Source organism: Porites lutea, chromosome 7 (assembly GCF_958299795.1).
Source record: "Porites lutea chromosome 7, jaPorLute2.1, whole genome shotgun sequence".
NCBI lineage: Eukaryota > Metazoa > Cnidaria > Anthozoa > Scleractinia > Poritidae > Porites > Porites lutea.
Window position 1 is genome coordinate 14,896,712 of NC_133207.1, and position 141,664 is coordinate 15,038,375.

At 38.4% G+C, this 141,664-nt stretch overlaps 12 protein-coding genes across 21 annotated transcripts in view; 7 read left to right on the forward strand and 5 right to left on the reverse strand.

Annotated features, from left to right (window-relative positions):
* Nucleotides 1-791: 791 nt before the first annotated feature.
* On the reverse strand, nucleotides 792-4,483 carry LOC140943635 (L-rhamnose mutarotase-like). Its single transcript, XM_073392757.1, has 3 exons — nucleotides 4,309-4,483; nucleotides 4,123-4,216; nucleotides 792-1,033 (listed from the first exon to the last, which is right to left on the reverse strand). Exons 1-3 carry the CDS (start codon nucleotides 4,417-4,419, stop codon nucleotides 831-833), a joined length of 408 nt encoding a protein of 135 aa, XP_073248858.1. The 5' UTR covers nucleotides 4,420-4,483; the 3' UTR covers nucleotides 792-830.
* A 67-nt stretch (nucleotides 4,484-4,550) lies between these two features.
* LOC140943191 (cell growth regulator with RING finger domain protein 1-like) lies at nucleotides 4,551-9,949 on the forward strand. Its single transcript, XM_073392260.1, has 5 exons — nucleotides 4,551-4,783; nucleotides 5,117-5,357; nucleotides 6,393-6,561; nucleotides 8,157-8,267; nucleotides 9,297-9,949. Exons 1-5 carry the CDS (start codon nucleotides 4,567-4,569, stop codon nucleotides 9,660-9,662), a joined length of 1,104 nt encoding a protein of 367 aa, XP_073248361.1. The 5' UTR covers nucleotides 4,551-4,566; the 3' UTR covers nucleotides 9,663-9,949.
* A 2,562-nt stretch (nucleotides 9,950-12,511) lies between these two features.
* On the reverse strand, nucleotides 12,512-49,263 carry LOC140943606 (protein Smaug homolog 1-like). Of its 9 annotated transcripts, none has more exons than XM_073392720.1 (13): nucleotides 49,127-49,263; nucleotides 47,573-47,885; nucleotides 31,730-31,967; nucleotides 25,218-25,949; nucleotides 24,856-24,965; nucleotides 23,965-24,051; nucleotides 23,348-23,555; nucleotides 23,005-23,090; nucleotides 22,485-22,585; nucleotides 21,254-21,434; nucleotides 20,563-20,647; nucleotides 18,907-18,981; nucleotides 12,512-17,350 (listed from the first exon to the last, which is right to left on the reverse strand). In XM_073392720.1, the coding sequence occupies exons 2-13, from the start codon at nucleotides 47,687-47,689 to the stop codon at nucleotides 17,319-17,321; spliced, it is 2,052 nt and encodes a 683-aa protein (XP_073248821.1). In that variant the 5' UTR covers nucleotides 47,690-47,885; nucleotides 49,127-49,263; the 3' UTR covers nucleotides 12,512-17,318. The 9 variants fall into 9 exon arrangements, with proteins under 9 accessions (XP_073248821.1, XP_073248819.1, XP_073248822.1 ...); XM_073392718.1 differs by having other exon boundaries at nucleotides 49,059-49,222; XM_073392721.1 differs by lacking the exon at nucleotides 49,127-49,263 and adding an exon at nucleotides 47,977-48,060.
* Nucleotides 49,264-51,316: 2,053 nt separating this feature from the next.
* Nucleotides 51,317-62,699, reverse strand: LOC140944975 (GTP cyclohydrolase 1-like). Its single transcript, XM_073394086.1, has 6 exons — nucleotides 62,382-62,699; nucleotides 59,310-59,419; nucleotides 57,444-57,499; nucleotides 56,384-56,415; nucleotides 55,557-55,641; nucleotides 51,317-53,428 (listed from the first exon to the last, which is right to left on the reverse strand). The coding sequence occupies exons 1-6, from the start codon at nucleotides 62,659-62,661 to the stop codon at nucleotides 53,293-53,295; spliced, it is 699 nt and encodes a 232-aa protein (XP_073250187.1). The 5' UTR covers nucleotides 62,662-62,699; the 3' UTR covers nucleotides 51,317-53,292.
* A 180-nt stretch (nucleotides 62,700-62,879) lies between these two features.
* On the forward strand, nucleotides 62,880-69,390 carry LOC140944974 (CST complex subunit STN1-like). The gene is made up of 7 exons (XM_073394084.1): nucleotides 62,880-63,045; nucleotides 64,718-64,816; nucleotides 65,756-65,926; nucleotides 66,541-66,812; nucleotides 67,283-67,402; nucleotides 68,074-68,134; nucleotides 69,227-69,390. The coding sequence occupies exons 1-7, from the start codon at nucleotides 62,916-62,918 to the stop codon at nucleotides 69,388-69,390; spliced, it is 1,017 nt and encodes a 338-aa protein (XP_073250185.1). The 5' UTR covers nucleotides 62,880-62,915.
* A 44-nt stretch (nucleotides 69,391-69,434) lies between these two features.
* Nucleotides 69,435-80,541, reverse strand: LOC140944973 (RNA polymerase II-associated factor 1 homolog). The gene is made up of 15 exons (XM_073394083.1): nucleotides 80,377-80,541; nucleotides 79,526-79,552; nucleotides 77,938-78,033; nucleotides 77,709-77,830; nucleotides 76,969-77,035; nucleotides 76,299-76,400; nucleotides 76,078-76,126; nucleotides 75,892-75,948; nucleotides 74,841-74,909; nucleotides 74,264-74,367; nucleotides 73,362-73,478; nucleotides 72,908-72,974; nucleotides 72,626-72,687; nucleotides 71,415-71,526; nucleotides 69,435-70,397 (listed from the first exon to the last, which is right to left on the reverse strand). Exons 1-15 carry the CDS (start codon nucleotides 80,424-80,426, stop codon nucleotides 70,083-70,085), a joined length of 1,416 nt encoding a protein of 471 aa, XP_073250184.1. The 5' UTR covers nucleotides 80,427-80,541; the 3' UTR covers nucleotides 69,435-70,082.
* Nucleotides 80,524-90,066, forward strand: LOC140944485 (uncharacterized). Its single transcript, XM_073393622.1, has 8 exons — nucleotides 80,524-80,593; nucleotides 81,939-81,974; nucleotides 82,574-82,597; nucleotides 83,323-83,406; nucleotides 83,801-83,907; nucleotides 87,131-87,416; nucleotides 88,427-88,593; nucleotides 89,788-90,066. Exons 1-8 carry the CDS (start codon nucleotides 80,524-80,526, stop codon nucleotides 89,890-89,892), a joined length of 879 nt encoding a protein of 292 aa, XP_073249723.1. The 3' UTR covers nucleotides 89,893-90,066.
* A 1,765-nt stretch (nucleotides 90,067-91,831) lies between these two features.
* Nucleotides 91,832-97,239, forward strand: LOC140944486 (uncharacterized). The gene is made up of 7 exons (XM_073393623.1): nucleotides 91,832-91,886; nucleotides 93,059-93,082; nucleotides 94,288-94,368; nucleotides 95,286-95,389; nucleotides 95,824-96,118; nucleotides 96,523-96,689; nucleotides 97,102-97,239. Exons 1-7 carry the CDS (start codon nucleotides 91,832-91,834, stop codon nucleotides 97,204-97,206), a joined length of 831 nt encoding a protein of 276 aa, XP_073249724.1. The 3' UTR covers nucleotides 97,207-97,239.
* A 946-nt stretch (nucleotides 97,240-98,185) lies between these two features.
* LOC140943152 (uncharacterized) lies at nucleotides 98,186-105,614 on the forward strand. Of its 2 annotated transcripts, none has more exons than XM_073392212.1 (7): nucleotides 98,186-98,398; nucleotides 100,102-100,680; nucleotides 101,460-101,612; nucleotides 102,343-102,474; nucleotides 103,499-103,672; nucleotides 104,455-104,792; nucleotides 105,388-105,614. In XM_073392212.1, exons 2-7 carry the CDS (start codon nucleotides 100,131-100,133, stop codon nucleotides 105,595-105,597), a joined length of 1,557 nt encoding a protein of 518 aa, XP_073248313.1. In that variant the 5' UTR covers nucleotides 98,186-98,398; nucleotides 100,102-100,130; the 3' UTR covers nucleotides 105,598-105,614. The 2 variants fall into 2 exon arrangements, with proteins under 2 accessions (XP_073248313.1, XP_073248312.1); XM_073392211.1 differs by having other exon boundaries at nucleotides 98,197-98,398; nucleotides 105,385-105,614.
* A 4,722-nt stretch (nucleotides 105,615-110,336) lies between these two features.
* Nucleotides 110,337-114,250, forward strand: LOC140944487 (uncharacterized). Its single transcript, XM_073393624.1, has 5 exons — nucleotides 110,337-110,778; nucleotides 111,315-111,446; nucleotides 111,633-111,743; nucleotides 112,877-113,376; nucleotides 114,014-114,250. Exons 1-5 carry the CDS (start codon nucleotides 110,433-110,435, stop codon nucleotides 114,248-114,250), a joined length of 1,326 nt encoding a protein of 441 aa, XP_073249725.1. The 5' UTR covers nucleotides 110,337-110,432.
* A 2,733-nt stretch (nucleotides 114,251-116,983) lies between these two features.
* Nucleotides 116,984-118,537, forward strand: LOC140944488 (uncharacterized). The gene has a single exon (XM_073393626.1). The coding sequence runs from the start codon at nucleotides 116,985-116,987 to the stop codon at nucleotides 118,506-118,508; it is 1,524 nt and encodes a 507-aa protein (XP_073249727.1). The 5' UTR covers nucleotide 116,984; the 3' UTR covers nucleotides 118,509-118,537.
* A 17,040-nt stretch (nucleotides 118,538-135,577) lies between these two features.
* LOC140944203 (uncharacterized) overlaps nucleotides 135,578-141,664 on the reverse strand; it is a 6,576-nt gene continuing 489 nt past the window's right edge. Inside the window, exons 2-3 of the mRNA XM_073393337.1 lie at nucleotides 139,183-139,722; nucleotides 135,578-138,302 (exon numbers count right to left, since the gene is read on the reverse strand). Coding sequence (XP_073249438.1) covers nucleotides 137,146-138,302; nucleotides 139,183-139,722 — 1,697 coding nt within the window. The 3' untranslated portion in view covers nucleotides 135,578-137,145. The remainder of the gene's footprint in view (nucleotides 138,303-139,182; nucleotides 139,723-141,664) is intronic.

The window sequence follows — 141,664 nt, forward strand, 5'->3', positions numbered from 1 at the left end:
CAGCTTTCTAATAGAACTGGTATTCAGCAAAAAAAAACTTTGTGGTTTATTGGTGTTGAAGTAAAACATGAGGTGAGGTTGAAGAATTTATGTTAAACACCATAAAAATGGTAGTTCTTTTAAGTGGTGCACCCCCTCCTAGGAAAAATCCTGGATCTGCCCTGCCCCTGTGATATGTGACTTCCAATAGCCACTGAGAGTTCTTCCAATGGGAAATTTGGGAAATGTCACGACTTTTTACCCATTTCTCAATACTTTTTCCAGCTCCAGGTTCAGAGTCTAACATTTTTTGTCTTTTGGGGGTTGGCAAGTCTGCTGTGCTTACTTTATTTTTTTTATTTTTTTCATTTCTTTACATTTACGTCTCTGGCTTTTAGTTGTTTGTAATAGCACGCACTACACAATGTTAATAAAGACTTTGCAGACAAGATCACTACATGATCATTATTTTGTTTATCTTGTTTGAAATAGTTCATTATTTTTTTTGTAAAAGTTAATCGACATTTACATAGTCCACTGTCTCTAAACCAGAACTACATTGATTCACATTCTGATTCCTTCCAATCTCACTTACAAGGTCTGGTTTCATAAGCAATGAAGAAACGCTTACAACATCTCACAAAAATTTATAGTGCCGCCTTTAGCTTTCCACTTTCGTCACCCTCAACATCAAGTGACCTCAGCCGTAACAGGTGTTACGGGTTACAGCCCTTAATGACAGCTTTACTGTGAAATAAGTGACTCAGGCTACTTTGCTGTCTACTTTTACCGTCTACTTTTGCTGTTGTTATTTTTATTTCATTTAATAAGATTATTGACACTTATTATGACTAATTTTCTTTATACTGTGTTGCAGGATGGCCATCGTGGAACACTTCTTCTATGGGTGCCCACCAGTTACCCCCCTGTCCACCCTCACTTGGTGGAGGACCTGTCCATTCTAACGACTCCTGACAAGGTTCGCAAACCTTCCACCAATCCCTGGTCACAGGGTCATTTCCTATAGCTGCCATATCTTTGTCAAGGTCATCTCCTAAGATAAAAGATCATCACAAATGCATCAACTTTACCAACTATCATAGTTAAAGAGTTTCAGTTTAGAACGTCTGACTATAGCTCAAGAGGTATGAATGTGCTAGTCTTGCCAAAACCCAAAACAACTACAATGGTCTTACTTAGATATGCCACAGCAAGATATTGGAACTTGCTTCCTGATTCTTTTAGGAGAGCCACTAGTATGAAGGAATTTAGATGTTTAATTTTTTCCCATAGTTTCATAATTAGATGTTTACTATTACCACCAGTTTGTGTTTTTATGTTAATAAGTTTTTTATGCGTGATATTGTATGTGTAATTCATCGGAGATACTAGCCTTAAGAGACCTCTTGTTTTTCAAGTGTTGCAAGTGACCACCTCCCATACGTCACTAGCTGTAGCATTTTGAGTGGTCACTTACAGGAGGTTTGACTGTATTTTGCTTAATAGTTGACTGATTGATTGAAAAATTGGTTGATTGATTGTCTGAATGATTGACCAATAAAATGAAAGTATAATTGAATATTTTTACTGTCATGCAGAGATTTTCAACAATTTCAACATTTCCACTATCACACTCACTAACTTAAGTAGAGGGGTGAGTGGTAGAGCAGTTAACACCTCCAACTCCAGATCTGGAGGTCTGGGGTTCAAGCATCACCCGTCACGTTGTTTGTCACACTACACCCAGGTGTAAAAATGGATACCGGCGACACACTGCTGAGGGCTAACCCTCAATATTATTGACTAGCATCCCGTCCAGGGGGAAGTAGCAATGCTCCTAGGCATACTTCATGCTAAGGAAACCAGGATAACCGCTGGCCATTAGACTTTCTCAAAGTCGTTCGCTTGGTTTTCTGGTCTGGTGTGGTAGGACCCGGCACGAACGACTTTTATCCCTTGCAGCGCGCCAAATTTACAGGAGGAATTTTCCTCCTGTAATGTTATCCAATCAGAAGCAGCCTTATCAAACCGCATGTCAATCAAACAGATCACGCGCAAGATCTTGACACATGAAACCTGTCTGGGTGAAAGTAAAATTTGCTTCGAGTGTTTTTCTTCGCTGTTTGTTTATGTAGAGGCTTTTACTAAAACTTAAATTTTCAGCTGGTTGTACGATGCGTTCAGTCAAGGACGCAATCGCTTATGGGTTGCGAAAAGCACAGTACAAAGATGTTCGTGAACATCAAAGGAAAGTAATCGAGGGTTACTGCAGTGGAAAAGACGTATTTCTTTCGACACCAACAGGATCAGGAAAAAGCTTGACTTTCGAAGTTGCTCCCTATGTTTTCGACTATTTAGAGCACGGCGAAAGACTGGAAGTGTGTTCTGTCTGCTTAGTTGTTGTGCCACTGGTCGCCCTTATGAAGGACGAAGTTACCTCTTTAGTTGCCCGAGGGGTATCGGCTGCTTCAGTTGGAGCAGACTGCACGAGGGAACAAGTAAAAGAAATTTCGGAAGGAGAATACTCGCTGGTATTTGGAAGCCCCGAAGCTCTCTTAAATAGCCACCGAAGTATTTTTCACGGCAAACTCAGGAAAAACCTTAAGGCTGTTTTTGTCGATGAAAGTCACTGCATTGCAAAATGGTGAGCGATTGATTCGTTATTGTTTGCGATATACATTTGCAAGACTACAGAATACAAGGTCACCTGAAAATTTACATATCATTTAAAATAACAAAAGCATCTATTGTGTTACGGCTCGTTCTAAGATGCAAATTTGCAAATTATTTCCTAGACTTTCTTTTGGTCCAGAAAAGTTAGCCCTAACTTGAAAAATTTTCTTTGTCAGCGTTTCGTTGCGTTCCGAGCAGTTTCGGCAAATAGTTCCCAAGTCGTTGTCTCGCGGAAACACATCTCCAAGAAGAAGCTCCAGACTTTGACACGTTTTTGTCTTCTGTTTCCCTGAAAATAGCTTTCTTCATAACGCTGGATTGTCTATCAGTTTGCCACATTGAAGGCAAATGTCTTCCGGCACAACAACCCGAATAAAAGTTTTAGTTGGTGTGTTTTCCTCCTCCATTCCATTTAAAACCAAACCATTGATCGATTTCGCTAGGTGCGAAAAGTATTTTGACAGTTTGACAGGCAGCGCTGCATGCAGCATCATGAGAAGTTCGCGCCAAAATGACGTCACTTGATGTGATTCGCTGCAAGGGAAACAAGTCGAGCTTTCGCTCGCTCGCGCTTCGCGCTCACAGTCGCGCTACGTGCTCAAAAGCTCAACTTGTGAGCAAGTCTAGCTGGCCATTTGAGCCTTTGGCTTGTGTGCACTATTACCTTACCTTTTAAGGCCCAGTCAATTCCAAGAACGACCATCCACACCCCCCCCCCCTGCCCTTCCCCATGAGCATTTGTCGGCCATTTATCATTATGAAGCACCCTATGCAAATCACTCCAAGCCACTAGTTATAATTATTGCAAAAAAGACCACATTGAACTGATTAACCTCAATGACAGAGCTATAAGTTTGAATTTTAATAACAACTTTCTTATTTTCGAATGATTAGCAAACAAAACATTGATTGTTTTTCCTCCATGTGTGAGCTGATCACAATGGCGGGAGGCAGTTTCTTAGACAGATGGAAAAAATACTGTTGGGTAGGGAAGCAACAGAGCAAAAACCACATATACCTTTTTAAAACATAGGTATTCAAAATATTCTTTAGAAAGTTATCTAACATAGGTATATTTTTAGTGAAATATTGAAAAAGGAACAACGTTAATGGCTTCTAGAAGAATTGACAAATACCCCACCCCCAGGTAGGGGAGCCCGGGGGGATGGGCATACTTAGAATTAACTGAGCCATTACCTTACTTGAGTGTTAAATACACAGAACAGACATCAAGTCATGCGGTCTTTACTTTAAAGACTTAAACCTTGTCTGGACAACAGAGTTTAAGGATGTGGATACAAGTACTGATTGAAAAGTTGGGTGACAGAAATATGAGCTGATTGATTGATTAATTGATTGATTAATTAATCGATTGATTAATTAATCGATTGATTAATTGATTGACTGACTTAAATTATCTATTTATTGATTGGTCGGTTGATTGATTGACTGATAATTTCAAACACTTACCTACGTATTCCATATGAGAAAACAACAAGTGATGGTATTTATCGTAGTAAATTGTATAGTTTCGTATATTGCTGTCATAAATTCTCTTAAGCACCTGAAAAAAGACAAATGGTCACCTTGTTAATTATTAAGACTGGAAATTTTTGTGAACTTACAATTACAAATAGCCAAAGGACGTATTTTCACCTCTGGCCACACAGCGGCATGAAGCTCCTTATATTTTTCATACAATTCTGGCTTCAACTTTATAACGGATCCCAACCTTTTGGCAATTTTAGGGCTAGAACTATCGGCCATTTTCACAACGAGTGGTTACGTTCAGAGTCGACTCTTCAAATAGCTTCGTATTACACAACGTAATCACCTACCTGGCAATCACCTGTTTTGGTAGGTAGTTCATATATGATTCCTATAGTGTACTAGAACTCGGCGCCGGCGATCAAAATGGCGGACTGGTTAAGTTTATTCTCCGCTCTCATTATAGTGGGATGCTTTCTCCTTTTAGCTCGGTTTATTGTTAGTCTTGGCGTCATGGAAAGAGAGGCCATGTTTAATTTGAATCTTCCACGAAGAGAAATTCCCTCAAAGCAAATGATCGAGGTGAAAAATCCCTTTGTTTTAAAACTGAAGTCTCTCCATTCGACTTCCACTGCTGATTCAGGTAAAAGGTAATCCTTGACAAGATATTACTATTTAAATTTTCTGTGATGTACGATTGAGATAGAGGAAGAGAAATTGAAACAAAGTTAAAATTTTCTTTCTCAAAATAGTAATTATGAAAAACCTATAGAAGAGCTGGAACAAAGAAAGCAAATTAATTAAAACAAACAAAATAAACCTCTGAGACTTGAGACCTTATTGGGAAATTTAGACTTAAAAGCTTATTGTTTATGACAATCATTCAAGTATTATTGATTTTCTTCAAATAGTATATTATTTGAAGAAAGACAGCAGAGATTCATAATGACAGATATTGGTCTGATATTTATTATAGGTGTTATAGAATTTCTTCTCAGTACAACTTCACCATGCTATTTGACTCTGTATTGGGAAGTAAGAAAGGATGTCATAGATTCTGTCTTTGGTCATTCATACCTTGAACAGCAAACAAGTGGTTTTGATGATGCTGAGAATGGTGATGATGACTTGGATTTGGATGAGGTACCAATAATGACTGCGCTTCCACTGGAGCACTTCCTTCAGGGCTCATACAAAGAGCGAGGAACATCAGAATTGTATCCTTAAGTTAAACCTCAGCTAGAAATCCAATCCCATTGGTGCAACTATATAAGCAAATAAAACCGCAGAGTAACACAGAAAAGCAATTTAGGACTAAGTGGATCTGCAATTCAGTCATTAATTTTAAACGAAAATTAATTTTTTTGATCACAATTATGATTACAGACAAAAGGAAGGGATAATTTTCTTGGTTTAACACCAATAATATTATGAAATGTCACTAAAACTAAATTTGCAGAAAACACAACAATGGTCGTTATGTTTTAGGCCCAGATCAGATGCTGAACTTTTCATGTAGCGAACGTAATGCATAAATTATCATGTATTTTGCAGGTTGACCCTGTTGAATTTTGTGATAGCTGGAATTAAGATCAGCTTCTGAATTCAGCTAAGCAATTTTGTTAATTCAAATTTATCTGGCTCGTAAAAAGTTCGGCATCTGAACCGGACCATATTAAAATAACATAATAGAAAGAAAGAAATCTTATATAGCAGACATAATAGTATTATTGTTGAAGTGATTTTAGTATAAAGGCACAATGCCTACTGCCCCATTGCACTGTCCTATTTATGATTAAATCTGAGTTGCTGCTGGCCAGTCAGACAGGGTGTGTTCTGTGACTAGTTTGGATCTCAATCATGGAATTGATCATGTGGCAGAATGCAAGAATCAATATTATTGTTATTATACTTTTGGTGACTTTTGAAATCTTTTCTAGAGAGCCTTCACATTGTAAACTAACTCAGCTACAAAATCTTGGCATGTACCACTGAACACTACAATGCTGTACAGGACACCCAAGTACCAACCTACTCAGATATGCCAAGATAAACTACATCTTACTAGGTATCCTCCAACTTTATTGACAAAACCTGAAAATTAGTAATTGTTAAAGGAAACCAACGTTCAATTTTTCACCCGCTCTTCATAAAACAATAACTACTGGGAGGTGTTAGGAGAAGAAACAGATAGTGTGAAGTTGAATGAAGGTTTGGCTAGGAACATTTTGTCCTTAACTGAATATCTTCAGCTATGACTCAGGTGTAGATAATACAATAATAGCTGTGCCTCCAACTGATCTAAAAATTGCATCACTATCAAGTCACCCCTCAGAAGGCAGTAACTCAACATATTCGCTTATAGTGACTGTAGAGATGTGTCGGAATGATGAACGGGGACCGCAACAACTTGCAGATATTGTAAGTTACCATATGTAGCAATAGTGTGGAAATGGGGTAGCCAACCGAAATCACTAAACTGTTAGCACCCCCCCCCCCCCCAAAAAAAAAGATTGTTCAGATGATTTTTGTTTAGTTCACATGAGCATTGCAAGCACCCTGTTTGGTCATGATTGTGTGACATTCCTTTCTTTTTAAAAAGGCAATAACTGGTTTGTGCTTCAAATGCTCTAAAACTACCAGGATATAACTCTGTTGAAATATTTCTGCCTCTGATCATAATATCATAAAACATTACTGACTTCATATCTTTTCCAGTTATTGATTTGCATCACTGAAAAGCTCTTGCATAAGTATTCCTGACCATTTTAAGCACATTGTTATTGCCTCACACAAAAGGGAGGAAAATAGTAACTTGAGTGACGCAAAAATTCAAATTTGTACCATAATTTTCTTTGGGTTGCTAACAGTTACCTTATTATTGGAAATTAATTCTCCATGAAATGAGGGTATTGGAAATAAACACAACATAAATTAACACAAATTTAATAGAAAACAACTTTTGAATAGCGGAAATTAATGTGAAAGAGAGCATAACATTTCAAAACGAAGGAAAATTATTAATGCGACATTTACAAAGAAACAAAACAGAAACAAAAGACAACAGAAACAAAGTTAAACATACAATCTGAAGAAGAAACTTTGTTTGTGGTACTTCCCCTAAACATACGAAGGGGGTCAAGCAAAGAAAACTGGCCACTTCCATGGTTCTTCACAGTTTTACTGATACTGATTTTTCTCAGCTATAGGCCTTATTTTGTTAGAAAAATAACGGCATGGCCAGACCTCTCTCCCAGATCAATCACCAGGAACTTTAAATAGCAATATAGTCATTCACCTTATTCCAAAATGGTGGCAAATAAACTTCATGATAACTGGCCCTCAATGCTTCATTTGAAGGTTAAAGTTCTTTAGAATATTCTAGATGCAATATATGAAGGCAATGAGCCAGGGTGAATGAGGGCTAAGTGACATAAATTTAAAAGAAACTTTACTTTGTAGTAGCCAAGGCCATTTCTGAGCTGCTCCAAGCCACTGGTTTGAAGCGAGGCTAAACGCAAAGCCATTGATTTGAAGATGATGTTTTTTTCTCATGCAAATGAATCTCATTTTCACAAGAAAGGTTTTGCTCGAGCTCTTGGCTTCATTTCAAAAGTGAGAGTTTTTGGAACTTGGAAATAGCCTTTTAATATGGCCATCATTTTGGCGAATGAGTTGTATAAGATTATATTTTGAAAGACATGTTATCAATGTCATTAATATTAATTTAATATTATTGCTCATGTTATCTTTTAATATTATTGCTGATGTTATCTCTGACCAGGGGTCAATTTGATAAAACTTCTACGGGAGTAATTTACAAGTGTAGCTATTGTTTTAGGGTCCAAAAACAATAGCTACATGTCTTGTAAATTACATTTGTTAACATTAAATTGACCCCAGTAGAAAGTGCTACAGTCTTTCATTTTCCTTTTTGTCTCAGGTCCTTCCTTCTTTCTTGTATTTCTTGTGATACTGGAGGCATAATTATTATGTATTTTATTATTTCTACATAGGTGGCTCTTATGACAGCAGTTCAATTATCCAATGCTTCAGCTGGTAAACTTACCAGCAACATAGTGATGCAATTTGTTCAGACTGCGGAAGGAAACATATACAGTATGAAGGTATAATCTTTGCTCCAGTACTTAACTAACTTCCTAGTCATGCCAGTGTCAAACTATTGTAAGTTTATAGTGGTACTTTTTGATGCTGGAAACAAATCGAGCACTGCACATTGATGAATGAAGTAACTGGAGAAATGGATGGTGGCCAAGTGGTAACCACCTTGAACTTCAGATCTGTAGTTCCCAGTCCAGGTCTTGCCCTTTCATTGGCAGTTTCCTTAGAAAAAAAAACTTTCTCCACTTTGTCTCTCTTCATGCTGGTGTATGTATAAATGGTTACCAGCAAAATCATGCAGGGGCGGGGTAACCCTGTGATGGACTGGCATCCATTCCAAGGGGAGTGGCAACATTTCTAGTGCTTTACGCCACAGAAACTGTTTTAACTCTTTAAGTTCCAAGAAAGACAAACTTCAATTATATTTTCTTCTCTTTATGAAGGTTGCATTTTACAGGTTACCTAGTAAAATTGATAGCTTAGCTCGCCATGACTGTGATTTAAGCGTACAAACTGGTATTGGGATAGCCTGGAATCAATTTTGGACTTGCTCCAACTCTCTGTCAGTTTCAATGTCCAAGATGGCCTGAGGGCATTAGTCCCAAGAACAGTATTGAAGTATTGAACAGTATTGAACTCGCTCTGCTTTGCAGGCTAGCATTTGGAACCACTTATTAATTATTCTTTTCTTTTCTATTATTATGTTATTATTTATTTATTCATTTATTTTATTTGGTCTTTCTAATTCATTGCCTCCTTTTTTGGTAAACGTAATTATTGGTAATGTGGTGGCCAACTAGAAAACCTAATGGTTCACTTGGCCATCATACTCAAACTCTGATATTAATTTTATAGCAACATTTTCGTGTAAACATCAATCAAAGTCTGTAACCTAGCATTAGTCAAAATATTCAGGGAAGAATAAACTGAACTGAACTGATTTTTGCCAGCTGTGTCCCATGCTAATATTATGGTACATCATTAATTTGAAAGTAGCAGGTAACCTTAGTGTTTTGTTCATTTTGTTTTCACAGAAATTGTTTGTTGTAGAGAGTGATGACCCATTAGAAATGCAGTCATCATCATCAACTCAAAGAACAGAAACCCTATCAGCTGGAGATGAAAATTCAACTATTTCATCAAATCAGTTAACAAATGCGGTGTGCATCATTTGCCGAACACTTCCAATCACCCGTGCCTTTCTTCCCTGTAGACATGCATGTGCATGTGGACTGTGTTGTCAGCAGTTAAGCTATTGTCCAATGTGCCGAGCACTTATCCAGTCGTACTTCATAGTGCAGGATGAACCATTTATTGACGATGCTGAGTCTGGTACTAGCTCTGAACTAAAGGGAATGTCTCTTGGAGAAATATTAAGAGGTGTATTTTCTGCAAGCTAGTCCAGAAATTACTTCAAGTTGGAGTAGAATAATATTGTATCCTCATGTCATACTTACTACTACACTCCACCCTTGACAGATCCTCTATTTTTCTAAACAAATGCTTGTCAATGAGAAGTAGGAATGTCAAAAAGAGCAAGCTACCCCCTCACGAGGGAAACTGTCAAAAATCATTATTGACATCAAGTCCCCTAGGGGCCATGTACTTGTGAAAGAAAAGTTTTTGTTAGAGACAGTTTCCATAAGTGACCACTCAAGAGTCAGCACTCAAATAAAAGCATTTAAACTTCCTGGTCAAATTTATTTTATTTTATTAGCTTCACCAAAAAAACAAACAAATAGAAAGAACGTTGGCAGGGACACCGCAACAGCTGTGGCCAATTACAGCAGGTGGGCCTGGGTAATACATAACTGTTAACAGTCCTTTACTTTCAATTGTTATTCATTAAAAAATGTTACTCCATTACGCCAGTTAGTACCGGTTGGCTCAAATTCCCCTCCTAATCATAACTATAACAAAATTCTCAAATCTGATTAATTGTCAACTGCCCTGATTTCAGCCTTAAAAGGTACAGTTTAATAGGACAGTATGCACATGCTTGCACTTAAATGTCTTTTTTTTTTCATTGCTAGCAAAAAAAATCTTGGAATTTCTTGTGTTTTGATTTAAAAAGAGACATACATCACAAATTTTGTTAAAGTTATGATTAATTGGTAACAGAACTTTAATTTGTGTCATCCAATTTGGTCTGTAATCATACTCAGACTCCTGCTTGGACTCCCGCTACATGGTTGTCCGATTTTGTTGATCACTCTTATGATTACAGACAGAATTGGGCTCCACTCAGTCCCGTTACCATTACTAATTGTGTCAGCAACAAAATACTTGAATTTGATTGGTTCTTAACAGCAGATGTTTTAGCTTAATTTTGCTGTTGTAACTCCAAAACTGTCCGATTTGACTTGTCTCATAACAAGGAGTTTGTAATTTGACGTTTAAAAAACCAATGAAAATCAAGTGGCAAATGCCACTAGCCAATTAAATTTAACTACATAGCACATGATACCCAATCAAAATCAATGAAAAAATGGTGATCAGGTACTAAGCTGTCCAGCTTCAACTGGAAAAGAAATATGGATGAAACTAACTGGTCCAATGACTTTTATTCAGATGATTTGGAATCTTTCTCTTGCATTATAGAGCGGTTTTCACTTGACTGTCGAATTGGGATTGGTTTTGGTTTTGGTTTTGGTTTTACTACGTCCTTTGGTTGGCTAGTGTATTTACTTTGGTTTTGGTTTTACGACAGTCAAGTGAAAACCACTCTAAATATTCCAAGACTGAGTGGAAATAGGACTTTGTGTCGTAAAATCCAGTGGTAATCGGGCTCGCAATTTCAAATGGGCCTTGCACTTTACTCGCTCAATTACTCCCTGGATTGTACTCCACTCAGTTCTATTGCCATTACTAATCCTTCATAACCATCTAGCATTGACCAAATTTGGTATACGTTGGTGATATCCAGTAACATGACATCAATAGTCCAGGATTCACAAGAAAAAGGGATGGCAGTCAAGAAGCCCTAGTGACAAGGTTGCTTCAAATGTCACACATTTTGTACAGAATTAGCCAACTACTGCTGACGTAACATAAGAGCAGCACAAGTACAACTTGAGGGATGACAACTGCCATTTGAAGATTGTCAGCAAGACTAAACATCTCTTTATAACATCATGAATTTGCGGAGGAACAGACAAATGAAAATGGAAACTCAACGTCGATCAAGGTATGCATCTCTTTAAAATATGAACTATTTTGAATTGGATTGGACTTTCTTAAGATCTGAAGAGTTATTCTTCAGATCATATTAAGGCCACATTAGCCTGAATTTCAGCCATCACCTCGAGTTGTTAAGGAGACTGCTAAAATTAAGGAGACTGCTAAAATTCAAAATAATTCCACGAGTGCGCATTGGATATGAGTTGGCTTTAGTCATCTCCTATCCATCAAGCGCAAGTGGAATAACTCGAGAATTCTTCCCACCTTTATTAATTTTTGTACAAACAACCGATTTTCAGCTTGTTTTTAATTTTGAGCAGACGTGTCCAGATACCATAAATTATTTGTAGAGCACGATATAATGGCTCATAAACAACGATGGCTAAGGCAATCAGAGCTCTAGAATTACATTATCCAATCATTCAGTTTTTTTAATAATCTCATTTAGGAATTATGGGATTCGGTTTTCAAAGTGATCTGAAAAATTATACAGATCAAGAAGGATATTATCTGCTGAGGCCTGATAACACACTCCTTGATCAGCCACTACATGAGAAATGAGCCTGGTGGGATTACCATAATGTAATAGTGATGGGGATGCTTGTTGGAAAATTGAAATTAAACCCCTGAGTGAGACCAATGTGGTGGGGCTCAAACTTAAACTGACCCCTAAAGGAAATTTTTGTGTGGTCAGTGTTGTGGCATTTTTTGTAAATTCTTTTTGAAGCAATACCTGAAAGGGAAAATGTAGTGACTTTCCATCCCAAAAGACCCAAAGTGAGACCAAAATCTGCAATTAACACCCCTAAGGAGATGATAAGCATCCCCTGTCACTTTTATGTGGGAGTCCCCCCGCCCCCCCCCCCCCCCCCCCCCCCCAGGGAGCAGGTTGGCCTTCCTCCTCATACACCCATCCCATTCCCTTTACCCTGCAGCTCTGTTACCTATGCAATAATAACTATTTTGGACCTTTAATCACTGGTGGTTTCATTGAGGGTAGCAGCTTAATTGAGGTTCAGTTGTACTTACTTTAATTAGCCCCTCTGATCGCACACAATAACACAACAGGTTTCATTTAACAACAGTTTATTGCAGTTACTGCAAAAAGTTAACAATAATTGTACGTAGTACTATTTTATATAACATTTTCTTTTCCACGGCACTGCATCTTTCAAGTTAACCACAAATTACCAACAAGTCAAACACCAGTCAAAACGCATACTAAAGTGAACGTATTTGTATACAACAGTCACTGGAGATGTCTCCTTTTTAGCAGTTATAACAGAGGTCATAACCAGCATACCTACAGGACACACCTTGTTAACCCTTTAAGCCCTCAGAGTGATCACTTCTTTATAAAACAGTGGTCATGAGAATTGAGGATATGATCACAGAAGATGAATCTAATTGATACTTCAACAAATTCTCCCTACTACTTCTATTGAAAACGTATAGGGATAACAAATGAGAATTTGAGTTTTGATATTAGGGTTTAAAGGGTTAAGACAAATGGGACAGTTACAGCTTATTATCTCAAGGGCCCTATGAAAAGATTCTTGCTGGTTTCAAGGAGTTGCTCTTCTGAATGCACAGGGCAGACTGTTTGATTCTTATGCCTGAAATGGTTTGATAAAACCAAACCATTTTTGAATGTGCTCAAAGTGGAAGAGGCATCGGAGAGGGTAGGAAGATTTCTGATGCATGGGAGGCGGCCATAATATTGATTTCTATTGACTGGTGTGCCCTAATAAGTACAATAGTTTTGACTGTTCACATTGTCATATAATATGACCCATAGGGTCTCTAAGTTATAAGTAGACCCTTTCCTACCAGGCAATCACAAGACAGTCAAATCTTTTTTGTCATCACTTAGTAACAGCAAAAAGCCTTCGGGAAAGTGTTCCTGATAGCTTCAGAGAAAAAATACTTGATTGTTTGGAAGGAACGGGTCTTATCAATCTTATTAACTTTGTAACTTTTATAGAAATCTGAATTCACTTAAACTACTAACTAAATGGAAGTAACGCAAGGTTTTTATCATGACTATAGTAGAATTCCACTCCCAACACTCGCACAGCAAGGTTAAGAACATGGAGAACTTGAGTTTCAATCTGTTACTTCCTGAACGATCTTGAAAATTATTAATATAACTAGAAGGCTTAACATTGTCTTTAAATAATAAATTACATTGGCATTAGTGCAGTATAGGTAAGTTTGGATGTGCATAAGACAACCATAAACAGATTACAGAAATAAATTTCGTCTTGGAACTGTTTTTCAATGATTATTTAGACTTATTTTAAGTTAAAAATACATAAAGGTCAAACAACTGACCAAACACTGAGAAAAAGGTTTTGGGACAACTTTGCTCTTGTCCATGCACATGGCTTACGCTGGCTTTTTGAGTTCAGGTTAAAATGGCAGGCAAAAATGTAAACACAACCCATCTTTCCAATGGAGTTTTCGCACGTTTGCAATGCCCATTTGTGAGGGTGAAATCCAATCAAATTTCACTTTCATAGAAAAAATAAATAGGGTTTAATTAACACAAACAGGAATTTTGACATTTAGTGAAAATTGCAAAACCTATCTCAGAGTAAGAACTTTCTGGTGACTGATCTCAACACAATTGTCTCCTTAGCTCTTAAATAAGCAGCAGTCATGAATGTAACAAAATCCACACTTATGTTGCTGAATTTCTATGAAATATTGAACTGGTAGAAAAGAAAAACGGAGCATGTTCACAAAACTTTACAAAAAATTAATAAATATATTTGCAAACTTGACTGTTGCCATTAACTAAGAAATTACATTACCAAAATATTGCATGTTATGAAAAGTCAGAGTTTGTTTTACAGGGGCCGGTTGAAAGCATATAATGTAAACTTGGACATAACTGCTGTTGTCTAGCATACATAGTAGTTATTATATAAAGATCGAGTTTGATTAGTCCAAACAATGCGCATTAGTTCCACCAACACTAAGTTTAAGCAACTTAACAAGGATTTAGACAGTCTCTGTAAAAATTCTTTGTGAAAGTGGGCTGTCGTGTATACAATCCAAAAAGGGTTGGTTGTGCTTCTGATTATAATTTTTTAAGACAAAAAATTTAGTTTTCCAAAGTGCTTTATGTGTTTCCTAGTAATGTTATTTTCTGCTAAAATCCAACAATTATTATAATGCTCATTCAAAGCTTTTTTCTCCTTAACATAACAGCTTGGCAGAATTTCAGGCATGCATTTTGACGGTGGGTCAAATTAAATTGCTAAACTGGATACACTTGATTATGCAATTTGTTGTTTCATTACAGTAATTTATGACCAGCATTAGTTTATTTGACTAAAAAATGAAAGGTCTTTTTTAAAATGCCAGCATTTTTGGTCTAGATAACTTCCACCAGTTGTGAGCAAAATCTGCTATTGTTTTTGCGCACCTTAGAAAAGCCTTGTACAGTTTCAAACTTTACATGCTTTGTATAAAAGCAATAACCTGTATGAAATAATCACTGGCGCATCACACAATGACAATATTGCTATTGGTTTGTACAATCAGGTAAGCATGACATTCAAGTCAACACCTAGATTGAAAAAGGAGTCAAAGAAAAGACGACTTAATGGCCCGCCTTTGATAAAAATCTTAATTCTCAAAATAACATCGCTTTCTGTGTTCATTAATAATAATAATAATACTGTTATGAATATATACTTCAAAGAATTCAAACTCTTAAATAAATAACAAGAACATTAGAGTTATAAGTAAATGTGTTAATGATTTATAAAATGCCTACAGGGGGAAACAGAAATAATATAATAAAATGGAAATGAGCCGATTAGAAGTCTTTTCACAAGTTTCTTATTATTAGAACTACACATTGAAAGCTGAAAGTGGTCTGAAGGTTGTTAGCTCTACATCAACTGCTTAATTCTAGTGAGTGATAAAATTATGACAAAAACTGTTGGAAGACCCAAGTGATTCTTAGATGATTGTGGCAACAAATCCATAGCATGGTTTTTGCTAAGAAGCTTACTAGTTACTGATGACCACTTCGATTGTGTTTTCGAAGTTCTAACTAATTACAACAATGCAGTGTTGCTTGAAAGTTTCAGAAGTAAACAATTACAACTTGTAAGAATAAATAACCACATTAAAGCTTGGACAACACAAAATTAGGTTCTATTTTGGCACAAGATCAAGGAAATAGATAAAAGCATAAATAACCTGTTTAATTTATCAAATAGAAAGTTCAATTTCAGCAGTTAACCTGGTACTTGTAACTTTCTTTTCACACAGAAAAGACACAACAAAAGTTGTTCAAGTTTAAGAGAAAAGTACTGGTAGCTTTTGTGGTACAAAAATTTATAGCCAGAGATGAAAGTTTATTAAAAAGGAACGAGTCCAGACAATAACAAAGTAGACGTCCTTTGTATCAATTTGTGTGCCAGACTTTTTAAATACTGGACCCCCTCTGTGAAATCTACTTCCCATTGCATCACCTTGATATCGGTACCCAACCCAAGTGAAAGCTTTGGTAGTGCAGTTGTGTGTATAATAGTAAACTCTTAATGACTGGTCCCTCGGGAAACAATTAATTTTGTTTCCTGAGTCAGAGCTGTTATATAGCTGGAAATAGTTTTGAAGCTGGAAAGTCATTACACCTCGCTGTAACAGGGGTAGTTGGTCAACATTTGCAGGTAATAGTGCACTGTTACCCTCTGACGTCATAGATTTTGCAATGTTGTCTGTGTGAAACAGTTTTATCATTAGACATCATGTGACCTCGAAGTAACCAATGAGAGCATGCGCATTGGGAAAAAATTTCCAGCTATGATTAGAACATAGCTTGAAAGTGAATTCTTTATTTTTTGGGTTTTCAAAACTTGGTGAAAAAGCTATGACGACTGAAAAAAATAATGATTTAAATTAATAACACAAAAATCCTTACAAAAACAGAGGCTTAGTTTATACTGCCCTCCCATCTGGGCTGACAGTCTATTTACACACTAACAAATGAGTTCAGAAACTGTTTAAGACACCAATCACAATCATAATGAAAATAACTATGCAAGCCTTTCGCTTGTCTTAAAATAACAATGATAATTTATTATTAACAATATTCTTTTTTTGACTTTAAACTGCATGGAACAAGGTAATGCAACTGTCAAAACGTGATGAAAAAAGATGCAAAAAAATAAATTTCAGTACCTCCATAGAAAGTCAGAGTACTGAATGAAGAACTTATGTACAAGTTTAACAAACACTTTAGAACATTTCATAAACAGCGGGAGTGTAACTATCTAACCAACACTGCAAATGTTGTGTGGCACAAAAAATTGCTACTGAGGTCACGTTGGAGATCATGACATTTCAAACTTATCTTAGATGAGTACCAGTAACAGAACAAAATAACCTTATAAACAACAACAAGATAATTCAACCACGGCAAATCAAGAAAGAATGCAAGTCTTGTAAAAATATTTGACTGCGATGCATGTACAAAACACAAAAAACATGAATTTAAACATAATACTGTCTGCTTAAATAAACTACTCTACACTTCTAACAACTGCAGTAATCTTGCACCAAAACTAAGACTGTTATTCACACAATAATAATTATTCATAATTAAACTTGTCCACAAATTTTTTTTGGCTTTTTGCTACCACCATGCGAGCTTTGATGTAACTTTCTATAAAACAATATTTACCCTCTATGAGGTTTGTAAGATGCAATAATTATGGCCCATTTATATAACTTTATTACCCCTTGGCTGCATAATATTTGACGACATTCCTATGGTCGGTTATAACTGATTTCAACAATGGTTACATCATCTTGTTCTTAAAGCAACTTGGTCTTTTATCCCAAGGTTTTGCAGACTATTTGTACTCAAATGAACGGTCCATTGAATCTGCAAAACGATGAATTATCTCTACATTAGAACAATTTTACATGTAAATTAACACCGGCTATAATTGGATGATTTTTAGATAGACAGATAGAAACCTTTACAGTGTTCCAGCCAGAGTGCACCATTGCGTGAATCCCGCAAAAGATTGAGAGATGGCCCCCACCAAAAGTGTTCAAGGGCCATTATGGCCCTTTCCTTTTTTAATTGCCTGGGCTTAAAATGGTCTCTGTTACTTCAACTACAATAATTTTCCAATGAAACAAAATTTTTAATCTAAAGAACAACGACTCCGTACCTTTGTACACAACATGAAAATCAATCGATGAATCTTCTTGAGTTTACCTGATTTACCATGAGTGGTCTGGAGACCACTGAGCCTCGCGTTGGCTTTTGTAATATCGCAGAAGCTCATGGTATGCTTCATGGCGTCTCGAAAAAGGATAAAACCTGACAAATGCGTCTTCGAGGTCTATCAAAAGTTTTTTCTTAGTAAGTAACGAAAAAGTGGATGGAGGTGAAGCAGTTCAGAAGAAGCGAATGGAAGCAGATCTTGACGGTGAAGTGGAAAATGAGATGAAAAAAATTACTTGCTATTTTTATTGCATACATTCTGATTGTACTGTTTGCTTTATTACCGAAGATTTCCTCTATTGTGTAAAAAAAGGGATGCTCCATGTCAGCTTCAAATAAACTGCCATTTTCATTTCCTTAACTTTCCAACTGTTTCTTTTCTTTTGCATATATTTAGAGAGATACTGGTACATGGGCCCTTTCTTGAAATATCTGGCCCCCAAAAATGGGTTGTAGGGGCCACTTTGGCCCTCAAGCAGAATTTTCTGGCTGGAACACTGCCTTTATTTCGATAGGGTAGCTCTTTCAGTTTTTGCACAAAGTAAAACAGAGGCCCTAAAGCTACAGTGAAACCTTGAAAATATTCAAGGCTCCACTGTATCACTTTTCCTTTAACAGTTTCAAAGTGTTGTCATTTGTGATGAAATGCTTGAAAAATTATAGGTGGCCAGTGTGGCAGGCGGTTTTTGCTGTGTTTTCTGTTTGTAGTTCATAAAGTAAGAGAGAAAATGATGGGGGAGGGGTTGAAAGGGAAAATGCAGAGAGAATAGGGCTCTAGTAAGATGAACATGGTATTCTAACAACAATTATTTATGTTTGCTATTACCCCGGGGGGGAGGGGGGTACTCCCTTCTAAGGGCTTCATGGGGACGTGCGGCCAGCCAGGGTATGCTTTTCGGGATTTTGTCTTAAACAGGGTATCAATTTTATCAATTTTTGTCTTAAACAGGGTATCTTTTCTTAGACAGGAGCCCATAACCCTGTTCTTTGACGATAAACAGCCTGCGCTTATGTTCTACCAATGTCTTACACTGGGTATCAAAAATCAGAATACTGTCTTAAACAGGGTAAGAAAATCAGCGATTTTTGTCTTAAACAGGGTCAGGGTATGAGGGGCCGAGCCGCACCTCCCCACCCAAGGATATATCGAGTACCCCCCCCCCCCCCGGGTTATTACCAGTCATTAAATTTACCAAACCACTCACCAGAAAGTGCATGCTCTGTAACGCTGAGACAGAGAGACTCCAGGCCATCATCAATGGTCTCTATGTCAGCCGAGACTAAAGAGAAAACAACTAAATTAGTTTAAATAATAATATTATGACATTGGGCGATTCCAGAAAATATCCATACCATACCACGGACGGCTTTTAGGATTTCCGAAGGGGAGGGGGGGTTCACGATTATGGAATTCTGAGGGCATGGGGGGTATTTACGATTGGAAATCCGAAGGCATCGGGGAATTCCACAGGTGGGATTTCTGGAGTAGAAAGTGTAGAGTGAGTTCCTTGAAAACGCTATTGTTGTGGACTTTTGTAGTTCGTAAATAAACCACGAACGTATGACCGCGGAAGCAGAAGACAAGCATCGATAGATCAGACACGTGTTTACGCTCATAACTTATAGAAGTGAACAGTAAAATGTGGGTTTCACATTAACCTTGATAAATTTCTTGTCACATGAAAAAAAAAACGGAACATGTATCTTACTGCTTGCAAGTTTCTTGTCACTCCCGTCCGACAAACAGTAAAAAAACTCGCACCAGTCCCTGGCTTCTAAGGAACGCCTGTCAGATTAGAACACTTTTCGTGCACACTACATGACATATAAAAGGAAGCAACACGACTCGACGGCATATTTGACCGCCGAAAGATTTTAACAGTCTGAATTTGAGCTATTTTGCTTTGTAAACGTCAAAACAGCACAAGAAAACAAAGAAGAGTAAAATTGCCGTTAGTGGTGTTTATTTTTATAGCCAAATTCGGACCTAAAAAGGAGTTTGCACAGCCTGGCTACTGGCGGTAGGTTAGAGTAAAGCTTGTCACCTGGCGCCGCTAGATCACAGCCTTGAGGAGGCATAAATTCATGTTCGTTTGTTCATATAGGCGTTGCTAAGTCGAAAATGTACTTCCAAAACAACGGAAATTCTGAAGGGGAGGGGAGGGGGTCACGATTATGGAATTCTGAGAACATGGGGGGATAACACATTTTGGAATTTCCGAAGGGAAGGGGGGGATAAAACATGGAAGCCGTCCGTGGTTGGGTATGGATATTTTCTGGAATTGCCCATTACTGATAGATACTAGTTGCTAAATATCTAGCTTGCATCACCGACAAAACAAAACTCTGGCCGAGTCTGTCTGCCAAACAGTGTCAAAATCCTTGTTCTATAGGCCCCCATCTTTGTACCAGGATTTGAGTGCATGCCATGATTGGCCTGTTAAAAAGCCAATGTCGATTTGCCAATCAAGATGAACGGAAATTCGAGACACACTTCCGGTTATTTGATAAATCCATTGGGGACCCAAATAAGAATCTTGGGTTAAAATATTATGTCTGCGAGGCAGGCTACTAAATACCACGAACCAAAAACTTGCAGTTAAGTTAGAAGGAGCTTTTTGCTAGACTGATTTGGCTGCAAAATCTTTCCCCATTGTAAAAGCAGTTGCTTTGTCATGACAAAACAATACATTTGGATTAGCAAACCAACAACTTTGCATAACACTTTTTGGTGTACATTTCTTCTTATTTTTCTCTTTCTTTTTCTGAACCTTGATAGAGTCATTTAGAATATGAGTGACAAAGTTATCTCTGTTACAGGTACTTAAGCTTCCTAATAATTATAAAGAAGATCTACATACGCTGCTGTGGTAAGACAACACTTGTCTGTTGGGTTGGTTTTACAGGAAGTGACTTTGTTCTTCCAACAACAGCATGTGCTCTTACCTAACGGAAAAGCAACACCAATTATTAACTCAAAATGCACTCTCCCAGCAGAGTCTTTCTTTTGCTCGCTCTATCTTAGCGCACTTGGGAAAGACTCTGCATGAATCAAATAAGATGTCTGTTGAGCATCCGTGGCTAGCCTGTGAACAGGCTCTCTGTTTTGGGAAAGGGTGAAAAAATTGCGAGGAGGGGGAAGGAAGACGGTGAGAGCCTGGTGACAAACATTTGGACTGTAATTCCACCTTCTTCCCTTCAAACAGATTGCCTATTTACAGGCTAAAGCATGGCATACTGCTAGAATATAGTATTTCACCAAGGCCTACTGTGAGCTCGGTTATGATCACCAGTTTATTAATAACGGATGCTCATACTCAATGAGCTCACAATCAACGTCAAGTGCTAGCACTTGAAAGAGGCGAACAAGATTGACTATTGCAGAAGTGTGGGCTGTGCCGACTTCAAAGGTTTGATGTTATTCAGGCATAGCCTCCTTATCTCTTCCTCCCTCAAGAAAACAAAAGGATGCCCACTCGCAGGGTGCTCAAAATGTCAATTCTAATAAAAATTGACAAAAAAAAAATAAAGGTGAAAATTGATTCAGCTTACCAGCCGTGGTTTAGAGTGCATTTGTGTCTCAGCACTGTTGCTACTTCGAAGCTGACCAGCAGAATTCTTTGCAGCATTACGAGGTGAGCCTCTATGGCGTTTATTTATGCCCCCTGAACCTGCAGAAGGTCCTATGTTCCCCCCAATGGAGTCCCCTGAATTATGTCCCATGTTGTACCACCTACACCAAGAATAATAGCAACAATTTAGATACAATGACAAAAACTCCACTGACTCACTTTAAAGCAGTTTAGTGTTTTTTTAGTGAGCAACTCAACAACACAACACTGGAGGTAGCCTGCGAAAACAGCCATCTCCCCTTGTTCCTCCATGCTAGGGGCATTTCCCCAGGAGGGATGTCTGTGCCTCAGTGACAGAAATTCTATACTGATGACAAAAATAAATGTCTTCATAATTAAGCTAGTAGTCCTTTCAGTCCAAATGTACATTTATCGATTTTATGTTTCTACTGGTCGATTATGGCTCCTGCAAAACTCAAATCCTTCTTCTTAAGTGGATGTATTTCACAAATATTGCCTGTTTTGTAGCAAATTCATCGCTTTTACATGTGACCTTTGTGACAGTTTGCTTTTTGACTGTTGTTTGTAAAAGAATAGCTAAAACAATATAACTACTACGTCGACCAATCAGAGCTCCTGACAAGACTGTGCCCAGATTTTAAGTCATCAGCATGGAATTTCTGTTGGTGAAGGGGCAGACGTCCCTCCTTGCAAAACATCCTTAGCGGTAAGAAGTAGGGAGAGATAACTGTTTTTGCAGGCTATAGCCTGGAGGTAACCCAACTACTATACCACAGGTAAGCTTTCTCAGTTACACAACAACAAATGTAACTCAATCAACAACCACGCATGACTGACTCAATAAAACATCTCCAGAGGCAACCTATTTAATTACACAACACCACAGGTCATCCAGATTCAGATTTCAGATTTTCTATTTTTTGCCCTGTCTATTACAAAAGATTACTAAGTAGATTACAATATATCACAAGAGCAGAAAAGAAAAACAAATAACATAAATCATGAAAGGTCAGTGCAAAAAGTAATACTTTTCAGTTGGCATTTAATCGCTTTTGATTCTCACTGTGAATTTCAAATTTGAAATGGACATGCAAACAGGCACATCACGCCACCATCATTATGCTAATTCACCCAATAACCAACAATACAATAGGCAACAAATTCAGTAACACATAGCCACTGGATCTTACCCCCTTTGTCGGTTTTCATGCGATGGTCGCCGTTGTCTCACCAGTCTCTGACACTCTTGTTTCCATGACTGAATTCTGCCTTTCTGGGAGGGAGTAAATGCCTGGCAGAGAAACCAGATTTCAAAATTTTTAAGTCCACCCATTTCATGCTCTTTGGGCCATGTTTTATTTACTGGAAATATTTCAATAGTCAAATAATAGTTGCTTGCATTTACAGAAAACACAAAAAAAAATACTTCATAAAAGTACCCTCATTCTTCAGTAAAACATTTTTAATGTAACTGTCTTCTTTTCTTTTTTTGTTAGAAGCACCTCCTCAGCACTTGCTGTTAAAAAGTTAAGCTGTATCACAATACCTGAGTCATCACTTTGCAAAGTACAAAATTACCTTGAAACTCTAAGACCTCAAACTGATAATTTGGTAAAAACAGAAAAACAGCAACAGAGGCAAGAGTAAACAATAAATGTATGAAACATGGTTTAGGATAGAAAAAATTCAAATCCTGGTCAGTAGCATTACCTCTAGCATAAGAACTCTATCAAGAAGTAGAAGGTAAGCATTACAGTGTTCCTCATCTGCTCTTGACACAAGAATCTGGGTGCAAGCTGATCAATGAGATAACAACAAAGAACAAAGCTTTAATGAATAAGTATAAAGTGTGTTCACAAGTAAAAATGACTACCATCTGATTACCTATTAGAACCATAGGGGAAAGATAACTATGCTAGTGATCACGGTTTTTGACATCGTTATTGCATCAACAACTCCATGTGTTAAAAACTGCTTGTCGCTCAACACTCGAAATGGAGAGCTTGCTCGCAGGGCCAGCCTGGGTCAACTCTAACATTGCTAGCCCACTCACCTTTACCCAAAACTCTTGTTATTCTAGAAGCTAAATCCTCAGGGTGCGGGGGAACATTTGGAGCTGGTTGATCAGCCGTCAGTGTTGGTGGGTAAGGCACATGGAGTGCTGCCTCCGGAGAAGAAGGGTTAAATGGTTTTATCGGTGTGATTAATATTTCTTTCAGTCCACTCAATACTCCTTGTAGTTTACCAGGTTGAAGTACTTCCTGGAAAAAAAGTAACAGCAACAAAACAATATTGCACTTGAGCCTTTCCACTTTTCATTGTAGTTCTTTATGGAGACCTGATACCACCATCTTTGCTAAATTGTAAAATAACCGCCGCCCCCCCCCCCCCCCACCCAATCTCTATTAAGCCCCCCCTCAAAACCCCCTGGCAGTTTAATAGAGGATTTAAAGTAATTTGACACTGTGCCAGCTAATATTAATAGTGAATGCAAAATTTGCTATTTACTTAGAGGAGGGAGCTTATTTGAGAGAGGGGGTGTAATTAACAGAGAATTTACCATAACAACATGCTCATTCAAAGATGTATGCACAAAACTTGCTGCTAACACTAAATTTTGAAACTGCCTGTTACCATGGACTTCAATTAATCCTGTGAAAATCATGTTACCTTTTCCAGACGTGACAATGATTCTCCTCTTTCGGAGAGTTTTTTAATACTCAATAGAATCTTGTTCCTAGCTCCTTTGGTTACACCCTGTTAAAAAAAAATAAAATTCCAGTAAAAATACTGACAACCTTAAGCGGTTTTTACTACAAACAGTACAGCAGAGGCTGCAATTGCTTTTTGCATCACTTTTCTTTTTTAAGTCCTGCTGTCAACTTAAGTCTTCGTTCCTTTCTCCTTCGTTTTGAGTTTGCTGGACTATTACCTAAAGTCATTTGTGTTCAAAAGCTCCTTAACGTTTCAAGACAAAAATATGAAACATAATTAAATTTTGAGGGTAGTTTTAAAGGTTAGTGTTCATCTCCAATTTTCTGGACCAAAATGATCCAAGCACCATTTTACATGTAGGGAGAGACGGTTCTAATATTTTTTAGTTATGCCACTCCACTGCTTTTTAAAACTGCTTGTTTATTTAGGGGCTGTTTACATTAAGGAAGAAAGAACCCCGAAGGTGAATCATCCTAGCACCATGTTTTCGGTATTCAGTTTACAGTGAACTCCCTTTAGAGCGGACACTGTAGGGACCTTGAGTCAGTATCCTCATTAGCCAGAGCCCATAGTAGTGGGAGTTGTTTTTCAGTCAAACATCTATAATTTATTTTTGCCTGGGATGTAGCCGCTGTACTCGTTATAACGGGGTGTCCGCAAGGCGAAAGTTAACTGTACATGCAAAGGGTTGTTCATGTCCCTAGCCGTAGGATCTTCCTAGCTAAGTGAGAGGTAGGAAGATTCTAGCAAGAGAACAGTCCTATTCCCATGTAAACTGCTTTTGCTAGGAAGATCCTATTACTAGGGACAAACCAGACAAAAATACTACCTGAAATGACAAATTACCTTGCTTTCCAAGTATTCCTCATCGAGTCCAAGCATTTCTTCATAAGAGAGCTGAGAAAACAGACTACCATACTTGTGCAATCTTAGATTCTTCAACCATGATCCAACATCTGCAATTCAGAAGAAAGAATTTTAATTCTTTCAAGCACTTACAAATGAAGACATAAATTACCAAGGAGTACCCAGCAGTGACTGCACCCGCAGAGTCATTTTTTTGAGGTGGTCTGTAGATGAGATCAACAAAGAACCAGTGCAATAAGCAAGTAGTAGTCAAGATACTACCAAACTCATTCATACTGGTATATTTGGGAAGGGTAGAGTTGCAAGAAATCAAAGCTTGGTATCAACCAAGTCAATCTAACCTTTCATGCCAGGACGTGCATCTTCATTGAAACTGCCTCCTCTTTGCCGACATCCATTTTCATCAAATTCACTTTCAAGCGATGACTGAGGTGACAGTGAGTGATTTAATCTATGAGGATCCACCGGAAAAGACTGGGACCTGCCCGGACGTATTTCAATATTATTGGTTTCCACATAATCCTCTATAATGGAGTCTTGAACATCAACAGGGGGTGGAGGGGTGAGTGAATTTGACCTGCTTTTCCTCATAGAGGATGAAACTGAAAGATGAGGTGATGGAACTGGAGGTGATTCAAACGAACCACCAAGTCCAGAGTCCACATGAACAAGTTGCTGATTTCGCCAGCCATTCATCCTGTTACGCATGTAGTTCTGCCTCACAAGATTCTCACAGCCAGTGTTGGGTAACACATCAGAGTTTTCTGATATACAAGAATTGGTAACATGAAGTCTCTCTTGAACACCAAGACTCTTGTCGAGTTGGCTCAGCCAGCTGTGAAGTGTTGTCCTTTCCTCGGGAGGGAAAGCAGGATGAACTACTGAGAGTGACAAGAGCTGTCGACATTCTTCTTGGTGAATGGAGTGTTCTACTGTATGGTGAAGAATCTTTGAGAGTAACTGAAGATATTGGTATCTGGCCTCATCATTCCGTGGGTTGAGTAATGGAAGATGCATCAAAAGCTGTTTAACAGCGAAATCTTTGCTTTCACGTAACAGACTGCTTAAGAACTCTGCAAAGAGATGTAATAACATTGGTCAACTTAAAAAATTATCAATTTAAGTACTAAGTACTTAGATGTGATATAGTGTCATTGTTATCTTAGTGACCTTAGTGATTAGTAGGAATTGTTGTAAGAACTATAGTTATTTATTTATTTTGTATTGTTAGTGCTTTTTTACTGTTGTTAGTGTTAGCTATTGGAGCTGTAAAATAGTTATTTTATTTTATTTTATTATCTCAGGTAAATTTTGTGTGGTTAATAAATCATTGAAAAAAATTATTAATTTACTCAATAATCAGATGTCCGTTACGCTTTACTACCAACAACAATTTGATATAATGGCCAACTCTCACGCATTATATCAACAAGTCTCACATCTGTGAACTTAACACATTGATCTCATGCATCAAAGACAATAATTTCTCACGCCTTAATCACAAATCCAGACAAATTTTTCTTTAGCACATGATTGATAATGAAAATTCCAATCAATTTCCCCAACAATATCCCAAAAAGGCACTTCATGTTGACTTTCTGTCCTAACTGTATCACATGCTAACCTTCTTGCCTTTTACTAGTAAATAGCTGCGGAAGTGCTCAAAGGTCGTCAGAATATCTTCATTCATTTTTGGCAATATTTTGAGGTCTTCCCAAATCTTCAGAAGCTGCTGGGAGGTATTTGAAAATCCCAGTCATGACAAGACAAAAATCTCAGCACTTGCCTCAAAAGGTAAGTATTTAATTAATCCTTCAATGTGAAAGAATAATTACCAAATCATGAACTAAAGATCACATCATAATGCATTTCAACCCAGTATATATATATCTCTATTTTTTAATTTTCAGTTTCCTTTGTCTGCTGGCCCTAATTATTTGTCAAAACGAATCTCATGAATTCTTGTTCTCTCCTCACCAAAATTATTCATAGTCATGAATAGTAAAGATTCTAAGATTACTTTTCACTGGTCGTCAGAGTGGGACAGTGTTCACTAAACTACCAGTACTTAGAGAATTAAAAGGTTTCTTAATTCAGCAATTTGTACCCTCTGAAAGGAAAACATTTGTCTTGACTGATGCAAATGTACAAAGCAAAAACCAAGAGATAGGTGCAGTGACAATATTTTTGGTAAAAAGTCATCTATCTGTTCTATAAATACCCAAACATAAACCTATTCTAGGATCATAAAAAATAATTTCTTAATAAATCCTTAATTAAATGGTGTGCAATTTGCAACAGCAGCTTTGTTTTCTTTGCTCAGCTTTCAGTTTGGCTTTTAATAGAGCTTATTTAGGACACCTGCCATCTTTGCCCGTGCTAAAGGACCAATGGGATAAAAGCAATGTCATGTGGTATTTCAGGGGGCAAACAGGTGAAAAAAATTTGTAAATCATAGTTGAGTTTGTTTATTCCAGACAACGGAAAATGAAGAACATTTAACCTAAACATTTACATCTAATGCCAAATTATGGGAGGAAGTGATCACTGTTACATTTTGGATGCAGTAGCAACCGTAGATATCCTCACAGCAAACAGTGGTGTCTTAAATCTTATCAAATCTTAACCTTAACATTTTGAACGACTATTAAATCATGGTCTCATTTTTAACTTGACCATGATTACTCATATTGGCAAATTTTATCACTTGCTTGCCCCATGAAATACAATGTGACATTATTTTCATCCCATCTAGTCTAAAACCATTAACTTCTTTAGTAGTACTTAAATTATTAGTGAGGAAAATGTTCTGTAAAAAAGTGCTTGTAGTACTGTACCATGTTTAGGTACCCCTAAAGTGGTTTCATCAACAGACTTGAAACTTCAAAGAAAAAATACCTACTTACCACTTACTGTAACTGCAATTTTAACTTAAACACATTTCTAAACAAAATGTTACAAAACTTCGATATTGTTGAAAATCAAAAGAATGAAAACATGACATCTATTAAAGAAATAACTTCAAGTACTTTTACCACGTGGTCAGAATAAATATTTACACTTTTTTCATTAAACCCTTCACAGAAGAATTCAGCCATGTGCACATGGTCTTGGCCAAAATAACAAGACAAAGTTAAACAATGAAATGGAGAGATTGAATGTACATGATGCATTACTCAAAAATGGACAACAAAAAACCAGACAGGTATTTAACTGGCAGGTATGACTAACAACTAACTGTGCATAAATTAGTCTATTAACTTGTGTTATATTCAACTAAGCTCCATTGTTATGTTTTTGTCTGATGTTTAGGCAGATTAACAATTACCAAGTTCACTGGAGGAGAAATTAAAGTTACCACACTACTATGGAATATTCCAGAAGGCTATACCTGGTGCACAATATTGATTTCAAACTTTCAAAGATGATTATACTTAAATCCAGGTTCACAAAGAATATATAATATTCAAAGTTTATGACACACTGTAAATTTCAGGTATTTATGACAAATCCCTAACCAGAACCTGCTTTAAAACCAGACAACAAAGAGCACTGTTTAAATTATTAAATCAAACTTATCTTTTCAAAACAAAAGCACTATTCAAGATCTTTTTTCAGACACTATGGTAATGTAACTTAATATCATTTGTTCACTGAACAAAAATAATTTGCACTCAATATAAGCTATAGATCTTGCAGTTTGATTCTGTGGATAAATTCCACAACCAGTTTTTTTCCCTTTTTTCGAACTCATTTTAACAATAGCATCACTCTGAATGCCAAGACACGAAACAGTAAAAATTTATGCGAACTACAAACGGTATATACTATACACTATTCAAATCCAATCCCTCAATTCAATTAACTTATTTAAGAACAATATCATTCCAGATTATTCTGTTTAGATGGCTTTTTACGTCAGTAGCAATACTACTCCTTAAAATAGGAAACAGGGTTCAAGCAATACAGCAACTTAATCTTCTGACTCTCTGTATAAAGACTCATTAATTTTCCCCCCATCCCTGCCTTCAAATTTGAATCCACCCTCCACCCCTGTAACTAAAACACATCATATCCTCTCCAAATTGAATGAACAAAGCCCTTCACCTACATGAAGCCCCGATATTGTTAAAACCACAATTTTTGACAGGTGACATGGTGGAGGGGGCACTCAACAAAGGTTTATACGGCGAGGCTCCATTAGATAAGATTTTGGACAGCGAAGAGCAAGTTACCCCTTCTGCAAATTTAGAATGCTACATCCCTTTTAATTGCTGTAAATGCACTGTCTTAAATCATCAAACCAGCAAGTTTTCTTCGCTTTTAGGTACTTCTACAGGCTGAAATGACATTACCCAACCCTTTTTATATACTTCAACCAGTGAATTCCCCACCCTTTTATGTATCTGATGCCTGACAAAGGTACCTCTTTTGAGTGGAGACTCTCTGTGTAGGCATTATAGGGAGGACCCCACCAACTTCAGAACAGAGACACAGTGCAAGTGAAATGATAATAAAATGTCACAAAGATGGATTTGATTTGTGACAAAGAAGATAACCACCAGCAGAAATGTAGAATGCTGACAGAGACATGGATTTCTTTAGAATACATGTAAATGAAAGGCATTTAGACTTGAGACACAAGATTAAAATTACAGTTGGTCATCAGACAAAGTCCTACCTCCAGTCGGACATGATGTCAGACCAGACAAATCAAATGTTAATGACCATCATTATGAAACTAAAGGCTGGTTTTCACTAGCCACGGAGTCCGAGTAGTAATCAGAGGCGTAGAGCTTATGAGCTAGTGAAAACAGCATTCTGACTCCACTTATGACTCTGTCGCTCACGTTCCACTTACGATCTAGTGAAAACCAGATTGTTAGAGTCAGAAGCAGAAGGGGAAGACTAACCCAATCACAAAGCATGGGAACCGGAATTGTGACTGGTTTATCCTTTCGCTTGTGCTTCTGACTCCGACAATCTGGTGTCCACTAGATCATAACTGGAATTTAACGACAGAGTCTTAAGCGGGAGTCTGAAGAAACAGAAACATTCTGATTCTTCTGACTCTCACTCTGTCACGCCTATGACTTCACTTACGACTCCGATTTTTTAATTTTCACTGGGTCATAATCGCTCTTACAACTCTGCTTAGAACTCAGACTCCGACTCTGAACAGACATTAAAAATCAATGAAATGAATGCTCAACAGCTATTTTGGTTTGTCGGAAAATAATTACAAGTTTGTCAGACTTATGTCCTTCCTGAGAAGGCAAATATTATTTGCAATCCTGCTATAGGGACTTAAAACTGTATTTTACACAAATATTCATTTTTATATCAATACATTACTAAATTCCAGCTGCACCTTTACCCCAGGGTGACCCACAGGCATTTCTAATAATTTTTTGATGGATGTCAAATTCCCAGGGGTGGAGCCACTTATTTTTTTTTAATAGTCAAGGGGAGCCACCTGAGCTGCCAAAACCCTGTGGTGTAGAAGAAGGAATATGACAAAGGCTCCTTCCCCTGGCTTGTCTCCAATCAACACTTAGCCAGTTTTCGCTTTACACAGTGATTGCTTAAAGTTGTGGCTCAATAAGAAACAAGGAAATGCATAAAATCGAGAAATCATAACTTTAAAGAATCCAAGCAAGTTTATCCAGGTCCTTGACAGACAAGTCAATATTCAGTGGTCCTATCCAATAAAATACCATAAAATTCCGAAAATAAGCCCCGGGGCTTCTATTTTTCAAAGGCCCTTTTTTGTATTTGGAGGGGCTTATCTACGGAGGGAATTTGCGTTTCAAAATCGATTGGGCTAGCCTTATAGTTGGAAGTAAATTTACCGGTTTTTTTGTTGCACTTTGTGTTTGAGGGAAATTTGCAAAGTACAAGCCTCCAGGGGGGGGGGGGGTTACTGGTTTGGGGGACTTATATTTGGAGCAGCTTATACATGGAGGGGCCTAGTTTCAGAATTTTACAGTATTCCATGTTTGGTTTTTGAGTCAGAAACCATGGGTGTGTGAAAAGCCCCAGGGTCTAGGCAAAGCAAATCCCTGAACCCTGGACTGTTCTAAATTTGCTTTTCCACCGCCACCCCCACCCCCTCCCCCCTTCCCTCCCAAGACTAAAAAGGCATGCAAATGTTCTGCAGGTGCCTTGAGGGGTGGGGGATGGTCACATCTGGAATTGACTGATGCCTTAATTTGATCCGTTCTAGTATCTTAGAAAATTATCACATTCTCAGGTAATTTAGTGAATACATGGTGACAAATGTGCCGTACTTTTTGTTATTGTTTTGAGCTCTGTTGATTTGACTTTTTCATTATTATTTCGTCTAACCTTTTTTGTGTTTCTTTCTTCTTTTCAGTTTTAGTATTTTGAAAGTGGAATAATTCTTACCTTATGTTGTAAACGTTATATTTAGCAGCAGTCCATCAAAAGCCTAACAAAAAATTATTGCGTTTACTTTTTTAGGATGAACAAGGAAAGAAAACAGCTTGATGAGTTATTGTTTAGAGTTGACTGCGGAAAAGAAAACTGCCCTTTTTCTTTCCACACTGAACCGGAAATTTTGAAAATAACCACTGTTGTATAAAATGAAATACGTGAGAAATACATGCAAAAAGTGTTTGCGTATTTAATTTAGCTGCATTCAAGAGGCGATCGAAAAGAAAGACACTGAATTTCACGATAGCGTGTTAATGGTAAAGGGTGATTTCTTTCGCGCCTTTGACAGACTTTTCGTCATCGAGTAAATTATCCCAGGAATATTACGCTACAATTGTACAAACTTAGTCGTAGTAAACAAAACAAAAAACGCCCCCACGTGAGCCATACAGTTTACCTTTGTCGTTTGCGCGCCATTGCATCATTTGAACTTCACGGGAATCGTCGCGAAACGTGTGCTCCAATATCAAAGACAGAAATCGTGCCTGAATGGTGGAAATTCGTTTGAGCAGAGTGTATAACGCAATTGTCTGTTCACATTCATTCCAGTTTGCAAACCACTCCACAAGGGTGCTCACTTGATCTCGAAAAAGCGTGTGCTGGGCTGGTTTCATATCGCTTGCTAAGGATAAAACCTGAAATCGACCAAAGATTTGATTAGTTTTCAGCACAACGATGCTCGCACACGTGCAAATAATTCAGCAGTGCCTTTGTACACTTACATGAAAGCAAATTGGGGAAAATAATTCCCCCAAGATATCTTTCACTGCACAAACTGGACAAAGCACGTGCTTTGATGTTTTGTAGACGAGCTTATATTCATCAATTATAAATGAGCCCTGTATCGCCGCTGCTGAATGCCCTTCAAAGAAACTGTTCGAAAGGTACAATTCTAGGCGAATTTGCATATGTCCCTCAAGCAAAAGAACTTTTCAAGACAATCCGACACCAGTCGGCAGAATGATAAACAATTCTTCGTTGTTTTTCTTCATATGCTACGAAGAGGAAAATAATTTTTTTAGTATAAGAAAGCTAGCGCGAAAAAAAAACAGAGGAAGGAAATTGAATCTCCTGCAGCAAAGTGTAGTCCCGTTGCTTCGAGCAGGAAGTCGGGTTATTTGACGTAAAACTTTTCCTCAAATTTTCTTTTATCGCTTCGTTCTGCCGAGACTGCAATAAAACCATTTTCACACTTACAGGCTCGAAGAAACACAACAAATGTTTTGCAGAACCCCCCAAGCCTTCGAAAGTCGCCTTCGAAAGTCTTCCTTTCGAATAAGAAGTTATAAACAAAGCCCAAACATCAACAACACCATTGCACTTAACAGTAAAAAGCCAACACTCACTTTCGCCGTTAAAACCAGCTGTTGAACTGCGAAAATTCTGCACAAGTTAAAGCAGGCTGCCTTTGTTGTGCGCACAGCGAAAAAAATTAAACTTTTTGTCTGCACAAATCCCAAAGAGCTTACAACTGTGAAAGGTCATTCAATTCCTCACCTACGTACGACTCAACTTCCTTCGAACGTGTCCGTATATTTATGCCAATTCGTCGCCATAAACGAGCTCAGCACTTGCCTGCAGAGTACTGAATTCTTCTTTGGAACATGTAACACCTTCTCATTACATCTTTAGCGAAGTCAAGAGCGGCAAATTAGCGTAAACCTCCGCAACTCTTACGTTAGTAGACATGCTACTTGTTTCGACAATGCTCGAAGCTATCTTTGGCTTTTTCATATAGCGCTGGAGCCGACTGAACCAATCACAATAAAAACGATGATGTCATCGCGGAGGCAATATAGTCACGTGACACAAAACGCACGACCCACGAGGCCTTTGATTGCCTTTCATGATAATGTGTGTAGGAGACAAGTACGTTATAGAAAATGATCAATTTTGCCCTCTACAGCGAAATCTTATCTTGAATTCTTCTTTATACACTTTTCGAAGACAGACATAATTTTCAAGTTTAAAGAAATAACTAATATTTGAATGAGAAGAAGAAAAGAAGAAATCAAAAACGTTATTTTAGTGTAAAACCTGAATAATCAAGCAATCAATGGTCTATTTCACAAAAACAATAATTTTGTGTACGGAGGGGAAAAGCTTTGTTTATTACTTATATACTTCTATAACTAATTATATTTTCAGCGTTACCCGGCCGGCCACAAAAACGATCAAGTTATTTTTACCAGACTACATATACAAAATGACAAAAACGAGGTTCTCTTTCAGTTTTCAGTAGCCGGCTTTAAGTGTGGGAGGATCAAATCACTAGACGAGTGGGCGACTGATCTGAAAAATGTGGCCTAGAAAACTTCCTTTTCCTTTAAAAATTATTTAAATCTGCGTTTATTTATATTTGAAAAAAATAAGCGTCTGTGTTTATAGCCAACTACTGTTAAATTGGTGTTAACCTGTTTATAAATCACTTGTTGATGATAAAATTTAACTGCTCTTGTTTCTCCCACCTGTTAACAGTTTTTATTGTGTACTTGCAGCGTTTAAGTTCTCGACAATAATATATTTACATTCTCATGATACGTCACCAGCCAGGAAACCAAAAACTGAAACTGAAAACTGGGAACATTTCGTTGGATTTTCCGCTTCATCTGAGCTCTGACTTAGCGGGGGTGGGTGGGGGGCAATTTGTTCTTGTGTTTTGAGGGAAATGATGTTGATTTGGGAAGGAAATAAATTAGGGTAGAAAAGTTTTACTCATAAAACTGGTTAGTTCGCTAATGGGCTCAGAGGCACCTGTACCATGTTGTTGTGGTGGACTATCTAGTATTTGTCTACTAATTATACACTTCATCCATATTTTAATTTTTAAAACTCCAAATTCAATATTTTCAGGAGCCCATCAGGGGCTCCTGATATTTTCCAATTTTCCAAAATTTTAAACGATAACCCCACCTAATTTTTATACATTAGCAACAATCGAAAAATCATCCAAAAATTCTAAAAAAAACTACTGAATTAACGACTCCAACTAATGGCGTCAATTTTTGATTAAATGAAGATCAACGATATCTTGGCTGGGTGTGGAAATAAACGAAAAACAATGCTTTTAGCCAGAATGCGCAATGCCCCCTAACGCTGCGTAGTGTTGGATTTCTCGACGTCCCAAGATCGCGAGGATTAATTAAATTGCCGTGACACAAGATAGTAGCTAATCTGAGCTTTAGTGGTAAATCCGTTTAATCAGTTTACCATAACTTTAGGAAACACGCAATCAAAAACTATTTCAAGGTTTCGGATAGCTTACGACGTAAAGACACTGTCTCCCCTGTGTTCTTTACATTCACTGCCTTGTCTGATTATGATTAATATTCTCTATATTTACTGCGAGAGGCTAAAACAGGTGATATTTCCAGTATAAATGTATATTTTTTTTGTTTCAGTTTTTTAAAAGGGAAGTTTTCTATTTTTTACAGTCAAACAGCATTTTGAGACTAATTAAATGAACAAGCCCCTGTTCTCTTGTATACGATATGTAGGAGCGGCCGTTAGAAGTGTTTAAAGTGTAAAGAGCTGTCACATTTCAGATAATTAACGCCCTTGGCTGGCAAGCAACCAAATGCTTAATTCTAAAATGTCAACGTTTAACAGAGCGGGGAGAAGGGGGGCGGGGGAAGGGGGTACTCATAAAAGTTTTATAGATGGAGTTTCCGCCCGAAGGTCAAACCCCTTACCCTTTTATATAGAGTGTTTTCACACACGTGGCCAGCATCGCTGCAAATCTCTTGGAACAAAAGAAAGTGTTTGCATAAGAAAAGAGTTCAACTCCTAGAGGACTGGTTTGGGACATCAACATGGCCGCCATTTCATTGTTTTGGGACACCAATATGGCCGCCGTGACGTCATGTGAAAATACTCTATACCATTTTTTACAGAAAAGGTACTACTTTAGTATACTTTCTACTGATTATTGACAAATGGTGCAGTTTTTACATAAAAGGAGGCGATAGTGATCGGCTCCTTCGCACATACCTAGTTTAGAACTTTGTATCCCTTTTCACTGCTGTACATGCACTGTTTTTAAAATATGAATAAATCACAAAACCAGAAAATTTTCCCGTCTCTTTCAAAGCCATAAAATGCATCTGCAAGCCGTTTTGGGCCTTTTTTACAGACCGAAATGACAGATTTCCCTACCGTTTCATATACGTCAGCTATAGTGAAATCCCTACCCTTTCATGACCTGAAGAGTTTCTGGCGGAGCCTCCCCGCATAGGCCCGAGTAACCCCCGGGCTCTCAAATCATGGCATTGCACTGCCATGCCAAGTAAAATTGACAACCCCCTGCACAGAATCTTCCGATCTTTGATCTTCTTTTTGGTTATCTTTTAGTGGACGCGATTTTGCTGTTGGCTGTGGTAATCCAACTACGAGAGAAAGCGAAAAAGTTTACCTGAGATAATTTCAGTTTTTAAAGCAAAAGTATTCCGTAACAAAAATCCGGCTTCGAATTAGAATGAAAAGGAAGATCGACTCTCAACTTAATTCAAACAGAATACTTTTTTCCCGGTCGGTTCTTGGCTCCCTCCCCCTTTATCCTCCTGACTGAATTGCTTTCACATGATAAGATAGAAGTGTTTTTCTTTACCATCTCCGTGACGTGTATAGTGCACAAAAGCTAAACCACTGACACGGAAAAAACACTCCAAAACGCCAATCAGAATGGAACGTGTTTTTCGGTAGCTGAGCCGCGAAGTGTGGAGAACCTCTGCGAAGCAGTAACTTGCGTCACGTTGAATCTCCCTAGCTATGGAGGCAAGTTTCATACACGAAAGCGGTTTCAAAAAGATGTTTTAAAAGCACTCATACATATTTATGGAGCTCAGAATGTGTTTGTTTAGACCGCGGGGTACTACCCAAAACTGCCTGTACGGGGAGGCTCTTCCCAAAAGGGCTACCTTTTTCAGGCTTCCGTTATATGAAAATGAAGGGATTTCACTAGTTGAAGTACAGTAGAACCTCGATAACTCGAACTCGGGTAATTTGAATTCCCCGCTAACTAATACTAGATTTCCTTACCCTTGATCATAATTTAACTGAAATTTACCCCGATAACTCGAATTCCCTGCTAAATCGAAATGTTTTTCGTTCCCTTTAGAGTTCGAGTTACCTTCGCTCTACCGTATATGAAAGGGTAGCAAATCATTACGGTCTGAAAGATGCATTTTGTGGCTATGAAAAAGTCGACAAAACGTTCTGGTTTTGTGATTTATTCATATTTTAAATACAGTGCATTTTCAGCAGTTAAAAAGACTGAAAAGTTCTAAGCTAGGTATGTGAAAGGGGAACCTCGTGCCCACAGAAGGCATATTCAAAGGGGTGGCTTTTCTCTAAAAAACGGTATCAAAAAAACGGTAGGGGGTTAGACCTAAGGGTGGAGCCTCCTCGAAGAAAAATTTCTTGATCATGTACCCCCGGGATTTAAGCGCCATGAGAGGAACTGGATCAGTTCCATATAGTTTCAAAGCTGCCGGATGCATACATAATACACTGATATTACACCCCTTTCAGTTGCATATTTTGGCAGAAGAGCGTAGGTGTTTTGTGGTGCTTATCGCAAGTTCCAGCGGAAAATGCGTGGCATGGCCAGACTCAAAAGTTCCTGTTTCACATGCACATCCGTGAAACTATGTTAACCGATATAATTAGCCTTTTCCTGTAGAGTTATGAAAAGGGTACAAAAGAAATTTTATCACGGAGCACTATAAACCGTAATAATTTTTGGTGATTTTTGTAGTTATAGCATTAAAACTTGGAAAAGTTGACCCAATTTTTTCAAGTTTCAATCCATATCCATCCTTGCCGTCTGTACCAACATACGACAGGAAGCAGTTTCAGTGCCTAAATATGTTCTTAAATAGCAAAACTGGATCATTATTAGTGGAATTCAATTGATGCGCGGACACGTTTTAGCTCGTTAAAAAGAGTACATAGCGTGATAAAGCCTTGTTAAAACAACTTAACGACAACAGGAATATTCGCAAGCAATCTTTCTTTTTCCTCAGATCAGTAAAAGCGGGCGAAATGAGTTGTGGAAAAAGGAATTCCTAGCAGTCTATCCAAACATCCAAGACGAAACACAAACCACTAGATTCCGGGGTAGTTATGAAGCAAAGCATTATTGTCAGTCAAGAGACCTGTGTCAGCCTTACGGGTATAGGTAGGGCGTGGTCATGGAGCTTCAAGGGAGTTAGCTTTGCCAACGAAGCAGCTCTTTTTAAAGACAGAAGGCTGAATCTGTAGCAAATTTTTGAGTCGATTCGCGTAAATTTGCCTCTAACAAATCGCTACATCACCCGCTCAGAATTTGAATGAGTGAAGTAGCCAAGTTCCCCGTAGGCAATCCGCCTTGATCCTGAAATATACTGCATGCAAAAAATCGTGGACGAATATCATGCCTGTCTACAACGGACTTAATCAGCTGTACTTTCTTGAAATAAACAACTTAAAGTTCATGGTCTACTGTAAACCTGAAATAACGGGTGATGTATTTCCAAACAATATTTCAGCAGGCTAGACCAGCCTTGTACTGATTTGATCTTGAAACCTGAGGAAGAATGGTCTGGCAATACGAAATGTAGTTATTACCACTCGGCTCCTGAGTTTGAAATTACTTAGCCAATCACAAAACAGATCGAGGTGTGATGTCACCAACACGTCAGATGTCTAACAAAAATAAATATTCCTTTTACAACTTTACAAGCTTACCTCGTTGGCATTTTAGCACCAGAGTGTTTTTTGGCTGACCTATTAGGCAATTTTTTTTTTTCATAAAATTGGCCCAGTTTTATAGGTTATTTACATTTTGCAAGGCCATCTAGTCAGAGACCATTGGTACACCAAGGAAAACGAGATAACAAGTGAAGGACCGACCTATTTGACAAACGGTTCATATCTTTCTCATTCATTGTCATTCAGTCTTTTTTTTTCGCTTATTCAATATACATTCTCCGGATTTACTTTATCAAAAGAACTGACCCAGAAATATCCTCAATGAAAAATTCAATTAAAGCTGCCCTGAAAATAAATAAGAAGACAGAAGTCGCAATATTTCACGATTCACTTTGTAGAATAAGTTGTACGTAAATCTACAGCACCACTAGGTCTTAAAAAACCACATGGGAGTGCCCGTCATTTTGGTTACTTCCCGCCAGTAAAGCGGGCCTCACAGTAAACAAGAATATTTGATTTTGGTTTGACAGGTCAAAATATGTCTTTGTAGTTCCAGCGGTTGATCAACCCCTTTTTTCCCAAAATTTCTACCTGAACCGAGTGTTCTATTTGTATTTCGACCAAACGTTCTGGAAAATTTGGCATATATACCGGAAAGTTCAACTATTTACTTTTTGCAGGGTTGTAAAATAGAGCTTGGCGATTTTTCTTATATTTCTACGTCTGAATCTTAAGTTTAATAATTTAATTTAAAGAAAAGCCTTAACGAAAACGAAAGAAGGTTTGATTGAACAAAAGATTAACTGTAACAGTTTTGAAAGGGTGGATATAGGTCCGAAAGGTAATTGGCCTATTAAACTTAGCATCAAAACTCAACTTAAAAACCCATTAAGCTTAAGAAACGAGGACGACGACGGTGAACGACAACGTAAAAAAAACAGTTGACTGATTTTTGTAAGCAAAAGGACAGCTCTACACGTGCATCACGCTTTTTGATACATTTCTTAGTCGTCGCTACACAACCGATGACGTGAAACAGCCTAATTTCACGTTTTGATGAGGACACGGTGAACACAAGACAACGACTTTCTGTTTCTTTTTTTTTCCTGAAGTTTGATACAGTCATTAGAATTCAACCCCCGACTGAAGAATTCGTCAACAATTCTGAATTGACGAAATGAATTCGAACAAGATGGAATAAGCGCGATAAAGTGTAACTGAAGCAGCGAGGAGAAACACACTTTTGAAGTGATGTTTTCGCAGCCGTCGCTGCATAAGCTCCCCATTTTGGCCTGAAGAAGAAGTACAACTTAGTGGACATATTAATCTACAAGTAAAAATGTTATTCACTAATTGGGCGACATGACATACGCCACTGATACGCCACGTGCACAAGGCCAGACAAAGCCAGTCGAGAGATTACAACCATTCCTGGTTGGGAAACATATCCTTGACAGAACTGTCAGTTTCTGGCTTAAGTTAAATATTGCTTTTTGTACACTCGACAATTCTGTCATCTTAACGTCAATAACTGGTCAGACATGTTTTCAGACAGACCGATGAGTAAAACCATTGTCTTGACAACAAGATAAGTACTTGCCAATCGCTAATGCTTTCCTTTTTTTTTACTATTTCTTTTTTGTCACAAACGCACGTGGTCGGTGAAGGAGCGTTGTGAATTCTTAACTTAATTTGTGAGACAATATCTATGTACAGTCAAGAGTGTATGTTAAAATCTATACATTTCCTTTGAACTTTTAAAGTTAGTTGCTTATCCTTACATATTACGAGCACCAAAATTACAAAACGGATACTCGGCTCTGTAAAATTCGAAAGAGTTGTTTAAAGTATAAATCTAGGGGCAGGACGATTCTTTCAGAAGCTCCCCAGAGTAACTTTGTATACGACCAACAGTTTCACTGAACCCGTCAAAAATATCTCTTATCTTATCTTCATGTTAATTGTAAGATATGTCTAAATGTTATCGTATCATCGTAGTATGTTTGGACATGCTATTTTAAGAAAACTCGCCATATCTCTTGCCCCTTATTTAAGACTGGATCATACTAGTTGCTGTACGTCTTTGCCCCTGTTATGAAACTTTAAGAAAACCTTTCTTCTTTAGGCAAAGGTACTCTTCATATGGGATTGGCTTCGACTGAGTTCACAAAACAATGAAATGCAATTTGAATTCGTGCACTAAAAAATTAAACTTGCAACTTGTTCAATACTGGGCTTGGTGGAGGGAAATCATGATTTCCCGCCAAAAGAATAAAGAACACGACTTACGTTTGGGTCACCTTCATCTACGAAGAAACATCTCGGGTCCATTGTCATTCTATTTGGTCTTCATTTACAACAAATGAATTGCTCTCATTTGTTGGTGCATTTTCTCTGTACATTGTATGGCCATGGTGTTTTATTAAGCAGGCAGTCTTGGAATCTGGGCGTTTGTACTTCAGTAAATCTTACTGGTTATCGGAAGTTCACAAAGAAGCGCCGTCTAAGCCAGAATATTCCTTGGAATATCAACACAAAACCTCGCGTGCCCAGCAAGACATGAAAGTGACACAAATAACACTGATCAATATCGCATGCGCCAAATTTATGTGTCGAACTTGTCACGATTCATAGAATAAGTAGCATGTACTGACACTTAACAAGAGATGTTTGTCTGTGAATTCGATATCATAAATGAAATAGTACGGTAGTCTTATTTGGATTCTAAGTTGCAGATTTCAACATTGACGTTCCAAGACATAAATGCGAGGAAAATGGAAACAAACTATCCCCGCTTATGGTGGGGTAAATTCTAGAGTAGAGCATTGTTTGGCACAGTGCGTGCCTTTCCTTCATGTTTGGCCTTTTCCAAATTATGAAGCCGAAATGGAAAATTCTAAACCACGTTTTGAAAATGAAAATTTATATTTAAGAGAAGACTTAGAAGACGACGCATCAGTGTCCACCCTTATGGGTTTTTGTTTGAAAACGCATACATTTCGATGCCTTTAGGCCTTGCGTGTTTGAAGCATGCGCATAGAGTTCAGCTTAAGTCACAACGTGCCTGTTGACTGGTTACCTTAACAAGAGGGTTACCCTGGCACTCGCATATTTCTTCTTTTTTCACCCGACGTGTTTACAAGGCAGGTAGGGTTACCTGCTGTGGTAACCCTAACTGAGTGCTAGGGTTACCGTAGCAAGAGGGTTACCCTACCTGCCTTGTAAACGCTCTACTAGGGACAACTCGCCTACCCCGGTCAACTTTCCGACCGCATGGGTGACCAGCAATCGTGCCAATTTGAACGGTATTATCCAATTTCTGAGCTTAATTATAAACATCTGAAAAATAAAAAGTTATTTTCTGTCTACGATGATAATATTTTCCCTTTCTTTCGTGAATTTAACGTGTTTTCCATAGAGAACTTCAGGATTAATATTTCAAATCTTCGACCATTGCAAAGAATGTCACGCATGACGAAACACGTCAGCAAAGCTGGTAAAGTTGACCCGGGTAATAGGTTAACCCTACCTGTGAAATTTGCTTGTAAACCAGAGCTAACTTTAACCCGCTTGCTAGGGTAACCCTTCCACAAGGGTAACCCTGTCTAGCTCTCCTTGTAAACAGGCCCTTAGTGTGGAAAGTCTTAAACTCATCAAAACGGTAATGTGGACGCGAATCGATTGATGCGCACACTTTTGAAAACGCATTGGTGTGGACAGGCCCTAATGCGAGTGACAATTTTGCTTTCCATTAATTACTATCCTATTTCTATTTTTAAAAGGGGCTACATCAAGAGAGGATATTGCTCTTTTAGGTCAAACATAATACACAAAATGCTCCTGAGAGGAAAGAACCCTTTTTCGAAGAAGCCGCAAAGGCAGGAACTGGCAAAGGGTTGGTGGAGAAGGCAAAACCCCCCGGGGAGGGGGGGGGGGGGTACTTCCTTATAAGAGGCTAATGAGGATGTGCCGATGGATGGGGTCTCATTTTCAATAGACTTATACTAGAATGGGGTCCGGTGCACATTTTCTGATTTTTGGCGTAAGACAGTTCTTCGTACTTACGGTTAGCAAACGTACCAGAATGTTTGTACTTTAGGTGTGGGTGAAAAGTGAAGTGTTCTTCATTCAGTTTAAGGTAGATAAGTAAATAGAAAGTGACTATGTTGGGATCGCGAAAATTACATATTTGCCCAAAACTGACTAAGACGGGGTCTATAATTGGCCACAGAATAGACTATAATGGGGTAAGGGGCTCTGAGAGGCCAGCCGCACGTACCCAGCAAAAATTAACCTAAGTAACCCCCCGGCAAAAACCTCACGTTCATTGTTCTCGTACCTGTTGACTGTTCACAGTCCGTGGCATCCTTGGAGACTCAGGGGCAGATAGTGGGAGCGAGGGAAAGTCTAAACGGGCGGAAAAATATGGCACATAAGAAAAGTAAAGAACGGCGAGAGGAGCCCCTGGGGACAATGTCTTACCAGACCAGTTCCAAACGGTCGCCGCCGTTCTGCCTTCTGATTCGGCAGAAAAACACAAAAGTTTTCTGTCATTAATCAGAAGTCAGAACGGCGGCGACCGTTTGCAACTGGTCTGCTAAGACATTGTCCCCAGGGGCTCTTCTCTCTGTCGCCCCCACTATCTGCCCCTGGGTCTCCGAGGATGAGTCCGTCGAGAACAAGAGCAAAGATCGTCGAGAAAGAGCGCAACAGGCGGCCATCTTGACCGCGTCTAGCTTGAAGATGACTGTCTACAAAATGGCTGCCAGAAACTGTAAGCGCATGTTCTCGACGATCGTACGGAACAATAGGGGACTGTGAACAACAAAGGTTTATACGGAGAGGCTCAGACCCCTTTCCCCTTTATATACCATTTTTGAGGAAAAAGGTACAGTTGTACCCCTTTTACCAAAACCTAGATTAGAACTTTGCGTCTCTTTTAATTGTCGTAAATGCGCTGTCTTTCAAATATGAATAAATCACAAAAACAGAGCGTTTTCTCGACTTTTTCATTGCCGTAAAATACATCTGTTAGCCCTTATGGGTCATTTTACCGACCGAACTGACAGATTTCCCGCTACCCTTTCATACACTTCAACAATAGAAATCCCTACCCTTTCATACACCCCGAAGCCTGAAATAGGTACCTCTTTCGGGCGGAGCCTCCTCGTGTTGGCCATTATAGGGAGTATCCCCCGGCTGTGAACAGTTACCTCGCCTCCTTCCCCCTTTTTCTTTTACCCAACACAAACCGTAACCTGGTTGGAACCAGTCTGACCTGCAGATAACGAACTTTGTATCTGAAAGGTCATAAACATTCGAGGGAAAAGTCGCTTGGAAAGGCCGAAAAATTTTGGAAATGACCCTTCGTCGACAAAATGCCAAAATGTAAAAAGGTCTTTAAAAATCTTAGTCTTGGATTTTACACAGACACTATTCCTATTGAAAATTATGTTTTTACCAGCCGCTGTTCGGGAAATGAGCCTGCGCTCCTCCCCCGAACAGAGTCTTCTCGGAGACTACGGAGCGGAAAGGCGGGAATGTAGCCTAAAGAGATAGGGGACTGGGAAAAACTCCTGGCATCGGGTTGTCTAAAAGATCAATAGTGCTATCCACCGGGTAAATCACTATCCAATGGATAAGTCTTAAAGAAACTAATTAAGGTGATTCCCTAGTTAAAGAACCTAACATAGATTTTAGATGAAACTTGGTACACTGATGCAATAAGTCAAGAAGATGATAAAAAGGTAATAAAAAGTGGGGGTCACCGTGCTCGTTTTGACGTCACAATGCCGACAAATACGGCTATTTTGGACCCTTTGACATAAACCGCGCGCAGCCCAAAACTAGACAAAAAGGAAAGATTTTTTCAATGATGCATATGGTATCGCACAGAATTTGACTTTAATGTATTGTTTATCCACTTACGTACTAGAAAAATGCCTTTTAATGCCCTTGTTTTTACTTTACGCTCCAAAGTAGAATTAAATTGGACACGCGCTATTCGACACGTGATAGCTCAATCCGTACAATTTAGTAAACTTGCCAAAAAACTGAACATAGATTTGTGCCAATTTTTTTCTCACCGAAAGGAAGCACTGTCCTTATTAAAATCATGAAATAAAAAATGGGGCTCACCGTACTCGTTTTTGCGGTAGAGCTGCAGAAAGTGCGCACCAAATGCATTTTCCTTGATTTTTGAGAGAGGACTGGGGCGAGTTTCAATTAGAATGTATGCGAAAAGGGGAAGAAAGTACTAAAAAATCCGTTTTTACGGAATTTACATCGAGATATCACATTTAGGACACAATGTGATAAAGAAAACGTTTAAATGAAAATCAGAGTGAATAGGCACAAATTAAACATCCACTAACGAGGTTCTCCGTGAGGAAGTCGAACTCAGCATCACGCGTACTGCTTACGTTATGCACATTCCCACCACAGTGAGTCTCACCTCGACAAGAAACAACCGCGAGCAAAAATTGCAATAGCGTTTCTCTTCGGTCAGCTTCATTTTAGTAATGTTACTTCACATGCTCTTTTTTACGGAGGCCATCTTGTTATGCGCAGTAAGAGATGCGCAGTGCAAAACCAGGGAATCACCTTAAGTTATCCAGTTGGTAGTGATTTATCCAGTGAATAGCGCTATCCGTCTTTTGAACAACAGTGGTCTATAAGGAGTCGAACCTTTGACCTTCTTTTTACTTACAGTGGAACCTCGAACCTTTTTATACAGGGTGGCATAGGCGTTTCCGTGACGCGTGATGAGACCCAAATAATCAACGTGATGCGTGATCGGGCATAGCAGCGTGATGCGTGATTTACTATTTTCATAATGCGTGACGCGTGATTTTCCTTTGAAATTTCCGTGATGGTCCCTATCATTTGACACTAAAAGCAGAGACATTAAAAACAGATATATAGTTATGACACCAACTTCCTGTCCTTTTTTCTAGTTCCTCGACCTCTGATGTCCTCAGATCAAATGATAATATATAGGATACTTGTTAAGTAGTTGATATTTTATATAATTTTTCCGTGATGCGTGATAGTTTAAAAAATAATCGCCGTGATGCGTGATAGGTTACCCCCTTTTGCCACCCTGTTTATAACGAAGTCCCAGCCTATGACGAACGATTTTCTTTTCTCTGCAACAGTAAAATAATTATATGAAAAGAGAACCTCGTTATAGCGAACAAATTTTGCCAGTCTCCTGGTCCTTCGCTATATCGAGAATGCACGATGCGCGTCAGTTGTGATAGCCTACGAAAACATGTTTTCGCACGCTACAGTTGACACAATTGTGATGGCCGGTGATTAATTTTGATTGGTTGAGTAGAGGGAGATTAATAAAGTACGTCTCTCATACCTAAAACGTGCATATCGGCTTCTGTAAATGTAAAGTAGCGTGATTTCAGAGTGTTTACTTGGCGAAAAGCCATTATATTCTTCACCCATTAACGGATAATCTTAATATTAGCCCTCAGGAATAAGCAGGCGCCATCAAGTCGCTAGTTAAAACCAGCTGCTTTTGTCTGTTGTAGATTGTTTTATTCCATATCACTCTTTAATGTATAGAAAAATGACAATGAACGTGCCCTGTTTATATTAACCTCTTCCGTACCTCAGAAGTCAACGCTCAAGTCAGTTCACGTATCACAGAAGATGTGCCACGGAGGAGGGTTGAGGGGTGGGGGGGTGTACTCCAGATAAAGGACTTTACGGAGATACTCCACCCAAAAGGGGTACCTTTTTCAGGGTTCAGGTATATTAAAGGGTGGTGGTTTCACTAGTTAAAGTATAAGAAAGGGTGGGGAAATCTGTCATTTTGATCTCGCTTGTGAAAAAGACAAGGAAACTTTCTTTTTAGTAGTAATTTATTCATGTGCATTTACAGTTTGTGACAGGGGTACCATTCTGTCAAAATGGTATATAAAAAGGTATGTAAGGAGTTGGACCTAGGGGCGGAGCCTTCACGTATATCATTTTGTTGAGTACCCCCAGGTTGTACTAGAAGTTCGTACGAGGTTCAAGTTACCCTGGGCCTAGAGGTCGGTTCTCAAAATACCTAATATGAAATAAACCGTGCTTACAGTTTGATTTTAATTTTTTTCTTCGGCGCTTCGCGCCTCGTGGACGCGGCTTCGCCGCGAACTATCAGCATTGATAAGACAAAAATATCCTCTGGAACCCAGGATAGGTTCAAGTCTGGTTATAATGAAAATTTTGAGCAGGTTTTCCCTTCTTGTATTGTTTATTATAATTTTAAATTGGATGCAAAGATGTAGGTTCCTTAATTGAAGGGTGGTAACAGGAAAATTTAGATACAACAAAGTTAAATGAAAATCAGTGAACTCTGCCCGGGGCACGCGTAATATGTCACGTATATATAGAGAGAGGGGCAACCCTCTTTTGACGAAACGTGATTAATTTATAATCGTGTTAAAAACAGGTTGAAAACAATCCGCTGCTTAGAGGAGCAATGTTTTTACTTCGTCCACCATCTACAGTATTTTCAAAATAGCTTTTTTTTCCCGCAGCTATGAGGTCTTTCGATTGTAACTAGTAATTTTAACCGAAATGCCGGGATTACTCAATTGTTCTTTAAGATTAGCAAGTGAATGATCAAGCCGTCAATCATTTGCATGCCCCTTCCAGCTTCTCAACTTAAGTCTAAATGTTTTGGAATTTTACCTTTTAACTGACAATTCGCAAAAAGTTTGGAAAGGAAATTACAGACTTCTAGGCGCCATATGTGTCAAAACAACTTGTAGTTGGCGCGCGAAACGTAGTAGCTCGCTATTTTGAGAAAAAAGATGAAAATATATTTAGATAAACTAACTGCTCTCAAGATTATCGCTGTTTTTTTTAACGGTAATTGAAATGCCAGGAAATGTTTTAATAAAAAAGCCTGGGACCTTTTACTACAGCGGAGGTTGCAAAAGAGGTCTTTCCAGACACCTCAATTTCAGAAAACGAAACGTCGAGTTCACCCAAGACTCTTGCACAAAGAGGCAGACTGAAAACTCGGCCTTTTCTTCGCTTCGTGCGCGGTTTTCGCAGATCGCCTTGTGGGCAAATACAGGACATTGGTAGCTTAACAACGTGTTCTCGAGACTCGAGCTACATAAATACTGAAGTAAAAAAATATTTAATTGCCGCGAATTAAATTCTTTCCGCATTGATTTGCATTACCTGCTTGAGGGAAAGGTTCCGAAGTTACTCGAATATGCATATTGTTTGAATGTTGCTAATTCAGCGTTTTGGCAAGTTTTGCTTTTCAATAACGACGATTCCCTTGTTTCTAAAATGGGATCGATGACAATACACAGTTTTAATAAATATTCAAATCTGAAAGAAAATGCTATAACTATAAATCTCTGAAACATGGTGTCAGAAGGCCGTTTCAGTTTCAAGTCACAGTTCATTAATGTGTATCCATGGCTCTAAAAGTGTATGAACTGATGAAATTTTGTTAACTGTTACATTTTAATGTAAAGTGATGATATTTGTTTCATAAATTAAGCATTACAGTTATATTTTTACTAACCTTCGGCGAAGCCGGCCGCCTTCCTGGGTAGATATATGAAGCCTTTCTAGCATCATCGCCTCTGTTGCCATACAAAGATGGAGAAGCTTCAAAGTAAGCAACGCCAAGAGACGACATTCGAAGACTCAGTTGAATTCAGGGGCAAACTAATCGTGAAATTTGAAGCTTTCGCGATGCCGTTTTAAAAAACTCGTCCTTAAATCCCATAGGAGAGCTTGAATCTCTTCTTGATAGTTCTCGAGAGCTTGAGCAGTCGAGCAGAACTGTTACAAATAGTCTAAGCAAAGCCAGTCTTTTTCAATGTGCTCCCGGCCTGCGAAGGAAACAAAATGTAATATATCTATTTCACGGAGCTGACAGTTAAGTTCTTTCCTCAACACATCAGGGCGAACCTGATCCTCTACCTGAGATCTTATAAGTTGTGTACACATTTGAGTTCGGGTTGAATTACGCTGGAATATTGAGGACCCTTGAATATATCTATATTGACCTCTCTCATTTTGCTTATAAGAGTTATTTTTGTTTCGCACGTAGTAACCATCTAAAATAGGCTCAAAATTAATACAAACATAAATTTCAAATTTTCTCTGAAAGTTAAACAACTTTCCGAGCACAACCAGATTTGGTAGAAAAGTACTGTGAGGGAAAATTTCTCAGTTTTTCTAGAAAATTAGATGATCTTGAATTCCCTGACCATGGTTAAAAGTGAAAAATTAAAACACAAAAGGAAACAACCTTTTGAACTTTGTAACAACTGAAAGAACAGTCCGTCACAACAGTTAAGTAAACGAACTGATGGCAAAACTTCGTTTTAAAACACTTTCCACGTTTTAGTGGGGGTGTTAATTGTCCGGTTTACCGTGATGTGATACGATATTGAATTTTTCCTTTCGGCTACTCGAGCGTAATCTGTTATTGAACTTGAATGAAAAGCATTTAACCTAAGATATTTTCGCTTTTAGTTGTTTATGATATTAAATGTGAACATAAATCTAGTCAGTTTAGAACCACCTGCCAGCTGCCCACAGCCATCTTCAAATGCCGACGTGAACTCGGCTAAACTATCCAAATATTCTCGAATTCTCTAAAATTGAGGAACAGTTGAATTAAACTAATGTCGTCACGGGAAAGTTTTCTTTAATTTTTGAGGTATAATTAAAAAAATTATTGCCCACAATTTCGTGCCTCGAATTTGTCAAGAACGTGCAGATGCAGAACTAAATCAGTCAAACTTCGGCGGAAAACTCCGCAAAATAGGCTATTTTATTATTATTTTAAAAAATTCAATTTTTGGTCATAGCTGTTTTTTGAAGTTTCTAAAGTACTATGATAATTAAGAAAAATTATTTTAAAACATTGCAAATATCACTGTAGATTTATCGAGTATGCTTATATCGGTAATTATCGTAAATATAGGCTTGTGATATATATGTTTAAAATATCTGTTATTATAATAAAAATGATAACTTTCAAGTCGCAATGATACCTTCAATTCACGGAGTTAAATCCTCGATAGAAATCACTGGATTTTTTTTGTAAATATAATACATTTACCGCTCATTTGGCAGAATTTTCATCTCTTGGTGCATTCGTCCAAGTGGATGTCAATGCGGGAAATACTGACATGAAATGTCCCCTCATAAGTTCCGTGTCATTTTTTCGCCATTTCTCAAAAGAAGTGCCAAGTTATTGTATCCAGAAGAGCAATGACGTCACATTGACGTATGATTGACGTCATGCTTGCATATTATCATGTGCTTCCTTTTGTGATAAAAAGAAGATGTAGCCCGAATACAGCAACTCATTGTAGGTCTTAATGTTGATCAAGCAAACAGAACACGCTTGATCGTTTTAATAAATGCAGGGTGAAGCATTCTTGGCAAGAACCCTTGTTTCCGCGTGAACTCTTTTCCTCACGTAGTTTGTAACGATTTTCCTTTTTATTTGTGGGAGTCAGAAGCACATAATCACTCGCCCACACGATTCCCTACCGATTTTCTTTATTTTTTCTATTTCAGGCGCTTAATCATCAGGTTTGCAATCAATAGCTTTTTCTGTTCACAAATATCCATCATAACAAAAATTTACAACCATTTATCTTTGAGGGATACCGGGAAGATAATCAAATAACACCCAAAAACGCAAGGCCTATGACGCCGGCTTTGAATTTTCACTTACTATTGTCTGAACAGTTTGATATCAGGCCAGAATTTAGGCAAACCACGAATAATTTAAGATTTAACATTATGTAAAAAACCCAACAGATAATCTTGAAAGTCTTTCCCCACATTTTAAACTGTAGATTGGATAGTACTTGGTACACTTATACCTTTTAGCATTACCCACCAGAAGGAATGAAAATATTTTCTGACTGTATAAAAAAGAAAAGAAATAGGACCTTACTTTAGGCGTCTCTTCGAGATTACCACTGACAATAAATACGGTTTTAGTTTACAAAAATTAGGACAAAATATGTTTTTTTTAGCTTTTTTCAGTATGATGGGGCAGTACGTTCCTCAGGAAAACTAGCAACTTTCGCTCTTAATTTTACGGAAAAACGCGACTTTTGAAGCTATAACCCGAGAGTAGCCCAAATTGTAGCAGCTCTAATAGAACTTAAACACTTTTTTGTTATTCGTTGTACCTTGATAAAGCTGTCAGAAAAAAAAAAAAACATGTTTTTTTTTCTTTACAGGTTTATTTTCAATTTGAATTCAATATTTTAAATATTAGGTGCCTAAAATTAAACATGGTCTATTTATGAGCACATAAAAAGGACAAAGCGTAAACTGATTAAAGTTAAGTGCTCCGACGCATCTGGCGAGATTTCAATTCCATAATTTCTCCTCAACCTTTAGCGATTTTATTCCTGACCAATCTTGTTACGTATACAGCTGTAATAACAAAATTTCCAAGATAGGAGTCCAAACTTTTTTTTTTCCTTTTTTAATTGCAGAGAGAGAAGAGCCAGAGACTAACGTGGGAAAACCTCTGATATCAGGCCCAATTTTCACAGCCCTCAAACGTTGTCTTCATATACGTGGTCGAACTGCCTTGGAGGCAGAAATTTTAACGCGAAACGGAAATAGAGCCCGCACTAAGGTTAAACGTGGGTACGCGAAATATCCCTCGAGGCGAACGGAATTCAAAAAGTCGCAAAAGAACCTCTCGCTAAAAGCACAGTTCAGTAGACGTAAGTAAACATTGTTTTAGAAACGCGTTACACATTTTGGAGTAGTTGCAAGCTATGGACTTGCTGGCTTTAATGTTTAGTTTTTGTTAAAGGGGTCAATCCTTCGATGGATTGTACAGTGATATTCAATTCCTTTGCTTCGTAATATTTTTGTAAACTACGCTTCTTCCAAATCTTGCAAAACAGCTTCTACTTATTTTGTACTTTAACCCATTTACACAAGAACTTTGCCGATAGCCAACAACTGAAAGAACAGTTTTTGTTCCTTTTTACCTAAAAATTGCGAAATTAAATAGTGACAGCGAAATGCGGTATTTTCGCGACCTAAGCGGAAACATAGGAAGAACAAGAAGAAATAAAGAGAAAAAAAGAGAAAAAGAAACGTACCACTCGGATCATTCGCCCAAGAAACACCTTGAAAGTGGCATTTTTACCTCAACTAAATTGTTTGCTGTCCCTCAGTCTTTACATACCACAATGCAACACCATAAAAAAATAAAGCCAAACAGCCTTTATTTGAAATAGCAAACAAAAGAGGAAATTGGTCACAGGTTCAAAAAATACTCTTATATTCTCGGAGCGTTTCACGTGGCAATGAAGCCAAAAAGTAGGGTAACATTATTCCAACTAACTGAACAACAAAACTGTAATTTTCAGACGTTTAGCTAAACCGTTTTTTTATCCTAGTGGGATGTTGCTTTTGAAGGTGAATTTATATTATTTTTGTTTGGCGGGAGAGTTTTGTTCTATGGAAGTTTGTCCAATTACTACATACACGTTTAGCTAAGCCACGAGTTACAGGAAAACTGTCGTCTTTAATTCCCGAAAAAAATATTATCTATTAGAGATGAAATGATAAACATCATTAAAGTAAAAGGAGATTCGAATTAATTCTGTGCTCGTGACATACATATTATATTAAAAACATTTTTTAATAATTTTTTAAAACTAATTGCTGATCAGTGATTCTACAGGGGCACCCAACGACGGTTTCCTCCTAAATGCATTGAAAACACTTTTTATGCTATCCAGAGCAATTTTCTGACTTTTAGATCTCTAGAAATGCATTCTAAGTGGCGCTAGGAAATTTGTATCTGTTCGGTCTTCCTATGGTAACTTGAGTCTTTTTGATACTACAAGGGCTTCAGTACTATTTTCACGAAAATTCTAGATGCAATTTAAAGCCTTAAAAAAGTGAGGATTTTCCCGATTCCTCTCTTCATTGCATTTCCGAATCCGAAAATTTTAGGTTTCCTTTTTCGAAGAAAAATAGTTTAACCTGGGGAGTGAAATGAGAAAAAGTTGAACCGGCTTTCGAAAATCGTACGGAATTTATTAGAGAAGCTTCGATAATTTTACATAAATGGAAAGGCCATCTAGAAATTTTTAGTCTCCCTCAAGCTATAGAAAATTCTAGGCAATTTTTCTCCTCCGAAAAGATATTTTACAGAAAACAGTGGTTGGGTGCCCCTGACTCTAATGAGCTTTTCTCACGCAAATGATTGTATTAATTATAACAAATTAATTTCATAGCCTATCTATGGAATTTCAGTCGTAAATATTGGAGTGCAAAAAGCAAAATACATCATTTTTTAAGAAAACAGAAAAAGTTGCTCAGATAACATATATCTCTCCAATAAATATGTTCCAATATTGCTCAAAATACTTTAACTGGTTTCAAGAAGTTTCAAATGAGCGCTGTTGCATTAAGAGAAAATATTTTAAAATATCTTAATCTGTATACTGCAGTATGAATGATTTGTAAAATATTCAGTCTTATTATAACTACTGTTTTTGTTGCTGATAAATAGCAAACAGCAATTTATAACATCATTATACCATGCGAAAGTGCTCGGCGCAATTTCCCCAATTCTTATTTTTCCTTGAAAATAAATAAATAAATAAGATTACCATATTGCCCGAAGAACACAATAGTCCATTTTCACGATGACGACATTTGACTACAACTACCAGAAATATTCATTTCATGCTTGCTTTCCTATTCAAAATTGTCAATCTCACTGAGAGCTAAAAACAACAGCCTTATTGATTTGCACAAGAAAACAACAAACAAAAGAATCTGGTAGTTGTAGTAAAATGATGTCATGGGGCAATAAAAATTTATTGTCCTATAGCCCATTTACACAATGGCGTCCTTTACTAATACTACCAGAATCCTTCAGGATTTTCTTTCTTGTGCAAATTAGGGCTTTTGTAACCTAACGGCCTCACTGGGATTACCAAATTCAAATATGAAAGAAAAAACAAAATGAATTCTGGTCTTAGTAGTTAAAAGACGTCATAATGCAAATGGCCTATTCACCTTTTTTGCATATACCATAATACACTTGTTCAAACAACAAAATTTTGCATAATCATTGTCTTTGATTTCTCTGGGGATGACTGCAATTCCCAGGAGAAATTGGAAAATGATGGTTATGCAAAATTTTGGGAGGTAAACAAAGTGCATTATGGTCTATGTAAAAATGGAGAATATTCCTAGTTTCCCAACTGTCTGTCTACTAAATTATCTGCCACGATCTCTGATCAGAGTGAGAAACTCATCACGTGATCTAGGATCTTCTCTCAGAGCTCCCAGCATACAACTGGTGACAGTCTTACTGCTAGGCTTTTGTACTCCACGCATCACCATACACATGTGCCTAACAATCAATAGAAACAGCTTTATTAATCAGAAATATTGCAATGCAATGTTTAACAAAGTTTTTTTTTAAAGGATGTATTTAGTAATATCTATTAGTTCCTGAAATTAAAATAAAATTTTACTAGTTAGTATCCTATCACAAATTCGATCTCACTGGCATGTTTGCTGTCTATTCGCTCATAAAGAGAGTAGGAAAAAAACAGGCTTTTTGCCCATAAATTATTGTTGAAATTATAAAATTGCAATACAGTGTACTAGTATAATTAATAAAAGGCTAGTTCTAAAGTAAAGCTCATTCGTGATTTCTACCAAGCAGGTCTATCAGCTTTGAAAAAAGTCACCTTGGACAAAACTATCATTTGATAGAAATCTTGAAACAAACATTGGCTCTGTTCCACTGAGGGGTGAAAGAGCAGAGTCTTTTTTTTCCCTTGTCATTCAATCTGTTCTTTACGTAGCAGTAGTTAATGGAGAATTGGTCTGTGGCATGAGGGGAGCTGCACACATCCCCTTTTCAGACATTATTCCATCTTTATCTTTGGATGTTATGCCCAGGGTGTGAAACGATTCGGCAATTATTCAAAAACCAAATGCTTGAATGGGCTCAAAGGAGACTTCTGACCGTTGCTGCTTATTTCCTGTCTCACTTAAGTCTTTGAAGACTTGGATGGTGCTTTATTGGATTATTGTTCATGTTGGTAACAAGTTTCATCCTCAGCAGTTGGTCTGTCTGAAAAGGAAGTTGACCTCCTTTTGTTCACTTGACATGGCGCACAACTGGCTCCTGTCCATCAAGTGGAATTACACCTTGTCAGCTTGCTTGGCTTCAGCAAAGTGTTTGATCATAATGATCATCCCCCACGTTTCCCACTCTGCTGTCCATCACTGCTACCTGATCGTCATCTATAATATTTTCCTTATCTGCTCGATTCTTGAGTACTCTAATCCTGTTCGGAGTACGGTATTTCTGGCTACCATCCAACAAGATCAAGAAAATTCAATGGCCTGCACTAGAATTTTGTATCCTGAACTTTCTAACTGTCAGTGAAACTCGTGCTGTAACAGCTTTCTGGTGCCTCAATACCAGATGAGATTGCATCATGTGCTTGAAGACATTAACCACAATTTCTGAGCTATTTTCCTGTTTGTATTGTACCCTCCCCTAACTAGGGGCAAGGTACATGATCATTTTATTATACAGTAAAACTCCGCATATAAGAACCCGGGTTTTCAGAACCTGTTAGGCTAAAATTTTCATTTTAAGCCCCCTCCACATAAGAACCCATTAAGGCTAAAATTTTAAGTTTGTTTCTTATCAGTGGAACTGGTTATGAATGTACTGTTTTTGTCCCAAGATTTTCTTGGTATCAACTTTGAAATGGCATTTCAGAGAACTGACTATGAGTTTGTTTGTTATGTTTTGTTAAGGACATACCTGCACTGTACTGCCTTTAGGCATTACTGTATGGTATAAATGATTTATATTGCATTATGAGATGATATTTAAAATATATTTAAATGAAATTCATATGAAAATATAAGAACCTATTTTAAGAACCTTGCTAGTCTAAATTTGCTTTAAGTACCATTTATATAAGAACCTGTTAAGGCTGAATTAAAAAATCCAGGTTCTTATATGTGGGGTTCAGTACTGTACAATAGCAAAAATTTCTGATATAAATGAAGAATTGTGACAGACTCAGGAGGAGCTTGTTTCCAACTATGTCCACCAATGCGAAGTAGTGGGACAGTGAACTTTTTATTAACTTTTGTAATTTTATCATTATATCATACTTAATCCTTTGCCTGTCACCAGTAGGTTGTTTGGATGTTTTAGTTATGTATAAATTATCTAGGATTGTCACTTAGCATGTAAGATGTCCAAGTGAAGATTCATGGTGACATTCTATTTTTTCAAAAAACCATCATCATCATCATCACTTTCAATATCATCATTATTACTCCAGATTTCAAAGTGGCTGCAAAGTGATGCTAATACATCAGCACAATAATTTTATAGCCAATAATATTATTGATGACTTTTGGGAAATTAATTGTGAGCAAAAATAAACTAAGAGTAACTTTATTTTACTTGGGTATTAAACAATCTCACTTCAAAAACTTACGTTGCCTCAATCACCACGCCTACTCCAGCTGGACTTACAGCTTCACATAAAGCCATGGCAATTTGCTTTGTTAGACGCTCTTGCACTAAAATAAATTCAAACTAACTGTTAAGAAACTAACATGTGATCACAGGTTTCTGCATGTGAGCAGGATGAGGGGGGAGGGGGGGGGGGGTCGACCCCTAGACGAAAGCAATCGGGGACTCTTGTTGGAAGATCAGAACTGAACCATGAAAGGAGACCAATCAGGGTGTACTTGACTCAGGCTTAATTCTACCCTAAGAGAGACCTTACCAAAACAGGCATTACCCTCTCTTGAAGCATCCAATTACCAGAAACAGCTGAGAGCTGTATTTGTTTTAATTGAAACATGTTGAAATTGAATTCTGTCTTCAGTGTAGAAGGAACGCATTTCATTTTCTTTCCACATATCTCTTTAGAAACGACCTGAAGCAATCATCATCCAAGCGTCTATCTCTGTCACATGGGACTCAAGGTCTATCCCCATCATCGCCCCCCCCCCCCCCCTTCTCTGGACAAGAGTTGTGAACAAACTTACTGAAACTAATTTTGATGTTACCATGTAGTGATATAAATATAAAAGTCCTAAATTTGACCCTTGATGGTTTAAAAATACAATGTAGGATGGGCTCCATGCAAAATGTCTTATCCAAAAAGGAAACAAGGTGGCCAGGGGACATTTTGGCAGCTACATGTGGAGCCCTCTACTATTATCGATCATTACTGTTTAACACTGTGGGAAAATAAACTACTTCTTATTTTGGTCAATTCTGCCATATTTAAAATATAAAGGTGCTACAACTTACCTTGCAACCGGCGGCTAAACATTTCTACAATCCTGCAACAAAACAAACAAAGCAAAAATACAAAAATTGTATTTTCATAATTTTATTGCCAGACAAAATTGTATTTGTCTTGTTTCTACTAAGGAGCTCATCAATGACCTTTCAGTGTCACTAACAAACTGAACATCATGTTTCAAGTCCTGGTACTGTATATATACTAGCTTCTTATTGGCAGTGGCAGTTTGGCCTTACAACTCATAATAGCAGTGTCATAAAGATTTCATTTGGCATATCATGCTGGTAGCTACTAAAACTTTTACAGGAAACCCAGCATGCAAAGAAAGTCGTGTCTGATAGCCAAGGGCTAGTGGATTTTGCTATCAGGCTAGTGGTTTTTGTTCTTAACTTGCCTGACGGGCAGGTGCTGTTTTTTGGGGGAAATTCAAATTACAGATTGAAGGATTGTAATCAATCCTGCTAATCAAAAAGGTTTTTGGGGCTGGTTGAAATGACTTGTGGGCCAGTACATGCTAGCTATTGCCCAAATGACAGGCTGTAAAACTGACTTTCTTTGCACCCTGATACCAAAAAGCAAATTTCTTGGCTAGTCCAATATACCATAAATGCTTGAATGAGCATCTGGGGCATCTGTTTGATTAAAAAACTGTAAAAGATCTACTGCTGATCTAAGGAGGGGCCAAGGGAGCCTGGACCCTATGCCCAATTTTAGGCTAAACTGAAGCTTGCAAGCCGAGAAAAAACATTCTATAGGCCAGGCTGGCCAGCTAGGCCCCCCTTAATCTTAGGGTCTGGATGAATGAAAAGAATAATATAGTTGAATCTTGTAACTAGAATCCTATATAACTCGAACCTCCTGCTAACTCAAAGCTATTTACATTTCCCTTCAGATCATTTTCTACATAATTTTACCCTCAATAACTTGAACTACTGATAACTCGAACTTTTTTCTATTTTCTTTGAAGGTTCGAATTATCGGGAGTCGACTGTATATAAAAAATATTGTTAAAATATTATGGTATACTTTACATTGTGATCTTCATATCATTGGAAAAGGGTTTACCTAGCAAGTTTGCTTAATCCAACTACTCTTTTGTTTGGCAAATAACCAATATGAACCTGTAATAGAAAAGGAAAGTAAAGATTAGACAATAAGCATGATATTGAAATATTATGTATTTGTATAATGTACAAAAAAATCCTTGAATTATTACAAGATAAGTACTTTAACAGAATTTTCTGCCAATTATATGCAAACTTAGAATTTTCACATCACAGATGAAGCCCTTGGAAGAGGCACCCCTCAGCCCACCCTTCCTTAAAGCCACGGAGGACACACTGGGCTAAAATTTTAAAGCGTATGCAGGAAGTACAATGGCTGACCTCGACAAGTTTACGAGATATTCATGTGTGGATAAAAATGGGCCCATAATCTAAAGTGTTCATGTGCACGTGTGGCACACCGACAGCAAACAAAATATTTATTCAAAAGTAAAAAGCAGGCTATGAAAGGTAGTAAACCTTGTTTCAGTGGTTTTAAAATCAATATTAATAAGGAACTCTGTAGAAATTTCAACCAGATTACCAAAACTCTTTGCACATTTATTTTCTGCCTCAAAAATCTGAGCTTGGAAACCTTGCAGCCTACAAACAAAACTAAAAACGTGGAAGGAAATACATGTAACCATAATATTACATAAATCTTGCGTGGTACGTGGTTTTTAATAGTCGGGCCACCCTCAAAATTTGACTTCTCCAACAATTTTGTGTCCAAGAATCCAGCACAGATATACAAAACTTTAAGAGCTGGCCCTGCAGAGGAGTAATTACAGACGAGAAATTCTAAAGGCATCAATTTAGGGATGACAGATATTGCTCATTTAAACCACTATAACTTGCTGGCAAATTTTGAATCCACTTCTGTCAGACACACTAGAGGTTTTGACCCAATCATTTACTAATGCAATCACACAATGCTGTCATATATTAAATTGATCCGCAAACCTGGACACAAAATCACGTTTTCCCAATTTGGCACTAATCAGTCCAGACCTTAAGATAAGTGGGGGCCCGGTCATCCAGACCCTTAGATGGGGGGGGGGGGGGATGGTCTCCAAAAAAAATTTTTTCAGCCTTTTGGGCCTCAGTATGGTCTAAAAATAAGGGAGGGACAGGTCCCCCAGGCCCCTCCTCTGGATCTGCCACTTCTAATGTGGCTTAAAGCAATGCTGTAAGGCACAATCTACCAAATAAAAAAAAAAAACCTCCTACAATTTCATCACTCCTTCATGTTTCGGTAAAAAAAATAAATTTTATTTTATCTAAATCGCCTCTAAAACAGCAAAGATATAAGTGTTTTAAAAGATGCAACACGAGCAAAATTTTGCTGTATGAATTAATTAATGAACAGGTTCCCCTGCAGCCTTAATGAACGCACAATATATAGTACACATTGCAGTCAAGTCTTAATGAATAGCGTTACATGTACAATCACTAAAGAATGAACCATTTAAGGATAGCACATGGTGCAAGATGCAGCTCCTCTGACAATGGTGCTTGATTAGGATAGTGACAGAACTTACATGTAATGATGACAGGAAGTGAAAACAAATTTATACACTGTACTTCACACACACAAATTTGGTTTTCTTTTGAAAGATAATGTTTGCTACAGTTTTTTGTTAAATGATATAGGTTTAGTTCATTTTAAACCAAGACAAAGTTATCTTGAGGTCCAAATTCTGAAGAACAGAAAAGCACCCCCTTTAAATAGGTGCTCCTTTTGAATTACCCACACTTCTATATTGACCGAAAAAATTGGATAAGTGCATTAAACATAAATTTGAGAATTAACAGTGCTGTACTTGTATATATTACAGATTTTAAAGTAAGAAAAAAATAGGGACAAAGGACTACACATTTTACTCACCTTTCCCATAAATGGAACCAGGTGATGCTCACATAGGGAGAACATGTCAATGTCTTTCACTATAACTAGCTCGTCATGATTTTCATCAAAAACAGCATCATTTAAAATATCTAAAATATAACACAGGAAATGAATGCTATTGGTTTATTTGCGATTCAAACAGGTCAAGATGGCCGGGCATTGATCAAGTTCTTTTGTTTTAGTTTTTATGGAAAGAGATGAATTTGAGGTCACTGAAAATGCAAAAACTAAAGAGAAAGTGGCCAAAATCCAGACACCTTGACTGTGCAAGCTTGGTCAATAAAGAATTTAGTACAGTGAAACCCTCCAACTAAGAAACTGGATTTTAAGAACCTGTTAGGTTAAAATTTGCCAGTTAAGCACCCCTCTATATAAGATTCTGTTTAGAATTAAATTTGAAACAGGTTCTTTACTAAAATCTGTTCAGTACACTTGGGCAAATAAGATAAGTCAATATTCAGAATCCTCTTTGGAGGCATAGGTGCCTTAAATTATCACTCCAACTGCAATGTAATGGTATGCAGGTTTTATATGAGGAATATTAGCTGAACAACTAAACTCTTAGTTACACTGTATTTTTTTCTTCGGGAAAAAAGGACCTATTTAAGAACCTAAATAGCTAAATTTATGCTAACTAGCCTTTATATTCTTAGTTGTGGGGTCTTACTATATGTGACCAACAGTGCTTGAAAAAAGTCTGGTCTGGTAGTCCTGGACAAGTAGATATTCTTGCTGGGCAAGTAACTTTTGAAGCACACTTGACCAATGCACAAGGGCCCAAGCAAGTCATCTTCTAACAAAATTATTAACTAAGATGAGGAAGAAGTGTGCTTAGGCAAGGAAAATGTGAGAGCTGCTTGCCCAAAGGACAAGATGGAATTCGTTTTTTTGAGACCTGAAAAAATCATCTGGCCCATATTAGGTTATCATGTCAAGAACCTTCATCCAAACAGCTGCCACTTTCTTTGTTTGCTAAACACATTCAAGAAAACTCAGTGTAGAAAACTCAACAAGTCTTTTTAATCAATGAGCAAGTCACATGAAGCATGCTAGTATGCATGCTATGACACTTTGCCAAGTCAAGCATTATATTTCAGTTTAAATTTGCAACAAAGAAAATGAAAAAAAATGCTCACTGTTGAAATTAATGCCTTATTAGTTTGAAACAAAGAGAAACTAAATACTAATATCCTCTTTGCTTTTTTTTCCCACTAAGCACTTCAGTGAAAATATTTTGTTATTACAGCTATAATAACCAAGTGTCTTTTTAATGTTCATTGTTTTAACTATGGAAATGCAAGAATATCTTAACAATCATACAATGTACAGAACAGAGAGGTTTCTGATGTGATATTGTGTTTGATTCACTTCACTGCACAACTATCTAGCATCAGCTTGAGTTAATAACGTAAGAGATTACAATGAACAGAAGACAAAAGAAGAAAATAAGATTATTATGGATACAGGCAATTAACACCTTTGACCTGGCAGATCAAAACAAAAGATATGGAAAGAGAAGGGCATAAAAATACAATGCCACAACTAAAAAATGTGGGCTTTTTAACTTTCTCTGACAAATGACAAAAGTAAAGACATCTTGGATAACTTTAATTGATGATTAACAACCATGTAATTTACATAATAATAGTATGCCATAAGTAAATAAATATTTAGAATTTTGGCCTGTCAGCTAGACATGATGAATAGATTCAAATTACCGGTGTATTGTTTACTTGTATTATTACTACACCCTTGTTCAGAGCTAAATGCAACTCACGAAATCAAAGAAAACTTAAAATATCCATGGCCAAGTCCTACGAATAAGCTGCTGGCAATTTATGCTGACAGCTTGACATCTGGGCTGCTAAGTTGTCTTGAATTTGTTTTTACTATTTTCTAGAGTATCTGCCTGGACTAACAATGTTTCATTACAATGGTATAATGGATTTTCTAAAAATTTCGCAATTTGTGGCTTCTCAGTGTCGTACCTTCTATTCTGATTTTAGAACTTTATATAGAGGTCTCTAACTCATTTCCACGCTTCAGGATTTTATTTTGCACTTCTTGGCAACTAAACTTCTTCAGTGACTTTATAAACTCCTACCATAAGTTGCCTGACTGTCTTCTCTTCCTGTCTCATCCAAAAATCCCATTATGCCCGGTAGGATTACTGATTATGTCCTTATCCTTTCATTAAGAATTGTAGTAGCAGGAGAAAGATGTAACGTTACCAGAGAATATTCTGACAGCAGATCCACGTTTGAATAAAAAAAACTGTCCTAGGCTCCTGAATATTAGCTGGAGAATTCAGTGTAGTAAACGAAGAATTCTCTGATCTCTGATACCTAATGAACATCCTGTTAGTACCAGAATTTTTCATTTCCTTTGTTTTTAGGAGGTCAGAAAATTTATGTTGCAGTTCAAAAAATCAACAGAAGATACAAAACTGAGAGACAATGAATCAGGGAGTTAAGCTTTAATTCATTATTTATCTTAAAAACTGACGAAGATCATAGGGTTTCTTTGTGATTTTACACCGAGCAGTTCAACTCCTTGTGAGCACACTTCCTCCTGACTTTGGCTGTGTTCACACAGTTCCAGATGAATTTTTGACCAGCAGAAAAATTTCAACAGACACTCCATTCATATGGGACCGTTCAAAATTTTCATCCTATTCACAAGGAACTTTGAACAGCTAGGCATCTAAATTTTCTTACGGTTAAGGTGGTTTGATATGAACGAAACACCTTAACACAAGAATTTTCAACAGGTCAAAAATTTGTCTGGTGCCGTGTAAAAATAGCCTTAGGTTGAAACATGTGTGTATTGAAACATCTAATTTGACCAGGAAATTCTTTAGAATGTATAAAAACTACATGTACAGTCAACTATATGTATATCTACTGGAATATCATGTTGTTATGACAAAACTCTAATACGCTGACATTCAAGATCTAACAACAGCACACTAAAAGTTTGACTCTGTCCTTCATACTCTCTGGACAACTATGTCTATGTTAGATAAATTAATGATTAAAATATTACACGTACCTCCGATCGTCTCTTCGTACCCTTTGGTAAAAAACAACATGGCCTTGGCGGCTCGAGCGGGAGTTTTTAAAAGGCCTTGGCGAGTCTTGTCTTCTCCAATATTGTCTAGTACCGTTGCAAAGGCCGCTTCTAGTTGTTTTTGCTGATCTTGAACAGAATCCACATCGATCGGTCTTGGTTTGAGTTCTGGAACGTCATCCATACTCAACGTCGTTCTCTGATATTTTATGGGGTTATTTGCTCCACTGCCTTGGATAAATGAACATTCCGGTTCACTCATTGTGAAGATAATTATGAAATGTTAATTAGTCCCACTACAAGAATCTACGCATAAGCTTATATTATACGTTATTATGGAGAGCGTAAATGAGCTGTAAAACACATGTGAAATGCGTAAAACGAGCAGGCATCTGCATTCCACTATCATCGTTCCCAGTCTCCTCTGAATTGGCGGGAAATAAACGCCTGTCAAATTTTAGTTAATAACTTCGCTGGAAGTTTCATCGAAGATGCCGAATTTGAATTACCGTTACTATGGACGCTAAAGAACAGGTCATTTCTCTTCCTCCTGTTCGATTCTGGGGCCTAGATCCTTTGTTTTGGACGCACATTAAAATGTTCGTTAGAGACGTTTACGAATTACACGAATGTGCTGATTATCGAGGTGAGGAAATTATTTTATCTTAGATCCTGCATTGTCTCCCTGAGTGATTTGATGCCCCAAAAAACACCATACCTTAGAAAGAAACAAACAGTGTTCTACGTTTGTTTCCATTGTTTTTCATTTGTTTTCTTTTTATTACAAAGTGCAGTGTTGCCAGGCCAGTGGTCAGGCATCATCTTTTGTTTTAGGTTTCAGATACTGTATGACAAATACAGCTGTCAACGGCGTCTCACGTACGACCATGCCACATATAACTAAGTATATTCCCCGTGGTCAGATACCCCTCTGCGACATAAGTCTTTAACATTTGTATATTGCCTATGTTACTAGAAAAGGAAACCTGGTAATCGAATAAACACGACTCATGAATAGTCAGAGAGGGTGGATAAACGCTGGTTTTAAAATCACATTTATAGCATTTTTTTCTCCATTTTTAACCTAAAGGGAAAAAATTTTCAAGAAAAGATTGTTGCAAACTACTTTTTTTGTTTTTTTAAAAACCCTATTCATATGTTGTTCATTTATTCTCCTTATTCATTCATTCATATTATTTTTGATTGAAATGTGCTTTGGGGGAAATCTTTTTGTTCAAGGCTCAAGAAAGATACTGTTGGAGACAAGTGATAGATTTCATTCTCAGTACATTCTACAACAAAAACTGACTTAAAACTTGTGTGAAACTGAAAATCAATTCAAATGTGTTACAACAACATAAGAAGATAACTGTGAATAGCCAAAATGTTTTCAGATTTTCCTTGTTACCCAGCAGCATCTTGATTTTGGTGCTAAACTCCATACAATTCTTGTTATTAATGTGAGTTTTAGGGTTTTGAAATTTTTATACCTATTTAAATTTTATCTCTGGATTCATTTTTCCTTTGCAAAGCTCACCTAATAAAAATTATTATATCATAAAGATTTACAAGATTTTGTGGGTGAAATATACTAGAATATAACCTTCATGTACAAGTACTCATGGGTACACTCAAGTAGTTTGCAGTGGACTCTGGTGTTTCACTTTACCCTTGAACAACAAGTAAAACGTACATGTAGTTTTGCACTAAATGGATATACTCTAGCCACCCTGGCCCCAGGTATTCAAAAGGTGGATAAAATAATAACTATCTAGTGGATTATAATGCAGTATTGTTGGCTTCTCTAATACATATCCACTGGATAGTGATTTATCCAAAGTTTGAACAGTCAGGCTCTGGATGTTATGGGTTGGAACATTGGGCATCCTACAATATTTTTCTTGGAGTACAACCTTGTGTGCTGTACTTCTAGCTCATATGCCTTTTTATGGAGAGGTGATAAATGTTACTAAAACTAACCTTTTTAAATTTAAAAAATATTTCTTAAATTATCAGGAAAAAAACAGGAAGTAGAATTGAAGTAAATAGAGTAGTTTTTACTCACCTAAAGTGTCTTGCTGTAAAATCTGTTCTCACCTTAAAACTCGTATTCAGCCTAGGTTAATTCAGAATTTTAATTTCTTTGTTTGTAGAAAAACAAAGGAATTAAATTCTACGTAGCTCTTTATTATTCATAACAGATGAAGGAAATTCTTGTTTGACCTGAGAGTGTTACTAGAAATAAATGTGACTAGAATTTTAATATATATATTCAAATATTTTGATAATATTATTGAAACTGTTACCTTTCCGTTTAGGAGTCTTTTGTTATGCTAATAACCACCCAGTCATAAGGGCGGAAGTTCTTGGACATATTGTTAGCATAGATGAAAAGGAGAAACTAACTAGTTATGGAGGTACATTTATTTTATGACTTACTATAATTTTAGCATGTGCATTCTCAATATATTCTTGACATATTTTCTGTCATTTAATCTGAAGAAAATCTGTTGACAGTTGATACCTAAATATCGTTGATTATCATGACCTAGTAATTTGTTATTGGCAAGGTGAAACAAAATGAAACAAAGCTGTGAATTTAATCCTTCACGTAATCTTTCCATAATATAGAATAGAATGAGGTCAAGTTTGTTGCTCTCCGGTTTATGAATAAACTACCCTGTCCAATAATCCATGTCCCTCAAAAATAGCTGCAAAAAATAACCCACTACAGGGCTTACAACAAAGATAACCATATTTCCTCAAACAAGTGCCTGACTTATTTAAAATTTTCGCTAAAATTATGGAGGGGCATTTTGGAAGAGGCCAGGTGGTTTTTTAAGTTTTCCTTTCAACGAACGGTAATTTTATTGTGGCTAATTCTTAATACAAAAAAAAAAAAAAAAAAAAAAACTGCATCATCCACATTAACATCAAGTCAATATTTAAATGTCTCTTTTTTGTTAAAACAGTCACGTGGCTGGTAGTCAAGCATACCATACTTATATTGATTATCTCATCATCCTCAAGATTGATATGCAGGTCTTTGCGTCCCTCTAACTTGTATCCCTATTATTTTAATAAAGTGATGGAGAGGTGACTGGGGGAGGCTTACTTGAGAAGGGTGCTTAATATAAGTTTGATATTATGGCGTAGGGGTTGGGTGCTTATTTGGGGGAAGGCGCTTATTCAAGGAAATATCAATACAAATCATGCTATTATTTGTTTATACTACTACCCACAAAAGGTTTTTTAATTTTCACAAGTAGGTATTTCAAATTAAGCTGAAATACCACTGCTCAAAGCCAATCAAATTGCAGAAATTTCTCATGTAGTAGTATATTGTTAAATTGTAGTTGATGATGGCAGTGGAACAATTTTGTGCTGTAAGTGGCACCCAGCTGCATCAGATCTGAAGAGCACCTGCAGTGGTAACAGGGAATTGTACAATCTAGGGCAACTGGTGACTGTACAAGGAAAGATTTCCACATTCAGAGAGCAAAGGCAACTTACTGTTGATTTTATCTGTATCCATTTCCTTATTAAAGATTAGTTTGTTACTTGTAAATCTGAGGAATCCTACAATACCATAAATCCTCTATTAAGCCCCCCATCTCAAATAAGCCTCTTCCCTCTAGTAAGCCACCCCTCCCCCTTTTCAGGGGAAGAAAGGTAAAAAGCTCCCCTCCCCTCTGCTAAATATTCTTCACTAAAATACCTATAGACTGTATAAATAAATCACGGCTGTAAAACTTCGTGTGGACTGATCCAGGATGGCTTATTTACCAACTGGAAGTTCAAATTTGATTCTGATTTTAGGCTGCATGACCTCCAACCTTCTTTTACTTGTCATGAGCTCTTCTACTTTGTATTCTAGTTCTTCATGGAGAATTGATACCAGCGTCTTTTCCAAATTAAATAAGCCCCCTGTCTCTATTAAGCCCCCCCCCTTCAAATGGGCTTCAAATAGATAAGCCTCTGGGGGATTAATAGAGGATCCCTGGCATTAAAACATTACATAAACTCTTTCACTTGCTATAGACATGAGAAAAAGAAAGAAATTTACATTATCATTTCTCTCTTGCGATTTTTACATGTTAAACTTTTCTTTTTAAAAATGTTTAGCCTTAACAATATTCAGATGCAGAATCAGACCCTAATGTTGAAGTTTTGTTTTGGTTAGAAGCCATCAATCTTGGCAACAACATTTACAGTAAAAAATCCTTCACAAATTCCCTCAAGAATCCTCCTGCGGGAATTGATGAGTTGACAAAGGAAGAGGAACTGAAGAGGGCCATTTTACAACAGATTAAAGAGAATAAAATAGTGGCATTCCAGTTTAGAACCTTGTGCCTAGACCCAGATATACAACAGATAGCTTCTGAGGCTGTCAGCCAGAAATCTACAGACCAGGTATTCATATCCTCAAACTTATCGATAAGCCAATAAGAGAAAAGAAAACTAAATCACTACCGCTGTAAGTAGGACCTACGAAAATGCAACTCATATCATCGCGTGATTTGCCTTAGGTGTTGTGACCAGGGAACATAAATGTCCTCTGATTGAGAGCTTTTGCTTTCAATTTCTTCCATGATCATTATTTTGGTTTAAAACATTATGTTTGACAAGGTGTTACATTTTGTCCACACACCTCTAACTTATTGTTATAAAACAAAGATATGATTTTCAAATATATTATTGCTTAAATTGCAATTTACCACTGCAATGATCGTATCCTCATTCAAAAATTTATATTTCCGAAGTTCACATCATCTTGATTCTACCTCTAACTTAGTTGTCTTGTTTGTTTAACCCACTTCTGTCCAATTTTTTATTCCACTGAAATAAGTATTTTTATTCCATGATTCTTATTCCTTTCAAAGCCCCAGGGTAAAAAGCTGGATCGATCGTATGAGATGAAGAAAGTTGTCCGGCAAGTGATTAAAGATCTTGAGAGAGCTGGATTGGTGTATTTTAAAGACTCACGAACAGATCTTTACGAGGTAAAATACTAATCTTCACCTCACAAAACTAGCATTATTCATATGAATTCTTACTTATGTTAAATCTGTTTCCTGATGATTTCTTTGGATTGGTGGCTGGGCTTTCAGTTTAAAGGTTGATTTTGTTCATACCGTTTAAGAACATTTCAGTTATATCCACTTGCTTCTCTGTGTCAGTATTTGCAAATCTTCATCAGCAGCTGTTTTTAAAAAACATTTGAAGACTTATCTTTTAAAGAAACCTGTGACTTTTAACTTTTATTTCTAGTACACGTATTTACATTTTATAAATAGGTAAACACATCTTCAGGTATTTTTAGATTTTTAACTTTTATTTTGTGTATATGACTGTATTTGAAAATATTTTTACGCTTTGTAATGAATTTATCTCGCAATTTTTAGCTTTTAGTTTTTAGGTTAGCATAATCATTGTAAACCGCTATGAAACAGTTTCTCAATAGTGCTATGTAGATAATATTATTAGTTGTTATTATTATTATTTACAGTTTCAGATCAAACATTTAACATTCCTATGCTGTCTGTTTAATATTTTTTTTTCTCATCTATTTAATCGATTAAGGAATCCATCTTTGGACTTTTCTCTACCATTTAACCCGTTTAAACACTCTTATTACTGACAACAACAGTTACTGACTATTTTAATTTGCTAGGTCATTAGTCATGAACATAACCTGGGACCAGCCATCATAAAAGCCATGAGGAAAGTTGCAGGTGATTGAAAATTCCAAAAAAATAATGTGATGGTCATACACTCAGGCAACCGAACTCTCCCTAAGACAGCAACCATTGGGACCAGCGCTGATGTGTCTGTCTTAGGGAGTAGTACATCTTATAGAGAGTCAACTAAAAAGAATAAAGAAAGGCAGAGACCAACTCTAGGCATCCATTTTACTGAGATGTCCCACTTAAAGAGGTGTCCGTTAAGAAAGAGTTGACCGTACTTTAACAGTAACAGCATGCAAAGAAAGTCATGTCCCATAGCCCGGGGCTAGTGGATTTTAAGATTGGGGTAGTTATTTTTGTTCTTAATTTGCCCGATGGGCAAGTGAATTTTTTTACGGAATTCAAATCACAAAAGAACTGTTATCAACCCTGCTCATCAACAGGCTAGTTGAAATGACTAAACCAACATACATTTACAGCAACTCTACCCCAAATGATGAAGAATGCAAAATCTAAAATAACAAATCAACCTTATATGAACTAAAATAATAATTACAACCTTTTAGAAAATATTGATCCCGCTAATTTAAGTTTTAAAATATGTTCATGTAATTTGTAATTGTAAGAAAAGCAAAAACAGTAGAGTTTGAAAAAATAATCCAGTTTCAAAAAATGAAACTGATTTGAAAATTGAACCACAACATATACATATCTTATTGATCCTTGCCCACAAAATAACCTAGCTAAAAAAAAGAAAAGTGAAAAAAACAATTAGGGTTGAAATAGTCATGACAATAAGGAAAAACAGATACACAAACATCAACTTTTGAGTTGTTTGCTTTTCCAGACTTAATTATAAGATTATTTCAACCCAAAATTCACTCACTCAGAACGCACGTTAACTCGCTCAGAGCACACTTAAATTATTGGCACCCTGGATTTCCCAGATGCATCCAACCCTACAGTTACCATAAATCCTCTATTAAATCCCCTCTTTCAAATAAGCGCCCACATTGTTTTTAGAGAAGAGTGTTGCCAGTATAATTATCAGTCAGTTTTTCAGATAATCAGTGAGTCAGCCAAACAGAAATCAATGGTAAGTCCACTAATGTCTTCTAACTTGCTTTTTGTTATGTTTAGCCCCATCAGGTTCACCAGTGTCCAAATGGGCCATCATGGATGTTCTTCATTCTTCTCACAAGTTTCATCATGTGACATTGCATCAAATAGAAGACTCGCTTGATAAACTCTTACAGGGCAGTGATATTTACAGACACAGTGAACATCAATACTGTTTAGTATGAGGCTGTAACGGAGTGGCTGTACTGGAAAGGAATGACATTCAGAACAAAGTAAAATTTCCTGTTTATTTCTGTTCCTTTGCACCACTAGGGGACAGATTCATTGATGTCACGGGCATCACAGCTGGGCCCCACCAAGGAAATTTAACATGATGCCAACATGTCTCTGGTACTAAACACAGCTTTTGAAGGAAACATCTGTGAAGTATTTAATTATTTAAACGTCACCTTGGCTATCAATGGCTATGAGACCATAATGTTCATTCCTTTGAGCTTGCTATTTTGAATCACTTTTTTCATATGTGAACATAATTATACAAGTTTGAAAGAAATACATAGTAAGGGCTATTATGATTTACAAACTCAAATGTACTCTGATCTTGGAAGGTTTTGGAGAGAACACCGCCCAGTTACCTTCATGTGTACAAAAGTATGTGCAGATGAGCTCTAGGAGCCACCACAGTGTTACCTCAGTTCTGATCAAGAAGCAAACTGAAACCAATAGAATGAAAATCTACCTATATAATAAATAAAATAATGACCAAAAAGTCTTTTTGTACTGTATGTACATGCATGAGTACCATACATCTTGGGTGTAAAAGATTTCAATTGATCATGACTTCATGTGTCTCTAGTGTAACGTCCATCTCTAAAAACTTAGAGAACTTTCCATTTCTCTGCTTGGCAGCAATTCTTCAGCCATCATCTTCGTCCTCATCACTAGCTGACTCTTCACCACTTGACCCTTCCTCTTCACTGCTTTCCTTTTCATCTTTCTCATCGTTACTCTCTTTCTCAGCTTCTTCGTCATCATCATCATCATCTTTCATGTCTTCATCCTCACTATCATTCCCTTGTTTTTCTTCCTCCTCCTGCTCATCCTCAGCAGGATTTTCTTCCTCATTTTCTGCTTCATCAGCACCTTCTTCATCTTCATCACCCTCTTCTTCTTCAAATTCCTCTTCTTCTTCCTCAGCCGCAGCAGTATCTAATTGAGTCATGCGCATTTGCTGAGGACAGAAAAAAACCACAACTAGAGTTCAGCTCTTGAACATGCCATTAAATCATGATTAAACAATGTTTATAAGAAACACACAAACAAGGAAACCAAGTTGACCAAATTCCAGAGGCAATAACTTTTCTAAGCAGTTTTACAGTCTTAAGTTTCAAAGGTCGATCAAAATGTTGATAATTGAATTAAAGCCTTGGGGAAAATCAAGAAGGATGGAAATTTCCTTGCAGTACATACGTGTGTGTGTGTGTGTGTACATGTATGTTCATTTGCCAGTCATTGATTGTAATAAAAAACCTTGATGTCAATAATCATTATTATGGGAATTGTTCACTTGAGTATTGAGGAAATATAAAAGATGTTTTTATTGCACAAATAAAAATGTTAAAACATGAGTTATTATTATTATTATTATTATTATTATTATTATTATTATTATTATTACTATGATAAAAAAAAAGATTGATTGGCTGGATCAGTCTAATAGACCCACTTTCTTTTTCAACTTTTCACTGGCAACAGTTAGCTGCAGTTAATTTCACAACTTTCTGGAGCAATATACTGTATTTTAAGGCCCTCTATCCAGCAGTGTCCATGGATATTCGCTTACTGCCCTTTATTAAAAATTGAAAGAAAAAAAAAACATGGAAGGGTCTATTATCTCTGATTGATTATGAAATCTCAGCTGATTCCCAGCACTAGGCACCATTTCATAAGTAGGTTGAGTATGATCGTCCGGGTGAGCGTAGTCCTGAATAGGACTGTTGTTGTTGACAGTGACTGACGTCTCGACAACCTTTGCGGTAGTCATCTTCAGAGTCACAGCGAGTTGTATCACGTCAGTTGATGGTATACTCTGGTTATTGACCTGATTAGTCAATTAAGTTGCAACACCATTTTTGACACCATCATTGCCAGACTTGTAAAACTTCCATCTACCAGCTGGCCTACTGGCCACTACAGCTGTTACAAACAAGAAAATTCAAATCTCCATACATAATAATGTTATTCTAACCTGTGCTTTTCTTTCATTGTCATCCAACTCTCTGTGTTTAACAACTAACTGAGAAACAGCTGATTGCACACCACCAGCTCCACCACGAACTCGTCGCTTGCTCAGATGAACCCTAAAATAAGATAATAAATTATACAGATGAATGTATTATACATTGTATAGTAATACTATAGAGTTAGACTAACTCAAACCCTACATTTACATTTCTTATGACGGAGGTTGGGGTGCTTTGGTAACTGAGAGTCTTCCACCCTTACAGTCAAGTTAGGTCAAGCATACCTCCCTATAGAGTGGTTTTCGTTTGAGGTCGTAAAACCAAAACCAAAGTAATTACTCTGGCCAATCACATAGGACACAGACAATACATTGAACCAATCAAAACTCGAAGTAATTACATGTGGCTGACGCAAAGCGCGGGAAAATGCATGCGAGCGCGTCACAATTGGCTTTGGTTTTACTTCTGATTGGATGAAAAGGTGGCGCGAATCTTTTAAGCCAATCACATTGTGTAGAAAGTGCAAAACCAATTACTTTTCGACACTCAAATGAAAACCGCTCTATCACATTTATGAAAAATTAATTATTTGAAAAATGTATGTGTGGGTTGTTACACAACCAGTATCAAATTCAAGTCTGCATTCCTGCAGCATAATGAGCAGTGACTTTATTTTAAATACAATAACTTCTCTGTATTTGGTCAGATTAGAAAATCTTTGAATGGACGAAATTGCTTTGAAGAGATTGCCATCAAATACAGGAAAACTGAGAGGGTGAATTCACTCACGCATTCACTCACTCATTCCATCACGCATGCAAGAATGCAGAGATGAATCCGAAATCTACAACTTAACTACCAATACATTCAACTTTTGAATAATAATTAATTCATTAATGGAATCTGGGGGGTATGCTTGACCTGCCTTGACAGTAATATTTTGCTAGCTAGTTTACGGATACAGACAGAGTAACATGTTCATACAAAGTGCTAGTAAAAATAGAACAGTGAATATAATATTCACTGTTCTTTGTTTTTATATATTAGATAAAAATGGTTTGTCATCAGAGTTCAGCTACATATGCATAAACAGCTGCTAAAGTAGGAGCTAATTGTGCCAAGAATTCAACCACCACTTCACAGTATAACTGACAATAATGTTATACAACCTAATTTGAGGACACAAGATTGTTTGAAATGTCTTAGACTTCCTTACCTTGTTACCAGCTCATCGTAGAAAACTCCCTCTCCTTCTCGGAAAACAAAGAAATAGTTTTCCTATTACAAAGAGAATAGATAGTCAGGTAAATGAAAGAAGAGAACCACATTAGCTACATGCATTAAGGCAAGGCAATTCACTACTGTTGAGTGCTAGTGCAGGCATTTCTTTTAGGAAGAGCACTGTATATTATACCAAAAATAATAAAACATTCTACAATAACACGTTTTAATAATCCCACTTGCTTTGAAATAAGGCAACTGGGGGCTTTGATCATACCTCATATCCTTTGGTTGCTTTATTCTTTACATTCCAGTTGTATTCTCGTGCCATTTTGTATTCATATCTGAAAGAAAAAAAAAGTCAATTCTAATTTGAATAATTGCAAAAAAAAAGGATGTCAAATATACCATTTTATCTAATGCAAAATAGTGAAATTATGATTTGCATCAGCAGATAGTTGAAGTGGGGCAAATAACATCTGACATCTGAGAAATGACTCCAGAAATTCAATACTGGACATCCTGTTACCCAGATCTAGGTAATGCTTCTGATTGGCCTCGTAGCACAACTGATAGTGAAACTGGGTAGTGAAACTTCATCAGTATGAAATTTCTGTGCTGGTTTCTCAGACGTCATTTTATGAGAATAGCTTTGGTGGCAATGCAAAATGTCGGCTCTATGTAATTGCATGCACACTGAGCAGTGCTTGAAAGAGTTCGCTTCTACTCACTCCTCATCCTCAGTATAGTCCATTTCAGTTTCAAGGTCTCTTTTTCTCTTTCCAATTGTCTCTCTGGTTGGAAGGAAGTAAGCTACAAACTGGTCTCCACTTGCATCCACCATACCTCTAAAAAGAAGAAAAAACAATGCTTCATATTATTAAACTTTCCACTCTAGAAAATCAACATACTTGGAGGTACATGTAGCATATGGTCAAACCATATCTGAATGAGCCAATTCAGTCAAAAAAAGTAGGGAAAAATGCAAAGGACCATAAATTATATAAAGTTGGCCCGAAAAATCCAAAGAAAATCAGGCACTACCCACCTTCCACCTAATCCTACAATCCTCAAAGTTTTTACAAAACCTTTTCTCACCAAAGGAAGCCAAATGCTCACAAAAAGGAAAAGGTGCAGGGAGAGATGGGAGGGGAGGAGGGGGGGGGGGGGGGGTAAGAAAATTGAAAGGAGTGGGCAGAAGAGAAAGTAGAGGGGCAGTGTCAGTTTTAGGTCTGTTAAATAATTATCTTGAAATTTTGCTTATTGTGCGTGCCAAAACTTCAGAAGTTGACATGTTGCACTGGAAACAGAAGGGAGTATAGTGCTTGATATATCAGTGATGTTTTGGGAAAGTTTGATTCTTTTAAGCCTAGCAGTACTGTGGCATACTTGTCCAATACTCTTACAAATTTACAGTTTTGTATGAATGACTTTGTTAAATTTCTCATTATTTTGCTTTCGTTCTTTATTGTTACATTTTTGTATAGTATCGTAATTCAAAGACAGTACAATACAATGCCATGCATAAATTTGTCGGAGTAATGGATAACCCTCTATTGCAGCAGAAAACAGCTTGACTAGCTTCAAAAGGCATTTTTCCAAGAGCCACTGGGCTAACGTTTCTGTTACTGACCTGATCATTGCTTGAGACATTTCTTCCTCCTCTGCAGGCCCATTTCTCCCTCTCGGGGTGGGGTCAGTATCAAATATAACATGAGCACAGGGCTGGGCCCACATCTAGATATAGGTAACAATGAACAGGAGAAAAAAGACTTTGTTCAATCTCAAACATCGATTGGAAAAAATTGTAGGGTATCTTACTTGCTACACTATGAGAGTTAAGGATCGTGATCCAAGTGACTTGGGTGGTACTGTACATTGTGTATCTTCTGTTTCCTTTCAACTAGATGCAGTTGTGTGTGGGCTAATTTGCTCAATAATTTATTTACAGTTGTAATGGTGTGTGTTTTATTGATGCTGAGCTCAGACACTTGTACTTTGCTTGTGTTACCAACTGATGTGTAACATAATGGGTTACTTTTTTTCAAACACTCTACAAAGTGTTCATCTTGACAATATCAAACAAAACAAAGACAGCCCACCACAAGTACTCCCCTACCCATCACATTTTCAACTTTCTTGTTAAAAATGTGATGAAACAATGTGTCCTGTGTTTGATAGATTACTTCATGTAAATGTATGAATACTACCTGAAAATCTGGGAAGACCGGTAAGACTTCCACAGGTGTGACATTGGGCTTGGTTGGATGGCGAAGAATCTGAAACAGACAAGAGAAATTAATAGTCAGGCTGCATGCATTCATAAACCACTGGACAAATTCTTGACTGGTTGAATATTCATGTGATCAGGCGTTTCGTTCACATGGAACAACCCTAACTGTTCAAAAATTTAAACGCCAAAATAGTGGTCAAAGTTTTAGCTGGTACAATAAAAGAATTTGACCAGTATGGTGTGAACACAATGACCATCTTTTTGACCAACAAAGTCGTTGTCCCATGTGAACAGAGCAAAAAGATTGAGAAGTTTCATGTGAACAAAGTGTTAAGTCAAATTTTTAAGCTGGTCGAGAATTTGTCTGGTGCTCTGTGAAGAAAGCCTCAGTGACACAATAAAAATTACCGTATTTATTCGATTAACCGCCCTGGGCGCTTATTAAATTTTTGGACCTTGAGAGTGGGCGCTTATTCGAGGTGGGCGCTTATTCGAGGCTGGGCACTTATTAAATTTTCACCATTCTCAGCAAGTGTAGTAGTATATTTTGCAACAAAACAGTAAATGCTAATAACAAAAAGCAAAGATGTAACAAAGCAAGGTCTCTGTACAATACCCTGAAGAAAAATCCGCCTTCAGGAGGGTCTCTTATTATCTCTTATTGGAGTTTTTGTGGGAGGGAGTGGGGTGGGGTGGGCGCTTATTCGAGGCTGGGCACTTATTAACTTTTTCTGCCTTTAGGATGGGCGCTTATTCGAGGTGGGCGCTAATTCGAGGTTGGGCGCTTATTCGAATAAATAGGGTACCAGGATTGAAAGGTTTGTGTGTCACTATCTGCAAAGCCACTGTTATAGGGAAGAAGTTATAGTTTACTAGCTACATTTGTGAATGGAATTTCTTTCTTTACCAGACGTACATTTGGATAGGGTATGTAGGAACGTTTATACCCACACAGTGATTTGCCTTTAAAACAATTTAAAATTACTCTTCAGGACCATGAACATGTGTAGTCTGACCCTAATACTTACAGGCCTCTGTGCTGCATCAAAGGTACTTTCAATTGCGGCTATCTGACTTTCACGATCCTGCAATGAAACCAATAATACACCCATGCTCTATCGGCTTCAGTTCCTCTAACAGCAATGTACTAATAAAAACTATGAACAAAATTATAAAATTAATAAACCACAGCAACAGAGACAGAGACAAGTTACCTTGTAAATGTCTGTTCCCTGAAATTTCTTTTTTACATTGAAGCCAACCCTGTGAATCAGAGAACAATAAACAAGGTCAAAACACATCCTAAGGACTAGTTACCAATGTCAATTTGCATCAATATCCATTTTTTTCAAATAAAAAATTGCTTTGTGCAATAATAATAATATTTTCTATGATAGCTTTTTAATTGAGTTCAAGAGTTCTACAATACACATACTTTGTTTCCACCATTTCATTACTTGTGCGACTTCTGTTATATTCAGTTGAAATATACTCCGTTCTTCTGAGCCATGATACATTTCTGTTGTGATGTGCAGTCCTGTACATCAAGGAAATGAGAAGAAAATATTAAAGTCACACTCTCACCTGTAAGAAATTTAACGATCAAATGAATGAATAACAAGGGCCTTATTCAGGAATGCTGGTTTTTGGCTCAGTTTTGTAACAATATTTCCGGTGCACTGCCATTGACATCAAAAACATGATTTGGGGCCATAACTGCACTTTTGGAAATGGAACACTCTTTTTTGATCTTTTAGAATAGTCCAGAAAGTGTTCCTATTACAAAATCCGGTCAATCAAACACGACCCAATAATAACTGTGAACATTTTCAGGTTATCTTCATGTAGACCTTAGAAGGATGATATCAATGGTTCAATGGCAAACAGTCACTGTCACTATGTTCAAATAAAATACTAAGAACAAAATGAACACTACATGTATAAACAGCGAACGCTCAGGTACCATTATCCAAACTTGCACTTTTTTTAATAGTAAAAGTCAAGGCTGGTAAACACCATAATTTATGGTTTTCTGTACTAAGGTAAGGTTCAAGATAAAAGAATAAGACATGAGATACCAGGGTAGACTGCAGATGTATTCATACCGTTTCTTATCTGGTAAGTTTATTGGTTCTTCTTCCAGTAACTTTTCATCATCAGGGTCAAGGGAAACTGCAATACAACAACAAGAAAACAAGTAAACTTCAAAAGGAAAAGGTCAGACCAAATCACTGTCTGGCTGAAAATATGATTGAGCACTCTAATTTGACTTGCACCAGCTTACAGTGCCCAACAATGTTTTGAGTTGTTGCATCCATTTGCACGTGGCTTTAAAGCTCCAAAGCACTTGTATATTAAAAACCTCTTTTAAACGACCATCTCTCACAAGCAACCGAGACCACTTTTTACCCTTAACATTTTAATAGTTTTTCATTGTTTTAAATCTCATATAAGTGACCACTTGCTTTTGCATGGCGTGGTTTCTTTGTTCGCTGTATTTACATGTACTACACCACTTGGAGTATATGGAAAGCTTTCAGAGACAACATACAAGTAGAACTACACATATCATAACTTCTCAACAAATTCTCTGCCAAACGTTGATGTGTGCCTCTTCTTGGAAGGGGCCCCTGTGGTCCCATTCTCGTAAGCAACCACTTTACATGTATATAAGCAAGCCACCCACTAAATCTTCGCATTTTTGGTGTTCCCTTAAGTATTATAACCATTACTATCAACATCAGCATCATCAACATCATCATCATCATCATCATCAACATCATCACCACTATCAGCATTATCATTATCATCATCATCATCACTATCATCATCATTATCTCCTCACCATTAGGATCCAGGGCATATGTATCAGGGTCAATAAGATCAATATTGACCCCAAGATCAACCTCTGTCAACATTTCATGTTTGTAGTTTTTCTCAAGTGAGGTTGGCTTGTATTCCACAAATCTGTTAAATTGAAAAGAGAGTCTAAGTTTTATCATCATCGTCTCTACAAGAAAAACGACAGACTTAAAACACACAATTTAAGCCTTCTAATAAAATATTATACTCACCGGTTTGACTCAAAAGGATAGGCAATAAACTTGGCATCAAAAGGAATGTCTGGTAGATTGTTGTTGTACTTTACCCTGGAGACAAAGTCTGCTTTGCTGAAACAATAGAAACAAAAGAAAAACAAAACATTAATGTTTCATTTGGTAATATCACTAATCTTTTATTCAGCATGTGAAAGATTTCAGTGATATTAAATCTTATCCTTTAATTATATTTTTACACACACATGTACACAGAAGAAACCCGAGAGAACCCAGTTCAAATCAAATCAAATCAAATCAAATATTTATTATGTAAGGATACATGAAAGGAAACATCAGAGGTTATCCCTATGACTCCCTAAAGTTGAACCCCACTTCCTGCTTGATATGGACACCTTAACATTACAGACAGTTTTCCTTATCCCTGGGTCAAAGCAAGCTCGTCAGTTAACCTGGACACCCATTAATGCAGACAGACACATTGGGTCAATCATTTAAATGAAGTCTAACTTAAGCTGCGGTTTAAGAAATCATTGGACTTCCAGATCTCTTTCTTAGTGGGTTGATTTAGAAAATAGAGATCTTTAGATTTGAGGACAAGAACGAATATGAGTACGAGATTTAACTTAAAGTTTTTGCGTGTGTTCTCAAAACAAAGACACCCCGGAAAGCTTCATTTTACTTTTTTTCACCACAAAAATTTGCACGGTTATTCATACTGAAGGAGGCTAGGCCCTCTTCCAGTGGAAGAATGATAAGATTTCTTACGTTTATACTTGTTCCTGTCACAACAACATTCTCACTAAACTCGTAGTAGCATGACAATGGCTATCACGTTTTCCCGCCAAAATGACACTGGTTCACAGGTGAGCAATACTCAGTATTGAGAAAATCTTGTACTTGTAGTCTTTCTTGTCTCAGAATCTAAAGGTCCCTAATGAGTGCTTTTCCAGTCTAAGCAATATGCTTTATTGAGATTGTTAACTATAAATGGTGTTAAGATGAAAAAGTTGGGCAAACTGAAAGTGACTTAGAACAAGGTTTTGTTAAACACAGGCTAAACTCCATTTAAATAACTGGCCCATTGTTTTCCTAGTCTGATCCACAGATTCTTATAGATAGTTAGCCTCATTAATACAAACACATGTACAATGTACAATGTACAGATACCACATTATTCAGTGCGTGCTGTAATAGCCTTTACTATGGTGCTATAATAGGCTATAATATGGGAAGAGAGGGCTATGCAGTGGTGAGAGCACTCGCATCCCACCAATGTAGCCTAGGTTGAAATCCCAGCCTTGATGCCACAAGCAGGTTAAATTTGTTGTTGGTTCTCTCCCTCGCTCGGAGAGGTTTATTTCTTGGTACTCTCATTTCCCCCTCTCCCCAAAAACCAACACTTCCACATTCTATTTCAGTTTGGAATGCATGGACTCATTTAAACACATTCTTAACTTTACAGTAAATGCCAATGTTACATCTAACTCCACAAAGAGTGTTTTTATACTCATTAAAAATGTTCATATAAAGTATATTGCCAAGGAGTGCAGATTTTATTCTGTCTTGGCTGTGAGTACACCACCAACATTAACAATATTCTCACCTAACTGTTGAACGCAATGAGCTTTGCCTGAAAAAGACAAATATGGGTAAATTTCACATTCATAACCTGCTGAGTGCTATGACTGGCAGTCAAACTTGTTGGCCTAACATTTAAGTAACTTTTAGGTACATCAAACATATTATTCTGGCCACGGTTGTTGAAAGATTGGATAATAACATTTTTACTCACTGGATAAATCACAAGCAGTGGAGAAAGCAATTATCACATGTTACTAGTTCTCCTTATACTTTTCAGTGGATAGTGATTCATCCGATGTATTGTGTTATCCACCTTTTCAACAAGTGGGGCCCACTGGTTTCATTAAAAATAATAATAATAAAGCCCCATGTTGAAACACTCATTCAAGCTGGAATAAATTCATAAAATCAATGATTAAATAGTCTCTCCTCTTCTTAATTTATGGAAGGTAAATTTTGTGTATAAGTTCTCTTTGATGTTGCTGAATCCGTGGATAAGGTCAGGGAGGGATACAAAATGTCAACTAATCAAAATTCTGTTCCCTTTGGGCATGAAATTAGGCACTGAGCTTACTGAAGTGAAGTTTTTAATGCACATCATAAGCTTACATGATGTACGTTGTTTGATCGTCCGATCAAGAGTAAGAGAGAAATTAAAAGGTTGGGTTAATAGCCACTTTTTCTGATCAACTTCGCTAAGATACTCATAGCTGAGCGGACAATGCACAAAACTTATGAAGAGCCATGTTATACCAACTTAAATGGTAAGTCTCTGCAGTCAGATTGACAGGTTCGACGGCAGCGTGAATACTGCCGATTGTTTACACTGATTTACGACACGAAGATTACAACGCTAAGGAAATCAAAGCTCACCTCCGCTCTTGATCTCTGCTCTTCTGCCCATCCTGAACGGTTGGCGCCATTTTAAATCATGTAAAAGTTAAAATGTACTTAGTGCTCGTGGTATTTTCTGCAGTTACATGCTGTTTCCCCCATTTTTCCAAATGCTGGAAATGCAAGATGGCTGCCAGAATACAAACGAGAAAGACTGGTAGTGATGCTAGTTCCAGGATCTGCGATTCTGGCCGAGGTTAGTCCACAGGAAAACCACTGTTCATGTGACCGTCGTTTTTTTCTTCTTTTACTAAAATTGAAGAAATACAAATGAACATTACGACGGTTAAATTGTTAACTAGTAAGCAGAACCTTTGAAATAGACGAAAAATGGTATATTTGAAGAAACTCGAAATCTTTATTTGAACTGAGACTAAATAAAAACAGCTCTCATTTTAAAAAACAAACAAAAAAAATCAAAGAGAATAAAAAATCAATAAAGTATACAAAAGGTGTTGATCGGCGGATGCTTAGTTGAATAAATTCTTGTAACAGATTCGCATTATTGAAATTTACTTCTCTTTACTGGAACTTCTTCCTAAATGTTCCCTTTTTTGCTATCCAAGTCCACGTTTCGTCCGCTTATTGAATTGGACGAAGGTCCGTGCGAGACTCCGCAAAGATCATTTTTTGTCAAACGAAAAGCGACTGCAAGTAAAGTTACATTTAGATGCGCAAAACATATAACTAATCTTATTTTTATTCATATTCTGGACAGTTTTATAAATGGCCTCTACTTTATGTTGCATATTAAAAAAAGATGAAAGCAAACATTGTTGATCAACATTTAGATTCAAGTAACTAAAATCGATCGTTGTGGTTTTCTTCTTGCTCGTGCAATTTTAAATTTGATCAGATTAAAGTGGTAAAATCAAGGACAATTTTTCAGTTACTTTTTTGTGTTCATGTTAAAGTTAATTTTTTTCTTTTAATTTACTTTCTTGAAGCTCATTAGTCGAAATTCGGACCCTGTTTGCGGGAGAAAATTGTCTTTAAATGACTGTTTAAATAATCATTTGTATTGTTATTTAAATTTGTTCTTTGGACTTAAACTAAAAAAAATTCTAAAAACTCTTCATTCAAGGCAATCTCTAAACCCCGGGCGGACGATTTTTGTCACTGTTTCTCTTAAGCTGAGAATAAAACTGGGTTAATGTTGTCATAATTTTAGTATCCCTCGATTATTAATCGACCGGATTTCTATCAACTATAGTTTACATTTAATACATCGTACAGAAATAGATTCATATGCATAGATCTTAGAGACAACAAAGGTGAAATATCTGCAATATCAAAAAGGTGCCTCCCACTTAAAACAATACGTGTATTTGAACTACCCGTTTTGTGTATTTTCGTTTCGTCGGTAGACACTTTTCCTAACTTTTCGTCGCTTAAACTCATTCACAAGGCGGACGCAACTTCCTTAAACGGGGTTAAAGGGTGTATATTGTTGGTTTCCACTGAGCTTCACCGGCGTATAAAATTGGCTTAGTTTCCGCCCAACATGGCAAAAGCTATGAAGACTTTATTCCTGGTTTTAGGTTTTCATATAATCGTTCAATATGCTGAAGGTAAAGGTATGTATGTGCTACCACTTTCCAAAAAAAATAGATATATTTTAATTTTAAATATGTTTGATAACAAACGTAGCAACTCTGATTCGTCGGGAGCGAACTAGCTATACATCACTGATACTATGCAAGCTTTGCTTTTTTATTAGCCGCTGGTTTATCTTTACAAGACTAGATTATACATGGCGGATTTTCGTGGGTTAAATTGCGTTCAGGACGCAAAAATTTGTCACACACTTCGCAGTAAAAGGGTTTCTGTCTATCCAACCCTCTAAAAGAGAATCAGGGACCTGTGAGGTCCCAAGGATGAACGACTGATCCCGTGAAAGAATTGAAGAGGATTAAAGTAAAGAAACTACAAATTTAAAAAAAAGCTTGAATAAAACTCCATCGCCGCGTTTACTCTTTTTTATATTTCAATTCATAGTTAAATTCAAGCGAAAAAAAGCTATTTTACGCACAATTTACCCATCGTAAGGCTTGTATTGTAGTCGTTTGAAATTAACACCATGGATTCAATAACATGGGCTAGCTAGCTAGCTAGTTATTTTCTGGGCTAGCTTAAAAACATTACGCTAAAGAGGTGCAATATTTTATTCCCTTAGGTTTAAAATGGGACCAGCTAAGAGGTAAGTGGGGTTTATTTTTCAACGAAACCGCGCATTTGTCAAATAACTCTAAAGCAGTAGCTGTTGATAACCAACCAACGCCAGTTTCAGATCCATATCTCCATAGCTGCAGTTGCACTAATATCTGTTTCTGTAAAGCACTCACATCATGAGTGTTCATTAGACCATATTAATGCGCCTAGCAACGAATTGTGCTTTTGTGGTCCTTGCTGTCAAATGAGAAAATTTTGCAAAAGCTAAGAAAAACTCTTTAAAGCTAAGGTTGTTACTTTCACCGTTCAAAGATAAATGTATTATCAACCCCCTGTTAATTACTAAACTAAAGAGTATTGAGTGTTTGAAAATTGAAAGTTGATCAGCACCATTTGTCAACATATCTGTACTCGGGAGCAAAGCATTTTCGATTTTCAAAGAAAAGAAGCTCGTCTTTGAGAAAATGCCACGATATTTAGGTAACTAATTATTTTGTACATCAATTCCCACGTTTCTAGCTACTTAGTTGTAATTTGAATTCTCACTGAATGAAACCAAAAACGCTTTTATTAGAAGTTTGATGACGGTGGACAGGCTTTTGTGCGACCTAATAAAAACCAATCTACTTTCAAAAGCGTTTCATTCGGAGAAAGTAATATTGTGGAACTGTTGTTAAAAGTCGGCTCCTCCTGAGGATCTATTTTATCTCAGTCTCGAATAAAATGTAGAACGCATTTATATTTTCTTTTCAGTGACTTTTGGCAAATTTTCCATTTATCCACTTACCAGTGAAGAAGCCACTCAAAATGGTTGGAAATGGGATGGCCATTGTTCAGGTATATGTACAAACTAGTCTTATTCTAAAAAATTCGAACTTTCCTCATATACTATTATTCAGGGCAATCGTTTATATAAAAATATCATTAAGTGTAATCGTTCAGAAAAATGCTACAGTAGATGACAGGAAAGGAAATGCTTGATCACTCAAATGAGCAATAACTATCTATCTATCCATGCATAGACGACATACACCTATATCTATCTACTATTCAATTGGCCTCTTTCAAAATGATCTTTATTCTTGAGAATTTTGCAAATTGGTAGCAAGTAGATAAAATAAATAAACACTAGTGTTAGTTCTTTGCTGTCACCTGGTTGACTTATAAAGTGCGAGTTAAAGGCGCTTATTGCTGCATTCATTAACAATGACGCCGTCTTTTTCTTATCCAGATCGGGGCTCTAACTTCTTTTACGGGAAGCGTTTTGTAAGAGGCAACGACAGTGCTACAGGTCTGATTTTTGACTGTGCTGGCCGCTTGGCAGGGATGCAAGCTACCGTATGTGTCATCTGAATTCGAAAGAGAAGCCAAAAATAATGCTTAGTATATCAAAGTTCGCACTTAAAGCAAGGGTTTGAGCCTAAAATAAGAAGCTAGAGCAAAGACGTTTTTGAGAAAAACCGGAAGTCAAGGCCTTTTCCTTTTAATATGGCTTGACGCTACCAAATTCCAATTCGAACTGGAACGCCCGGACAATGCGGTTTCAACGAGTTCTTAAGAATTCCTAAGTGCTCCGTGGTTAAACAAATTACAATCACAATTTGTATTAGTTGCTAAGTGTATCTACTCTTACAGAGACGATTTACCCAAAAATTTGAGCAAAAACCACTGCCCAATAACGCCAAAAGTCCACTTCCGGTGGACGTGCGTTGTTCAACTGAAACGTCTTTCAAGCTCCCTACTGTCTTAATAGCCGCAACTCAATAATGGAGGAGGCGCGTAGCAAAGGGCGCTTCCTCTATATCTACTGAAAGCCAATGAACATATTTAACAATCATTCCTTGAGCCCGAATGGCCCCTGAGTCAATAGCCCATGAGGCCGAAGGCCGAATGCGCTCTTGACTCAGAGGCCATGAGGGCGAGAGGAATAATTGTTTTAGTATAAATCCAACTAGTTGGTAAAAAATATTGAGAATGAAAAAATTTAAGCTAGTTAAAGCTAGACTTTAATCCTTTTTTGCCGTCAAAAAAGCCCGCGCTTTTCGCTACTAGTGGGCTATAACCGTCCTAGTGGTAGCTCAACCAATCAGAACGCAGCATTGATAATAGACCACTAGTTGGATTTTACTAATTTCATATAGTCCCGGGTATATTTTTAATATGGATGGAGATATATAACTCACTCTACATGAGTCGTCTTGTACACATAAAATTTATACATCCTTGTCCATGTTTGCACTTAAAGGTGTTGTGTAAAAGATTAAAAATACAAATCGCGCGTCCTTATTTGCTATGGAACTCAGTTGAAAAATCACTTGCAAATTGCAAAACCACAGCCTCGTGTCAAACAAATCAATTCTCCCAAGCAGTATATCAGACGTTACAAACACTAAAAATGAACGTTGAAAACTGTTTATAGCCTAACTGCCAGGTCAAGGCACAATTGCAAGCTTCAATGTTCTTCAAGTTTGTCCATCCGTGCCTCCTTTTGTATTTGATATGTTATTTATACCTTCTTTTCATGTCCTGAGTTGTTATTTTTATGTTTCACTCAGTTTGGTCGCAGTTTCCGCTCTTTTAAGTTTTGATAAATTTCGTGACGCAGCTTCTTTAACCAGTGGCGGATTCAGGGAAGGGGCCCACCCCTCTTATTTTTAGACCAAACTGAGGTGCGAAGGGTCGAAAAACGTTTTTTCCGAGACTGGGAACCTCTCCTTCTCAGGGTCTGGATGACCGGGCCCCCCCTTAGGGACTGTGCAATAATTATCTGGAGGGGGGGTTCTAAAATTAGCAAAGTAGGCCTTAAAAAAAAGTTGCACCCCCCCTGAATTAAAGTTAAAATAACTTCTTGTCCACCCCCGTCTAGAGGGGAGATTACTTTCAACCCCCCCCCCCCCCTCCCCAACCTCCGATCCTCCCTACATCCCTCTTTACCTTTACACTACTTCTGGTATGTCTGCATCATCAATAAATAAAACTTGGAAGCTGCGCTCCACATAATCGTCGCCTGATGAACCACCTTCATACTCGGTTGACTCCTCCTCAGAATCACTTGAGGTATCATCATGAGAACTGGAGGGCATGTTTTCATAATCATCTTCGATGTCTTCATCAAATGTTCTTGCTACAGAACCATCTGCATGCTTAAGTATTCGCTCAACTAATTGTGCCTTGTTTCCAGATACCATTAGACCTTCTTGCCTTAGATAGAGCCGAAGTTGCTTGTTAGTCAGTCTTTCAACATCGTCTCTGCTCTCCCAACAAATATCTTCTGGAATGGTGTTTCTTTCCAGATTTCTTTTGTCTGCTTTTAGAGCCAAGAATTCAAGGTGCTGAAGATATCTTCTGCAAGAACTTTCGTCGATGTTAAGCTTTAAGCATGCTTGCCGTATGGCCTGGTTATCAGAAGAGGTCACTTTCTCTTCAACAAACATCTTCTTCACTTGTACACTAGGAAGGATACTGTCAACCTCGCTTGGAGCCAAACGAGGTTCATCAACTGGGAGATACTTTCCTGGCGAGGACGGATCAAGGGCTGGCAATGGAGATCGTGTAATGGGAATGCCACCTGTCCAACCTTCTTCCTCGCATTCATCGCAGGTTGGGTCACATGAAAACTTCAAGTACTCAAGGTAGTATTGTCCTTGCTTCACATGGGCATCTTTCATCTTTTGAAGCTTTGAAAAAACTCCGTTCCCGCATATTTTGTGTCGTTGCTGTGGAGAAGCCTTCCTCCATTTAAGAAGGTACTTCGAGAGATGAAGCAGGATGTGACTCTCCGGATGGTAGCTAGCAAGGGAGATCAGGAAGTCATTCTTTCCAGGACCCGATTCGTCATGAATGCGCTGTGTAATTTGGTTGGCCATTGACCAAGTATTTGCTTCCTCCCAGGCAATGCAGTGTTGTTCTATGTCTTTCAAGCACATTCTTTCCAATTCTGCAGTAGGAAGCCCATGAAAAGGGTCATTGGGTGGGGCGACCGGACTTCCTATCGTAAGAGCTTCTCCAATTGCAGCATTAGTGCGTTCTGCCTCGTTCTGCGCCGACTCATGAGGGACTTGCTTTCCTGTAAATGCTTCGTTGGGGAAGCGGAAGTGCTTGTTCAAAACCAACTCGGGATTTAACTCAAGTTCTTGAATATATGTTTAATATTGTTGAGATAAACTGTTCATTTTTAGTACAAGGTTTTGAAGCTGTTAATATTAATATTTCTTAAAAGATTCCAAAAATTGATTTTGATTAGCTTACATGTAATATACATTATCTTGAGTCCATGGATTGAGATCAGACCTCTCAGTTTAACTTCTAACCCCCCCTACAAATGTTTAAGAAATTACCTCTTACCCCCCCTACCCTGCGCTTTGGTTTAAGTTCAGGCCCCCCCTATTAATCTTAGAACCCCCCCCTCCAGATAATTATTGCACAGTCCCTTATCTTAAGGTCTGGTTCCGCTACTGTTAAAGGTAGATGAAATCGCACTAAATAAAACGAAAACTGAACGCCCCAGACATTTGACCGTGGTAGAATACAACAGTAGCTGTCCTTATGTGTCGTTCAACAGATCAGCAAACCACCTGAGAATGCGGATATCTACAACGAACCACCGTGGATCACAACAGATGATGGGCACGTGGCACTCACTGCCTACTTCCGGAACCCGAAGAAAATTTGCGCTTGTAAAGGAAAGAAGTGTAACAAGCCGGTCCACAATAAGCGACCAATAGGAAACCTTCTGTGGATACAGATGTCTGACATCCGGTTGAATAAAAAAGTTATGAAACTACCGCTGAAGGAGAAAAAGATCGTGGACACACCTTGGGTCGAGGGAACCTGTGTTCCCGCTATGGGTAACTCTTTTGGTGATAATGAACTTCTGGCTGAAGCTTATAGTTTTAACAGAGGGTTTTTAACTTAGCGCATTTGGCCAATTATATATTGAGAGATAGTCAGTCGAATAAAACTCCAGGCCAGGTGTGCAATGCCCAATGCGCAAGAAAACCGGCGCCAGGAAGTCGCTGAATTTCGGTCCATTTTGACTCTCTGCCCTCAGCTTAGGAGATTCCTAATATCAGGATAGATTTAGCCAAGGCCAAAAGCGAAGCTCCCGTAGATTTTTTTAAGACTGCAAACAAAAAAAAACCGAATTCCTCCTGACAAAAATGGACTTGAGCCTGCCATCAACTGAAAACTAATAACTAGCTGGGGAAAATCTTTAAAAGTTCACGTTACCTTGATAAGTTGAGCCCAGAATCCGGTCACATTACACAGGTCCGCGTTAACTTTAACATTTCTCATCGCTTCCATGAAGGGGGCGGACGTACGATCGAATGCACGGACGCACGGACGGTTTTTTACAACCAAAATTTCTTAGATGCAGGGGATGCATAGATGGTGGTGTTCCGCTGCGTGCGTTTCTCTAGCGGGAGCTCCGCTATTGCTGGTTTTCACTGTCACGCCATCAAAAATAAAAATCAAAACCGTTCAATACTAATAAAGTTCAGAATGAAAGCACGTATATAACGACCTCTGCCAAGATTCAGGTCACTGTAATTTTCTCGTATGCGAGATATTCGGAGAAACGATATGATTTACCCAAATTCTTAGAGCTTCGTATGGAGAAGTCATGTTGGTGCCCACCCGGGGGGCCCCAACATGGAGGCGGGAAACTAGCCGAAACATCTGTCACTGAGTTTTGAGAGTGGTGACAGAGAAGACGAAACGCGGAAGGATTTTGGCAATAACGAGGACAACGAGATTGGTGGCAACCAAAGACGACTCAAACTCGGAAATACTTTGGACAACTTTACAACAACTTTAAAAATAACGTAACCGCTTAAAATTATTCTATATTTCACAGGACTCCACTACCACTTCAATATCTCGAAAGATTGTGACTGTAACAAGGCCTTGCCAGTTTTCCTCCTGTTCAGTGAACAAAGCAAAACCCTGATTGGATTTGGCTGGGGGGGACCATTTGATGTTCCAAGTACTGAATGGGAAAAGCCACATCCTTCTCTCTTTGCAGTGAGTATTGAATAAATATTTTTTTAACAACAAACCCGGTAATGAAATAAACTGCGGGATAAAGAATTTTAATACCCATCTGCCAGTTGGCTGGTTAGAACGCTGCACCGGTATCGCAGAGCTCAGGGCTCGAACTCGAATCCAGGCAAGCCTGAATTTTTCCAGGCTTTTTTTTCACAACTGCATAATTTGCGACTTCAGCTGCGATGATCTTCACGTTTAAACCCGGTAATATTATAAAAATTGAACTTATAGCCACTTGTTGATTATTTGATTTTAGGACTAGTATACTATACATTCAACTTTTGCCGTCTAGACAGACCCTGTTTAAACCAGTTCCAAGTCTGACCTCTCTGTGAGCTGTGCACAATATAGAGAGTTAACGAAATTGACTGGAGAATGTCAGTGATAAGCCCTTTAGCAAAGACAATGGCTAAAAACAGATTTGCAAAATTTTCTCCTAACTGGATATAATTAAACAGCTTTTTTTTGTGCATGCGCATAAGCAAAATTTGAACCTATTTATTGTTATTCATTATTTTTTTCTTTTGGAGTGGGGGGGTGGGGGGAGAGTTTTTATCGATCTTTTTTTTTCTCAGTCTCTTAATTTTTCCCGTTGCCTTTCGTTTTATAGCCATTTTTGTTGCCCACTTTATCGTCTTTCTTTCGCGTGAAATTTTGGCTGGCCAAATTTCTAGGAAAGGGACAAACGTAATCTGCAAACAGTACTGAGTTGATAAATAGAAAAATTGACAGTGTTGGTCCCAAATGTTGCTCGCTTTTTATGTGTAACTGTGTCAAAATTTGGTAAACGATGTACTTGTGGCAAGATCTATCCTCGCTCATATAGATGCTTACCAACTAAACAGCTTAAATGGAAAGATAAATGGGTCCAAGAGGGAAAATATGCACGGGTCCGCCGTAAGGACCCAAAACGACCCAGGCGTTCGTCATAGGGTTATCTCTAGCTGTTCCTTTTTGGAAGGTGTCCCGACTATGGTACCTGTCACTTTCCAGGCTTGATTTTGTTTCCTTGAATATATTCCCCATAGCAGTCAATCAGCCTTCCTTCTTTATTAGATTTCCTCGATCCTGTACTCTCATTTGTACCTTGGCCCTTACTACCATAGGACAAAGTATTCCTTAAACAGACACCGACCTTAAAGTTTAAATTTATTTACATTTTTTTTACAGAGATCCATGAAGCCTGAAACAACTCCTGAATGTTTAAAGAATTATACGACAGTATCAGTACAACATGTTTATTTTGTGGACCCACTGAAAATTGCGTGTTCTTAAAAAAAGAAAGTCTTCTCGCTTGGGTTTATCATGTAATAAGTCATATCTAGCTATTTAATTATCCTTCACATATTGTACTCAACATAAATTGACCAAGCCTCGTAAGGCCTACAAAGTCCATAATACGAACCCAACAAACCATGTTAACTGCTATCATTATAATTAAAGTTTATCTCTTAACAAGGTATGGTTTAGTCGACGCTTTTATATAGCCCAAAAGAGAGGGGCTCGGTGCCCTCTTTAGATAATGGTTTTCTCCTTCCTTTTAAGCCAAATCAATTAAGTGTATATATTGCGCAAAACATCTGAAGACGGAAAACGGTGTCGGTACTTGTCTTTCTTTGCCGCAAAACTTACTTTGCACCAAACACTCAGTGAAGGCAAATGACAGTCAATATGGCGACACAAGCCCCTGGGAACGAGACTACAGGCTGGGGGGTTTATTGGTGGGAGGTGAGGCCACTCCAAATTATGATGTTTAAGTCTGCTTCTAGTTGGGCCGAGGAAAGCGAAGTAATGCGCGCGTTCGACCGGATTCGGATGTCGTTTTTATTTGCTATTCGCCTCGATTAGCTCGCTAGCCATTTCCAGCGGTAACATTTAAACAGTTAATCTATAAATTAAGATCACAAAAAAAGTTGAGGTTGACGTCTAAGAAACATGGTGCAGACTTAGTTCGAAAAACAAACCCCTTTCCTTGAAATGGGGGTTCATTTTGCACTGGAATTGTTGTTTCTTTGGCACCATTTTGGAAGAATATATAGTCAAATTGGGCTTAAAGGATACCCACCTAATACAGTCATTTAGATATTATGGAAAGTTTTCTTTGTCCCCGGGGAAAGAAAGCCCTTACATGACCAAAAAGAGAACTTTTTCTTGCGGAACAAACGCTGGAAATCCAGAGCGGGCACTCAGATAAGTAGCCTATCAGAATGCAGGATTCGCCTCATCTTGCTCCCTCACGGATTCAACCATATGATAATTGCGTCTTCTTTTGACACCCCGTTAATACGGACACCTTCTATGGTCCTCTCAGTGTTCGTGCTAACGTTGTTCCAACTAGTCTGGGTGTGGTCAGTTGGTGCTGTTCGTTAGTGAAGTCAGTTCATATCCATTCAGAGCAATGATCAATGTTTGAAAAACGGCTCGATTTCAAAACAATGTGACTCTTTCTTGACCAATCAGAGGTTAAAAAGACTATTCCGTCATCAATAGTTCACTTTTTATAGGTAATTCTAAAGAGATATCGCCTTTAATTGTTCTTTCACCTGAGTTGCGTGCCGCCGGCTTGAGACACCCTACCCAGCAACTGTTTTCAAGAAATTCAACGGAAGAACAGAAAATACAATGTTCAAAGAGGCAAAGATGTTTCTTTTTGTTGGGGCCTTGATATTGTACATCGAAACTGTGATAAGCTGCGGAGAAAGTGGTAGGCTAATAATCTGTAAATATTTGGGGAAAGTTTCAAAAATGCAGTAATATTTCCACTTTTAAACAGATATTATATCTCATTTTTTGGTATTCCGTGAAAAGTTATTTTTTCAAGCGAAAAAATCGCTTGAAAAATCACAAAAACAAGTTCTTTTATTCATTATCTAATATTTGATTATTTATGGGACAGTTTTTGTTAGCTGAAGCGCGGGGCTTTGTAACTGTCAGATAGAATCGACAACTGACAAAGTTATTCGTTAGTTCAGTGATAATTACTTTGACTTTGCCGGAGAAAAGTGGAAAAAGACCGCAATTATGGGATGATTATGCGAACAAGTTGGTAAAACTTTAAACGCAACCTGCTTATGTGCTCTCCATACTGTATTTCCCTTTATGACTTCAGAGACATCCAACGGGAAATTTTGAGAAAAAGATCTAAAACAAACAACAAAGCAATAATAAAGCTTTCTGACGCTATTTTAAACATTTCGAGAGATTCCTGGGAAAAATGTATCTGGTCCTCACACCCAGCAAGACTGTTGGAAGATTTCCCAGCCAGCAAGGTGCACCTACAACCTGCAACCTTACTTACTGGGAAGTTTCCAAGCAGACAGACAGACAGCCTTTATTTTAGCACGATGATATTAAACTGGGCTATGTAGCTTATGGGGTCGTATGTCCACACATTACTGGTCAGTTGGGGTGTGGTCATAGGGCAGAATTTCAGCCTTTCAGTGAGTGAGGGGGGGCAAAGAATGTTCTGTCAAATAGCACATAGCAGCTATTCTACACATCAAATCCCCTCGAACACCTTAAATTGTCTATTTCCCAGCAACAATTTCTTTCTAAGGAGATATTACTTCTTCAAAATCTCTCAGCCAGCAAAAATTCACTTGAAGAACAGATATTTTCAGGGACAGATCCATTGGGTGCCCTGGTAACTTACACTCCGCTATTTCCTTTTCCTTTTCGCGTTTTTATTACAATAAAGTCAACTGAAGTTTAATACTACAATGCTCTTTTTGTAAAATAGCAAGTGGTTGCATCATAAAAAAACCAAAACTGAATACCAAGTAGTTTCATCATTTTATAAAACGATTTATACGTTCTGCGTGTATGCATTATGCTTATTATCATGAGTTTTCTTTCAAAGTGTTAATTATTTCATTTTTTCCCTCCAATTTTACGTAAAATTTTGCAATTCTTCATGCACAAGAACAGAGAGGAAAGCAGTACAGATTTTATTCAGGGTATCGCCAATAGGACAAATCCCACTGGTCTTGAAACTTGTTTCTGTTTATAATTGACAGATTTATAAACTCATTTGTATCGAAACAGGTTCCCTGTTTATTTTTGAAAACTGTTCTTTGCACCTGCAAAGCTTGTAATTGAGTGAAAATAGAAAATACTCTCTAAATAACACAAATAACCAAATAAAAAATGGTAATTAAACTTACAGATTTTAAAAGGAATTGTTTGTTTCCGGAGTCGCACTAAAAATGAATCTTGTTTTTCCCAAGAGAAAAAGTACTTGAAAACAGCGAAATAGACTTGCTTAGCTTAGCGTATTTGTTTTCCCTTTTCAGTCATTTAAATTAATTAACCAAGAGTCAGTTCTTTTTCATTTTTATCAGTTGACTGGTATACAAAAGAACGAAATGACATGTCAGTACTTTTTACTGAAATGTCTTATAAGTAGTCTGTTTGACTTGAAATTTATGGTTTTGCTTTGTAGGAAAACAATGGGACCGTTTAGTTGGTAAGTAACAGACTCCAAATTAAACTGTAACGAGGGTAGCTTTAACTCAGTGTTCCAACATAAACAGGTGCCGCTGCATAGAGCTTTCTTTGCTGGATAAGGCATTTCACACCGGGAAGAATATAGCTCCTTTCTCCTGAGATAACTTTAACGTGGGATTTAGCAACCATCGTTACGTAAAAAAGTTCAAAGGAAGCGACCTTGAAAGCTGCCGAGAGGTAGCATATGAGGTTTTTTCGAATCCTGCTCCAAAACAAACAATGGCTTTGAACTTTCCAGCGGAAAAAAAAAAAAACAAAAAAAAACGCTAACGTACTGCACAGGAAACAAACTTAAAGTGTCAACGCTCTTACCTCGGTTATACGCCACTTGTGCATTTCCCATAATACACCTTGCTTTCCCTAACACCCCCTCCCCGCTAATCCGCTTCCTCCTTTCTCCTTCGCAGAGGCCTCTTTGCGTCGTAGGAAGGCTGGGGAGAGGGTAGACTGCCAGCAGTCTCTCTATTACTTGAAAATCTGTAAGCGAGTGCGATAATTACGCTCGTGCTTGGGCCTGCACAACTCTCTGATCGCGACTTTGCCGTCATCGCCTAAGTGAACTTACGCAACAGGACGGGGGAGGGAAGAAGACGGCTAACCTTGTGTGACAAGCGTGACAGTAATCTTGTTTGAAATAACTTTTGCCCAAACTTCGCTTTCCTTTAAACAGATCTTTTTGTAAAAGACTAGAAAACATTTATGTTAAGTCAAGATTACGTCAAAACACGTAGGTAATAGCCCTGTCACGTTTGTCACACATGAGCGTTTTGCCGTCCTTGTGTTCCTGCTCTCCTGTTGCGTAAACTTACAATTACTCGCTCACAGATTTTCGAGCAAAAGAGAAACTGCTCGCAGTGTAGGGAGATGGGAAAAGACGCTATATTTATCAGTTGGGATACCCAGCGGGAACCTCTGCAGAGGAGAGAGCCACTCCCCCGGCCAGATTTTGTATGACTGAATGCCCTTGATTTGTCTTTGGACGACCTGTTATACCCAGTGGGAATTATAGACAAAAATGCTGGAGCGGAGGAATAAACAAGGTGTATTATGGTGAATGCGCAAATGACAAATGTAAAAAAAAATCTTATGAACGTACCATGAGAGAAATATCGTGCGGAGAGCAGTGTAAACTTGATTAATAATACTTTTGTTTTTTTTTTTCAGTAAATTTCTTGAATCCTACACCTCTTCCACGAACAGAAGACCAAGCTCTAGCTGAGGGGTGGAGAAACGACGCTTCATGTGGTATTACACGACACTGTATCCCTTCCCGATTTTACAAAAATTGTCTTGCATCAATCTTGCATCCAGATATTTTATTTGAAGCGGATCTTAAGAAAAAAATTCCACCGCCGGTTTGCCAGACGATCGGCCGTTTATGACTAAAGCAGTCATATGTCCGCTGCTTTCAAAGTCGAGCGACCTGCAGTATAGACATTTTCCCTCCCCTCCACTAAAAACCCCGGCGAAACATTGTATGAACGATGGCTGTCATAAGATTTTTTGAGGTCCCGTTAAGGTAAAATTTTAAAAAGCGACATGGCCTTGAAACAGCGACATAGAGTTGGTTGAAATACCCGCGGGGACATGGCCTACTCCTTAAAACGCAACACGTCTGTATTTGAAACAGGGGCACCCAACGAGAATATAGTTCAAAACCACTTAAACATAGCATTATTAAATGTATTTTAGTATTTAAACAGTAGATATAGGCATATTTTTATCCCTTAAAAATTTTTTATCTGTTCGGATTTCCTAGCTGAAAGTCTAGTGATCCGAAAATTATAGGGATCAAAACTTACCTTTTCGAAAATTTTAGACAGAAAATAGGCTCCCGAAAAATTCTAGGTGAACTTTTTAGGGTAACAATTAGTTAAAAATGGGCAAATATACCATTTTCTATTTGTTCGAAAATCCTAGGAGAGGCATGGCAGCAAGAAATTTTACAACAAATGTTCCGAAAATTCTAGATCTCAAATCGTCTTCCGAACAGATATTTTTCCGAAAATTGTCGTTGGGTGCCCCTGTTGAAACTCAGACCGTAGAGACATACTTACCCTCCTCCCCCCAAGAGGCTTAGGCTTACTATTTTTCTGCACACACCTGTTTCACCTGCTTCTCTTCGTTAAACCTTTAAAGATAATTACATTTCTTTGTTGTAGATGAAAAAAATGCATTTTATGGCAACCGATACGCGCTGGGAACCGACATATCGACGAGGCTGATATTTGATAACGATGGAGAACTGGCCGGAATACAAGCAACAGTAAGGCAGTTTTTGATCAATAGCGTGTGGGGGTTATTACTTGACCGTTAGCCATCCTACCTTTCCGGAGTAAAGGAGCATGTCCGACAATTACGTGGGTCTTGATAAGGTTCAATTTAAGTTACGCAGATTATGTCGTCCTCAAAACCCCACATTACTGGGTAATAGGAAGGTTTATGCGAGAATATGGTGCGTGAATAACAAAGTTAAAGTTTTAAAATTAAGAATTGTATGCGTCTTTGCAATTGACAATTATCTCCAAAGCATTATAGGTTACTTAATCAAATCGAGGCAAGGGCTTTATGCTCCCCTTAATCCCAGATCACTGAACGTTATGCGATGAACGCGCCTCTCGTCTTGAAGAGAATGTGCCATGCTTACAAGGTTAAAAACATTTAATCAAGTTAAAACAAACTATATTTTCTCTAACACAGATCACTGAGTCAGACGAGCTAATACTTTCACCCACCCGAGCCCGGCCGGGAGCGTTTGTAAAGGACGACCATGGCCACTATCTTGTAACAGGTTACTTCACCGACAAACCAAGTGATATCTGCAAGAAAAGGCTGGGCAAGCACTTGGCGAATGGACGACACAAAAAGAAAGATGCCCTGGTTATTCAAATGAGTGACGTCAGACTGTGCAAGCCTGAGTTCATGGAAATACCGCTGGACGAACGAAAACTAGCAAACACCAGATGGGTGAAAGGGAAGTGCTTTCGTGGAATGGGTAAGATAACTTGAAAAAATTGAGAGAGGGGTATAGCAGGCGAACAATAAGGAGAAGTCTCATGCTATCGCTCACTTACTTGTTTTTTTACTCAGATAAAAAAGGGTCTTACAGTTATTTTATTTTATTTTTTTATTTGATTGAATCCCTTACTTTGAATATTACTTTCTGCCTAAATTTATACGGAGAGGATGGAGTACCGAAGAGGATGGAGTAGCTTTTTCAATGACCCTCCGGATTTATTGACTGTTAAACGCTAGCGCAAGACGGTGGGGGTAGGCTCGATCTGGTGCTTCGCTCGCACGCTCGCAAAATTAGGCAAAAATGTAATAAGCATGAGGTTCCTCATCTTTCGTTTAAGCCAGATACTTTTCCACTGATAACCGTTTTTTTTTCTGTCATAGGAGTGCACTACTGGTATGATATTTTCCCAGACATGCACTGTGATCAAGTATTTCCAGTGTATCTCTTGTATGGTCAGTCGTCAGGTCGATTGAAGGCTTTTGGATGGTCTGTCCTTGCTAATATCCAAAGTTATTTATGGGAACATCCTCCAATGAAGTACTTTAAGGTAATGATTAATCTCAAACAGAGTGTTAGGATTTCTCGGTCAACAATTTGGTGCTGATATGAGGGAGGGGTTGAGGTGTTTAGACAGCATTTAAGTCAACCTCGTCCCCAGGGCGCTTTTCCCTAGTCCAGCCCACCTCCAAAGCCGGGGGAAAGCGCCCTGGGGACGAGGTTGCATTTAGGTTCGTTAAAAGAAGCGGTGGCTAACTTTGTTTTAAGGAAAAAAAACGAGGGGAGAGCAAGAAATTGAAAATAATTAAATTATCATTAACCCTATAAAAATTGGATTGGCTCTTTGGTGAAAAACAACGTTAATTTTCAAGGTAGGAGACACTGCGAGCACTATTGTAGTTTAACAATCTCCTAAAGAAATCCCTGGACAAGATCATAAACTAATCTCTTTATCCTCTCAGCTTTTCTTCAAGGAAGTGCCTAAATGTGTGATACGTCGGAAGGTGATCTCTGGTCAGCATATCTACCTCACTGATCCAAAGAAACTTACCTGCGGCACGCCATAGTCATGTGATGACCACGTGATTCTTAAGACAGCGCGCGAGATTGACACGTGCGTGTTACCTAAAACTGTTTTAGTGAAATAAAGGAAAAGAAACCTGAAAATGTTGGTATGTTTCTTGTTTCTTCGTTTCGAAACTACCGCCCACAAACCCGAACTTAAAAAGTTATTTCTTAGCTGATATAGCCTGCAGAACAGGCATTATTTTTCGGCGTTTTTAAGGGGAGCGAAGGCAGCGCGAAGCGAGCGAGGAGCGCCAGACACGCGCGATAGGAGACGTCCCGCATGTCTTGTGTCTGTGTGTCTGGCACTCCTCGCTCGCTTCGCGTTTGCTTTCGCGCTTACCTATTCTGACTACCTTATTATAGGATTAACGACGCACGTTGACAACACGAAGAAATCTACGTTACACAAAATTAACGCGAATTTTCCAAAAGTTAGGTTTACATACATCAAATTAACGCAAAATTTTCGCAAACAATGTGCGTCTAACTTTGTTTTACACGAATTTGCTGCAATTCAAACTTCTCGGCATACATATCTATCCCTTCGGGGAAACGGATCAGTACGAAGACCAGACGAAAGACATTTTGAACTCAATTCAGTAAAGAACTGAGAACTGTTAGATAGTGACTCCGAAGCGTTGATAGAGTAACCATGGGCAGACGAGGTTTTGTTAGACGTCTTGTTATTGAAATAAAGGTGCTGTGAAACAACAATGATGTAAATATTGTGATTTACATCGACGTAGATTAAGATGCATTAAACTAACGCGATTTTTTAAAATTGCTTTAATAAACTGCATCGTTAATTTCCTATAACAAGGCACTCTGCGTGTCATTTTACTACAACTACCAGAATCCTTCAGTTGTGTTCTTGTGCAAATTAAGGCTATTGTTCTTCAAACCTCAGTGAAGTTGATAAATTTAAATAAGAAAGCAAAGACGAAATGAATTCTGGTTGTTGTAGTCAAACATCGTCATCGTGAAAATGGCCTATAGCGATGAAGACTTGGGCGGAAGAAGGCTAAAAGGCCGATTTATGATAATTTATGACTTTTCGTGACATGCGCAATTTTAGTTGAACAGGTCAAAATAATATTAGGAGAAATCAAGTCATGAAAAAACAACTTGTACGACGCTTTATAAAGTGGGAGATGCTTGCTGTGGTTGTAAATGACACCGTGATCTGAGACGGTAAGAGTCATAAGAGTTGTTTTCAATAATCCGTGTGATGTGTTATTCATTTTGTGTTTTCTATCGATATACTTTTGGTGTAAGTACAAATATATTTAGACAATATTAACTGGATCATGGCAAATTTGTGCCTTGTATTTTTTCGAATGGAAAGTAATTTGTACCAGAAAACTAATCCTTAATCTCATCCTGGTATTTTGATTTAGCCATTGGAGTATTCTAAAACTTATTCACGACTCTTCAATTTCTTAAATATTTTCCAGTGCACCGAGAAAGCACTTGTCCACTAACCAGAAATGACCTGTCTAACAAGCTAGCGATGTTAAAAACGTGTTTTACATTTTTAATGTACCTGCACCTGTTTTTCTCTGAAAACACATTTGTTTGTTTGCTACTCCGTTAAGCTTTAGGCCGCGAGGGACACCTATTCCTGAATTAATTCATTAGCCAATTTTTTCCTTTTCGGTACTTCTTTTTATCTAGGCTGTTTTGAAGGTGATTTAGATAATATAGTTTTACAGAGAAATTAAGGAATGATTGAATTTTAGGAGGGTTGTTTTTTTATTTGATAGATCGCGCTTAAGCCACATTGGTCCCAAATTGGGAAAACGTGATTTTGTGTCCAGAAGTTTGCATGTCGAATAGAGGATAGCACTATGTCGTTTCATTACTGGATGATTCGTCAAAACCTCTAGTGTGTCATGTGAGCCGGAAGCGGATTTTAAGAGTTAATGTTTTCCAGGAAGATATAATCGTTTAAATGAGCAAAATTAATGCCTTATTTCTTTTTCTAAAAGTGCTCTTTTAGAGAATTGCGCTTTATACATGACAAATTACAGTCTACCAAGTTTACCCTTTGTAGTCCCAGCTCGTGAAGTTCTGTATCTGCGCTGAATTCTTGGACCCAAAATTGTCGGAAAAGAAACATTTGGTGACTTCCGAAAGTGTCCCGACTAGAACAAGAGTGCCAGGGAAGATATGATTATGTTAATAAAAAATTCAACGCTTATATAATCTTGAGACCAGAAAGAACAATGCGTTGAAAGGAACAAGTTTGTTCACAAGCTACAATGTTTTCAAGGATTTTTGAGGCGGAAAATAAACGTTCACTGAGTTGCAGTAATTTGGTTGAAATTTCTGAAGAGAAACAAGGATTGCTACCTTTCAGAGCCCGTTTTAAATAAACATTTGTTTTGCAGTCTCCGTGCCATACGTGCACGTGAGCACTTTAAATTATGGGCCAAGTTTTTATCCAGTCGATGTCAGTCGTTGCAATTCTTGTTTTCGCTTTGAATAAATGCATAACAATGAGCCCGATTTGTCGAAAAGTCGTCCACGCATATTAGTTGGCACAACAAGGGCATTCCCCGAGAATGTGGACAGAATTTTCAAAAACCTCGCTATACAGTTTATAAAGTGCCGCTGACCACTGTTTCAGGACACCCTATGCGTTTTTGTCGGAAGGTTTATATTCCCGGAGTTCCTCGTGAAACTTTCGGATTTAAGCTGGTGGGGATTAAGTGTGATGCCACGCGTTTTCGGCGATGTTAAAAGAAATCCTTTCTTAACAGTTGTTGATTACATCAGTGACATTAGAGGCGCAATAAATTTATATACAAAAAATATTGTTCGATTTATAAATGGTTTCTTTAAATATTAAGTAACTATTTTTCTCTTTCATTCTTACTTTGAATTCTCGTCAGGACGATGTAGTTCACTAAAACACTCCACTATGGCCCGCTGGGAGCTGTCCAAAATCACAAGAAAGAGAAAGCCATGGGTGATTCTTGCAATAACATCAGCGGTCATTGTATTAGTACGTATTATGCAAACGCCTTCCCCGGATGAAATCAAAATAGCTGACTTCATGAAACAGTGGTGTCGAATAAGGCAAGCACGTGTAGACTGGGAACAAATGCTGAAACCATGTAAAGGAAATCTTGCGTGGGGAACCAAACTTCCCGGATGGGAATTCGAGTTCCGCACAGATCCGGATGAAAGCTATATTTCTTTGTGGCATATTCGTCCGTGTGGAGAATTCAGTAGGCTTAGTATTAGAACAGTAACAAGCAAAGGATTGGAGAAGAAAATCGGTGGGGACTCGTGGAGAGTTCATCTCAAGGGTCCGGCCTCTGTTGCTGGGACTGTTATTGATCATATGAATGGGACCTATGAAGTCTTGTTCCTGATTATTGAGCCTGGGAACTACCAAGTAGAAGCTATACTGGATCATTCACTTTGTGATGGGTTCGCTGATCCACCGCCAGACTGGTTTATTGTTGGTACGTTATATATCTATTAATGGTGGCTCACATAAGTTATACTCAAATCAAAGGTCAATTTTCAATGAAGACACTGTTCTCGAATTTGTTTTTTGCTGGCTTTCTCTCATCTTATCATGTTATTATGAGTTTTGAATTAACTTTGTTCTACAATAATCAATTCATTATAATCAGAAGTAGGCTAAGTTTACTACTTTGTTTTGTCATTTGGTTTCTATGCTTTAATTTGGTTTGTGCCTTCGGTACAATAAAAAAAGATGGCACCAATAATCGGTAACTATAAAGACCTTTACTTTTCATATTTCTCTGCTTTTATGGAGCCACTCAAAAAGCAATTTAGTTTGTTCTTTCTTTTAGCAAAAATTTTGTCATCAGGTGCTTCAACAGAGGATATTCTCTATTGGGTGTTTTCGAATATGACCCCTGAATGTCTTTCATGTACTTCAGTTACACTTGTTCTTGAGAATCATTATCAATGAACACTAATGACTGGTCCCGAGGGAAACGGTTAATTTTGTTTCCCGAGAATCTCAATGTTTCCCGAGGCGAAACCTGTAGCGGCGGTCGCCGGTCAACATTCGCGGGTAACAGTGCACCATTTTCCTCTGATGCCATAGATTTTGCAATGTTGCTCGCTCAGAGATTTTGGTGGGAAACAGTTTCATTGTTAGGTGTCATGTGACCTCAAAGTAATCAATGACAGCGAGCTGTTTGGAAGAAATTTCCAGCTATATAGCAATCTGTAATATACATATAAAACGCAAGATACTACCTTTCAGGGAATGCACAAGGCAAATTCCAACAAGAGGGGGTCCTGGGTCCAACTAAGAGGTCAGCTGAGCGACCATACATATTGAAACCTCTGAGGTTTGGAAATCCAGTATGGATTACCATTCGTCCCATACCTCCCGGAGAACAGCCTTTATATCAAGGTAAAGTTTATATACAGTCTTAAGAATATAAATTAAACTAAAATGCAAATAAAAGGTTGTGAAAGCTCTTCGTTAGCAATTATTCTAGGGAAAGTTGACATGACAAGTCTTTTTGGTCCTTTGAACATTATGTCGAAAGCTATTTCGCTGTGCTTGTTCCCTATCGCCCAAATATATTCTGGCAAATAACGTCCCTATATATAACATCTGTTAACTGGAAAACTCAGTTAGTTGAAGTAAATATGTTCACCATAGTTGAGTAAAAATTTTAATCGGTTGAAAAATGACCTTGAAAAAACAAAATCGAACCCTGACTTTTGCGACTTATCAAGCCAACTGGAGAGCAGGGTAATTGTGAGTTCGTGAATATACCAGATGTTGGAAATAGAACAAAGGTCAAAAAAGGAAAAGGCGCACACGGGCCAAACGTCCAAACGGCCGGAGCTTATCCCGGTTTTCTTAGCATGAAAAATGGCTAGGAGTATTGCCACTCCCCCTGGATGGGATGCTAGTCTATCGCAGGTTTACTCGCCCCCCTCCAGATCCAGAATTCCAGGTGTTAACCGCTCAGCCACACACGCCTCCACAAAAATGCATCCACCATCAATGTTAGATAACATTTTAAGGGGAATGTTAGCCAGAGTAATGTTAGCGAATGATAGGGGAATACACACTGTACCTTTTATGTATCTTCATCATATGCGTGACATTGCTAACCCTCTGGTTTCAGTGGTACAGTCCGCAGGCGCAGGGTTAGACCTTTCTTGTGGAATCCGCTGCAATTTTCTTTGGGATGGATTTGGTAACTGGATCAGCAGTCATCAAGGAACGCCAAGATGGAAGCCTTTCATTGCAACAGATGGTAAGCTGGTTAAGGGAGGTCAATCAACGATGATGAGCACAAGATGGATGATCTTGTGTGTGCAGAAGACGATCTTCTGTGTGTTATAACAATGCAGTGATGGAGGATGTTCTAAAACGGGAAGCAGGGAACTGCACGGGGAGCAGGACAATGGAAAATGGGAACAAAATCTAACTTGAACCCTAGACCCAGTAGCAACTTCATATCCAATTGTCTCCATTGTTCCCATTTTTTTAAAATTCCCGTTCCCTATGCTCATTCCCTTCTCCCAACCTCGTTCCCAGGGTTCTCTCCCACCCTTCCCTACGGAAACGAGGTTGCCCTGCTCCTCGTTCCTTATTTTAGTAACATCCTGTAAGAGGGGATTCCTTCCCAATGTGTTTTTATAACTGTTGTCACGTGGTCAGTATTTACTGGTATGTTTTATCGCCATGATTTACTCCAGTCATTGGGACTAAAGAAAGAATGTGTCAACTACAGGGTTTGTCTAACTTTTTAGATAATACGTACTAATACTGACAAAAAAACCAGTCAGGATTAAAAAAAACATAGTTCATCTCCTTTCTAACAATATTGCACGTGAAGCATAGAAAATTAAATGAGTTACTTCAGCTTTTAATGATAAAAACTAAATACTGTCTTTTCTTTTTTCAAAGAAAGTGTTCTCCTCCCAGCAAAATTGTTTACCCACACTTCGTCTCCTTTCCCCTTTGTTTTCTTTCTTTTATTTTATTGTATCCTATTTTTAGTTCAAACATCATTTTGTTTTGAATTTAATTAAATAATTCATAATGTAAATATATACAACAAAAATTGGTCAACAACTGACCCGCTTCAATTAGCCTTTGAAATCTGCTGGTGAAATTATTTTCTTTTTTATTGTTTTATAAATTCGAAATAAAGTTGTTACTTGTTGTTGTTAACGGTATTTAGTATAGCTAGATTACGGTTTTGAAACAAAACGACCATAATTCGGGTAAAAAATATTTCCATCTTTTCACGACAAGTGCTTTTGCTATTGCAGATAGAGACAGACACAGTTCACTGAATCCCAGTCCTCTCCGGCCCGATAGTGTGCTGTGGATATACGGGGACTCCGTCAGCGAACAGTTTTTCTGGGGAGTCAGACCACGCCCGCTATGCACTACTGTTTTCAAATGGTGTGGACATACATACAACTGGATATATCAGTTAAAGGGTAATGACAAAATTTACAAATACTGGGTAACCTGCGTGGTGAATGGAAAGGGGGGACAAAAGCGCGCGAAAACACTACGGGCACCTAACCTCGCTCCGAGGTGTCGAGTAATATAGAACCTTGGGGACGAGGCTGCGGGCATCTAACCCGTTTTTGCGCGCTCTTTACCTCTCTTTCAAACACCTGCTACGCACGCTAAATGCTGACAAATACAAAGTGGGAAATAAAGATAGGGGATGTTGGTTTTTCTTTGGTTAAAACGAAAGACTGAACTAGACACAATAAACAGTACCAAACGAAAATACTGATCAGTAGCCTTTAAATGAAAGGCCAGCCTACTCTCTCATAGGTTAAAAATTGTGAAATTACAACAGAATGGTTAAGTTGACTTAGGATGCAAGTTATTACGAAGCTTTAGCATCGAAGACGTCGACAGCGGCGAAAAGGCCACCTTTAAAATGAATTTGCGTTTTTTTTCAAACTTTGCCGCGTGTATTCCAATGCGCAGAAGTCAAATGTAGGCGAATCTCCCTGGAACTGATTTCTTGGGCACCGCACTCACTTAGGTTTAAAAAGAGAAAGAAAAATTCGTCGTCGCTTGTTTATTAAGGACCTCAAGCAAAGGCGTTTTTTGAGCGACGCGCGTCAACCGGAATGAGGCGTTTTCCAACTTAAACGCTATCAAACTTGAACTCCCGGGCGTGGGGGGGGGGGGGGGGGGATCGTCGTTGCTAACGCTCCCTAGTAGTATCTCCAATAACGTCCACTTTTTTCACTTTCAGGAAATCTTACAGCTGCGAAAATCGCAGATGACAACCTTGACTTCAGTTATTTGAGAGTAGCGAGTGAAGTGCTTGACATTATAACAAAACCGTTTTTCGATAAAAACAGCGCGATCCTTCTGAATGCAGGGTTACATTACTTGGAAAGCACAAACTTTTCTAATTATCAAAAGACTATATCCTCGTTGATACGGCTTTTCGACGAAACAAAAGTGGTTAGGAGAGCGAATGGAGACGGCCTTTTTCCCGGAGAAATGATCTGGAGAACAACGACAGCCTTGAATAAACATAAGCTTGACGGAAAACACATACAAGGGAGGAGATTTTTAACGTATCAGGTACCAAATGTTCCTACTTTGCCTTGTTTTGTTTGCAAACCATGATTTATGGTCATTTTTTGGCGCAGGTTATGTTGTGTTATTTTGCACTGATTTGGTGCTGACTATTCTATTCGTCATTTGGAACTTAATGGTGACTAACTATCATGAATTTTGTCTTAAGATAAAATCACCCACCCCTCAAGGAACTGATCTATATATAAAATTTTCTCATAGACTAATAAGATTCTAGTCCTTTTAGGTTCAAGACCTTTTTGACACATGGATAATCTCAATGTACAGTCCAGATGAAGGTTTAAGACAGTAAAGGGTAATGTCAAGCGGTCTGTTCCTCCACATCCGCAACCCTGAACCTTGCAATGGATAAGCATTGATTGAAGATGTCTAAAAAGCTAGAGACGGAAGTCCCTTCCTTCTCCATTCATAAATATGCAGAAAAAGGAGAAAAAAACCAGCAACCTCGTTCCCAGGGTCCTCTCGTCCTCGTCCCCGCTACGGGATACCTGGCAACGAGGTTGAAGCAACAGCGGTATCTATGCATATAAAAACTAAACTAAACGGAACAATCATCAATTATTTTTTTCTCTCCTAGCAGAGGGTTCTTCTCTTCAATGCTTTCGCTACCTCAGCCATGTGTGAAGCCAATGTTCCGGTGCTTGACGTTCATCCACTAACGGATTCTTATCCATACGGCACAGGTAACCCATCCCGGCCCAAAGATGCTGTACATTATGAACATTTTGTCTTTGAGTCAGCAGAAAGAATACTTGAAGATCATTTTTTTAGAACATATAAAAACGATTAAAGATGTTTTTTTTGTGATATGTTTTGTCAGTGTTTGCTATTTATATAGCCGTCGGTATTGTGTCCCCTTTCCTATTAATCCAAAACCCTCGTTTGAAATCCGGGGGTACTCCTTTATACAGCTGATTCAATTAAGGTTGCTTTAGGCAATGGTAATTCCGCACTGGGAATCTATTGTTTGGTGGTCACTCAAGCAAATTATAGCATTGTTGTGTATGCTCAAATGTCCAATGCCCAATCGCCAATGACCAATCAGGCCAAAGCATCCTTTATTGAATTGCGTGTATAAGCCACCCCAGAGGGAATGGTTTTGCGTCTTTTCAATTTGAAATCGGGTATTAACTTTGCCCCATTTTAGTCTGGAATCGGGCATGGTTTAAGAAGGAGCAACGGGAGTGTATGAACGTATTTTTCGTTTCAATTCAAAATAAACACAGAAAGAAAGAGTAATATACGAATTCAAAGTGCATTTTAAAAACCTTTTTTGTTGGCGGTCTAATCTAAGTAATGATGTCATAAGAAGGTCTGAAAACGGGTTTGGATGTTAGAGGCTTGGTTAGCTAGGTGTGAAAACGGGTGTGGAAAATAACATTTTGTGGTCTGAAACAGGGTAACGATTACGAGAACCGAGTGGCACACCCCACCAGGAATTCTCAGGAGTACGTTCTTCCGGCGTTTAAAAACTGATTGCACTAAAATCTCAGCTCTAGAAGGCGAAACTACGAGCTCAAATGATAACTTTAACTTTAACTGCAATCAGTTTTCAAACGCCGGAGGAAATATTTGGTTACAATCAGCGATTACTTGCTCTCTCTTACTGGTTTACGAACATATGTAGCTCTTTCATTGGACTCGTCGTATAACATTCACCTTTGGTGGTTGATTTATACCAACAGCCAAAAATGATTGTGGAACGTGTTAGAAGTTTTAGTTTTCTGGAAAGACATGTTTAAGTATAAAACATGAGGAAGTGGCATGGTATTTTAATGGCACCATACCGTGATTTGAAATTATCAAACCCACTATGCCACCGGTTAAAACCGTACCGCCATGGGGTTTGTGCTGATATCGCCGAGTGAACGAATTTATAGCTAACAGAAACTGGGATGAACTCGTTCCAGTATGAAAGTCCGACCTTGTTTCCAGGCGTCTCCTCAACCTTCAAAATTGCATCTCACCATTTTCACAAAGACCAAAATGCACCTTGTTTCGCGCCCAAAATTTTCCAAAACTGTTGTTCCCAATTTCTCCTAGGTATTACAGTCGTCCCATTTAAAATGTTGGAGGGTAAACAAGGTGCATTGTGGTCTATGTGAAAATGGTGAATGACAGAGGAAAGTTCTCGCAGCTCTCATTGGAAACCAAGAGGATCCTGGGGACGAGTTTGCACGACATTCATCAAATAGAGAGAAGTCGTTACGTCACGTTACCATGGAAGCAAAATTTCTGGATGACAACAAACCGAAAACGTCCAACTGGGCCAGCTGTGGTACCACGGTTTGAAACGTGTGGAAAGAGAGTCCAAAAACAAGATTTCATCCACGGTTAACTGTATTTTTTTCTGCTGTATAAACGCGCGCGTTCGGGTTATTTAGTTGAAGTTTTCTCCGGGCCAAAACGTTAAGTTGGCTTTACCCTTTCGACGCTGACTCTCTTTCCAGGTCTGTTCACTGTGCCCCTGATGAGAATGACAGACCTTCTGAGCGGACTAAAATTTTTTAAAATAACATCAGTCTGTGTTCCCGTCTATATTAGTGAGCTCACTAGAACTTAATAACAGTGTAACATAGCTATTTATCTATTTAGTTCTCGTACCATAGCTAAATGAGTATTTAACACTTACTTAATGCTATGCATTCTTATTAAAAAATAACTAACGTATTTATGGCTATTTTTCCCGCAGCTGCATGTAGTTTACGCTCAATGAACTGATGTGTAGTCATTGAACTACTGGTGTGGTTATTGATCTGTTGTGTACTTATTGAACTGCTGTGTCGTTATTGAACTAACAAAAAGGAAAATTTCTGGATGACAACAAACCGAAAACGTCACTGTTTGAAACTTCTATCTATTATGCCTCGTGTTAAACCGTCCAGTTACAATCTTAGGAGAGAAACTTGTTTTAAACCTAAGATTAACACAATGCGTTTTAAAAACTATTTTAATTTATCAATCGTTTAGTTTTTAAATATGAATTAGCTATGTAATATACTAGATTTTTTAATTCTTACTCTTTACCATTTTAAAATTTCTTACACTTACTTGTAACAAAAGATATGTATTTTTATCTTTTGCAGTCGTGCAAAGACGGCTAAGAAATTTACAAAAAAGCGTAATGCACGTGCAAAGTTGTTGTTTTCCTAATCTCAACTAATTGCGTTTTTGCCGTTCTCGTTGCCGTTGCCGTCGTGGTGCTTTTGCGTCGTATTTTCTCGATTTTTTTACGGTTTTCTTTCCTCATCCGGGCGGTATACTGTACACTTACAGCCTTACAGCCCTATAACAGTCACGCGTTATGACCAATGACGATGTTATGACACCACAACAGAAATCAAACATACCCCGGTATCGCTCAAAACCTGATGTTTTTACTAGAATTAATTCGAAGTATACCTTAGCGTTAAAATGTATTTGTTCTCACTGATTCTTGTCAGTGAATAGAGCACCATATACATGACAGGTGATACGATGTCAGAAATCACATGGTCTGTGCGCTTCATCAAACAACGTGGACTGTGCACCGAATAACAAAACAATAGCAAGATAATATATTTTTATCGGACACACACGGAATGTTCCTCAACTATTAAGCCATGTCTGCAGGCAATTATACTCTAAAAAGGAATTGTGGTAAGAAATGTAAATCTAAAAAATATTCCTTTAGATTCAAATTCCTTTATGTTACATACTTTTTTAATTGTGATACCTGTGTTAGAGCTTGACTAAACATCCCGTTTTAACGTCCAAAGCTAACTTGCTTTTTCTCTAATGTTGTGCTATTGTTAGCAGAAAAGGTTGTAAACTGATAAGGGGAACTATAAGGGGACAACTGAAGAATTTCGAACTGAAGTGCATGATCCGGAAAACTACCTTAATGGTGTTAACCCGCTTGAATGCAAACAGTTTCTGTCATTCCAAATACAAAGCATAAAGCTTACTGTTACCTGAAACGAGATTGTCTCGACCCAAATCCTTAAAAGCGTTTTCATAGCTGGGAAGTCGTTTATAAGTTTCTTAACTTACAAGTAAGCCTTCCTAACCTCTTCGCTGCTGGGTTCTTTGAATGTTGTTTGTGCTGTGATACAGCTCTTTTATTTTATTTGTCTTTTAATATGATTTTTGAGATTATAATGTGGATCTGTCGCTTTGAATCGGGGTAGAAGAAAACGTGCGAGATATAGTTTTTTTGGGGGCCTTTTTTGCCGAAAAGGATAGCCCCTTGTTTTACCACTAAAGGTTATAGAGGGTTACGTTTCTTATCCCCTATCTCTTTGCAATTGGGCAAAAAAATGTCGCGCCACATGTTTAACCAATCAAAAGTAGAGGAAAAACCATCGGTGCCCGTTGCTCGTAAATAATTTCCCGCGCTCAGCATCGCTCACCTGTATTTACTTTTAGTCGAGTGCTGATTGGCTCTTTTGATTTTCTGCCACCGATCTGATTGGCTGAAGAACGTTCATAATAATTATTAGCGCGTTTTTACTTGGTGTAAAAGTGAACTTGTTTTGCACCAATAGGACCATTGGATTAGCATAATTTTCCATTGGTACCAAACGTACCATTGGTACCTATGGACCATCGGAATTGCCCTGTACCCAGCCAGGTCACATGGGAAAATAATCTAAGTCCCCTAAATGAGATGCATATTCACCAATAGAACCATTGGAATAGGGTGCTTTTCCATTGGTACCAATCGTACCATTGGTACCAATGGACCATTGGAATTGCCCTGTACCCAACCAGGTCACATGGGAAAATAATCTAAGTCCCCTAAATGAGATGCATATTCACCAATAGAACCATTGGAATAGGGTGCTTTTCTATTGGTACCAATCGTACCATTGGTACCAATGGACCATCAGTTTGACGAATCGTATCCGTTTGTGTATATTGGACATGTGTGGATTGGCTAAGCAACTACTTCCGTTTTAGTGTTATAGACTTTAAGGATTTAAACTTCCTTGTGATTCTACAGACTTCTACACGCCGATTCTAGGGGCATGCCTATAAATTGTACTGATAATATATTTGAAGTTTTACATAATGACTGAGCGTTTGAGGTTTAAACTAATCCATAACAGATGCTTTCTTTTATTTTCCCGGTTAGATTGATTGCTAGCAAGTACTGACAAATCTAGACTTACTCCAAACAAACAACATCTTGGCACCTCTGTATTTGGTCAAATGATATTATGTTAATAAACGAGCATCTGGTAGGAGGCTTTTTCTATGACAGAATCTCACAGGCATGACGTGCATTCAGAATACACAATCAGCGTGTACGACGTCGACAACAACTTACATAGAGCATTTCACAGCGTTCTCCGCTGTCCACCAGAACTTTGGCGAAACATCCTTCAATTCTGCGCGTCTCTCCAACTACAGGCGTTTCGAGTCAGGACTCTGCGAGGAATACCCCGGATATTTGTCTTGCGTAGAGCATTTTTCCTCTTCTGGACATTAACCGTGATACTGTTTGTGTACCTCAAGTGGTATTTTCCTTTATATTTGACCAGCACCGTTAGTCGTAACAGTTTAGAGGAATTTGGCAGAGACTGGTGTCGAGTGCGGAGGGTCGCAACGGATTGGGAACTAGTCAGTAGTCCTTGCAGAGGAATGACAAAGTTTAGCGTCAGTCTTCTAGGATGGGGACTGGAAAATAGGACGGACCCTGCTCAGAGTTATATTCCTATTATGGACATTAAACCCGCAGGTGACTTTAGCAGGTTTAGTATTCAGTCCCAGACATCTAACGGCCAACCAAAGACAGCGGGAGGTGATGACTGGCGAGTCTTTATTTGGGGACCAACTGCGCTTGCTCCGACTGTGATTGATCACGAGAATGGAACGTATGAGGTGCTTTTCCTTATCTTGGAGCCTGGGACCTACCATGTATCAGTTGTTCTTGATTACTCGTTATGTGACGGGATGAAGAATCCGCCAGATTACTGGTTTATGCTAGGTATATTGCCATGGTGACCAATACAGGTTGACAGGTGTGAGTTGGAGGTCGTAGGAAAGGGTAGAATTAGAGGATGAGAATAGGACTCTTGAAAACTGTTCACTTACCCCTCCTCCGACCCAAAATTTTGCCCTAAGCAAGAAGGTGGTGTTGTTGTTGGCTTAGGAGAGGGGTGAATGGGGAGTTTCCCAGAATCCCATACTAATCCGAATTAAAAATAAAAGAAAACGTCTGACCATTCATGAGTTCCAAATTCTTGAGGCGAGTTGAAATCATGGTATGGGCAAGGTTTCTAAGCACTTACAACAACAAAAAGATGACAACTGTACTAATAGAACTAAGTATAATTCCTAACTCTCCACATCCATTCTTTAATGTCCATTCTGTGTCCACTCACATCATCCACGTTAATCAGTTTACTATACCTGAGCCACTGTCCTTACGGAGCCCTTGATTTTTATCATGGGTTGAAAAAATCCAGCAGAAAGATTGCCACAACTGTTATAGGCATTGAACTCCTCCTTTTAATTTCTTAGGAAATATCCATGGTAACGGGCAGCCGCATGGAATTCTATGGGAACCTTATGTCTACCTGCAAACACCTCTGTGGGAAGGGATACCGCTGACCATAACAGTACCACCACCGTCAGGACCCACAAGATACGAAGGTGAGATTTGATACTAGGGTAGTCACAATATAGTTAAGTTAGATGGAATTTTGGCAAACACTGGTCTCATAAATTGCTCAATACGTGGTTTAAACCTCTTAACACATTCTTTAGTGGAACATGTCTCTTGCATGCGCTTTAAACACTGAAATATATTGACATTTTCCTGACAAAATTTCTCCTCAGAATTTCTGAGTTACGGGCTTGGAATTCCTTCGTCATGTAACCGAAACTGTAAACTATTATGGGATGGCTTTGGGCGCTGGATCAATGGGACATGGAAACCACAGGTGGCAGGTGATAAACTCAATACTCATCACATCAAGCTCTGTTATGGTGTTCAAAAGCCTTAGTTGAAATACAGTGGAAACCCGTTAATACGGTCACCAATGGGTCAAAAAAATTGGCCGTATTAACGGGGGATGGCCGTAATATCGAGGCAGGCTCAAATTCCACGACTTGAGAACCGAAATCGCAAAGTACGCCGTACATCGCATTTGCATTCTTGAACAACTATTCGCATTAATAAACAAGCGGAGTGAAGATATCTCGTACAGTAATTGAAAAAAACTACTTACAAATTTCCTTTAGTAAATAAAACACTTTCAAAACTTAGCTATAAAATTGCAACAAGTGCACTTTATGTGTTCTGTAGTCTAAAAACAGTAAAAAAATAGGCTCAGAGTACTAGGTCAATAAAATTGGCATGTCACGGGCATTTTAATTTTCTAAATTTCGAACAAGTGGCCGTGTTAACTGGGTCAAATTGTAAGAGATTCTACTGTTTGGGATTTTAAAATGTCGCCGTTGGTCGTATTAACGGTTTTTTTTATAAGGAAATGTATGACCGTTTTGCCGGGTCGAAAAGGAGTGGCTGTAATAACGGAGTGACCGTATTACCGAGGTGGCTGTAAGGCGGGGTTCAACTATATGCCGAGATAAACGATTTCAAACCTTCCTCTTCTCTGGATAGAAGACGTGCCTACAAGCCTGAAGTTCCTAGTTAGGTTGATTCTTAAGTTGGAAGAAGCTGTGTCCACTACTATAATAGCCTTACATTTCTTTAGTTCTTTTAGACAAGACTAAGAGCGGAGCTTCCGCTTAAGACTGACCGTTTACTAATTCCAACAACGAACTATTAACTAATTCCAAAAAAGTTACATACCTACTTAACCTTAAACTTACTTTCTACATTACGCTTATGTGCATAACTTAAATTATATGGCCATAGCCGCCAGGACTAATCAGTTTTAAGGTGTGGTGGATTTTTCTTCTATCCATTCCTTTGACTACACGGCAATCCAAAACTATATCATAATAGGCTCGTACAGTTTTCATTGCATGCGTCTTTTTTCTCTCTCAATGTAAAAAGAAATGCTTAAAATGCATTCACATTTATACCCTCAAATCCTTGTTCTTTTTTTTCGCAGGATTATGGCGGGAAACTTCGCCGAGGCATCGAAAGGGAATTCTATGGATTTATGGGGATTCAAACGCAGGGAGATTTTACCGCTCTATCCGCAAGACGCCTCTTTGCAAAACAGTTTTTAGAGGCTGTACCTTTTCTTACAACTGGATTTATCCAATTAAAAACGCTACCGTAGAAATGAACCAAAGAAACTTTCTTCCTATCAATATAACCCGAGTCTTAAAAGCTATCGCAAATGTCATTCACTCTCCTCACATGAACGACAAAAACAGCGTTATTCTTCTCAATCATGGCCTACATTTTATAACTTCGACAAACTTTTCAACCTATCGTGTAGTAATCGATAGGATCGTCGATTTGTTTAAAGAGACAAAGAAAAGTGATCAAGGTGAAGAAGAACTAAAATTCAAGGGGAAAATGATCTGGAAGACAAACGCGGCCATACACCGAGAAAGACTGAGACTCCCGCATCACCACAAAAGGAGGTTTTTAACGCGACAGGTATTGCTGACTTTTTGTGACCAGCATCAAATTTCTCCCTGTAATATCAATGCTTTGTAAACAGAGTGGTCATGAGAATTACGCAAATGATCACACCAGATGAATTTTCCTGATATTTATCAACTTCTCCGCAATACTTTTGTAGGAAATGAATAGGGGCAACAAATGAGAATTCAAATTTTGATCTTAAGGTTTAAAGGGCTAACATAGGAACAATACGGGCTTTTCACTGACTCAACCAAAAAAAAAGTACGCAAATGAGAAAAGCAAAACTAATTTTCACCGGTGAAATTATGATTGAATATATACCTCTGAGGATACGAATCGTTCGGGGTAGGATATCTTTTTTGACGGCTTTAGCTGTTTTTTTTTTTAAAGTCGTTTATTAGAAGATAAAAGCCGCATTTATATATTTTATCAACTAATTGTTTTTCAGTCTTGTCAGTCTTGAAGCTGATTTTGAGAAAAGACAAACGAACAAAAACTGACACAAAAACAAAACAAAACAAAACAATAAAATTACTTAAGCTTCTTAGACCACTAAAATTGTATGAAAAACCTGTAAGACATTATTCAATACTTTTTGTCAAACATTGAGGTTGCACTGAATAATTCTGTGTCATCTGTTTTTTTGCAGCGAGTGCAGCTATACAATTCTTACGCAGCCTGGGCCATGTGTAGAGCAGGTTTTGAGGTGTTAGATGTTTACCCACTTAGCGCGTCCTTTCCAAATGGTACAGACAGCAGTTACGATCCGTACGACAGTGTGCATTACAAAGACAGCGTGTTTAAGCCAGCGGAGGAAATTCTTCTGGAGTATTTTAAGCCTTGGATTGACGAACACAATGACGAAAGAAAACATCCTCGTCACTAGGGCACCTCATGTGCATGCGCTTACTGCGAGCGCAAATTATACGTAGCGGAACCCGGAAATCAACCGTTTGAGTAAACAGAAAGAGATTACTTTGGTGATATTTGGAGTCGTATATACCAGTCGAAAGGATACTCATTTCGCAATAAAAGTTTAAAATGGATCGCTAAGGATGCTAGGGAAGAATTACCTTCTGACCAAATCAGTCAGTTTTCGTCATCAAACCAGAGGGCTGGGTCGTATGGGGATAGACAAGAGTTTGAAGTCGAGAATGAAACCGGTCAAGTCACTTGGGATGAAATTGAACTTAAACATGCGCAGAATAAAAGGTACCAAAAGCATCGTGTTAGAGTATCAAGACCAATCAGGTTACTATTGAGATTGGTATTAAAGATACTGGGTCCGTTTTATTATTGATCGTACCCTCTCTAACGCGTCCTGCTATAAGAAGTCGGGTTAGGTTGCCTAGAATCATAAATTGATCCAAAAGATGAAGGGCTAGGTTAGTGTCATCTATTTACCGGGTACGGTTTGTTGACCGGTTATCGGGCTCGTTGGACACTAAAGTTTCGGGGGTATTAAAATGCAAAAAGACTTTTTTAGCGGGGACTAGCTGTAGCCTTTTCACAAAGACAACTTCTTCTAGACCGACTGGTTATTTATTACTCAGCAGTGTAATATCCTTTTAGCTTCTTGTTCTTACAATTCTCTCTGGTAAATAAATGCTACACCCATTTTTGTATCAGCCAGATTAGTTCAAACTAATGCTGACGCAAGTCTTCTCTGATTGGTTTAATCAGGCTCATTAGCATGAAACCTTCAAGATGATTATTTTGTCAAAATGGTTTTTCTAACTACGTTTTCACTATTAAGCCTAAGTCAACTGGCCAATACAAGACAAGGGAAGCAATATAAAAAGTACAAGGTATGTAGCTGTATACAGACTTTTCATGTTAACTGATAGGAAAGTACTAAGATTATAGTTTGAAAATCCTGGCTTGTTGTCGACTTCGGAGAGCTGTGAAGCTTCTTCTCGGAAAGTGATTGGTCAGAACGTTTCCATAAATTAACTACGGACATGACTGGAAACTAAGAGGACAAATTAGAAATGGAGTTCGCTGTAGAGGGCAGAAATTACCACAACAGATGTTTACTTACACCAACACCTGTGCATTGAGAGATATTCCATACCATTATTATTTTAAGCTGCAAGTAGAAACCATCAACTATATGAATTCGATGGAAAACACGGTAAATAAGCCAAAAATTAACCAAAATAAGGATAGAGGTCATTTCCTGGAAATGTAGACGAGGAGTCAAGTTAAGGTTGAATCTGATCAAACAATGCGATATTTTTAAATGCAAACAAGCCTTTTTTGGGAACCTTAATTAAATATTGTTGTACGAGAAAAGGGTTGTAGTGGAAGTGTACTAAAAAAGAACATATTTGTTTAAGAACGAATTCATGAAAGGAGAAGGTTTATGTTGATGACTATTTTAAACGTGGAACTCTGGTTTGCACGTGACGTCACGGCGGCCATGTTGGATGACCAGAACGAAAGCATTTCTCTCCTCTGGGAACTTAAACTCTATTTTCATGCAAATTCTTAAAGGAAAACTTGTCATCCAACATGGCGCCTTGTCACGTGGTTGCAAACCAAGAATTCTAAACAACTGATAAGTGAATATTCGTGATACCTGACATTACATCCCGTTAAAATATCCCTTAGTTAACTTATCGTACTGTAACCACTTAAGAACATCCTCTTAATTTTAAGCATAAATCAAACTGCGTAAGGGTAAACTAGATCATTGCTTACATTTTTATTGTTTAACAAAGATACCGGGTCCATTTTACCCTTCCTACTAAACGGGTCCTGTTATAAGAAGTCCGGCTCGTTTGCCCAGAAACATAAATGGCGTAGCGCGCAAATAACGTCAAACTCACTAATATTCAATTTTTGTCTGAGTTTTGTCATTGTTCTCATTTTAATGTAAAAAGACAGACAGACATGAAATTCCAAAGAAAAAAGTCAGAAAAAAGTGAGGAATTCGCTAATGTTAATTTCAGGTTGTCTGTCTGAATTTCGGGTCTATAAATAGTTACTGCGCGCAGCGCTATTGATCCCCGTAACGCGACACCGACTCTCATTTGCTTTCCTCACTCGTTTGACCGTTTAAAAGTTCTACGCTTCAGATTTACGGTGTGATTAGGACTTCGACTCCGTCCCTGGTGAAAATCGCCCCTTAGAGGAAGAATTGTTTTACTCGGAAGACAGACTCGGAAGGTATTGTTCTGCGGGGTACTTGGGTAAATTTTTGCTGGGTATGTGCCGCTGTCCTCTCAGAGCCCCTACCCCATTATAGTCTATTCTGTGGCCAATTATAGACCCCATCTTAGTCACTTTTGGGTAAATATGTAATTTTCGAGATCCCAACTTAGTCACTTTCTATTTTTATGAACTGACTCATTTTTTAAAACTGAAAACAGTACAAACATTCTGGTACGTTTGCTACCCGTAAATATGAAGAACAGCCTTACCTCAAAGGAACAGAATCTAATGGGATAAAATTTTTTCCGCGATTTGCGATATTTAATCCTGGATTAGCGATAATCGGCTTTCCAGGAACCTGGGCCTGGTTACTAGTACAGATTATTTATAATGCTCAACAAATAAAAAGCGACAGGAGACCCATTTGTTACTGAGTTTAACTTGCTTTCAAATCTTTAGGTACCATGATAGTTTATGCAGTAGCAGGTGTTATTGCATTTGTGGCCATATTATGCATCATATTGCCTGAGAAGAAAAAGAGGTTTCCAAAGGAGTATCTCCATGATAATGGACGCCCCTTAGGTTTTTTGGACGACAATTTGCGACGCTTTCATGATGAGAATGGTTTTTTGATTCTTGCTAATGCTCTGGTTTTGCGAACCAAGAAACCACTGCAAGAACCTGTAGTGAAGAAAGCCTTGGAGCTTCTGGCAGAGAGACATCCTATGCTGCGCATGTGCATTAGAAAGAACAAAGATGGTGATTATTTTTTTCAGAAAAGACACAATGTTCTCGTGGATCTGCGTCAACTTGACACCTCAAACTGGCGCAACGTTATGGAGGAGAGTTTGTTGGAGAAATTTGATGTGGAAAATGGTCCTCTTTGGAGGTTAACATTCCTTCCCAATGCAAGATATGAGACAGAAACAGGAAGTGACGTTAACGATCCATCTTTTCCTCATGAGTGCATTTGCATTTTTTGCTTTCACCACAGCATAATAGATGGCACATCTTATACAAGACTTTTTGCGGAATTTGTTCACCATCTGAATAAACTGAACAAGAACGAGGAGCCTAAAGTAACAACAATGCCCATGTTGCCACCTTGTGATGTATATGTGGATGAAGTAATTCAGACAAAATGGTACCATATCGCAATGAAATTAGCTGTGAAACTATTGTGCTTCATACCGGGCCTCGCCAAATTTATTAAAATTGCAATGGGTGAAAAAGAAAATGCTTTTAGTAGAAAATATGGCATGGAGATCCAAAGAAATCCTCAGATTCAACCAAGAACCAAGATTATTCCCATCGAGTTTACAAAGGAAGAAACGACAACTTTTCTGAAGCGTTGCAAAGAGTGGCAGACCACGGTGCAGGGAGCCGTTCAAACGGCAGCAAGTGTAGCAATGGCAGGTATGATGGAGGAACGCGAGTTTGAAGTGGAGGCTACAGTTACAGTTAATAGCAGACCATTCTTCAAAACCAAAGTTCCGAATGAGTACGTTGGACCATACTTTTGTCGTCTCTCTTGTAGAAACAAAATTCTTTCTTCCCCAAATCCTGAACAGTTCTGGAAAATAGCTAAGGTCACTTCCGAAGATATCCATGCTAGGCTCAAGTTAAATAAACACCTGGAAGGTATGAAAATGTCTTTTATCATGCGACCAGTATTTACTCAGATGTCAAGAGAAGGCGAAAGTGATCGAGGTGGTCGGGATCGCACATCTCTGTTGGTCTTCTCAAACCTTGGCTACTGCAAATTTCTTGATGGAAGTCTAGATAATGACGTCATCCTTAGAGCAATGTACGGTTGCTCTGCAGAACACCAACAAGGACCCGCCATCATTGGCAACAACCTGGCCACATTCAACGGAAAACTTTTTTGGACGGTTGTGTATTATAGCAACCTTGTAAGTGATGCCACCGCCCAGAAATATGCTGATTTAGTCAAAGAAACTATCCTTGATGCAATCAAGAACCGCTAAATGTGGCCCAAGGCTCGGCGACTTAGCTAAAAAAAAGGGGCAAAAATGCTTGAGACACCTTACCTTGCTCGACTTATGTGGTCTTTCTATGATCTTGTCTTTGTGACCCTCCTTCTTCCCCTGTGAAAATTGCTAGCAAATACAAGAGCGAACTGCATTGTTTTCGTGTTTAATTAACGATAACCTGATCACGTGACTAACCATTGCCAAAGGCCTATTAAGAATGAACATGACGAGCTTTGAGCCGCTCAAAACCTGTTATTATGCAAATTAACTGAGGGTACATTAATGCACCCTCAGCTAATTTGCATTAAGACCCATTTAATACGATAACAAGTTTTTTGGGTTGAATGATATTGTTCTGGCCCTTATTCGGGACAGGGCGCTTATTTCTTTTTTGAGAAAAATGGCTCGTTCTGACCATCCCTTGATTTGGAATTCGATGTTTGTTTATGAAGTGGAATTTTCGTCTTTTATACGAGGTCATCATGTTTACGAAGAGTCATGGTCCCCAGAGAGTCTCTGGCATGCAGGAAAGATGACCTTGAAGAATTACATAAAGAACACAATGAATACGCAATTGGGACTTACCTTGAAGCCCAGCCTTGAAGCTGATAACAAATATGTTGGGCGTGTGCCGATGGGGCTTTCCTTCCTTATATTTCCCATATTCATCTTCTTAAAGCTCGCCAAAGCGCCAATCAAGGTGACTGGATCAAAGAGGATTGGAAAACGGACTTGTTGTCCCTGGATCCTTCCTCGCCAGAACGACCAGCCGAGTCATGATCCGCGCCATAAAATTTGAAAGGGAAAAGGGAGAGGAAGTTTCTTTGCTTCTCTCCACAATCTCCTCTCCCTTTCTACGCCTTCCACGAAGGTTGGAAGAGGTTTGTATGAATGAGAGCAGCAACTTCAAACGCCTGGTCAATTTCTAAAAGTCTTCTTCTCTTCAAAACAAAAAAAGCTGTTGATATTAAAGGGACAAGTTCACAGTTAAGCGCATGCTTATTAATTAAATTACTTCTTTCCAATTTATTATTAATTCTTTCGGTTAATTATCCCACTCACATGTATCTCAGCGATCTCAGAGTGTATTTTAAAGTAGAATTGTATTTCAGAGTAACCTGAAGTAGGATGGAGGAGTACTAAAATCGCAGAAAAAATTAGTGGATTATGCCAACACTACCAACGTTGAATTTATTGTTGACCCGAAGGCTAGGTTTTATTCCATGGTTGATTAATTTACAGCTATTTGCAAATTTTAAGTTGATCAGGCGCGAGTGACTGCCAGGGGAGTGTACTGTGCAGATTGGGTCTTTGACAACATTATGACATGATCATATTGCTTGCATAGACCATACAGCATGTCCCGGCAGAAAAAACAGCATTTTGATAAATGAGCATGGGCTGAACCGCGTGAACCTGTCCCTTTAAAATGATTCTGGACGACGGTAATAGACAAGGGAAGCCTGCGTCGATGAAAACCAGCGGGGATATATGTAGTAAGATCCTGGAATAAATCACGCACACGGCGGTTTTCGAAGGCGGTCGATTTAACAAACGTCGCATAAAAAACAGCGCTGTCTCAAGAAACCAACTAAATGTACATAAATTGCTGGTAAATGTTGAAGGTAATGCCAAAAGGGTAAAGGTTTCGGTAAAGCAACCATATTTTACGTCGATAACTCTTGACACTCATTTGCGATCAATTGATTTATTTGAGGTGGACCTTGCAATTCTTTTACCCCCCCTTAGCTCTCCATCTGTGCTCCGTTTTAAGGGGTATATTAAAAGTTAGTTAAAGCTACCACAACAGTTATAACCAAAACCATTGGCAAGTAAAAATTACGAAACGGAACCAAGTCATTTTTTGAATTTCAGTGATGAAATGAAAACCATGAAAACATGAAAAACCCTTGGATTTGCCACTCCTGATGCCGGAAACTGTGTCATAGTCGCTACATTAGAAAAATTATGATTTCAAGATTCCTGAGCTGTGGGGTAAAATATGTGCATTTTTTGATATTTTGTACGTAATCACCGTAAAGGGAAACTGAAAGCTATCTAACAATCAGGTGATGCTTTGGTCAGTTTTCAGCGAGTGCAGCTGTACCTGCAATAGATGTCCAGGGCATGAGTACATTTCGTTTGTATTTTCTCAGCGCTTTTCGGCACATTTTTTCTTAAAGTTTTCTTAAAATAAGATTGTAATGGGAAAAAAAATCCTTGTGCCGTGTTTGGATGTAATTATACGGGGGGGTGACAGCTCTAACAAGGGCTGTTTCGGGAGAAAAACAAATTTATTCCGGGAATCTGGAGATTTTGCCGGGAATCAGGAAACCTGGGAAATTTTTCGGGAAATATGAGATATTTTCGGGACATTGAGCAAAGACTTGATATTATATGTTATCAAACAATATATATACAGTGATATGCACCCAGTGTATGCGCTGTATTCTATGAATTTTGACACTTGAAAACGGCTGAACTTCCCATGATATGAAAAGACCAATCAGCAACGTTTCCAACTAAAATTAGTCTACGTGTAGTCCCCCATTTTTCCTCAGGGATAGTAGAGCGAGCGAAACGCGAGCGGGCGTGAAAATCACCCCACGCGAGAAAAGGCGACACGCGGCGGGGAGAGAGAACTCTCTCCCCGCCGCGTGTCGCCTGAGGAAAAATAGGGGACTACTCGTAGTCTAAACTAAAATAGCATGAAGTTCGAGTGCGATTGACCATGTGCAATCCCCTGCGGATTGACACAAGAGCCGTGCGGGTGCAAGGCACCTACTATCAGTTCACACCAGATCCCATCATTCATTAGTTCAGGGGTATTTTTACGCTGCACGTTAACGAGTTTTAAGAGCACATTCCACTGATTGCATACTGGAAAACTTGAAAGAAGTACGTAAGAAGTATGTAAGAAAAAAACGAAACTCATTTAACCTTTTAAACACAAATGAGGCCATAAAAAGTAGTATGTCTGTGAAGACTCTTTAATCATCCTGATCTCGTCGGGGTCCTTCCGATTTTGGTCGAAAATCCCGAATCCTGATCAATATGCGTTCGGGATAGGAAAATTTCATATTTCGACAGTTGTTCTGAAATTTTCAAATGAATTCTTATGATACTCATACAATGACACCACACAGAGTATACTTAGCTGAAAGTGATATCCAGAGCAATTTCAAAAACTGCACAACTTGTATAAAATAAAATTGACTACTTCTACGTGAAGTCACGCCAATAAAAATAAGAATAAAAAGGACAATTGATTTAGAGAACATTTTGGACAGAATTTGTCCTCTCAGAACACTAGAAATGACGTTTCAGAGTACCAAGATTTCACAATTTTCTGGGGCAGCATGCCCCCAGACCCCCCTAGTGGTTGGCCCCTTCACTGCTCGCCTGATTCATTTGTCATTAAAAACAAAAAAAAACACGATTTTATATACTTAAAAGGTTTGACAGTCTTTCTGTGTTTACATGATACCCTCTAAACGAAAAAATAACTAAGATTAGATAACTAACAAGTTACATAATTAACAAGAAGCTGCAAAAAATCTCTAATCAAAATTTTAATTTTAATTGATAAAACAATTTTGTGAAGTTAAACATTTATGGGGAATGCCATCGAAAAATTCGGGAGGGTCGACGAAATTTCCGGGAGGACATAAAGTTATTCATTGGACTGCCCAAACAGCCTTTGTTAGAGTTGTCACCCCCCGTAATTATGATGGCCTTTTTCTAGTTTAGTATTAGAAATATGGTCTTTCACTGTATATTTCTCGGGGAAAGGGCGATAATTATTACATCAAAACACGGCACAAGGATCTTTTTTCCCATTACAATCTTATTCTAAGAAAACTTTAAGAAAAAATGTACCGAAAAGCGCTCGAAAATACAAACGAAATTTTTCTCATGCTCCCTTGGGAATCCTATAATACTCCTTAAATCGAATTAGTTCAATATGACCGCCGTATCGGTAAAAAGGTCTATTAGATAAATGTACGTATCTTTTCTAGATATCCTTTAGAAGGCTTCCGTTACCTTTGAGCTTTTCACAATCAATGTCACTATTCCGCTTGTAAGATACGCATGCAAACGTCACGCAAGTAAATGACGCACGCAGGCTAAGTAAACAACAACTACATGATGGCGTAAAAAGGGGGGGGGGGGGGGGGGGAGGGGACACAGCCCTGTGGCAGATAATAGCGATTTTGGGTTATGCGCACAAAATAACACAAGTCTTACTTATCGCCCCACTACCGTGGGGTAGGACAAGAGTCTTGGCAGAGCCTTTTTTATCTCCCCAGTGCCGCACGGGCTGGATCGGATAAGATTAAGGCAAAGGAATAGCTCAAAAGATGGCAAGACACAAGCAATGCCAAAAGCTTGGGGGAAGTCTCAACGCAGACTTAACCGCACCACAAGGAGTGACCCACCAAAATTTATTGAGACATAACATAACAACAACTCCTCCAAAGGTAGGGAAGGCAGGTAACAAAACTACTTTAAATGATTGCTTTCGTGCAAGCTAACCAAGTAATGACTAGGAGTGGCATTGGCAAAGCTTTATAGTCAGACAGTGTCTCAAAGTACGGCCAATAGGCACAGTTGTACTATAAACTATCTCAACTTATCATGACTAAGGTCTAGCCATGAATAGATCTGAATAGGGCTTTGAAAACAGGGACCAATCTTTGCGAAGCTAAGAAAATATACGATGACAAACAAGCGACAAATTAGTGAGGCTCTAGCCATGAAAAGCTTTTGTTTTCTGCTTAAAGAATAGAGTACTTTCATTTAATGAATCAGGCTTTCAAGATATCACCGAGCCTAAGACGGGGCAGGCTTTCCCGGCCTACCCCCCTGGGGCTTCATGCTCCATTAACTGCATTTACCCGCTGGTAAATGTGTTATTCGCAGTTTATCGCAGGATAAGCAAATATTGGTTGAGGTCACACTAGAGAAAGTTTACTATAGTAAACTCAAGTTTACCATAGTAAACGGCGCCGTAAGTGTGACCGGCATTTTTTAGTTTACTATGGTAAACTCTACCCTGGTTAATTTCCATGACTACCGCGGAAAGAACAAAGATGACCCATCACCGATAACCATCTGGTTACCAAAAAAAATAGGTGGGTATATCTCTAGTCTATCTAAACTTTGTTTATTTTGTTGACAGTTTGTCATGATTTTTGAGGTAAGTAGTTTCAAAAAGGGTCACATAACAGAATAGCTTTAGAACATCGGTGATTGCTTTTTCCACAGTGCTTCAAGGTTTCTGTTTCTGTACATTTCTTCAAACCATTCTTGGGGTCGAGGGTAAACCAGTGCTTGCCTTCGCAATGCCGCTCTTTCTCTAAGACTACGTCTTCGATGGGTAATCAATGAACCTGTCACTAAAACATCTTCATTAACTTCGTATTCGAAACCAAGGTGGGTAATAAGGGAGCGCATTCTTCTTGCTCGTCTGAGCAGCAGAATTAAAAGCAAAATGCTCATGACAGAAAACAATACTCTCTCACATTGAACCATCTTTGTACACTTGTGAGGGTCACGCTCAGGTAGTTACAGTTCAGTAATTTCAATTTAGTCAGCTCTCATAGCATGTCATCATTGTGTTACTTTTCACTCTCACGTTACCGATCACGCGAGAAAAAATGCCTGGAAAATTTCAAATGCCTTTTTAAGTGGACCTGTCAGGTTTACTACGGTAAAGAAGACGTTACGAGACTTACCATAGTAAAGCCCTTTTTACCATAGTAGAGTCTCTAGTGTGACCTCAACCATTGCATCGAAATGATAAAACGTATGATAAGATAAAAAGGGTTTTACAATATATATTGAGACGGAAATCTACTTATAGAGCGTTTACACGTGATGTCACGGTGGCCATATTGGTGTCGGCAAAACAATAAAACGGCGGCCATGTTGGTGTTCCAACCACTCCTGTGGGAGTTGATCTCTTTTCTTATGTGAACCCTTTCTTTTGTTCCAATAAATTTGCATACATGCTGGTCACGCGAGTGAAAACGCTCTATACAGCGAAAAAATATATGTTTTTAAACAAAACCGAAGCCTTTGCAAAGAATGAATTGCACACGCGAAGATGACAATACTGATGCCAATGTGAAAGGTTTGAATCCAGGAGTCATTTCAAAAGTAGGTTAAGTTTGATCGTCCGGTTGAACGTAGTCCTGAACAGGACTTTTGTTGTTGACAGTGGCTGACATTTTTACAACCTGTGCGTTAGGGCCTGTTTACATCGAGGTGGGGTACCCCAGAAAGGTGAGGTAACCCGCTTAGGTGGGGTAACCCGCCTGTCCATATAATCTCTCATTTTAATGTGATCACGTTTACATGTTAGGTGGGGTAATCCGCCCCATGTTACCTAACCTACCTAGGGTCCCCCACCTTCATGTAAACAGGCTCTTAGTCATCTTCAGAGTCAAAGTGAGTTTATGGTATCACGTCAGTTGATGGTATTATACTCTGGTTATTGGCTATGAAGACTTGTAATGTAATTGGTGCGTTTCCTTCTTTTTCCTTTCCCTCCACATATAATAACCAGTTTTTTTCCACCTTACAAAATGGTTAAGCGCCCAAGACCTTTGTAAAGAATTTATTTGAAATGTTAATTAACCTTACAAGTCCCAAATGGCTTGCTCAGAGGTGCATGTCGTAAACGACCTTTGTTCTTGCTACATAAGCACGTGCAGTAAGAAATTTCCATCAGAAATTATTATTCAAATCAAAACGTTGCTACGCGCCACATTCAAAAATGGGTAACTTCGGTTTCGCAAACTGAGGAAGGTTGCTCACGTAGGAGAAAGAAAAGGCTCCCACATAAACTGACTATCTGTCTTTCTCAGCTACACTACAAGAAAACTAACTATGGAAGCAGTCTGGGATGTTAAAACCAGCGCCTGAGGTAAATTTATATTGAAAATATTTGTTAAAGTTTACGGCAGTTCCCTTGAATTTGTTGATTGTATTCTGACCAGTCCAACTTAATCTTAAATTAGGTTACTTTGTTGTCGAATGCTCTTGCTTAAAAATGATTTGTTATCAGAGGAGAAATACTAAGTAGAAGCGAAGCCAAATGCTCAAGCAAAAATGTATAGTTTGTTAGTAATTTTAGCTCCTACATGGTCATGCACGTGGCGGTCCTAAAATAAAGGCAAGGCTCGGTGAAACCTGTGGTGGAGACATCAATGTTCAGATCAACTCCACATAGCAAATCATATCTTGCTCTTCATTCCAAATTCATTTTGATGACACAGCGAGGAATTAACAAAAACGACAAATTTGATTCATTTTCTTTCCCCGCTGTACAACATGACAGCGAGATTTAGACAAATTTAACCTCGACGGCAAAACTAGGCCGCCGTACCTTGAACAAGATAGACCAAAGCTATGACGGTAAGTCTCAAAGTTTGTGGAAGATTTTTTCTTGATTTTCCATTAATTTGAGCAAAACCTGTATCCTCAAAGGCGAATCAAGAAAAGTACCAACAACTTAAAATTTATCCAGTGAATACTTTTGTTACCAAAGTTTTTTATAACACCTCTTTGGAAACTGGCCAGTGCTCGGTTTTCGCTTCCACTGGTGCAAATTCTGACGAAATAACACACGTGCAACCCTGCGTTTAAAAGGATTATACTAGGTATACCTATCGATAGAGTGCCAACGAGCAAATCATGCTTATTTTGCTTAGGCATAAAATTCCTTTTTTTCCCATTCGACCGTCTCTTGGTCCCTTCCTGTTGCAAGGATTATTTTCTTGAAAAGTTCTCAGATTCAGTATGGTGGCTTTACAAACCTGCTATGTGAAATTGTGAAGTGCCTTGAAAGAATAAAGTCAGCTTTGCAGAGGAAGCGATCGGGAATATTATTAAGTCCAGCTACAAATCTACTGTCGGTTCGGTTTCACATTGTTGATAAATATTTGCACAGTTTAATCATTTACACCTCCTTTCAATTTTCGCGAGTCTTTTTGTTATCGGATTGAAACTTAAAATGATTCGCTGGGCCATCTGAAATGTTTCCAAGGACAAGCGATGTACGGCACGTCGGTATTTAATTTTAGTTCATTATTTTTATACTGAACTCGGCCACGTTTCGAAAAAAATGGCGTTGTTTTCTTTTCCTTTGTCGTTTGCTTTAGGCTTGTAATTCGTTTTTGTTCTCATTGTTTTTGTTTGCTGGTTAGATTTTTTCCCCAACACCAGATTTTCCAACAGAAGCGACTGCATTCTTCGTGTCAAGGTTTCCTTATCTCCTCGTGTAATCTGATCCTTTTTAGTGGTGAGAATATTGCTTGCTGCACATAGAACACTTTAGCTCTTTTACAAACTTCTCTTCGTTAAAATTTAACATTATGGTCCCTAAAATTAATAGAATATATCAAGTGCTCATGTCTCTTGACTGCTGTGGCCGGGTTTAACAAAAAAATTCAGGGAAAGGAACACAGGAAGTCGCGACGGCGGGAAGTGTGTGAAATTTTGTTTGTTATTCAACTTGAGCCCGTGCGCCAGGTACTGCCTTTTGATTGGTTCACAACTGACCACTTGGTCTCAGGGGAATCTACTTTTTTCAGCTCGATCGAGAATTTTTCTGCCTATTGCCCAGTCTTGCGCGGCTCTATTCTGCTGCCGCCTCGCCATCCGAGCGTCTTCGCTCGGATGGCTCGTTGGCAATTAAACAGTTTGGATTGATATTTAGACTATCTACGATTTGACTTTTAGAGTGCTGTTAAATCCAGAAATAATATAATTGCGAGATATAGTTGTAAAATAGTAATCAGTTTTCGCATTTTTCAAATAGTTTTTGTTGTATTTGGCCAGACTTCGGCTAAATTACCCTGATTGATAAATACCAACCGATCATTTGCAATCAAATCTTGACTTACGATCGAACCTCTCGTATGATCTAAATTTATCACGTGCAAACTCGCGTGAATTGATTGCGGCCGAGCCTGGATTGTTACCATGGTGATGAACCTTGCAATTTATTAAAGACCACACGTGGAATAATTTAAAAATATCGTGAACACAGCGCTGTATCAGTTTAGTTAGCTCTTTGCAAACCTTTTAGTTCAAGAAAGATTCGCAAACTTTTACAGCTGAATTTGAAACATATACTTTTCCGATTTTTTTTCTCCATTTCTCTTAACGTAGCTCTCTGAAGCGTTAATGAAGCCTTTTCAGTACTATTTCCTCAGCTTCTCATCTTTTTAATTTTCAGCTGTTCGACCAGACCATCTGCCCCAGAAAGACATTAAGATTAGACCACGAAATCAGACCATCACAGGAGTCCATCAGATCCGACCCCAGACCAAATCTACCGAACTCCCAAACCAGACCATCGTGTGACCAGACCACCAAAAACAGATCTGACTGCCACCGTCACACAAGACCACCAGAGCAGATCAGGTCAACAGACAACTATCGTGGACTACTCAGCTTGAAATCAGCACAGTACACCCAACCGCGTGAAATGGTACAGGTTAGGTACATTCCTTATTGGTTGGGTCAAGGGGGGTATATAGAGCTCTGGATGAACCTTGCAAAGCATACTTTCCAAACACTTTCGGCCTGATTTTTCCGGACTTTTTCTTCGGCTTAACTATAGTTAGATTAGTTAGCGGGATTCCCCGGTCTGGTAAGGGCCTCCCCTGCCCTTTTTCATTAGTTGGGTTCCTTTGCAGGTGTTCGGTCTCGCAGGTGTTCTTGGCTTCTAGGAAATGGTTCGACTGCGTTTTTTGGGTCCATTGCTACATCAGGGGAAGAGGCCGGCCGAAGAAAGAAGAATAAAGAACCTCAAGATGTACAGAAAGATAGTCCAGTTGATTAAGTAGACGAGGTAGCTGCCTTTGCGGCGATGAATTGAGAAGAAAAAACATACAGGACCGAACCAGACAATAATGATAATGATGATGATGATGATGATGATGATGCTGATGATGATGACGACGACGACGATTATGATGATAATGATCGTTTGCGCTAAGACGTCATTCTGCTTCTACTAAAGTTATTTTATTTGCCGTTGGCTTAGGGTCATAATTGAACCGACAAAAATCACGCAAAAATGTAGATCATGGCTATTTTGCAAACAGAGGCCGATGATATCATAGTAAAAACGACTTTATTATTAGGAAGGCAAGGTAAAGACAGAGGAGACAGCATATAGCAATAACGTTAATGAGCTGTCTTAACTAACGCTGATACCCGTAATAGCCTATACCCACCCCAGCCCCCCCCCCCGCCTTGTTAATGTCGCATAGTCCAATGTTAGTTGAGGCAGCTACCAATGTGTTATAATTAATTTTTTAATTGGCCGGCCGAACTTCACCTTTGAACAACTCGGAACGTTATCATGGACCTCTACGACAACTTTTTTTTCGCTACCTACGCCTTTTTTGGGATTGTGGATCCCAGTCTCCTTGGTCTTTTGGTGGAGGAACATGACAGTTTACAGCAGCCCATATAAGGTAGGGCTGATTTATGCTGGTACAAATTTTATGTAAAGCTGACTCGTTCGGTCTGAAATAGGAAAATCGGCCGCTCATTGAATTTCCGCGTAACACTTTGTTTGTAAGAAGCTAAGGTTCGTAGCTTATGTAAACATTGCACCACATCAATCATTCCAAGTAATAATCCAATGTGGCACAAGGTATGTAGACTTTTCTATTTTTAAGGAGATTAGATCGGTTCGGTCCGTTCGTTTTTTTCCGGTTTTGATTCAACTTTTGATCTGATTCCGGATTCGGCTTCACAAAATGCGAAGGCTTGGTATAGACAAAGTTTCCATAGCAAGCCGCCAAATATCCCTGCGTACCGTCCGGGGGACCCTGGTGTCAAGGTTTTATGGACGCATGTCACATTCCTCGGTCTTGCTCGGACGTCAAATTCTTAGAAGCGCTCCCCTTCTATATAGACTTAATTTCTGTAAACAGCAAACTCAATTTAATAAAGACACTTAATCTAATGTGTTGTCTGTGTGGTGTTTTCTTTTACTTTAAAACTAAATCTTTAGAGTAATTAACTATAAGTACTAATGATGATTTGATTTGCCGGGGTATTACAAAATACTTGTTGTAATAACTGCAAAAAAAAAAAAAAAAACAGAAATAAATCACAGAGTTGTGAGTGTGATGTCTTTTAACTACGCACATATTGAGTGACATTAAATGTCGCATCAGTGTGTTCGCTATAAAAAAAAAAAAAAACTAACTCGTTTAATTTCAGGTGCGTCGGAATTGCAATAAGTTTATCTTTTTTGGAATCCTCCGCCACTTTCTTCTTTGGTGAATAGACGCAAATTTTTGGGCGCGCCCTCTCAAGATCGCACATGGTTTTTTTTTAGACCTTTTTACTGTGTTTTGGATGCGTTCTTGAAGAAACGCATGTCACTGCCTATTTGGACGTCGTGCCTTAGGTTCGTGAGGAACATCGAACGTCGTCTTTGAAATCGTTTTTTGCTCGAATATCGCCGCCTCGAAGACGTCACTTTTGGGCGCGCCCTCTGAAGACCGACCACAGGAAACTGAATGCATGTGACGTATGCTCTCTAGAAGCTCATTTGGAAGTCTTTTTTCTGGCTGCGTTCCTGGTGAAACGCATATCGACGCTGATAACGACTGGAAAACAACGAGAAATTCTAAAGGTAAGACAGAAGAGGATCGAAATACACAGTCTGCAATTGGTTACGTTCAGTAACCAATAAGAAAACAAGAATTTCGATCCGCCACGTGGGTATTTATGTTCAGTTCAAAGCTCAACAGACAGAACGGCTGTACCGTTCTCGCCACGACAAAGTATAACTAAAGTTGCTCTTGTAAAAGCAACTAAGCACAAAGCCAACCCGGCAACTGATGAGATTCGTGAGGAGAACCGAAACCATGGTCTTGCCTGATCACAAACTGTGGCAATAACAAAACAGTTTAAAGACTGTTAAGCTTATTCAAAGCTATTACCAAGGGAGGAACTACGCGCTCCAGTCAAAAGACTCACGCTATCTTTAGAAAAACACTAAGCTGGAGTTTACTGAGTCACAATTCAATTCTCCATAGTAAGTTTATGTAGCTTCAGTTTAAGCTGCAGTTCACTCTTCTAATTTTGGATCTGTAAGTCACTATCCGTGATAATTTAACATTCTGCAAAGAAAACTGACGAGCTGGGCCCAGCGTGAGACAGCATTGCAGAAAAACATTACATTCACGGACTAAAGAAAATCGCTTAGATCAGATCCAGAAGGCACTTTGGAGAAAATTGGAACCCTTATTCAGCCGTAATAAAAAAGCTTTACGCTTCAAAAGAGGTCAAAGAAAATGCGCTTGCATCAGAGGGCAAATCCTGCCGACCAGAAAACAATAACTACAGTCAATCGATATATATGTCATGACCTCTCAGTGAGAAAATTGCTGATAGAAGTCAGCGAGCAGAAAAGCAACCCGGAAGTCTCTCTTTAACTATGGCATAGAAAGTGATTTGAATGAACCACCTGGCAAATCATAGGTATAAGCACAGAAGAAAAATATCAACACGTTCAACCTAACCTTGCCAAAAAAAAAAATACTAGGAAAGAAAACTGATGAACTAAGAACTCACTATGCGCATTTGCTCAAGTTGTGCAGGGCATTACTAAAACAGTGAATATTGCAAAATAAACAACAGGTGGAGGCTATGCTGGCTACATGAAGTTGGATCAGTTGCCTAGAGACAAATCTTTACTTTCATTTGAAGGTCCCTAGCTATATAAAAAGACTTTCTCTCCTTTAATGAACTTTGCTTAACTGTGACGTTACTTCAAGCAGATACAGGTTGTAGTGGGATTCAAACCTAAGAAGAGCGAAATATGCAATAGGCTCTTAGGGATGGACCATTAGAAAAGTGATGGGCTGGTGCGGATTTTAAGAGGTGCAAGATTTTCTTTTTGTACATGTAAGGTGGAATTTTTTTTTCCTCCTTGGGCATAAATTGTTTTGGCCAGAATCCGTAGGAATATATTTTTTTATTAATAATTTCCTGAGGATAATATCAGTGACTCGAAAATTATGTGAAGGAGGCTGCTTAACTCGACAGAGGCAAGTACAATTTTTCTTCAGTTTACTCATGACATGACGATGAAGAGAACAACGACGATAATGGTGATGCCATGTTTTCTTCAAATAGGTGAAACGTCCATTGAAGCTTAAGTAACTCATACGGCATCCAAATCCAGCTACTGTTTCAACTAAATCCATAGAACTGTAATTGACACAACAGCAAAGAGGAAAGCGACTTGAGTTCTCCCGATACGTTAGATGGTTTAGGTCTTCTTCTCGGAGGTTTTGAAGGCTAGTAGGGATAATATTTGAAATAGTAAAATGCGGCTGGACTAATTGGAATCAGAAAGTTAAAGAAAAGAAAAAGGTCAAAAGATGAAATAAATGTAGGAAAATGGAGCAAACATGAATTTAAAACGAGAAATGAATACAAGAAAGGAAAAATAAATGGATAAATAGTGATAAAATCATAAATAATAAGATATCCTATAATAATGAAACTAAACATGAATTCAAATAAACACCAATAGCGATTAATAATTAGAGTGGTTTTCGTTTGAGTGTCGTAAAACCAAAACCAAAGCAATTACTCTGGCCAATCACATAGGACACAGAAAATACATTGAACCAATCAAAACTCGAAGTAATTACATGTGGCTGACGCAAAGCGCGGGAAAATGCATGCGAGCGCGTCACAATTGGCTTTGGTTTTACTTCTGATTGGATGAAAAGGTGGCGCGAATCTTTTAAGCCAATCGCATCGTGTAGAAAGTGCAAAACCAATTACTTTTCGACACTCAAATGAAAACCGCTCTATCACTATAATGATAATAATAATAATAATAGAAAAGGATGTAACAAGCAGCTGCAACAACAACAAAAAAAACTAGACTGATTTTTGACAACGTAACTAAGTAACTAACGTAAATTCGTAGTTTATTTTTTCTAATTAGTACTAAGTTCGTGCCAGAGATCAACATGGAATAAAGCCATTAATTATGTAACGGTGAGAACCATGATGCAAAGTGAGGCCGGACGCTATTTCACGAATGGCAAGACTTAGAGAGATTTAGAATTTTTTAATTTGGCTACGAACTAAGTGCGTAACTTGGAACTTCTGAATTCTTCTTAACTAATGCCTCTGACCCGGTGCCGATTGCATGGCTAAACATAGTTTAACATGTGACGTAACCTTCTTAAGCATGAAGATTTTTAGAGGTTCCAAGGAAATTGTCTGATCTGAATTTGTCCCCAGAAGAAAAAAGGACTTAAAAAAAGGTTATAGCGACTATCTGCCGAGTGATAGGCGGAATCAACTTCTCAAACATTTACATTGGTTCAGCAAACATATTTAAACATGAGCACTTTGCAGGCTTCAAATTATTTGCGCGCTTTATAAAACGCTTCGATATCATTGCTCGCGCACTCTGAAACAACGACAGTACAGTCGAGCAAACAGGTGTTTCTTTTTTAGTCTAGGTAACGGATGTTACGTTAAATTTTTTATCTTTATATATGCTAGTTAACGCTAGCAGGTCTTAAAAACTCCAGAGGCAGCACCATAGCATTGCTTAGTTTGGGGTACACACCGTCCCCATTTTTCCAAAATTGTTTTTTCGGGCTTAACCTGGCCTGCTGTGGTGTTCTCGTATTTTTATTTCTATGATACATGTATTCTTAGTCTTACCAATAAAGTATAGTGACTTGGACTTGATAAATCGCGTGTTTGATAAATAATTCAATAAACTCATGTCCTTTTTGTGTTACGTAAGGTAAATATGTATTGTCTTAGTGACTTGATATTTGCTGCGCAGGATATCGTGAGGTCTCATGAGCGAAAGTTATTTTCTTGAATAATAATAAGAAATAAACAGATTGTTTGTTTGTAATGTGAACAGATTTGAATCCAGGCGAAACTGAACTACAGTTAACTGTTCACATTACAAACAAACAATCTGTTTATTTCTTATAATAATATACATGAAAAAATTTCTCGATTGTGATTGGCTAAGAGGAATGCAGTTTTTAGGTAACACAGTGCAGAAGAAAGGTAATTGAGTGCAAAAAAAAGGTAATTGAGTGCAGAAAAGAGTAACAAACGTGACATTCTGATTGGCTAATAAACAAAGGAACTCACTGAGAACCAATCAAATGCGCCATCTAAATGGCGCAAAATTTGAATCCGCTCCGGACCAGTCTCGAGCAAAAACCGCAATGGTTGGCGATTGCAGCACATTTGCTTTTGCGACCGAAACAACTGTAGAGGAGCTGAAAAACTGCTCTAAAAACCAAAACACTGCAAAAAGCATTGGTTTTGGCTCTCTTTTTGGAAGAATTGGTGCGTAGGTAAGGAAATTACTGATGAAATAGAAAATTATGAGCCGGCTGGGCTTAACACTTTGCTCGAGCATTTCGACGCCGAAGTAAACAATACAAAAAAGGTGAAGATTATGAACCAGAAAGCACACTTAAAGAACAAAGGCTGCACCCTGTCCATTGTACGTGATCGAGAATTTAGTTCGTCCAAAGAGGTGTTGGAGGAAAAAGCGAAACAGCTTCGCTTGGCTGGCCGTGGTAAGCGCCCAAACAAAGCTCGGCAAGTATCAGAGGAGTAAGAAGAAATTCTCTGGATGAGCGGTAAACTCGAGGTAATAACCCAGAATCTTTATTTCAAACACATTGAACAATTCCATGAACTGTTCAGCCCGTTTCTGCAGCTTGCAAACTTTAAACACATCGAGCAAAATGTTGTTTTGACTGCACGTGTGATGATAATTGCAGCATTTGAATAATTTATTTTTGCACGTATTTTACGCGGGTTGACTCCCTCTTAAAGAGATTTTAAAGCTATCTCGCAATTTTTTCATGAATATTATTAATAAGTAATCACATAATTTTTCTCGTGCAATTTGGAATAAATAAGCACTCGTAAATTTTTTCAAAGACCACAAATTGCACTCGCCCTACGGGCTCGTGCAATTTTGTTAGCCTTTGAAAAAATTTACTCGTGCTTATTTATTCCAAATTGCACTCGAAATTATATGATTACCTGTACTTATTATTCAAGAAAAAAAACACAAAATATGCTCTCAATTTAAGGCCTAGGGGATAATATCTCTTTGTTATGAGTACTTAACCTTATCTAAGACACGTTTACTTATAAATTCATGATGACCGTTGGGAAGGCATTTCTAAAAGGGCCTTTTTACAAGGGGACCCCAGGTAGGTGGGTAACCCGCTTAGGTGGGGTAACCCGCCTGTCCATATAATGTCGCATTTTAATTTGATCGCGTTTACATGATAGGTGGGGTAACTCGCTGCGGGTTACCTCACCTACCTGGGGTCCCCCACCTATATGTAAAAAGGCCCTAAATTTGATCAACTTCAACTTTCTAACCGAAATAGCTAAAGTTTACGCGCAATATGTTTAGCGAATTATAGTCTTCACTCGCAAGGTCATAATCGATGGGTATTTTCTAGCCAGGGTTTGTTTAGAAATGGAGATTCTAGTGGAACTATATATCGAAGCAAGGCGCACCGTGTCTTGAAAAACAGAACCTAAAAAGGCGGCTCTTTAATTATGTACATGTCTTGTTACTTCTTATACTGCTTCTCATTATTAGTTTAGAGTCAATAAAAATCTGTGAATGACATTTAGCCCAGCTGCTGATAAACACTAAAGCTGCGTGCAAAAGAACGCAACATTATTGTTGACCAAAAACTCCCAACCTTGTTGGATGTTACATGTTGCGTCCTTATGCACACTCTGTTGCATGTTGTGGGATGTTGTTGCGCAAAGTTTGATTTTGGCCAAACTTTTAGCCCCGTGAAAACGTACGCAACATTGTTGGGAGTTGTTGCGTCCGTTTGCGCGTCGCTTTAGGGCTTGTTTACATGGAGGTGGGGGACCCCAGGTAGGTGAGGTAACCCGCTTAGGTGGGGTAACCCGCCTGTCCATATAATCTCTCATATTAATTTGATGACGTTTACATGATAGGTGGGGTGACCTGCCAAATGTTACCTCACCTAGCTGGGGTCCCCCAGCTCCATGTAAACAGGTCCTTAGGAGCCACTGAAACCTTGCCTTTTTTCTCAGTTTATTTGGCTATAGTAATACTGTTTATTAAGCTCTAACGTCCTAGATCAGGTAAGTAAGTGTGACCATTCAAATGAAAATCACTTAGCAAACAAATGGCTTATTTACTCCGAGCGAAGCGAGGCTCCGAAGGCGCCTCGCCTCGCGTACTCTCTGAGTAGCCTATGAATAGGCTCCAGTAGTAACCTGGTGAGATAGTAAAAAATTAGTAAATAGTATTTGACCACAGCATTTGCATTCGCACTTACAGTAGCGCTGCCTGACAACCCTACATTGCACCCTGACGTCACAACTTGATAACAACAACAACGAGCTTTGTTTAGGAATCAAAATTTCAACACAGGGCAATTACGTTACTTTGATAATAATTTGTCACGAACATCCAAACAAGCTGAAATATATTTTATGAATTGTATATTGATAAAGTAATTAGAAGAGTTCATCAGTTCATTGATCAAACCGCTTAAAGGTAATTGGGTAATATTTGGAATCAGAGTCTTGACTTTATAGTAAAATTTATTGCTACTCATAAAGTATGTAGGACATTGAAAAAGAAAGTGAACTTCGTCTTCTACTACATTGCACCCACAAATTGACACAAAAAGGGGAATGCCTATTATCCTTCGTAGTTTGATTGTATCTGCCTATTTCAATCATTAGTTTGTGATTGCTTATTCGTAGTTTTACTAAAGCCCTTCTCCCAGCTGTTCCTCTTGTTAAGTCTAAGTAACTAGAGGAGGTATGATCGGTTTTAAAAGATCTATCAAATTCAAGTATTTGAGAATGTTGAAGGGTGTTTTACCAATCTAAGATATATTCCTGTTTCATTGAACTTACATAGCTTTTGACCATATGATAGTTATATCTAATGAATCAGGGTCAAAGTCAGGAAGCTTAAAGTATTCTGACATATTCATTAAATGAGAGTGGAAGCTATTTTTGCCATTAGATTATTTCGAATTATTTAGTTGATAACGTCAAATTCGGACACTCAAAAGATCTAAAGAAATATTAGCACCTCGAGTTTCTTTCTCGCTGTGCGATCAAAAGTATTCATTGATTATGTGCTTGCGAGTGAAGCTATAATTCGCTAAATATATTGGGCGTAAACTTTAAATAAATTGGTCGCGCGTTGATCGCCACCTCTTTGCAAATCAGTTTTTAGAGGCTATACCTTTTCATAAAACTGGATTTATCCAGTTAAACACTCTACCTCTTCCTATCAATATAACCCGCGTTTTAGTAGCTATCGCAAAGAGGTATGTGAAAGGGGTAGTAGCTATTGCAAATCCGAACCTACAACATATTTTAACTACCATTCCGGATAAAAGTACATGTAAAATACTATACACCAGTCTCTGATTTCTTTAAAGCTGTGATCGATTGATTTTTAACACAATTTTTACTTAAGAGTATCAATCTCTTGTCTTTAACCATAAGCTATACCTCACATCCAGGCCGTGTTTATAACGCAGCAAGTTAATCATGCCTGTCCATAACATTTGAGTTTTCCTAAAGTGTGATAACCTTCCTCTTGTGAATCATCCAAGTCTCCCAGTCTGATCTGAGTCACAGGAAGAGCAGACTTGTCTGTCAGTAAGCCGCTGTCCTCTCTCCAGCCGCTGCCACCGTTGTAACAATTACACTTTTTACTATTAGAGCAGGAGTTTGTCACTCCGCATGCGCACATGTTATTTTGGCCTCTAGCTCCACCCCAGTAGTTCATACGTGTTCCGTCACGTGACACCCACCATGCATAATTATCACCTGGTAATCTTGAAATAAAAGCTATGTCATTTTTGCATTCAAACTTGATAAACTGTTCACAGTTCTCTGAGACTCGAGTGAGTGCTGCCAACTGAGCTGTGCTAACTCCATTGTAAGTCACATCTTTCCTGTAACAACCTGCAGTACCACATCCAGGAATGTTAGCAACATGGGTTCTACTCTCACTGTCGTGACTTATGACTGTCACGCCAACTCCTCCCTTGTCACTCATATCACAATACACACTGAACGGAGCCACGCCTCCTTTGCCATCTGGGTCAATAACATAATTACCTGAAGAGCTTCCACTGTAGCCTGATTTTATACTGCTACAGGCCGAAGGTTTGTTGTACACTTCAACAACAGAAGTAGTCTCGACAGAACGAAGTGCGTTCTTGGCCACGCAAGTGTATGTTCCGGCATCGTTTGTAGCCACGCTCCTGAGGAGCAAAGTTCCATTTGAATAAATCAAGTGGCTGTGAGGTAAGCCTTTTCCAGTTCTCTTCCACGTGATCTCAGTGTTACCTTGAGCGGCACAGTTTAACAACAAGTTGCGTGACTGTGTTACAGTAACTTTACGGGGAGGAGTAAGGGTAAATGTGAGCCTGTCAATCACTATTAACTGAGAAACAACGGAGTCCTGTCCGAGAAAATTCTTTGCTGAACACACGTAATCACCCTTGTCAGTTTTAGCTATGTTACGAATTGTCAAGTTTCCATCGGTTGCTGAAGTCTTCCCTTTAGGCAAGGAACCAAACGCTCTCCGCCACGTAATCGTTGGTATTGGAAGACCTGTAGCTTTACATTGCAACCTCACGTTTTCCCCTACTTCAGCTACAAAAGACGAAGGTTTTTGAGTGATTAAGGCAGCAACTGTAAAGTAATGAAAAAATATAATAAGCCAAGAAAATAAAAAAAGTTACAAGTAAAAAGAGAGGACTCTGGGGAAACGTCTCCGAGAACCCTCGGATTACATTGGAGTCGAACCTAGAATCTACCGATAACAGTTTCGGTCGCATTATTTTCTCCGAAGCAATGTTACAGGGCACGATTCTCAACGATAATTTTCATTGCAATACGGCTTTGCAACATTGCGAGGAAATTTCTTCGAATTGTTCCAACATTGCTGCCTTAAAAATCATCGTTGCAAATCGTCTTGCGTAGAATTCCCCTTATACAGTTAGGTATATAGGACACTATAGTCGAAGTTGTATTTATAGCCTGTTGTGACCTTTTTTACCGAATGTTGTCACTTGTTGAACAATTTCTTATTTGAGCGTTGGGGAGCCTGTGCCTCCCATAAGGCGTAGCGGTCTTAGAACGAACACGAGGAGAATGAATCGCCATGTTTGATGTTGTTTTTATCAACTCTACTGCGAATTTCCAAAAGCTCCTACATAATGTAAGTTCTCTAGTTGGAAGCAACGGAAGTTTAGCATTTGAAATTCCCGTGGTTACTTGCTGCTTGTATATTTTCGTTTTAGCGAATCGTGCAAAGGTTTAGCCCAATTACCGCTCTATTCGCTAAAAACAGCCATTATTGACGAGACTCATCACCAAAATCATCATCATCATTACTAGCTTATGGACAGTGGGATATTAATAATTGTTCATGGGGAATTTAACAGACATCGTTGACTATTAATACGCCTAATTTTAGGGTGAAAGTATATCTTGTAATGGAATTTGATTTCTCATTAATAGCTTCTGATCCATGAATTTTCCAATAAGTGACAAACGAGGAGCATGTTACCTTGGACAGTTAACGTGGCCGATTTTTTTATTAATCCAAGAATGTTGCTTGCTACGCACGTGTACACTCCACCATCTTGTGACGTCACATCCTTAATCATTAAACCTCCACGAGACTGTACGATTCGTTTGTCGGCTGGAAGACTGGTATTCTCTTTAAGCCATGTAATTTGAGGAACAGGATTTCCTTTAACCTCACACTGCAGTGAAGCTACATCAGTTTCGTTTACCACCGTGGAAACTGGGGATGGCACAATAGAAGGAGCTGAGATGGATTCACCAGGATGGCCCTTAGGTCCTTGTGGGCCCTGATCGCCTCTAGTTCCAGGAGGCCCCTGATCTCCCTGAGAACCTTTAGGCCCCTGTGGTCCCTGGGGCCCAGGCGGACCATGCTTGCCTGGGGGACCAGGCCTGCCTCGGCGTCCCCTGATTCCTTTCGGACAATAAATTGTACAGGCCATTGGAATTTCTTTCCTGGTGAAGGTTTCACTGGCGTTTGAATCCTTGTTTTGCACATGGCGTTTTCGACGGATGTGTGCATCTGAAATGTAATGTAATCAGCAAATCAGTTCGTTGAGAGCAAGGGCCTCAATCTTCAAAAAAGGTAAAAGTAAAGGCGCACACGAGCCAAAGTCCCAAAGGGCCGGAGCATATCCCGGCTTTTTTTTTTAGCATGAAGCATGCCTAGGAGTATTGCTAGTCCATCGCAGCGTTACCCCCATGTGAGCAGCATGTCGCCAGTGCCTACTTTCATTTCGTAAACGGTCGTTGCCATTTTTCACGGTCGATGCGACCATTGGTGACCAAGCCTTTACTCATTATGTTTGTAATATATTCCCCTTAAGATCCTCTCTTGATTCCCTGGATTAAGTTACAATAAGGCAAATAATACGTTTTTGAATAGTGTTAGAAAGAACGACATTGAAGCCCAAGTTGAATTTACGTTGAAAATTATGGAAAGGGCTAGGGTCACCTGTTATTGATGTAACATCAGAAAAACAGTTTGCTAGTGTATGTAATTAATTTTTTTCGGGATTTTGACGGATCGGTGTGGTAGTGTAGTGGAAAGGGAGAGAGATTAGGATACTAAAGGTCCGGGTTCGAGGTCCAGGTTGGACTCTGGGTTGCGATTTTCGTTTTTATTCACTGATAAAAACGCTTCAAAAAGTTTCTGAAGGTTGATTTCCACTGCCCCGTTTTTGGCTAGGCACGTTAACGTACGTAAATTTTAATCACGTAAATAAAATAGAGAAAAGATAAAAAGTGCTGAGATTAAACGAGAAGTTAAGCGAGGTTCAACTGTTACGCTTATGAGCGACCTTTCATGCATTGCCTCTATTTTATTTGCGAACGTAAATTTTACTCACGTACGCACATAAAAATTACGCGACCCTGAAAATCAACCCTAAGAGTCTTAAAAATGGCAGCGACCGTTTACGAAAGGAACGCGCCCGGGGGGGGGGGGGGGGGGGGGGGTTAATCAACCAATTTTTTTTCGGGGAGGCTCCGCCCCGAGGCTCAACCCCTTCAGCCCATTTATGTATCATTTTTTTTACGAAAAAGGGACCCCTTTCCTGTTGACAAATGGTACCCCTTTCACATACCTTGTCTAGAACTTTGCATACTTTTTAACTACTGTAAATGCACTGCCTTTTAAATAGGAATCAATCACAAAAAAGAACGTTTTCTCGACTTTATAAAGCCATAAAATTCATCTGTTAGCTCTTTTAGGCCCTTCCACAGACCCAAATGACAGATTCTCCTGCCCTTTCGTATACTTCAACGAGTAAAATCCCAACCCTTTCGTATATACCTGAGGCCTGAAAAAGATACCCCTTTCGGGCGGAGCCTACCCGTATAGGCCATTATAGGGAGTACTTCCCCCGGGGAACTGGGTCGCCGGTACCAGTTTGTTTGAGGAAACAACGCGACTTGAATCCCGGACCTCCAGATCCTTAATCTTCATTGGCAAACACAAATTCAACTCTAATACTTCACTTATCATTGAGGTGATTTGGGCCACGGCTAATATAAAGGTTTATGATTACTCTCTCAAGTTCTGCTGGTAAGCCATGCCCACAGCGCCCTCCCCCCCCCGACACATACACATTCAACCCTCTTTCATTCTCCTACGTTACGTAGTCTTAAAGAATGGTTCCTTAGGATGTAACACTTTTTTTTTGTGGAAAGATCAGCTGCTGGTGTTCCTTGTTTTGTTTCGTGCGATGTGGGCCTTAGAAGAATTTAATCAGTCTGACAGAGATTCAGATAAACAGGAAGTGTTAATCAAATCCTTCCTAAATGCAACCGCCTCACCTTTACGGGAATAGTGCTGAATGACAGTAACTTCCTTTTCCCTTCTCTTTCAAAAGAGCGCGCAAAGCGAGCAAAAAATTAATTAGGAGTACTGCCGCTTTAATTTGATCAGCACGTATGAACCGAGTCAGAGTTGACCTCGCGTAAGAGGCACTTCAGTTTGTCAT

Excerpts from the sequence above, each read along its gene's own strand:
- LOC140944488 (XM_073393626.1), top strand. The coding sequence starts at position 116,985 with ATGATAGTTTATGCAGTAGCAGGTGTTATTGCATTTGTGGCCATATTA.
- LOC140944973 (XM_073394083.1), bottom strand. The coding sequence starts at position 80,426 with ATGGCGCCAACCGTTCAGGATGGGCAGAAGAGCAGAGATCAAGAGCGG. Across the intron at positions 74,910-75,891 it reads TTGATGCAGCACAGAGGCCT|ATTCTTCGCCATCCAACCAA; the intron begins GTAAGTATTAGG and ends TGTCTGTTTCAG. Across the intron at positions 72,688-72,907 it reads AAGCAACCAAAGGATATGAG|GAAAACTATTTCTTTGTTTT; the intron begins GTATGATCAAAG and ends TCTTTGTAATAG.
- LOC140943635 (XM_073392757.1), bottom strand. The coding sequence starts at position 4,419 with ATGGCCGATAGTTCTAGCCCTAAAATTGCCAAAAGGTTGGGATCCGTT. Across the intron at positions 4,217-4,308 it reads ATGCCGCTGTGTGGCCAGAG|GTGCTTAAGAGAATTTATGA; the intron begins GTGAAAATACGT and ends GTCTTTTTTCAG. Across the intron at positions 1,034-4,122 it reads TTCTCATATGGAATACGTAG|GAGATGACCTTGACAAAGAT; the intron begins GTAAGTGTTTGA and ends CTTTTATCTTAG.
- LOC140944486 (XM_073393623.1), top strand. The coding sequence starts at position 91,832 with ATGTATCTGGTCCTCACACCCAGCAAGACTGTTGGAAGATTTCCCAGC. Across the intron at positions 93,083-94,287 it reads ACAATGGGACCGTTTAGTTG|TAAATTTCTTGAATCCTACA; the intron begins GTAAGTAACAGA and ends TTTTTTTTTCAG. Across the intron at positions 95,390-95,823 it reads TGGCCGGAATACAAGCAACA|ATCACTGAGTCAGACGAGCT; the intron begins GTAAGGCAGTTT and ends TCTCTAACACAG.
- LOC140944974 (XM_073394084.1), top strand. The coding sequence starts at position 62,916 with ATGGACGCTAAAGAACAGGTCATTTCTCTTCCTCCTGTTCGATTCTGG. Across the intron at positions 65,927-66,540 it reads ACTTACTGTTGATTTTATCT|ATGCAGAATCAGACCCTAAT; the intron begins GTATCCATTTCC and ends AACAATATTCAG. Across the intron at positions 67,403-68,073 it reads CACGAACAGATCTTTACGAG|GTCATTAGTCATGAACATAA; the intron begins GTAAAATACTAA and ends TTAATTTGCTAG.
- LOC140943152 (XM_073392211.1), top strand. The coding sequence starts at position 100,131 with ATGGCCCGCTGGGAGCTGTCCAAAATCACAAGAAAGAGAAAGCCATGG. Across the intron at positions 101,613-102,342 it reads AGAACAGCCTTTATATCAAG|TGGTACAGTCCGCAGGCGCA; the intron begins GTAAAGTTTATA and ends CTCTGGTTTCAG. Across the intron at positions 103,673-104,454 it reads CTGGATATATCAGTTAAAGG|GAAATCTTACAGCTGCGAAA; the intron begins GTAATGACAAAA and ends TTTCACTTTCAG.
- LOC140944487 (XM_073393624.1), top strand. The coding sequence starts at position 110,433 with ATGACAAAGTTTAGCGTCAGTCTTCTAGGATGGGGACTGGAAAATAGG. Across the intron at positions 110,779-111,314 it reads AGATTACTGGTTTATGCTAG|GAAATATCCATGGTAACGGG; the intron begins GTATATTGCCAT and ends TTAATTTCTTAG. Across the intron at positions 111,447-111,632 it reads AGGACCCACAAGATACGAAG|AATTTCTGAGTTACGGGCTT; the intron begins GTGAGATTTGAT and ends ATTTCTCCTCAG.
- LOC140944975 (XM_073394086.1), bottom strand. The coding sequence starts at position 62,661 with ATGAGTGAACCGGAATGTTCATTTATCCAAGGCAGTGGAGCAAATAAC. Across the intron at positions 57,500-59,309 it reads TGGTTCCATTTATGGGAAAG|GTTCATATTGGTTATTTGCC; the intron begins GTGAGTAAAATG and ends TTTCTATTACAG. Across the intron at positions 53,429-55,556 it reads GGCGTGGTGATTGAGGCAAC|GCACATGTGTATGGTGATGC; the intron begins GTAAGTTTTTGA and ends ATTGATTGTTAG.
- LOC140943191 (XM_073392260.1), top strand. The coding sequence starts at position 4,567 with ATGGCGGACTGGTTAAGTTTATTCTCCGCTCTCATTATAGTGGGATGC. Across the intron at positions 5,358-6,392 it reads GAGCGAGGAACATCAGAATT|CTATGACTCAGGTGTAGATA; the intron begins GTATCCTTAAGT and ends GAATATCTTCAG. Across the intron at positions 6,562-8,156 it reads CGCAACAACTTGCAGATATT|GTGGCTCTTATGACAGCAGT; the intron begins GTAAGTTACCAT and ends ATTTCTACATAG.
- LOC140943606 (XM_073392717.1), bottom strand. The coding sequence starts at position 32,240 with ATGCAAATTCGCCTAGAATTGTACCTTTCGAACAGTTTCTTTGAAGGG. Across the intron at positions 31,968-32,054 it reads TTTCCCCAATTTGCTTTCAT|GTTTTATCCTTAGCAAGCGA; the intron begins GTAAGTGTACAA and ends GGTCGATTTCAG. Across the intron at positions 21,435-22,484 it reads CATGAAAACCGACAAAGGGG|GTGGTACAACATGGGACATA; the intron begins GTAAGATCCAGT and ends TTCTTGGTGTAG.
- LOC140944485 (XM_073393622.1), top strand. The coding sequence starts at position 80,524 with ATGGCTGCCAGAATACAAACGAGAAAGACTGGTAGTGATGCTAGTTCC. Across the intron at positions 82,598-83,322 it reads AAAATGGGACCAGCTAAGAG|TGACTTTTGGCAAATTTTCC; the intron begins GTAAGTGGGGTT and ends TTTTCTTTTCAG. Across the intron at positions 83,407-83,800 it reads ATGGGATGGCCATTGTTCAG|ATCGGGGCTCTAACTTCTTT; the intron begins GTATATGTACAA and ends TTTCTTATCCAG.